The sequence below is a fragment of the Cetorhinus maximus genome, chromosome 5, assembly GCF_964194155.1.
Source record: "Cetorhinus maximus chromosome 5, sCetMax3.hap1.1, whole genome shotgun sequence".
In the NCBI taxonomy this organism is placed as follows: Eukaryota; Metazoa; Chordata; class Chondrichthyes; order Lamniformes; family Cetorhinidae; genus Cetorhinus; species Cetorhinus maximus.
Genome location: NC_135883.1, coordinates 50,350,997 through 50,479,890, shown reverse-complemented (window position 1 = coordinate 50,479,890; position 128,894 = coordinate 50,350,997). Strand labels below are relative to the sequence as shown.

Below are 128,894 nucleotides of genomic sequence, written 5' to 3'. Positions count from 1 at the left end.
CACTGAAGACAGAAAACCACAACAGGTAATGTGGGGGAGGGGAATCCAACAAAGATAGAACCAGTGAGCTCCGTTTAAATGGGGTCACTTTACTGTGAGCTCTGTTTAAATGGGGTCACTTCACTGTGAGCCCTGTTTAAATGGGGTCAGTTCACTGTGAGCTCTGTTTAAATGGGGTCAGTTCACTGTGAGCCCTGTTTAAATGGGTTCTGTTCACTGTGAGCTCTGTTTAAATGGGGTCACTTCACTGTGAGCTCTGTTTAAATGGGGTCACTTTACTGTGAGCTCCGTTTAAATGGGGTCACTTCACTGTGAGCTCTGTTTAAATGGGGTCACTTCACTGTGAGCCCTGTTTAAATGGGGTCAGTTCACTGTGAGCCCTGTTTAAATGGGGTCAGTTCACTGTGAGCCCTGTTTAAATGGGGTCAGTTCATTGTGAGCTCTGTTTAAATGGGGTCAGTTCACTGTGAGCTCTGTTTAAATGGGGTCAGTTCACTGTGAGCTCTGTTTAAATGGGGTCACTTCACTGTGAGCTCTGTTTAAATGGGGTCCGTTCACTGTGAGCCCTGTTTAAATGGTGTCTGTACACAATGAGCTATGTTTAAATGGGGTTCGTTCACTGTGAGCTCTGTTTAAATGGGGTCCGTTCAGTGAGCTCTGTTTAAATGGGGTCCGTTCAGTGAGCCCTGTTTAAATGGGGTCTGTTCACAATGAGCTATGTTTAAATGGGTTAAAACAAAAAACGACTGCGGATGCTGGAAATCCAAAACAAAAACAGAATTACCTGGAAAAACTCAGCAGGTCTGGCAGCATCGGCGGAGAAGAAAAGAGTTGACGTTTCGAGTCCTCATGACACTTCAACAGAACTACATAAAAATAGGAGAGGGATGAAATATAAACTGGTTTAAGGTGGGGGTGTGGGGGTGAGAAGTTGGGGGGGGAGTGGTTGTACGGACAAGCAAGCAGTGATAGGAGCAGATAATCAAAAGATGTCACAGATAAAGGAACAAAGAGGTGTTGAAGGTGGTGATATTATCTAAGAGAATGTGCTAATTAAGAATGGATGGCAGGACACTCAAGGTACAGCTCTAGTGGTGTTGGGGTGGAAAGACTGACAGGGCATTACAGGTATAGATTTAAAAATAATGGAAATAGGTGGGAAAAGAAAAATCTATATAAATTATTGGAAAAAACAAAAGGGAGGGGGAAGAAACGGAAAGGGGGTGGGGATGGAGGAGGGAGTTCAAGATCTAAGGTTGTTGAATTCAATATTCAGTCCGGAAGGCTGTAAAGTGCCTAGTCGGAAGATGAGGTGCTGTTCCTCCAGTTTGCGTTGGGCTTCACTGGAACAATGCAGCAAGCCAAGGACAGACATGTGGGCAAGAGAGCAGGGTGGAGTGTTAAAATGGCAAGCGACAGGGAGGTTCGGGTCTTTCTTGTGGACAGACCGCAGGTGTTCTGCAAAGCGGTAGCCCAGTTTACGTTTGGTCTCTCCAATGTAGAGGAGACCGCATTGGTAGCAATGAATGCAGTAGACTAAGTTAGGGGAAATGCAAGTGAAATGCTGCTTCACTTGAAAGGAGTGTTTGGGCTCTTGGACGGTGAGGAGAGAGGAAGTGAAGGGGCAGGTGTTGCATCTTCTGTGTGGGCATGGGGAGGTGCCATAGGTGGGGGTTGAGGAGTAGGGGGTGATGGAGGAGTGGACCAGGGTGTCCCGGAGGGAATGATCCCTACGGAATGCCGCCAGGGGGAGTGAAGGGAAGATGCGTTTGGTGGTGGCATCATGCTGGAGTTGGCGGAAATGGCGGAGGATGGTCCTTTGAATGCGGAGGCTGGTGGGGTGATAAGCGAGGACAAGGGGGACCCTATCATGTTTCTGGGAGGGAGAAGAAGGTGTGAGGGTGGATTCGCGGGAGATGGGCCGGACACGGTTGAGGGCCCTGTCAACGACCGTGGGTGGAAAACCTCGGTTAAGGAAGAAGGAGGACATGTCAGAGGAACTGTTTTTGAAGGTAGCATTATCAGAACAGATGCGACGGAGGCGAAGGAACTGAGAGAATGGGATGAAGTCCTTACAGGAAGCGGGGTGTGAGGAGCTATAGTCGAGGTAGCAGTGGGAGTCGGTAGGCTTGTAATGGATATTGGTGGACAGTCTATCACCAGAAATTGAGAGAGAGAGGTCAAGGAAGGGAAGTGTCAGAGATGGACCATGTGAAAATGATGGTGGGGGGGCGAGATTGGAAGGAAAATTAATAAATTTTTCCAGGTCTCGACGAGAGCATGAAGCAGCACCGAAGTAATCATCGATGAACCGGAGAAAGAGTTGTGGGAGGGGGCCGGAGTAGGACTGGAACAAGGAATGTTCCACATACCCCATAAAGAGACAGGCATAGCTGGGGCCCATGCGGGTACCCAAAGCCACACCTTTTATTTGGAGGAAGTGAGAGGAGTTAAAGGAGAAATTGTTCAGTGTGAGAACAAGTTCAGCCAGACGGAGGAGAATAGTGGTGGATGGGGATTGTTCGGGCCTCTGTTCAAGGAAGAAGCTAAGGGCCCTCAGACCATCCTGGTGGGGGATGGAGGTGTAGAGGGATTGGACGTCCATGGTGAAGAGGAAGCTGTTGGGGCCAGGGAACTGGAAATTGTTGATGTGACGTAAGGTGTCAGAGGAATCACGGACGTAGGTGGGAAGAGACTGGACAAGGGGAGAGAGAAGGGAGTCAAGATAATGAGAAATGAGTTCCGTGGGGCAGGAACAGGCTGACACGATTGGTCTGCCGGGACAGTTCTGTTTGTGGATTTTGGGTAGGAGGTAGAAGCGGGCCGTCCGAGGTTGGGCGACTATCAGGTTGGAAGCTGTGGGAGGAAGATCTCCAGAGGAGATGAGGTCAGTGACAGTCCTGGAAACAATGGCTTGATGTTCAGTGGTGGGGTCATGGTCCAGGGAGAGGTAGGAGGAAGTGTCTGCGAGTTGACGCTCAGCCTCCGCGAGGTAGAGGTCAGTGCGCCAGACAACAACAGCACCACCTTTGTCAGCGGGTTTGATGACAATGTTGGGGTGAGCAGCATTTCACTTGCATTTCCCCTAACTTAGTCTACTGCATTCGTTGCTCCCAATGCGGTCTCCTCTACATTGGAGAGACCAAACGTAAACTGGGCTACCGCTTTGCAGAACACCTGCAGTCTGTCCGCAAGAAAGACCCAAACCTCCCTGTCGCTTGCCATTTTAACACTCCACCCTGCTCTCTTGCCCACATGTCTGTCCTTGGCTTGCTGCATTGTTCCAGTGAAGCCCAACGCAAACTGGAGGGACAGCACCTCATCTTCCGACTAGGCACTTTACAGCCTTCCGGACTGAATATTGAATTCAACAACCTTAGATCTTGAACTCCCTCCTCCATCCCCACCCCCTTTCCGTTTCTTCCCCCTCCCTTTTGTTTTTTCCAATAATTTATATAGATTTTTCTTTTCCCACCTATTTCCATTATTTTTAAATCTATACCTGTAATGCCCTGTCAGTCTTTCCACCCCACCCCCACTAGAGCTGTACCTTGAGTGTCCTGCCATCCATTCTTAATTAGCACATTCTCTTAGATAATATCACCACCTTCAACACCTCTTTGTTCCTTTATCTGTGACATCTTTTGATTATCTGCTCCTATCACTGCTTGCTTGTCCCTACAACCACCCCCCCCAACTTCTCTCTCCCCCCCCCACCCCCACCTTAAACCAGTTTATATTTCACCCCTCTCCTATTTTTACTTAGTTATGTTGAAGGGTCTTGAGGACTCGAAACGTCAACCCTTTTCTTCTCCGCCGATGCTGCCAGACCTACTGAGTTTTTCAGGTAATTCTGTTTTTGTTATGTTTAAATGGGGTCCGTTCACTGTGAGCTCTGTTTAAATGGGGTCCGTTCACTGTGAGCCCTGTTTAACTGGGGTCCGTTCAGTGAGCTCTGTTTAAATGGGGTCCGTTCACTGTGAGCTCTGTTTAAGTGGGGTCCGTTCACTGTGAGCTCTGTTTAAGTGGGGCCCGTTCACTGTGAGTCCTGTTTAAACGGGGCCCGTTCACTGTGAGCTCTGTTTAAACGGGGCCCGTTCACTGTGAGCTCTGTTTAAACGGGGCCAGTTCACTGAGTCCCCTTTAAACGGGGTCCATTCACCGTGAGTCCCCTTTAAACGGGGTCCGTTCACCGTGAGTCCCCTATAAACGGGGTCCTTTCACCGTGACTCCCCTTTAAGCGGGGTCCATTCAATGTGAGTCCCCTTTAAGCGGGGTCCGTTCACTGTGAGTCCCCTTTAAGCGGGGTCCGTTCACTGTGAGTCCCCTTTAAGCGGGGTCCGTTCACTGTGAGCCCCTTTAAGCGGCGTCCGTTCACTGTGAGTCCCCTTTAAGCGGGGTCCGTTCACTGTGAGTCCCCTTTAAGCGGGATCCGTTCACTGTGAGTCCCCTTTAAGCGGGGTCCGTTCACTGTGAGTCCCCTTTAAGCGGGGTCCGTTCACTGTGAGTCCCCTTTAAGCGGGGTCCGTTCACTGTGAGTCCCCTTTAAGCGGGGTCCGTTCACTGTGAGTCCCCTTTAAACGGGGTCCGTTCACTGTGAGTCCCCTTTAAGCGGGGTCCGTTCACTGTGAGTCCCCTTCAAACGGGGTCCGTTCACTGTGAGTCCCCTTTAAACGGGGTCCGTTCACTGTGAGTCCCCTTCAAGCGGGGTCCGTTCACTGTGAGTCCCCTTTAAACGGGGTCCGTTCACTGTGAGTCCCCTTCAAACGGGGTCCGTTCACTGTGAGTCCCCTTCAAACGGGGTCCGTTCACTGTGAGTCCCCTTCAAACGGGGTCCGTTCACTGTGAGTCCCCTTCAAACGGGGTCCGTTCACTGTGAGTCCCCTTCAAACGGGGTCCGTTCACTGTGAGTCCCCTTCAAACGGGGTCCGTTCACTGTGAGTCCCCTTCAAACGGGGTCCGTTCACTGTGAGTCCCCTTCAAACGGGGTCCGTTCACTGTGAGTCCCCTTCAAACGGGGTCCGTTCACTCTGAGTCCCCTTCAAACGGGGTCCGTTCACTGTGAGTCCCCTTCAAACGGGGTCCGTTCACTGTGAGTCCCCTTCAAACGGGGTCCGTTCACTGTGAGTCCCCTTCAAACGGGGTCCGTTCACTGTGAGTCCCCTTTAAACGGGGTCCGTTCACTGTGAGTCCCCTTTAAGCGGTGTCCGTTCACTGTGAGTCCCCTTTAAGCGGGGTCCGTTCACTGTGAGTCCCCTTCAAGCGGGGTCCGTTCACTGTGAGTCCCCTTCAAACGGGGTCCGTTCACTGTGAGTCCCCTTCAAACGGGGTCCGCTCACTGTGAGTCCCCTTCAAACGGGATCCGCTCACTGTGAGTCCCCTTCAAACGGGGTCCGTTCACTGTGAGTCCCCTTCAAACGGGGTCCGTTCACTGTGAGTCCCCTTCAAACGGGGTCCGTTCACTGTGAGTCCCCTTCAAACGGGGTCCGTTCACTGTGAGTCCCCTTCAAACGGGGTCCGTTCACTGTGAGTCCCCTTCAAACGGGGTCCGTTCACTGTGAGTCCCCTTTAAACGGGGTCCATTCACTGTGAGTCCCCTTTAAACGGGGTCCGTTCACTGTGAGACCCCTTTAAACGGGGTCCGTTCACTGTGAGTCCCCTTTAAACGGGGTCCGTTCACTGTGAGCTCTGTTTTAAACGGGGTCTGTTCCCCTTGGTAGTTGCATTTATTAGCCAAGGTGTTGAATACAAGAGCAGGGAGGTTTGCTGGAATTGCCTCTTGTTAGGGCACAGCTGGAGTACTGTGTGCAGTTCTGTTCACCACATTATAAGAAGGATGTGATTGCATTGGAGAGGGTGCAGAGGAGATTTACCAGGATGCCCCCTGGGCTGGAGGGCCTGAGCTATGAGGAAAGACTGCGTCGGCTGAGGTTGTTTTCCTTGGAGCAGCGAAGGTTGAGAGGGGACCTGATAGAGGTGTATAAGATTATGAGGGGCATAGATAGGGTGGATAGGAAGACACTTTTCCATATTTAGAGGGGTCATTAACCAGGGAGCACAGAGTTAAGGTAAGAGGTAGAAGGCTAAGAGGGGAGTTGAGAGTTTTTTTCACCCAGAGGGTGGTGGAATTCTGGAACTCGCTACCTGAACATGTGGTTGAGTCAGAAACTCTAGCAACATTAAAGAAGTATTTAAATATTCACTTGCATTGCTGTAGCCTCCAGGGTTATGGGTCAAGTGCTGGAAAATGGGATTAGTGTAGTCAGATATTTGTTGACCAGCGAGGACACGAAGGACTGAATCGCCTTCAACTGTGCACTAAATGCCTATGAGTCTATGCATGTATGAGATCGCTATAAGCTCTGTTTAAATAGGGTCCGTTCACTGTGAGCTCTGTTTAAATGGGGTCCGTTCACTGTGAGCCCTGTTTAAATGGGGCCTGTTCGTTGTGAGCTCTGTTTAAATGGGGTCTGTTCACTGTGAGCTCTGCTTAAATGGGGTCTGTTCACTGTGAGCCCTATTTAAATGGTCTGTTCACTGTGAGCCCTATTTAAATGGTCTGTTCACTGTGAGTCCCATTGAAATGGAGTCGTTTCGCTCTGTGAGTCCTGTTGAAATGGGGTTTTCTTTGGCGATTCAACTGTATTAATGCTCCACTGCCTCTTGTTACTTAACGTTATTTTATCTGTGAGTAATTATGCCTGAATTTAATGTGCATACTGTATCACTGTTGGGGGTTATTGTTTCTGGGTGTAATTGTGAGCAGATTTAATCCAGAGAACATTGAGGAACCTGATTGGGATTCCAAATGTTGGAGCGCTGTGAAACTGACGCATTGGTGGGAAAGGATCATGGTCATTAGCGAGACATTCTTGTGGTAACGTGGAGCACCATGTACCTTTAAGAGAATGCACTGGACTAATCATGTGACAGTACTGACCAATCACTATACAGAGCGGGCTTCTGGCTAAGTCTAAGTGTAGAGCTGGAGGTGGTTGTGGGAGCATGCAAGGGTTTAGAGCTTTGCCTTCTGTTGCAGTAAACAATCACTATTTGTTCTTATGTCAGTCTCTCTCCATTAAGGATAGCGAGCATCAACTAACAAGTGTATATGAAGGTGTGTAATTTGAGTTTACTCGATTAGTGAACTCATGGACTCAAGACATAAAACTGGCGACGAGGATGAAAATAGTAAAATTGTAAGACCCCTGAGTGAGAATCCACAAGACGGGTGAGCAAAATATTACAAAGAGAATCTGTACTTATGAAGCAAAATAGATGGCAATCAGAGCAGAAAGCAGTGCTGCAGTTTTAAATTTGAAAAAAAGAGAAAAGAAAGAAACCCCTGCAGAATGGCAATTGCGTGGATCCCACCAAAACTCAGAGCGCAAAACCCAGCACAGGAAGGTCGATAGCTGCAGACATGGAGTTAAAAGAACATGGTGACTGCTCTTAAAGCGGCAATACCTTTAAAGAGGCACAGCAGGTAATAAGGAAGGCAAATGGAATTTTGGCATTTATTGCTAAAGGAATAGAGTATAAAAATAGGGAAGTGTTGTTGCAACTGTACAAGGCATTGGTGAGACTGCACCTGGAGTGCACAGTTTTGGTCCCCTTACTTGAGGAAAGATGTAGTTGCATTGGAGGCAGTTCAGAGGAGGTTCATTAGATTGATTCCAGAGATGCGGGGCTTGTCTTATGAGGAGAGATTGAGCAGTTTAGGCCTATACTCACTAGAGTTTAGAAGGATGAGAGGAGATCTAATTGAGGTATATAAAATGTTAAAGGGGATAGACAAAGTAGACGTGGAGCGGATATTTCTCCTTGTGGGGCATTCTAGAACGAGAGGCCATAGTTCTAGGCTAAGGGATGGTAGATTTAAATCAGAGATGAGGAGAAATTACTTTTCTCAAAGGGCTGTGAATCTGTGGAATTCACTGAGTGCAGTGGATGCCGGGACACTGAATAAATTTAAGGAGGAGATAGACAGATTTTTAGTTAGTAATGAGTTGAAAGGTTATGGGGAGAGGGCGGAAAATTGGAGCTGAGGTCAAAATGAGATCAGCCATGATCATATTGAATGGCGGGGCAGGCTCAAGGGGCTGAATTGCCTACTCCTGCTCCTAGTTCTTATGTTCGTATGCCAGAAAAATGGCTATGGGCAGAAAATTATAAGAGACCCCAGAGAAAGGGCAACTCTGTGGAAGGCAAACCACGAATCGGTCGACGGCAGTCAAGAAAGCTGCGGTAAGCAAAACATCTGAATTCGTCATTAACTGGCAAGCCCATCGGATACACAGTCCCTTTGCAGTCGTTCACAATGTCCCATTTCAGGTGTGTCGATCCATTTGACTCCATTTCAGATGATTGGTCTCAGTATGTCGAACGCCTTGCGTTCTTTTTACTGTTAACGACATTGCGGGGGAGGAAAAGAAGAGGGCGATTCTTTTGTCCACATGCTGGAGCAAAATTTACGGGCTGATCCACAGCCTCACATCACCTAACACCCCTGACTTGAAGACTTTTGATGAGTTAATAACAATTGTACAAAACCCCCTGAGACCAAAGGCCTCAGTCACTATACAGCGCTTCAACTTCAATTCAAGGAATAGGCTTCCAGGGGAGACAATAGCTGACTGCATTGCCATTCTAAAGGTATTAACTAAACATTGCGAATTCGGAACGTCCATTAGTGATATGTTGAGAGACCGACTGGTATGAGGGATTGGAGATGATACTATTCAAAGGCTAGCCGGAGCTAATCTAGACTACAGTTGAGGCATTAGAATTAGCCACAGCCATGGAGAGTGATGTTAGAAATTCAGAAGCTATAAGAGATGCACAAAATGGCGCCATCCATCTGGTAGGGCAGGACAGGTCGGCAACAAAAGGCGCAAAAACATCGGACCCCACAGAGAGGCGAGAAACGCCCCTATGTACAAATCAGTAAAAAACAGCAATACCACAGTGAAAATCCACAAAATGAATGAGAGAAATGCATCCAGTGGGCGAGTGACAATTCAAACAAATCAAATGCTTTTTCTGCCACCGCTATGGTCACATAATGTGGCACTGCAGAGATAGGCTGAGACAGCATTTTAAAGACAAAGGGAGAAATCATGAAATATGTCTCATGGAAGAACCAGAAGAAATAGAATCAGACATCCATTCATTATATAATCTGAAAGTGGGTAGAACCGAGCCAATCCAAGTAGTCATTATAGTCAATGGACAACCCGTTAAGATGGAAGTTGATACTGAAGCATCGATGTCCGTCATTGGAGAACAGACATTCAGATACTTGAATACAGGAACCCATCCTTTAAGATTGGAAGTTTCGGACACTAAATTGAGAACATACACGGGTGAAGAAAGAAGACTGAAAGGGATATGTCAAGTCAAGGTGCAGTATGAGGAACAGTCTGAAAAATTACCCCTATTTGGTGATGTCAGGCAGGGGACCGAATCTCCTCGGAAGGAACTGGCTGATAGCGGACCCTCAAGGTTTATCTCTAAGTTCCCAATTGGAAACCAGAAGATTTACTGCAGAAAAAAATGAGTGCACGAAGACCCAACGGGAGAAGTCCGTAGAAGTGTTACACTTGAACTAGAGTTCAAACTGAAGTCAGCATCCTTCAAAAGAAAAGGAAAACCTTTTAAAAGGACTTTTGTGTGTAAAAAAATTCAACCAGCTCCCAATTTATGCCACCGAGAAGATATGAAGAAGAAAAGGAAGAGTTAAACCTGTCTCTGGCCAAGTTAAGGAATGAATTAGCTGAGAAGGGGCAAAGATATGAGATTCTCCAGGAAACTATTGATGAGAATAGGAAAGTATTGAAAGAGCTTAAGCAGCAGCTGCATAAAAGCCCTGAAGTTTTAAAATTGGAAGGCCTCGAGTTACAGAGGTCTACAGCACAGAAAAAGGCCCTTCAGCCCATCGAGTCTGCGCCAGTCAAACAAGTACCTAACTATTCCAATCCCATTTTCCAGCACTAGGCCCATAGCCTTGTATGCCATGGTATCACAAGTGCACATCCAAATACTTCTTGAATGTTATGAGGGTTTCTGTCTCTACCACCCTTTCAGGCAGTGAGTTCCAGTTTCCCACTGCCCTCTGGGTGAAAAATGTTTCCTCACATCCCCTCTAAACCACCTGCCCCTTACCTTAAATCTATGCCCCCTGGTTATTGATCACTCCACCAAGGGGAAAAGTTCCTTCCTATCTACCCTATCTATGCCCCTCATCATTTTATACACCTCGATCATGTCCCCCCTCAATCTCCTCTGCTCCAGGGAAAATAACCCCAGTCTGTCCAATCTCTCATAACTAAAACTTTCCAGCCCAGGCAACATCCTGGTAAATCTCCTCTGCACTCTCTCTAGTGCAATCATGTCCTTCCTATAATGCAGATTCCAGAACTGCACGCAATACTCTAGCTGTGGTCTAACCAGCGTTTTATACAGTTCCAGCATAACCTCCCTGCTCTTATGTTCTATGCCTCGGCTAATAAAGGCAAGTATCCCATATGCCTTCTTAACCACCTTATCTACCTGTCCCGCTACCTTAAGGGACTGGTGGACATGTACACCAAGGTCCTGAGTTCTCAGAAGATTTGTCGGAAAGCCCAACTATTGAGCTCACTCACGTTCAGCTCGCGCCTGAGTCTAGTCCAGCCAATAGTGAAATTAAAGAGAAGACCGAGATATGAACAAAGAACAAAGAAAAGTACAGCACAGGAACAGGCCCTTCGGCCCTCCAAGCCTGCGCCAATCATATTGCCCATCAACTAAAACATTTTGCACTTCCGGGGCCCGTATCCCTCTATTCCCATCCTATTCATGTATTTGTCAAGCTGCCTCTTAAACACCACTATCGTACCTGCTTCCACAGTGCTACCAGGAAAAGGACACGTAAGAAGATAGAGAAATTATTGATAATCTTCAAAGAAAAACCATTTTTTTTCCTGTGTTGCTTTGTGTTTGTTGCCCTTTATCTGTTTTAGCTTGGAGGGGAGGGGTAACAGGAGTGAAGATGACCGCACGCAGAAGATGGTGAAATCATCCACTGAGGAACCAAGTGGACAACTGTCCCCTGAAAAGGAGGTCTCGGAAAAACCAGCTAAGGTTGTTGAATTGTGGTGCTCAAAATGTCCGAGAGAGCCTCTTGAGAGACTTGATTTGTAAATAGCTATTACTGTAAATAGTTCACGTTATTAAGTTTGTCAACTATTTTTTAAGTAAAGGGGGAGTGTTGTGGTAAAGTGGAGTACCATGTACCTTTAAGAGAATGCAAGTGGACTAACCAAGTGACGGGACTGACCAATCAATGTACAGTGTGGGCTACTGGTTAACTGTAAGTCTAGAGCTGCAGATGGTTGTGGGAGCATGCAAGGATTTAGTGCCCTGCCTTCTGTTGCAATAAACAATCAGAGTTTGTCCTTATGTCGGTCTCTTTCAGTTATTGATAGGAAGCATCAATACATTAACAAGTGTGTATGAAGGCGTGCTATTCGAGTTTGCTCGACTAGTGAACTCATAGACTCAAGACATAAAAATTCTTCATCCTCAAAGGTGTTCAGAAGGTGAGAGAGACACAGAGGGAAATGTCCCAACTTCAGAAAAGCATGCAGAATCTGCTCCTGCTCGAGTCGATGGATGTCATTGTCAGGGAGGATTTCCAAGAGGTAAATGCCATTTGAGATGTGGAGGCCTGCAAGATCATCTCCCAGTCCAGACTATGCTCCATCGAGCAGGATGACATGTGCTTGTGTTTCTTTCTCCAAAAGGAACAGAGCAAGAGCTCTGTATCCGCAGCCTGAAGGGAGAAACGGTTCAGGAATATCATCACAGCCTGGCATACTAAGAATCATCAAATTCTTTTATGCCAGATTGTATGACGTGAACCCACCTAAGGCAAGATCTCCCAGACCTTCCTGTTCTCTATCACAGATGTCTTAGATGACAGTGGATTGCAAAGCCCACCCCCTTGTCCTCACCGCAGAATCTGGGCAATGAGTAAGAAAGGGTCGATTGAAACAGGGTGTAGTATGATGGGACTCCTTATGTCCTGGGCCAGTTCGGTTCCTGTGAAGGCCTATTAGGAACCCTAGAAATACGCAGCAGACGGGCTCTGGCAAACAAGTCCTTGATGGCAGAACAGGCAGAGGATGATGTGATATCTGGGATATCGGTAGCTTTAACTGTGACTGAGCAGCTCTCTTTAGGATCCACTCTGCTCAACTCTTATTGGGGAGGGGTCTAGGAAAGGTGCCCTTAACATAGTCTGCTTCACCTCGCTTGATTGGGTAGCCACATCCAGTGGGATCACCTTGTGCAGTAGAAACGCAGAGGACACATGTAGCAACATTTGGGACCTTGAACATCAAGGACTTTCAAGGACTCCCCCCCACAAATGAACGCCCAAAGCATCGCACCGAGTTTGTCACCCAAGAAATCTGGCGATATGACATCAACATTGCCTCTCTGAGTGAGGTCCAGTGAGCTGGAACTCGGAGGCAGTTATACTTTGTTCAGGAAAGGGAAATCAGAAGATGAACCCAAGGTTCATGGAGCTGGATTTGCTATCAAGAATGAACTTGTGAACCAGTTTCATGTGTTCCCCCTTGGAAGAAATGAGTGCCTCATGCCTCTCCATTACAAACTGGCAAGGAGTCAATTTGCCACCATGGTCAGTGCATATCCCCCCAACTCTGGACACTGACAGTGAAACCAAGGAAGATTTCTATGCCAAACTTAACCAAGCTCTCTGTGGGGTTCTGTAGGAGGGCAGGCTTACTCTTTTCAGAGACTTCAACGCCAGAGTAGAAAGAGATTCCAATTTCCAGAATGGAACAATTAGCAGTGAAGGAATTGTAAATGTCAACTCCAAAGGCATTCTTCTCATTACCAAATGTCCAGAACAATGGGCTTGTCATCATCAGTACACTACCACCAGAAGAACAAGTATAAAACGTCATGGCAAGACCCATGGTCCAAGCATTGGCACCTGATCGATTTACGTCATTGTCCGTGCCTGGAATCGCAAAGTTGCCCGCGCCACCAAAGCAATGACAGGACTTAGTTGTTCAATTATGTCCATCAAACTAGCTCCCAAACGGTGGGTGAAGAACATGTTGGCAGGCAAGGCAAAAGAAATTCAACATCTCACTGACATGAATGATATCCATGGGTTCTTCACTGCCACAAAGACCATTATGGCCCAAGTACTCAGACCAGCAGCTCTTGGGCTTAAGGATGGGGAGATCTGATCAAGGAAAGGCCTGTTGGAAGGGGTCATTTTGAAGACCTTTTCAATCAAGAATCAATTGTTAACAAGTGTTTTCTATTCCATCCCACAACACCGAGTTAGAGAAGAGCTCGGAACTCCTCCAATGCCTATGGTGATGAAAGCCATCACACAAATGAAGAACAAAGCAGCAGGAGGTGATGGAACCCCCGGTGGGAATCCAACGGCATTCTTTGGCTGTTTGCAACAGGCAAAGTACTGATGATACCCAACCAGCCCATGCTTGCATAACTCAAAATATATGTCCAGCATTAGATGCGATTCTGCAATTGGGCGACACTTGTTAAACAATCCTGATTGTGCTAAGAATTACATTGAAAACCAATTTAAGATAATCAGTGGGGCTAGAAGCTACATATATTGACACACAGTCTCCTGTCCTTTGTAAACAGAAGGAGCATGTCCACACATTGCACCTTTTCAACTAAACAAAAGCTTGGGGGACAGCCATTCCCTGGTTCGTTCCCTATGGCAATGCCTTGACCAATTAGAGTTGACCTGCCTGGGTTTGAATTTGAACAAAGCTGGGCAGTTAACTGTTCCCTGGTGCATTCTCCATGGCAATGCCTCAACCAGAATCCACTTGCCAATTAATGAGCCTTCTCTCCTCATGCAGTATAAATTGTTGTTCCCTTTACAATTGGTATTCTTGCGAACAGTCCTGATGAGCGCAAGGTGAAAAGCTCAGACAGCATGTCTTTTTTCTCAGCAGTACTCGAACCTGTGGCCATGGTGAAACAGAAACTTGGCATGCGGGAGTAATGCTCCCTCTCCAATGCAGATAAGAACCATCAGGTGCGGGGCACTCTTGGTTTTGCTGTACATAGTGCAGGTCTGACCCCACTGCTGATTTGTGACAATCACCCCAGTCATCTTCCACTTTATCTGGAAATTTTGCCTCTGCGTATGTGAACTATTTTCGATGCACAAATCTCAAGGTAAAATCTCTAGTCATTCTGATGGCTACCTTTGTGTGTGGCTGCATTAAAGTGTGTAGACTCTCTTTACTAAGTGCTAAGTGGCACTACGCCCTGAAGTTCTACCTGTCCTTGGTGTTGTGAAAGATGGGCCTGGCCACATTGCCATGGAATGCTCCATTCAGTTGGACAGTGCTGTACCACCTGTCCCTCGTGGAAACATTTATGCAGAAAAATATCTTTGTCCATACAGTGGTCCTCACGTAATGTCCTCGAGGTCCTGCGAGAAAAGGAGAGGGCGGATAGTGTCGTATGGTTCCCTGAGTAGACAGTCAGTCATTTAGCAGAATGCCTCAGTACCAGAACCTGTGTCAAACCTCTTGGGCTGTATGCCACCAGAGAATGTTTGACATGAAATGTGTGCATCATAAATATAAGCTGTGTTGGCGAGTATATTCAGACAGTGGATTGCACTTTATGTAACGTAAAATTTGAACTGTTACGCTATGTACCTTTACAAATATTGTGAATAAATATATTTTTGGGACAAAACATAATAGTGAATGGATTTAATTTGCAGACAGTTGCTGTGAGGGGTTATTGTAACATGGCGTAATTGTGAGTAGTTTGAATTCGCAGACTGTTAATTTTGCTATTGGGTGATGAGAGGAGACACTAGCATTGAGAGCTATACCCAATTAGGAGCAAAGTAGATATTGTGCTGATGCTGAATAAATACAAAGCTGAGCTTTGTAAGTAACCAGTTAAAACGATTCTTGCAGTGAAGGCAAGTGGGTAAAAAACCCAAAATGGGAGAGGTGAAATGTGAGAACTGAGGGAATTCTTCAAGTGGGTTTTGTTACACTTGCAGACTGAAGCTTGTTGTGACAGTCAGATCAGGTCTCATTGGAATTGCTTTGCCAAGTGAAATATCACTAAAATAGATTGAGAAATGTGGAAGTTACAGATGATGAGAAACAACTCTCATTTGCTGCTCCTGGTGGGGGAGCGAGAGCTGTGGGAAACTCTGACCCCAATTTCCAATGTGTGACCAGGTAAGGCTCCTGGTCTGACACATGTAGACAGAAAACGATCTCCTTCCCCGGGCTCTCGTCCTTAGTGAACTGCTTCAGAACAACTCCCTCCATCTGTTTCTGTATTAGATTGAGTTATAAGTATGAAATGTTCCATTGCTGTTACATGCTGCATTAAATCTTTTGAAAATATTTATCACAGTATATTCAAGATGTGCACCAGGAATCCTGTAATTGTCGTACATGGAGGTTCTGGAAGATACAAGGAGGAATTTAAGGAAGTCTGTCTGCTGAGAGTGAAGGAGGCTGCTCTCCAGGGTTATTGCCGGGTTCAGCAAGGAGGCAGTGCTCTGGACATGGTGGAAGAAGCTTCAACAATTTTAGAGAATGACCCCCATTTTAATGCTGGTAAATTCATTCCATTCATCTTCTTTAAATTCTAATACAGCCAATCTTTAATTCAGTGGTTAGGTAATGAGGGGGTCGGTTGTAAATTTTCTAATGTAAGCTTAACAGCAAAAACTGATTATTTCAGTCTTTAGCATTTTGTAAGATCCAGCAGCATCAAGTATTCAAGTTTTGAACAGTTGTTTGCGAGAAAGCAAAAATTGGATGTCCATTTGCAAATATATCCCATATCCCAAATCTTGTCTGATCTTTGAACTATCCCTGTGCCTTTGCCTGGTTCTGACAGTCAGACCATCTCCTACCTCACTTCTACCTGGTTCTGACAGTGAGACCATCTAGTTATGGTTATTGTCACAGAGCAGTAGAGCCAATTAGTATTTTAAGACCTGAAATAAAAATTGCATTAAATTTATTGAAACTGATTTTTTTTCTCTTTTGAAAAATTGAGAAACTTTTTTGAATGCTTAGCTTGGCATTGGCCCAAGCATTACCTAACAGCAAGAGTCAATTTGAAGGTAGTTTTCTCAAACAGCCCTATCCTAGGCAATTGTGAAGCTGCTGCAATTCCCAGAAGGCATTCTTACAGGTCTGTGAATCTACATTCTTTGGTTAGTTTTAGAATGGATGTGTATTTCTGCTGGAAGGCTCCTATTGGGCAGCCAGTTATGACATGCCCAGGACTGTGAGAAATCTACCAGCTTCTGTATTCTAGCTTCCTGTTTTTTGACTGGAATTACCTTTTGTTTTGTTGCAACATTGGGTACAAGGTAGAAGAGTGAAAATCTGCTTGGAACCCATTTCTGCTGTGTTTCACCCAATCTTTAGGCTGCCAAAATTTCTCCCTTTCAGAAGAACTTGATTAGATGGGAATGACACACATTATTTCTTAAATCCCACCATTCACTGTACTGCATTCAGTGCCACTTAGAAGCAGATAATTGAGATCTTGAGACTTGCCAGAAGCTGCTGATCATGCAGAAGCCTTTCTTCCCACACCTGGCAATGTACACCTTGGGACCCCCTTCTCTTGCTCATTCACACATGGCCCTTGGTGATAAAATGTGCAGACATAGGACGCACTTCTGTATAGACATGGGCATCACCCAGTGATCCATCTCTGTCACCTCACTTAACCTCTGCGCTACCTCTGTTCTCACTGCTTGTCTGACAAAATGCAAACTATATTTGAAAAGTGTGATAAACTTGATCAGAATGATTTGAACATGGCAGATGCAGCTTTCTGGTTTATGCAGATAGTGGGTGTGACTTCCAGCTAGTGCACCATGTGATCTGCCATTTTTTTCCCACACTACAGGCATTGCTGAGTCAAACTGAGGCCCACACTAGGTGGTGGGGGGAATCCTTCCTGTTCCAAACCTAAATTCTCAACTTGGGGATCCCATAAAGCAAATTTCATTTAATCCAAGGTTAGAAGCAAGCTTTGACACTGACTGAAAAATCTGAGGCATTATGGAGAGTGTTAGAATTGTTGAGTTCATTTGGAAAACAAATACAACAATGTACTAACATACGAATTAGTACCAGGAGTAGGCCACTCGGCCCCTCGAGCCTGCACCGCCATTCAATAAGATCACGGCTGATCTGAATGTAACCTCAACCCCCCATTCGTGCCTACCCCCGATAACCTTTCACCCCCTTGTTTATCAGGAATCTATCTAGCTCTACCTTAAAAATATTCAAAGACTGCTTCCACCATCTTCTGAGGAAGGGAGTTCCAAAGTGTCACAACCCTCAGAAAAAATTCCTCCTCATCTCTGTCTTAAATGGGCAACCCCTTATTTTTAAACAGTGACCCCTAGTTCTAGATTCTCCCACAAGAGGAAACATCTTCTCCACATCCACCCTGTCAAGACCCCTCAGGATCTTCAAGATTTCAATTAAGTCGCCTCTCACTCTTCTAAATTCCAGTGGATATAAGCCTAACCTGTCCATCCTTTTCTCATAAGATAATCCGCCCATTTCTGGTATTAGTCTGGTGAACCTTCCCTGAACTGCATCAAACGCATTTACATCTTTATTAAATAAGGAGACCAATACTGTACACAATACTCCAGATGTGGTCTCGCCAGTGCCCTGTGTAACTGAAGCATAACCTCCCTACTTCTGTAATCAATTACCCTCACAATAAATGATAACATTCTATCAGCTTTCTTAATTACTTGCTGTACATGCATACTAACCTTTTGTGATTCATGCACTAGGACACCCACATCCCTTTAAATCTCAGAGCTCTGCAATCTCTCACCATCTAGATAATAAGCTTCCTTTTTATTTTTCCTGCCAAAATGAACAATTTCACATTTGTCCACATTATATTCCATTTGCCAGACCTTTGCCCACTCACTTAACCTATCTATGTCACTTTGTAGCCTCCTTATGTCCTCTTCACAATTTACTTTCCTACCTATCTTTGTGTTGTCATCAAATTTAGCCACCATTCCTTTGGTCCCTTCATCCAAAGTCATTTATATAAATTGTAAAAAACAGAGGCCCCAGCACTGATCCCTGTGGCACACCACTCGTCACATCCTTCTAACCAGAAAAAGACCCATTTATGCCAACTCTCTACTTCCTGTTAACTAACCAATTTTCTATCCATGTCAATATGTTACCTCCTACGCCATGAGCTTTTATTTTTTGCAGTAACCTATGATGTGGCACTTTATCAAATGCCTTCTGGAAATCTAAGTACGCTACATTCACCAGTTCCCCTTTATCCCCAGCACATGTGACTCCTTCAAAGAACTCCAATAAATTGGTTAAACATGATTTCCCTTTTACAAAACCATGTTGACTCTGCCTGATTGCCTTAACTTTTTCTAAGTGCCCTGCTATAACATCTTTAATAATAGCTTCTAACATTTTCCCTATGTCAGATGTTAGGCTAACTGGTCTATCGTTTCCTGTTTTCTGCCTCCGTCCCTTATTGAAGCCAAGAGTTATATTTGCTATTTTCCAATCTAATGGAACCTTCCCCAAATCTAGGGAATTCTGGAAAATGAAAACCATTGCATCAACTATCTCACTAGCCACTTCTTTCAAGACCTTAGGGTGAAGTCCACCTGGACCTGGGGATTTCTCAGCCTGCACCCCCAACAATTTGCTCAATACCACATCCCTGGTGATTGTAATTTTCCCCAGTTCCTCCCTCCCTTCTATTTCCTGATTGACAGCTATTTCTGGGATGTTGCTTGTGTCCTCTATAGTGAAGACTGAAACAAAATGCCTGTTTATTTCAGCCGCCATCTCCCTACTTTCCATTATCAATTCTCCAGACGCACTCTATAGATCAAACCCTCACTTTGTTAACTTTTATTTAAATATCTTTAGAAACTCTTTGTTACTAGCTAGCTTGCATACTCTAATTTTTCCCTCCTTATTAATCTTTTTGTCATTCTTTGCTGTTCTTTATATTCTTTCCAATCTTCTGACCTGCCACCTGTCTTTGTGTAATTATATGCTTTTTCTTTAAGTTTGATACTGTCTTTAACTTTTTTAGTTAACCACAGATAGTGGGTCCTGTAATGCTCCAATAGCTATTTGGCAATAAAGACCGAGATCTTCAGATAGAGTTTTATTTCTGGTGCATAAAACTCTCTGTAGAGAGAGTTTGTCTTACCTGTTTTCTCTTTTATACATCCAAATGGGCACTTAGGTTGTTAATTTATAATTAGCAATTGAAGTCCTTGTGAGTCAATTGTTTCCTTCCCCAACAGATTCTCCTCTTCTTCAGAAGAAAGTAACCTTTAAGTTTATATAATCACAAAAAATTAAGATGGATCTTCTTTTCCATAATACAAACATCAATATGTATTTTTCATTCAATAAATCCACCTAATTCCCCTTTCAATTACTCCTTCTATCCTGCCCTCTATCAAGCTCCGAACTGTTGCTGTTTGATCTCTCTCTTCCATTTATAAATGTTATTACAACAGTTCGCGATCTCTTCTTAGAGGCATGTTCACTCCCAGACTCATTGTCTAAACTGACACTACATTTTCATACCTTCCATTTTTGTACTTCATGTTCCCAATCCATAGGCCTAGCCTCCTGTCCTTTATCTCGTACATTTAACCAGTTTTTATATTTTCCCCTGGCCTTCCCTGCTCTACCTACAATCGTCGCATCCTGCCATTGATTGGTGCCTTCTGGCAAGTATGTAACTTTAGAGCCAGCTTTTGGCAGTTGTCCTCTGAGACAAATTGCTTCACCTTCTCTGTCCAAATTACCGTCTCCATCTTCAGATACCCTGTCAACTTCAGCTACCTGGTCCTCACAATCATGCAACATATGGGTATGATAAGTACATGGTTCCTCATCAATTCCTACTACCCTTTCCGGAACCGCAAATTCGTAATCCATGCCAACTAACCTCAATGAGTGTACCCGAATAGTCTGGTTCCCATGTTGTAAAATGACTGTTTTACCATCTTTACCTATAACCTTTCCTGGGCCTTTCTACTCGTTAAGTCCTTCTGTTTTATAAGTATACCATGTCTCCCTAATTAAAAATAGTTTCAGATGGTCGTACATTGTGTATTAAAGCTCGCTGTATTCTTTCTGAAACTTCAGCTTTAAGGAACACTCTTCTACCCACATGTAGTGCATCTAAATGCTCAGAAAATGTAGAGCTAATTGTGGTTCCCTCCCAAGCTGGGGGATGATCACTCAGGACTGAAGGAATTTTTGGGTTTCTACCAAAACCCCACTGATATGGACTATAGCCCCCAACCATCTACAGTGAATTGTTGGCACTGACAGCCCATGCTAGAGCTGATAATTTACAGCTTGGTCTGTCCGCCAATATTTTACGAAGCATCTCATCTGTCACCGCGTGATTCCTTTCATACACTCCACTACTAAAAGGGCTTTCTGCTGCTGTATTCTTAACTATTATATTCATGTTTCACACATATCCTGGAACTGGTCATTAACAAATTCCCTCCCCATTATAAGTGAGGAATTTTGCCTATGGTCCCAATCCGGTCCCTATCCTTTTCCATTACCTGATCCACAATTATTTTCTTTACCGTATATGATTGCCGACTGGCTAAACCTTGTGCCAAATCTACAAAATGTAAAATGAAAATGTTCTTTACTTGATCCCAAACCTTTAAACCCATCATCACAACTTCATTGGAATGTTTCAGTAAAGGTAGACTCACTATCAGCCGTGACAGTGTCCTTCTGTATTTCTTATAGAGATAAGCGACAGATGTGATATATATAAGTTTAGTGAACCCTCCATCCCTTATTCCTGCATCCCTTAGCAAAAGTTTTAGTCTTTGGGAAGAAGGGTGGGCAAACTGCTGATGTAATTTTAACACAATTAGCTTTTTGTCCTGTAAATTCCTATCCTCTGACACTAATGACACTTCTTTAGTTTCCTTATTAGAAAAGTTAGGTTTCATTAAAGGAATTCAATAGTGTCCAGATTGCATAAACTGCAAATCCACAGGTTTTGCAAATACAATGGCCTTGTCATTTTCCATGTCCAGCTTAGTTTGTGCTTTCTTCATCAATGGCCTGTTCAACAGTAACGGTATTTCACTAGACACTACATCCATGCTGATGAAATGATTGACTCCAGCTATCTTTCCCTTTTTAAAGATTTTATGGTATTATCATCTCCAAATCTAAAACTGGTGGAACTCTCAAATTCTTTAACCTTATTCCATTCCTTGTCATTTAAGGAGTCCAGGTAGCATTTTAACCAGCCCACACCACAGACTGTAGACATACATCTGCTATCTAGCACCATACAGTTGAAGGACTCTGAATCAAGACGTTAATCGCCGGGCTGAAACTTGTATCTAATACCACGCCCTCTCTTTGGTCAATATCTCCATCTTCTGAGTCTTCTGTCTCATGTTTAATTTCGAACACCTCTTATAGTTTAGGATAGTTTATTGCATAAAGGTATTTTGAATCATATCTAAAACATTGATTGACCACACCCTGGGCATTTCTGGGGTTCATTCTTTTGTTGTAATTCCCCAATTCTCTTCTCCTGCCATAAATGTCAAAGGTGTTTCTGTCCTCATTGTTTCTAGTTACAAACCTCCTTTCGTACTGACGCCTGAGTCCTGTTTCTAAACAATCTTGCCTTCCAGTTAACATTGTATCCTCGATTTTCTGTCTTACCGCCGAATAACCCATTTGTGCCATGAACGCCGCCAAAAAGGAATGTTTTCAGAGAGTTTTTTTTTTAGAACTTCTGGCATCTGTTCCAGCAGTGTGTGTCTTTCCACAAATTTAACTCCTGTCAGAACCAGAAGTCTGTCCATATTCGGTACCTTGGCACAGTCTAGTAACTTAAATGCCAACAGTGATTGGGGAATTTCTAGATGGAATTTTTGCAATCTTGCATATAGTCTACTGAATTTCATTATGTAATCTTCCATCGAACTATCCTCCAACTTTCTAAATTTGTCAAAATCAGGCCACACTTCGTGAGCACTTAATAAGTCATCCTTCTGATAGATCTTATCCATAAAATCTAATAACAGTTCCAAACCTTCATCCGTGTTCAAATGCTCAGGCTCCAACTCCAAAAATACTTTGCATCTTATTTTGCTTTTGTATGATAACGAAAGTGCCAAGGCCATTCCCTGTTTTTTCTTCGGCAAGGACGTAACCAGTGTCCACATAGTTACTCCATTCTTCCATTGCTCATAGGGTTCACTCTCAGAAAATATCAGTGGGTAATCATACCCTGAAACTCTACATTTTGATTCAGCCATTCTCCAAAGTTAATCCAAACCACTCTGCTCTTAAAGTTAACTCCAAATACAGTCTTTTGTCCAAAGAAAGCTTAGTTTTCAGTCTTTTACTTACAAGCAGCAACCATTCTCTGCTACCGTTATTAAGCTCCAATAGCTGTTTGGTAATAAAGACCAAGACAGACTCCTTCAGATAGTGTTTTATTTTTGGTGTATAAAACTCTACCAGAGAACTTTTCTCACCTGTTTTCCCTCTTAGACATCCAAATGGGTACTCAGGTTGTTAACTGAGTTAACTGTTTCCTTCCCCAACAGGCCCTCCCCTTGGAATTTTTCTTTCTCGTTGAAATGTATCTATTCTGTATATTCTGAAATGTCCCTTTAAATGCCTGCCACTGAACTTCCATTGACATATCCCTTAACCTCATTTGCCAGTTCACTTTAGCTAGCTCTGCTTTCATGTCCTCATAATTGCCCTTATTTAAGTTTAAAGTACGAGTCTTGGATGCATTGGTTTCTCCCTCAAAATGTATGTAAAATTCAATCATATTATGATCGCTGCTACCTCAAGTTGCCTTCACTAGGAGGTTATCAATCAATCTTGTTGCTCAATACCAGGTATAGTATTGCCTGCTCTCTGGTTGGCTCCAGAATGTGCTGTTCTAAGAAAATATCCCGAAAATATTCTATGAACTCCTCATCCAGTCTCCCTTTGCCCATCTGATTTTTCCAGTCTATAAGTAGATTAAAATGCTCCATGATTATTGTTGTAACTTTCTGGCAAGCTCCCATTATCTCTTCTTTTTCACTCTGTCCTACTGTGTAGTTACAATTAGGGGGCCTGTACACCGCTCCCACAAGTGACTTTTTTCTTATTCATTCATGGAATGTAGGCTTCGCTAGCTGGGCCAGCATTTATTGCCCATCCCTAGTTGCCCTTGAGAAGGTGGTGGTGAGCTGCCTTCTTGAACTGCTGCAGTCCATGTGGTGTAGGTACACCCGCAGTGCTGTTAGGGAGGGAGTTCCAGGATTTTGACCCAGTGACAGTGTAGGAACAGCGATATATTTCCAAGCCAGGATGGTGAGTGACTTGGAGGGGAACTTCTAGGTGGTGGTGTTCCCGCCTATCTTGTCTTTCTAGATGGTAGTGGTCGTGGGTTTGGAAGGTGCTGTCGAAGGAGCCTTGGTAAGTTCCTGCAATGCATCTTGTGGATGGTACACACTGCTGCCACTGTGCATCGGTGGTGGAGGCAGTGAATGTTTGTGGATGTGGTGCCAATCAAGCGGGCTGTTTTGTCCTGGACGGTGTCAATCTTCTTGAGTGTTGTGGGAGCTGCATTCATCCAGGCAAGTGGGGAGTATTCCATCACACTTCTGACTTCTGCCTTGTAGATGGTGGGCAGGCTTTGGGGAGTCAGGAGGTGAGCCACTCGATTCCTAACCTCTGACCTGCTCTTGTAGCCACAGTATTTATATGGCTAGTCCAGTTCAGTTTCTGGTCAATGGTAACCCCGAGGTTGTTGGTAGTTGGGGGATTCAGTGATGGTAATGCCATTGAACATCAAGGGGCGATGGTTGGATTCTCTCTTGTTGGAGATGGTCATTGCCTGACACTTGTGTGGCATGAACATTACTTGCCGCTTGTCAGCCCAAGCCTGGACATTGTCCGGGTCTTACTGCATTTGGACATGGACTGCTTCAGTATCTGAGGAGTCGCGAATGGTGCTGAACATTGTGCAATTATCAGCGAACATCCCCACTTCTGACCTTATGATGAAAGGAAGATCATTAATGAAGCAGCTGAAGGTGGTTGGGCCGAGGACACTACCTTGAGGAACTCCTGCAGTGATGTCCTGGAGCTGAGATGACTGACCTCCAACAACCACTGCCATCTTCCTTTGTGCTAGGTATGACTCCAACCAGCAGAGAGTTTTCCCTCTGATTCCCATTGCCTCCAGTTTTGCTGGGACTCCTTGATGTCACACTCGGTCAAATGCAGCCTTGATGTCAAGGGCAGTCACTCTCACCTCACCTCAGGAGTTCAGTTCTTTTGTCCATGTTTGAACCAAGGCTGTAATGAGGTCAGGAGCTGAGTGGCCCTGGCGGAACCCAAACTGGGCGTCAGTGAACAGGTTATTGTTAAGCAAGTGCTGCTTGATAGCATTGTTGATGACGACTCTTCCATCACTTTACTGATGATCGAGAGTAGACTGATGGGGTAGTAATTGGCTGGGTTAGATTTGTCCTGCTTTTTGTGTACAGAACATAACTAGGCAATTTTCCACATAGCCATGGGTAGATGCCAGTGTTGTAGCTATACTGGAACAGCTTGGCTAGGGGATTGGCAAGTTCTGGAGCACAAGTCTTCAGTACTATTGCTGGGATATTGTGAGGGCCCATAGCCTTTGCAGTATCCAGTGCCTTCAGCCTTTTCTTGATATCACGTGGAGTGAATCGAATTGGCTGAAGACTGGCATCTGTGATGCTGGGGACCTCCGGAGGAGGCCGAGATGGATCATCCACTCGGCACTTCTGGCTGAAGATTGTAGCAAATTCTTCAACATTATCTTTTGCACTGATGTGCTGGGCTCCTCCATCATTGAGGATGGGGATATTTGTGGAGCCTCCTCCTCCAGTGAGTTGTTTAATTGTCCACCACCATTCACAACTGGATGTGTCAGGACTGCAGAGCTTAGATCTGATCCGTTGGTTGTGGGATCTTTTAACTCTGTGTATCACTTGCTACCCTTATGCTGTTTGGCACACAAGTTATAGCTTCACCAGGTTGACATCTCATTTTCAGGTATGCCTGGTGCTGCTGCTGGTATGCCCTCCTGCACTCTTTATTGAACCAGGGTTGATCCCCTGGCTTGATGGTAATGGTAGAGTGGGGGATATGCCAGGCCATGAGGTTCCAGATTGTGTTTGAGTATGATTCTGCAGCTGCTGATGGCTCACAGCGCCTCATGGATGCCCAGTCTTGAGTCATTAGATCTGTTTGAAATCCATCTCATTCAGCACAGTGGTGGTGCCACCGTTCATCCTAAGTTCATCATAACCTCCCTGCTCTTCGAAACATAGAAACTAGGAGCAGGAGTAGGCTCTTCGCGCCTGCTCCGCCATTCAATATGATCATGGCTGATCCTCTACCTCAATGCCACATTCCCGCTTTCTCGGCATATCCCTTGATGCCCCTAATATCCAAAAATTTATCAGTTTCTTTGTTGAATATACTCAGTGACTCGGCCTCCACAGCTTTCTGTGATAGAGAATTCCACAGGTTGACCACCCTCTGAGTGAAGAAATTTTTCCTCATCTCAGTCCTAAGTAGCCTGCCCCGTATCCTGAGACTATGGCCCCTGGTTCTAGACTCCCCAACCAGGAGAAACATCCTCCCTGCATTCAGTCTGTCTAGCCCTGTTAGAATTTTATATGTTTCAATCAGATCGCCTCTCATTCTTCTAAACTCTAGTGAATACAGGCCCAGTCGAACCAATTTCTCCTCATAAGACAGTCCTGCCATCCCCAGTATCAGCCTAGTGAACCTTCACTGCACGGTCTCTGTGGCAAATATATCCTTTCTTAGGTAGGGAGACCAAAACTGCACACACTACTCCAGGTGTGGTCTCACCAAAGCCCTTTATAACTGCAGTAAGACATCCCTACTTCTGAACTCAAATCCTCTTGCAATGAAGGCCAACGTACCATTTGCCTTCCTAATTGCTTGCTGCACCTGCCTATTTACTTTCATTGACTGGTGTATAAGGACACCTAGATCCTTTTGTATCCTTTTATTTCTACTCTCGCGAGCATGTGGCACTACCTCTGATTACTACCTCTGAGGTCCAACTTTTTAATTTACGTCCTAACTCCCTATATTCAGCTTGTAGGACTTAATCCCTTTTTTTAACCTATGTCGTTGGTACCAATATACCATGACCACTGGCTGTTTGCCCTCCCCCTTCAGAATTCCCTGCAGCCTCTCCAAGGCCTCCTTGACCCTGGCACCAGGGAGGCAACATACCATCCTTGAATCTCTTTTGCGGCTGCAGAAACGCCAGTCTGTTCCCCTTACTATTGAATCTCTTTATTATTGAATCCCCTTACTATTGAATCTCCTACCACTATAGCCCTGCCGCTCTGCACGCACTCTAGTCGCTTTCTTCATTGCCGTGAGCCTTTCCTTCACCTCATCTATCCTGATGGGGGTGGGGGTTTGTGGAGGGATCAAAGCCATTGTCCAGTGTAGTTGCCAATGAACCCCTCTCTCAGTGTTCTTGTCGAGAAGTCCTTTTGTACTTTCCACTAATTTGGAGGCTGTAACAATTGGGCCGGACTTTTGGGGCCTTGTATTCTGCAAGATTAGCTGCTCCAAGGCATGAAGGAGGGGCCAGGCATAGTGACTAGAGTGCGTGAAGTCCAGGCCTTCATCGCTGGTGCCTGGCTGAATCTAGAGGCTCAAGCAGGGCCTTTGCAACCAGTGGGCTGCCATACTGATTGCATTGCCAGAGCAGGTCCTGGGTCTCCTTTGTCCAGCAGGGAGCGTATTCTTTCCTGAAGCCTTGGGTTATGCTCTTTTTGGCGGCGGCGATGAGACGACCAACAAACCAATGATAACATTCCATGGAGGTAGCTACCAACCTGGAGGTAGGCTCATGGAGATAGCTACTACCCTGAGGTAGGCTCATGGAGGTAGCTACTACCCTGAGGTAGGCTCATGGAGGTAGCTACTGTCCTGGAGGTGGGCTCATGGAGGTAGCTACCAACCTGGAGATGGGCTCATAGATCATTCATTCTATAAGTGTAGACATTACATATCGATCTAACTTTCATGTGCATGCTACATTGATGACCTGGTCAGCAAGATTCTCACTTGATATATTAACATACCTTAGTGTTCTCACTTGATTTCACTCTGTACCTCCAAGTTTCTCACCTAACCTGTTGCTGTCCTGTAAAAATATTCAAATTTGTCAACCAAATTGATGGTTTACACCTCGATCCTTTTATTGCTCACGACCAAGTTGGGAACATATCAAACCTGTAGGTAGGCAGAGAAAATAACCATATTATCCTGTGGATAGAGATGTGATCCTTGTCCCTTGTCGATTGTTATGATCCTGCAATTGTTAAGAAAAACTCAGATCTTTATCTGTCTTGCCATGCACTCTATCCATGATGATTCTTTATTTCATGATGAGTGCTAGGAGTATGACCCCCCAGAACTGAGAGTACCGACAAACTTCCAAATGATTAATCTATATATCATTTAAGCATGTAACGAATCACCCTGAGCGCACTATCTGTTTCCTTATCTCAAGATTGTTTTGGCTATCTCCTTTCACAATCTGGTGAGGAAACTAAGTCAACAGGCAAGAATTACACACCTTGCCCTTTCAGCAGAAACTAAATAGATCAACTAATAAACCAACTCAATTGTTCCCTGACATGTTGAACTTTAAAGCATCCTGGCAATGATTAACTTCAACCATTTCATTATTGCATGGTACAGTACAAATCTCCAAGGTGAATAAGGCGCAAATTGGTTGCTGTGTTTCCTACATTACAACTTGTATGTATAAAACTCCTTTTAATGTAATGAAACATCCCAAGCCACTTTGCAGGACCATTCTAAAACAAAGCACCACACTAAGCCACATGAGGAGTTATTAGTGCAGATGAACAAAAGCTTGATCAAAGAGGTAGATTTAAGGAGTGTCTTAAAGGAGGAAAGCAAGATAAAGAGGTGTAGGGAAGGAATTCCAGAGCTTAGGGCCTAGGCAGCTAAAGACATGGTCACCAGTGGTGGAGCAATTAAAAAAGGGATGTTCAAGAGGCCAGAATTAGATGAGCACAGGTATCTCAGAGGCCTGCGGTAGAGATTTCAGAGATAGAGGGAGGGTGAGGCCATGGAGGGATTTGAAACTAAGGATGTGAATTTTACACATCCTCAGTTGTTTGATTGGGAGTCATTGTAGGTCAGCAAACACAGATGATGGGTAAATAGGATTTGGTGCAAGCTATTTTGGATCTAGTATAATGCAATGATGCATGGTTAATTAATAATCTAATCTAGTATAATGCAATGATGCAGGGTTAATTAATAATCTAATCTAATTTAATGCAATGAGGCAGGGTTAATTAGTAATCTCATAGTAAAAGATCCATTGGGGAAAAAGTGATCATATTACAATTGAATTCTGTATCAAATTTGAAAGTGACATATTCTAGTTCCAAACTAGAATCTTAAACTTAAAGCCAATTATCTAGGTATGAGGGGAGAACTGGCTAAAGCTGATTGAGTAAATAGACTAAAGGATATGGTAGTAAATAAACAGTAGGAAGCATTTAAAGAAATAATTCAAAATGTTCAACAAAAATACGTTTCATTAAAAAAACTCAGCAAGAACAATCTATCCAGGGTTACTAAGGAAGTTAAAGATGCTATTAAGTTAAAGGAAAAGACTTACAATGTTGTAAAGAATAGTAGTAAACCTGAGGATTGGGAGTGATTTACTAACCAGCAAAGGACCACCAAAAGGTTGATAAGGGAAAGACAGAATATGAGAGTAAACTAGCCAGGAATATAAAAATAAATTGTAAGAGCTTTTACAAGTATATAAAAAGGAGGAGAGTAGTTAAAGTAAGCATTGGCCCCGTAGGGGCAGAGACTGGAGAAACTATTATAGGGAATGAGGAAATGGCAGAGATATTGAACAATACTGTGTGTATGTCTTCACAGTAGAAGAAACAAGATGCATACCAGAAATAGAGTCTAAAAAGTGTGAGGAACTTATTTTTTTTCCTGCTGATATTAATTACTTTATTGGAAAAACTTAAGGGATGAAAATCCATCAAATCTCCAGGACCTGATGGTCGATATCCTAGGGTTCTAAAAGAGTTCTGCAAGGATTGTGGATGCGTTGGTTATGATTTTCCAAACTTCCCTAGATTCTAGAATGATCCCAGCAGATTGGAAATTAGCAAATGTAACTCCACTATTCAAGAAAGGAGGGAGAGAGAAAACGGAATTTCAGGCGAGTTAGTCAGACATCAGTCTTTGGGAAAATGCTGAAATCTGTTAATAAGGAAGTCTTAACAATGTATTTAGAAAATCATAGGATGATCAGACAAGGGAAATTCTGTTTGAAAAATTTTAATTTTTTGAGAATGTATCTAATAGCATAGATCAAGGGAACCAGTAGATGTAGTATAGTTGAATTTCCAAAAAACATTTTATAATGTTCCACACAAAAGGTTAATAGGGAAAATAAGGGCCCATGGAGTTGGGGGTCATATATTAGGATGGGTAGAGGATTGGATAATGGACCAGATAATGGAGTGCTGTAACTAATGATCAGTGCTGGGGCCTCAGCTATTTACAATCTATATTAATGACTTAAACAAAGCGACAGAGAATATTAACTGGATTTTGCAGTCTCAATAGCAATGAACACTGAAGTTCGCCACTGTTAGAGGCCACAATGGCAACAGAACTTCTACGGAGCCCATTTAAACTCAGATCCAGATGTTGCAGTGCATCTGAATTGTCTCCAGTAGATCGCTCACTGATGGTCTGTCAGTGTGAAAATTTGGGTTGATTGCCCTGGACATACACTGGTATATAGGTTCATATATTACACTGGTATTTAGGTTGATATATTTAGGGTTGCACCTGCAGAGCCTGCTGAGGAGCACAGCATCCCCAGCTTTGCTCACAACCCCACCATCCCCCACCCAACCCTGGCCTGGCTCCACCACCACCCGTCTTCACTACCGCAGCTCCTCAGTCCTGGTTGATTTAACTAACATTTCTTTGGTAGTCTGGACCCTAGCTCTGAGTTGTTCTTTCAGTCAATTGGACGATAGGAACTGAAGGTAGATATTATCATTGATGTCAGAGAGGAGCTCGAGGTGGGGTGGACCTTGTTCCCCTGGTTGGGGAATCTAGAATATATGGCCACAGTCTTGTGGTAAGGAGCTGATCATTTAGGACAGATATGAGGAGAAACTTCCTCACCCAAAGGGCTGTGAATGTTTTAAATTCTCCACTTGAGAACTGTGGACGCTCCATCGTTAAGTATATTTAAGGCTGAAATAGTCAGATTTTTGGGAATCAAGGGACATGGGGAGCAGGTGGGAAAGTGAATTTGAGCCCGAAGATCAGCCATGATCTTATTGAATGGCAGAGCATGCTCGGTGGGCTGTATGGTCTACTCCTGCTCCTATTTCTTTTGTTCTCATATGAACATGGGGAGCAGAGTTTTGGATGACCTCAAGTTTATGGAGGGTAGAACGTGAACAAAAGTACTTCATTGTCTGTGAAGAGCTTTGGGACACCTTGAGGCCAAGAATAGTGTGATGTAAAGACAGGTTTGATCTTGCACTAAGAAAAATTTACATAGAATATACGGCATGGAAACAGGCCATTCGGCCAACTAGTCTGTGGTGGTGTGTTCTTTTGCATGAGTCTCCTCCCATTCCATCTACCTCATTTCCGCCTTCCAGCAAATTTTCCATTTCCTTTCCCTCATGCACTCGTTTGCCTTCCTTTTGAAGTCTCACTGACTTCCTGTGTTCGCAATTTCCACATTCTAACCACTGAGTAAATTATTGTCCTATTGGATTTATTAGTAATTATCTTGTAATTATAGCCTCTAGTTTTCAATTCTCCCACAAATGGAAACTTTCATTTCATATCTAACCTGTCCAACCTGTTCATAATTTTAAGGACCTCTATCAGGTCAGTCTTAACCTGTTCAACCTTTCCCGATAGCTGAAATTTCTCAGTTCCAGATCAGTTTTTTGCACTCTCTAGTGCTTCTATGTCCTGTTTATAGCATGGAGATCATCACCCATTCCCTTTGGCCCTGTAAGACTAACTCTTCTGTCATTCAATTTCTCCTGTTTTCCTGTCACAGACCTTACTTTTGCCCTTGTCTCAAAACCTATTGCATCTCTTAACTTTTCCCAATTGCTATGATCTGAAACATTAACTCTGTTTCTTTCTCCACAAATGCTGCCTGACCTGTTGACTATTTCCAGCATTTTCTGGGTTTTTTTATGTAGCTTCTTTTGAATTCTGTGCTGTTTTAAAAAATTGCGTTACTGCACTGTGATACTGTTTTTAATGATTTGTTATCCTGTATTCATAGATCCCTTTGCTCTTCTACTCCATTCAGTTTCTTATTTTCTAAGGTGTAGTTTCTATATTTCCTATGAGACTGCTTCACTTCATGTTTATCTGTTAAAGTCTATTTGCCACTTAACTGCACCGTCTACAAGTTTTCTAATGTCTTTTTCAATTATTTTGCATTCTTCAAACGCGTTAGCTACACCCCCCCAGTTTTGTATTATCTGCAAATTTTGATACTGAGTAACTTGTTCTTCAGTCCAAACCATTAATATAAATTGAGTAACAGTGAGCCCAGCACTGATCCTTGTGGAACACTGCTTTCGACCTTGCTCCAATCTGAATAACTACCCTTTACCCTCCTCTCTGTTGCTATTGTTTTTATTCAATTTGTTATCCATTCAGCTATTTGTCCTCTCGCCCTAAATGGTACTTTATCTCAGGCCACTTGCAAATCTCAATTTCTGACATCTACTGAATTACTCTTGTGTAAATTTCCATTACCTTTTCAAAGAGTTCTATCAGGCTACTTAAGCACGATTCAAGCTTTCAAAATCCGTGCTGACTATTTTTAACTTACAATTTCTGCCTCCAGATGCTGTCCTATCATTTGTTCCAATATCGATTTCAGTATCTTTCCCATCATGGATGTTAAGCTTATCCCTCCTTCGACATAGAAGAAACTTTGCTGAAAGAAAATATGGTCATATGATACCAAAGACACGAGAAATTGTAGTTAAAAGGAATATTGGTGTTTGTGTCCCCTTCGAGGGGCAATGCTACTTCTGGTGCAATATTTGCCCAGTTGTTCTTTGGTGCATGAGAGATGCTGGGAATTTAGGATTAAATGTGTTGGTGTATTAAGCCAGGAATGACCTGATCTATCAATGTTTCTGCAGGGAACAATGACCTTTGAAGTGAGGGAGGTTTGAATCAATCTTTACCTCAAAGGGCTGTTGACTAGCAGGGTGGACAAACTCAGCCAGGGCTCTCACTTCTTTTGGTGGTTCTTAGAATATGTGCGTGCTTGCGTGCGTGTGTGTGTGTGGGAAAACATGACGATTTGGACTCCTGGGCAGCCGACCAACAGTGTGCTGGGTGGTTGGCCATTCCAGTGGTGGAGATAGCTGCCATTTTGAGACCCCGGCCTCATTTGAATTTGGCAGGAAGCTGCAGACAGCAAAGGGGTCTTGATGAATCTTGCTGCTTTTCAGCCTCAGGCATGCTGGCCAGCTCGGACACTCGGATTGGCCATAGGTAAGTGTCTGGAAGTGGAAGAGGGCAAGATGAGGCCAGACCAGCAGCTCCCCACGGGTGGGTACTCTGAAACGGGTGGGGAGGAGATGGGTGGTCCTGATACCAAGATGGGTCAGGGCAGTCCGACAAGTGCCTGCAGTAATTTTGCAGAGCTACATGGTCTCCTGATTGGAATACACACAGGCAGAGTGTTTGTGTCATAGTCTCCACACTTGTGTCCTTTAAAATTGCAATCATGACCCTAAGCACATCATTGGCATTGATTTTCAAGGCAAGGAGGCCCACTGTTGGTTTTAGGCAAATGCTTCACCCCTCTCCTCTGAGAGTTGCAGCTGGTTGGTTATCGGTTGTAACTAGTGGTCAAACAGCCATCCTCATTTTCAGGTCCTTACTGAGTGAAAATTGTCTCTGGGGTGTTTTTGCGTAGTTTTGGCTTGGTGGCTGTCTCTTTAAATGCAGTCACAATATGTAGAAGGTCAGACTTACACTTTGGTATGAGGGATTGCTTGGACAATGTGCATGAATTTGGTGGAGAGGATGATAATAAAGCCTGTGCGATTTTCTGCAGCAGTAAAATTCTTACTGGTTGAACAACCAGTCAACATTTACCATTCGGGCTCCTATGAAGAACAAACCTGAGTGAAGTTCTTGTGGGAATGAAAGGAGAAAAGTCAGGGAGGAGCAAGTTGAATGATTAGCACAATTCCAGGACAGGAGGTGGTTGTTTGGCCCATCGAGTCCATGCTGGCTCTCTGCAGCACAATCCATTCATTTCCATTCCCCGCTCTATCCCCATAGTCAGCAAGTTTATTTCTCTCAAGTGCCCACCCAATTTCCTTTTGAAATCCATTGATCGTCTCCACTTCAACCACTCTTGTGGGCAGCGAGTTTGAGATCATTACCACTTACTGTGTAAAGAAAAAAAATCTTCTCATTCCCTGCGACATCTCTTGCCCAAAACCTTAAATCTGTGTCCCATAGTCCTTGTACCATCAGCTTTTCTTGTCTATCTTATCTAAACCCATCATAATCTTGTGTATCTCTATCAAATCTTTCCTCAATCACCTCTGCTTGAAGGAAAACAATCCCAGCTTCTCCAACCTAACCTTGTGGCTAAAATCCCTCATCCCTGGAACTATTAGAACCGTAGAGAAGTTACAGCACAGAAAAAGGCCATTCGGTCCATCTTGTCCATGCCAGCCCTAGGACACCCAGGTGCCCTTTCTAATCCCACCTTCCTGCATCTGGCCCATAGCCCTGCAGCTTACAGCACTTTAGGTGCAGATCCAGGTACTTTTTAAAAGATTTTAAAGTTTCTGCCTCTACCACCAACTTGGGCAAAACACCTTGCTAAATGCGCTATCCACGACTTGCTCAGCATCGCAGATGCTCCACAATGAGTCCACCCACAGCTCCAGCTCCAAAATCCGGTTAGCCAGAAGCTGCATTTGGACACACCTTCGCAGACATGGTCAGCAGGAACGCTGGAAGCATCCCTCATTTCCCACATCCTGCAGGAGGAGCATATCATGGGTCTGGCAAAGGTATAGAATATAAAAGTAAGGTTATAATGTTGGAATTGTATAAAACACTGGTGAGGCTGCAACTGGAGTATTGTGTACAGTTCTGGTCACCACATTACAGGAAGGACGTAATAGCTGTGGAGAGAGTGCAGAGGATTTTTACAAGAATGTTGCCAGGGTTAGAAAAGTGTAGCTATGAGGAGAGATTGGATAGGTTGGGGTTATTTTCCTTAGAACAAAGAAGGCTGAGAAGTGACTTGATTGAGGTGTACAAAATTATAAGGGGAATAGCTAGAGTGGACAGGATAAAATTGTTTCCCTTGATGGAGAATTCTAGAACCAGGGGACATAGTTTCAAGATAAGTGGCAGAAGGTGTAGGGGGACATGAGGAAGAATTTTTTACGCAGAGGGCAGTGGGTGTCTGGAATTCGCTGCCCAAGTTGGTGGTAGAGGCAGAAACTTTAAACTCTTTTAAAAAGTACCTGGATCTGCACCTAAAGTGCTGTAAATTGCAGGGCTATGGGCTGGGTGCAGGAAGGTGGGATTAGAAAGGGCACCTGAGTGTCCTACGGCTGGCTTGGCAAGATGGACTGAATGGCCTCCTTCTGTGCTGTAACTTTTCTATGGTTCTATGGTCTGAGATCTCCTGCCATGATGTCCCTCTTGATTAAGCTAGTTACTCCCTTAAAAAAATACGCTAGCTCGGGGCCTTATTTATATTAGTTAGGAAACTAATATAAGTTTCCTTATATTAGAAACATGTTCCTTGACTAATTATACTTGTACAGTATTACTCTATACTTTTTTTTTTAGCTCCTATCTCAGTATTAAGCAATAAATAACTTTAATAGATTGAAAAAAAAACTCACCAGGATTTACTCACCAATCAGTTCCTTTTTTTAAAAATCCACTTTCATAAGAGTGTCCCTCGCAGGCCTGATGCACTCCTGAAGGTACGGCCTCTCCCTCTCTTCTTTTTTGGTTTGAGGAGGAAGGAGGGATGGAAACACTACAGCAATGTAATGCTTGGAGCTATTCCGTTCTTTGACAGTGGGACCTCCTCGATCCCCTTCTGAGTTGTGTCTACAGTGACTTCTCCCAGAATTTTTTTTTTTTGCAAAAATATACTTTATTCATAAAATATCTTCAATCACATTCCAAACCATTTCAAAAACACCATTACAAGGGTACAATCCAGGTTAAACTTTTACAAAATGTATCACCAGGTGCATCAGTACAAACAATATTACAATCATTAACAGCCTTTCATTTTGAGCTGTACAGCCCGAGGGGCTCTAAACAGTTCCCAGTCTCTCGGTGCGCTGTGGCAGAAAGGTCTTAGACAGCGACCCTTCCCCATTGCGCCTTTGCGGCAGCTGCCCCAAGCTTTAGTGCGTCCCTCAGCACGTAGTCCTGGACTTTGGATTGTGCCAGTCCGCAACAATCGGTCGGGGACAACTCTTTGCGCTGGAAGACCAACAAGTTTCGGGCAGACCAAAGCGCGTCTTTCACCAAGTTGATGATCCTCCAGCTGCAGTTGATGTTTGTCTCGGTGTGTGTCCCTGGGAACAGCCCGTAGAGCACAGAGTCCTGTGTCACAGAACTGCTCGGGATGAACCTCGACAGCAACCACTGCATCTCTCTCCAGACTTTCTTTGCAAAGGCACAATCCACAAGGAGGTGAACAACGGTCTCTTCCCCACCACAGCCACCTCGAGGGCAACGTGCAGAGGGGGTGAGACTCCTGGCGTGTAGGAAGGATCTGACGGGGAGGGCCTTTCTCACCACCAGCCAAGCCACGTCTTGGTGCTTGTTGGAAAGTTCTGGCGATGAGGCACTCTGCCAAATGACTTTGACAGTCTGCTCGGGGAACCATCCCACAGGGTCCACCCTCTCCTTTTCCCTCAGGGCCTCTAGGACGTTACGTGCTGACCACTGCCTGATGGACTTGTGGTCAAAGGTGTTTTTCTGCATAAATTTTTCCACGAGGGACAGGTGGTACGGCACGGTCCAACTACTTGGAGCGTTCCGCGGCAGCATGGCCAGACCCATCCTTCGCAACACCGGGGACAGGTAGAACCTCAGCACGTAGTGACACTTGGTGTTTGCGTACTGAGGGTCTACGCACCGCTTGATGCAGCCACACACAAAGGTGGCCATCAGTATGAGGGCGATGTTGGGCACGTTTTTTCCCCCTTTATCTAGAGGCTTGTACATCGCGTCCCTGCGGACACGATCCATTTTCGACCTCCAGATAAAGCGGAAGATGGCTCGAGTGATCGCCATCGCGCAGGAGTCTGGAATGGGCCAGACCTGCGCCACGTACAGCAACAGCGAGAATGCCTCACACCTGATGACCAGGTTCTTACCCGCAATGGAGAGGGAGCGTCGCTCCCACATGCCCAGTTTCCTTTTCACCATAGCCACTCGCTCCTTCCAGTTTCTAACGCATGCCCTGGTCCCTCCGAACCATATCCCCAGCACCTTCAGGCCGTCAGCCCTGACAGTGAAGGGGACAAAGGATCGGTCAGCCCAGTTCCCAAAGAACATGGCCTCGCTCTTCCCACGATTTACCTTGGCTCCCGAGGCCAGTTCGAACTGGTCGCAGATGTGGATCAGTCTGCGCACCGACAGCGGATCCGAGCAGAAGACGGCGACGTCGTCCATGTACAGGGAGGCTTTTACCTGAGTGCCTCCACTGCCTGGGATCGTCACTCCTCTTATGCCCGGATCCTTCCTGATGGACTCGGCAAAGGGTTCTATGCAACACACGAAAAGAACAGGCGAGAGAGGACAGCCCTGCCTGACTCCAGATTTAATCGGAAAGCTATCTGTTTCCCACCCATTGATTGAGACTGCGCTACTGATGTTAGTGTAGAGCAGTTGGATCCAATTTCGAATTCCCTCCCCAAACCCCATTTTGGAGAGCACATCCACCATGTAGGTGTGCGATATTCTGTCAAAGGCCTTCTCCTGATCCAAGCTGATGAGGCAGGTATCCACACCCCTGTCCTGTACATAGGCAATCGTATCCCTGAGCAGCGCGAGGCTGTCAGAGATCTTCCTGCCTGGCACAGTGCAGGTCTGGTCAGGGTGAATCACCAATTCCAGAGCGGATTTGACCCGATTGGCGATGACCTTGGACAGAATCTTATAGTCCACATTCAACAGTGAAATGGGTCGCCAATTTCTAATTTCCTCCCTTTCCCCCTTGTGCTTGTAGATGAGGGTGATGATGCCTTTCCTCATGGATTCTGACATACTACCAGCCAGGAGCATACTCTCGTACACTCCTAGCAGGTCTGGGCCGATTAAGTCCCACAGAGCCGAATACAACTCCGCCGGCAAGCCGTCGCTTCCGGGAGTTTTACTCTTCTCGAAGGACTCAAGGGCCTTAGTCAGTTCATCAGGAGTTAGCGGTTTGTCCAGGCTCTCCCGCGTACTGTCGTCTAAGACCTCCGTGATAGAGGACAGGAAGGACTGGGAGACCGTGCTGTCCGTGGGCTTCACGTCATACAATCCGGCATAAAAGGATTTGCTGATCCTCAAAATGTCGGACCATGATGACTTTACTGAGCCGTCTTCTTCCTTCAGGCTGCTGATCACAGAGCTCTCTCTGTGTACCTTTTGGAAGAAGAAACGTGAGCACGTCTCATCCTGCTCCACGGAGCGGACTCTGGAATGGAAGATGATCTTGGAGGCCTCCGAGGCAAAGTGCGAGGCTTGCTGGCTCTTCACCTCTTGGAGCTCCTCCTTGACATCGACCCCCATCGACTGCAGCCGGAGCAGATTCTGCATGTTTTTCTGGAGTCGGGACATTTCCCTCTGTTCCTTTCTAGCTTTCTGGGTGCCTTTGAGGATGAAAAACCTCTTGATGTTTCCCTTGATCGCTTCCCACCAGCGTGTCAGGGACTCAAAGAGGGGTTTCACGGTTCTCCAACCTTTGTAATCCCTCTTGAGCTCCTCAATGTTCTCTGGGGTCAGCAGTTGCACATTTAGCTTCCATGCCCCCCTGCCCACCCTCAGGTCCTTCTCCAAGTGGCAGTCCGCCAGTAGGAGGCAGTGGTCAGAGAAGAACACCGGCTTGACATCGGTGGATCTGACTGTGAATGCACGGGACACAAACAGGAAGTCTATCCTGGAACAAATGGACTCATCTGGATGCGACCAGGTGTATCTACGCTGCGCTCCGTCTGCAGGTTGCTGAAGACGTCGTGCAGCTTGGCATCCTTAACTGTTTCCATCAGGGATCTGGACGTAGCGTCCAATCTGCTGCCGGCCCTGCTGGATCGTCCAGCCGCATCGATGATGCAGTTGAAGTCACCGCCCAGAATGACCGGCCTGGAGGTCGCCAGCAGCAGTGGGAGCTGCTGAAAAACCTCCAGCCGTTCAGCCCCTTGTGCCGGGCCATACACGTTAATTAACCGGAGTGGAGCGTTCTTGTACATTACGTCTGCTACGAGGAGTCACTTCTCACTACCGCTCTCTGTTGGATGCTCTTCCACCTGTTGAGTGCAAGAGTCCTTCTCCTCGATTCCCTTCTGAGTCGTGGTGTCTGCAGTGATTTCTCCCAGAATGCTTGTCACTTCTCACTACCGCACTCTGTTGGATGCTCTTCCTAATGTTGAATGCAAGAGCCCTTCTCCTCGATACCCTTCTGAGTCGCGGTGTCTGCGGTGACTTCTCCCAGAATGCTTCAGTCACTTCTCACTACCACCCTCTGTTGGATCTGGTAAATCTCCTCTGCATCCTCTCAAGGACCCTCACATCCTTCCTAACATGTGATGACCAGAACTGGACACAATAACCTAATTGTGACCTAACCAAAGCTTTATAAAGAATCAGTATAACTCCCCTGCATTTGTACTCAATACACCTGTTTATGAAATCCAAGATCCCATATGCTTTGCTAATCACTCTCTCTCAATATATCCTGCCACCTTTAAAGATCTATGCACATGCACCTGCAGGTTCCTCTGTTCCTGCACACTCTTTGGAACTGTCATTAAGTCTATATTGCCTCTCCTATCCCTTTTGCAAAAAATCATCATTTCACACTTTTCTCTGTTAAATTTCATCTGTCACTTGTCTGCCCTTTGGTCCTAGCACTGACCCCTGGCAACGCTACTGTCCACTATTCTCCAGTTTGAAAAACAATCATTTAACTATCAACTTTTGAACTTCGAACTCAGTTGATAATTTGCGTGGAAGAAAATGGCATTCATTGAAAATGTAAGCAGACAGACTGTGTTAATTGAGAAAAAAGCTGAAACTGGATCTTGGAGACTCAACCTTGGACGGAAAAGCCATTGCAAGAGCAGGAATCTCAAATGAGGCAATGTGACTGAATTTCTTTCAAATTGTATTTAGGTTGTGGAGCTGTGCTGAATGAATGTGGTGAAGTTGAGCTTGATGCCATTATCATGGATGGGAAAAGCCTTGATACAGGAGCAGTTGCCGGTGTCAGAAACATAGCTAATCCAACGAAACTTGCTCGACTGGTTATGGAAAAGGTACAGTTTACTCTTAAAATATAGTTATTGTATAACTTTCCACTCTAGAACATCATTAGGCAGTGTTTGGAGGATGTGTTACCTCTTTGCAGGAGAAAATAATTATCCCAAACAATTTCTGAGGCTAACAACAACTCCAGCTGTAGCTTTTCAGTATCACCTTATCTTTACATGCAGAAGGAGGCCATTCGGCCCATCGAGTCTGCACTGGCTCTCTAAAAGAGTATTCCACCTAGTCCCAGACCCCTGCCTTATCCCCATACCCTTGCACATTCTCTCTTTTCAGGTAGCAATCCAATTCCCTTTTGATTTCCTCAATCGAACCTGCCTCCACCACCCTTTCAGGAAGTTTGTTCCACGCTCCAACCACCCTCTGGGTGAAAAAAAATTTCTTCATGACGTTTACTCTTTTTGTCAATTATTTTGAATCTATGCCCTCTTGTTCTTGATGTTCTCTTGAGTGGGAACAGTTTCTCACTACTTACCCTGTCCATACCCCTCAGGATCTTGAATACCTCTATCAAGTCTCCTCTTAGCCGCCTTTTCTCCAAGGAAAATACTCCCAACCTCTCCCACCTATCCTCATAGCTACAGGTCTTCATCCCAGGAATCATTCTTGTGAATCTCTTCTGTACTCTCTCCAATGCCTTCAAATCCTTCCTCAAGTATGGTGCCCAGAACTGGATGCAGTACTCCAGATGAGGCCTAACTAGTGTCTTATACAAGTTCAACATGACCTCCTTACTCTTGTACTCAGTGCCCCTATTAATAAAGCCCAAGATACTATATGCTATATTAACTACTCTCTCAACATGTCCCCCATCATCTTCAAAGACCTATGTACATATACACCGAGGTCCCTCTGTTCCTGCACCTCCTTTAGAGTTTCTCCTTTTATTTTATTACTGTCTCTCCACATTCTTCCCGCCAAAATAAATCACCTCACACTTCTCTACATTGAACTTCATCTGCCACTTGTCTGCCCAATCCACCACCATGTCTCTGCCCTTTTGAAGCTCAAGACTATCCCCACCACAGTTGACAACATTTCCAATCTTCGTATTATCTGCAAATTTTGAAATCCTGCCCTGCACACCACAGCCTAGGTCATTAATATATATCAGGAAGAGCAAGGGTCCCAACACTGACCCCTGGGGAACTCCATTACAAATCTTCCTCCAATCTGAAAAACATCCATTAACCACTACTCTCTGTTTCCTGTCACTTAGCCAATTTCTTATCCAAGTGCCTACTTTCCCTTTTATTCCATGAGCTAGAATTTTGGTCACAAGTCTGTTGTGTGGCACTGTACCACACCTATGTAAAAATCCATATACACCGCATCAATAGTGTTTCCTTTATCAACCTTCTCTGTTAATTCCTCAAAAAACTCCAGCAATTTTGTCCCTAATCGGCCCTACTCTTTATTTTACCACCCTTTTATTATTTACATGCTTATAGAAAACCTATTTGTTGTTATAAGGAGGGAAGTTGAACACAGAGGCAGATCACATAAGATTTTCATTTAGCTGCAAGAGGGGAGATAAAGTATGCCGAAAAAATGGATTAGTTTAACAGAGCTAGTGTTTATTTTAGGTGTTTAATTTTGCAGATATATGGTTGATTTGCTATCACCCTAACCCTAACCGTACTGAGGGAAGTGAGAGTGGAAATTGCAGAGGCACTAATGATAATCTTCGAAATGCTGGAGACTGTGAAGAGAGATTGGAGTGAGCTCTGCATGTTTTACCGACTATATTGGAGCTCAGTCTAAGGTGGTCAATCTGAAATCTGGTGGAGTGTCAGTGATTGCTGCTCCTGGTAGACAAGGCTTTGTGCCGGGACCCCGCAGTGGGGAACATTTCCCTTGAGCTCATTACGTTACAGTTCATTTCATTATGTTACAACAATAACTACACTTCGACAGTACTTCATATACTGTGAAACACTGGGATATCTTGAGGTTGTGAAAAGCACTTTATTTTAAGTGACTTGCTAATTCTGGACCCGCATTTGGGATATTAGATATTCTGTTGTTACTCCACTCAGTTCCTGTAGAGGACAGTGATACTCTTCTTAATGGAAGGAAAGATCAGTTTGTGTGCTGTTTCATCAATGGAATCTATCTGCTGAACCCCAAGATTACTAATTTAGCAGGCAGGCCAGCTTGAAATATGAACGGCTATCACAAATCAACCACAGATCTGCAAAATTAAACACCTAAACAAAACTCTAGCTCTGTTAAACTAATTCCTCTTGCAGCTAAATGAAAATCTTATCATGTGATCTGCCTCCGAGAGTTCTACTTCCCTTCTTACAACAACAATGTGCACAATATGAAGAATTGGTTCTGTAACAATCCAGGCTGTGAAATTGTGAATACACCCAGTTTGTATTACAGGATGAATTTCACAGTGACAACAGACAAGTTACGATGCCTACAGGCCTACCAGCGACCTGCCAATGGCCAGGAACAACGACGAGCTTTGCTAAAAGATGTTGTGTTGTTAACAGCTATCCCGGGTGCTGTCACTTTTAAGTTGTCTTTACATGCTACAAGGTTGAAATTCCCCTGCAGAATAGTGGAAAAGTTTCGGCAAGGTTTCATTTGGTCTCTGAATGAAGTTACATCTGGAGACTGGGGGGATTTCCACCCAGTGGAACCTCTATATTCATGCCTCAGCCATGCAGAGGCAGTTCACCACCAACTTTACTCTGCATTGAGATTGCTGAAGTGATGGGTACTGGTAACAGGAGCAGCACTGTAAGACAAAGGATCCTTGAGAGTCTATTTGACTTGTCCCTTAGAATTTCACAAAGAAACTGTCCTCTTGCCCTGATATCGGCAGATAATCTAGATTGAGGCATCAGTACTGAGGGGGAGAAGCATTGGTCAGGAGTTTGCCATTCATAGAAACATAGAAACTAGGAGCAGGAGTAGGCCATTTGGCCCTTCGACCCTGCTCCGCCATTCAGTATGATCCTGGCTGATCCTCTATCTCAACGCCATATTCCCGCTTTCTCTCCATACCCTTTGATGCCCCTAATATCCAAAGATTTATCAGTTTCTTTCTTGAATATACTCAGTGACTCGGCCTCCACAGCTTTCTGTGATAGAGAATTCCACAGGTTGACCACCCTCTGAGTGAAGAAATTTTTCCTCAACTCAGTCCTAAATGGCCTGCCCCCATACCCTGAGACTGTGGCCCCTGGTTCTAGACTCCCCAACCAGGGGAAACATCCTCCCTGCATTCAGTCTGTCTAGCCCTGTTAGAATTTTATACGTTTCAATCAGATCCCCTCATTCTTCTAAACTCTAGTGACTACAGGCCCAGTCGAACCAATCTCTCCTCATAAGACAGTCCTGCCATCCCCAGTATCAGCCTCGAGAACCTTCGCTGCACTCCCTCTATGGCAAGTATATCCTTTCTTAGGTACGGAGACCAAAACTGCACACATTATTCCAGGTGTGGTCTCACCGAGGCCCTGTATAACTGCAGTAAGACACCCCTACTTCTGAACTCAAATCCTCTTGTAATGAAGGCCAACACACCATTTGCCTTTCTAATTTCTTGCTGCATCTGTCTATTTATTTTCATTGACTAGCGTACAAGGACACACAGATCCCTTTGTACACCCACACTTCCCAATATATCACCGTTTAAATAATACTCTGCCTTTCTGTTCTTCATACCAAAGCGTATAACTTCAGATCAGATCTTTCTGTCTGATCAGTTGCACAAACAAAGTTCCACACCTCTATTTGAAGAATGAGGGAGTATCCTGACCACCAGTCATCTCTCAATCAACACCACCAAACCAGATTAATGGCCAGTCACTACTTCTGTTGTTTGTGGGACCTTGCTGTGAGCAATTTGACTGCTGTATTTCCCAACATAACAATCGTGACTGCATTTGGAGAGCATTTGATCTGTTTGAAACATCTTGGGACGTCTAAGGACATGATAAGGTTCTACATTAATGCAAGTTCTTCCTTCTGTTTCCTCCTTCATTTCATTCTCTTCCTGCACTCATCTCAAATAGACAGGCTGAAATCAGGAGCTTTTTTGGGAGATTGTGGTTCAGGATCCTATAGTGCAGTCCAATGACTCTGTCAGGGCCTCTCACTCAGAAACCAGTCACTGTCACTCACTTGTGTTGTAGAACTAAAATTAATGGAATATGAGGTAGAAATAATAACACAAAAAATTTGGTGCATTCCAAATGTCTATTTAGTGGAGCTCCTTTTCTACAAGAGATACATTCTCAGTGCCATGCTATCCCACAACATACACTGAGAGACTATATCTGATTTGGAACCAAACCTCTGCTTTCCAAGATGGTCAGCATGTAATTTTGATCATCAAACATTTGATGGCTGAACCCCAGTTTTTAATTGCTGCCCTGTAATTGCTATTGGTGTGTTTAGTGCCTTCTTTGTACACTTTTGTTTTTATTCCCTTTTCAAGCCACTGGTATTGAGCACGGCAAAAGCCTGCTCCAAACTGGAATGTTGTAGAAATACTACATTCTCTGCCTGAGCTTTCGACCATTAATCTTTAGTGGTCTGAACCAGCTAGTAGTAATTGCAGATAGGGAGCCCAGTGAGATGGGTGTGCGGATAGTCCACTCACTTTCACTAGGTCCACTGAAGCAACGTAGCTGAGATTAGCAACTCTGATGAAACAGTGTGGATGTAAACCTGAATCTCTTCGATCTCTTATTGGCCAGTGTTCCAATAGTTAGAGCAAAGAGTGCAAACAACTTAGATTTGCCTAATTATTGAGTGTTTTTCTTGGGTGCGGCCTTCAGGCCAGTGATATATATCCCCATTGCACTGACTGAATCAAATAGAAATCTGTTTGGTTACCTCAACAGTGTTCACATGGACTATGCTGTCTACTCCATAATGTAGTGACACCACTTTTATGTTGATCCTTGGTCTACTGTTGCTGTTTTTCCAATTATAGGGAGTAACCTCAATAGACTCTGTCCAGAAGGGCATATTTTAGCAAGTTTCACCCTGCAGGTTTGATTATTTGGTTATACATGTGTATAATACGATGTATTCTGTTGTTTTCTCCCATATCTCCTATTGGCGTCTGATTCTATAGTAACCAATTACCATTTGTTAACTTACGTAGTTCACCCCTGAGCAGAGACTGAGAGTCAACAGGGCATTGAACCGTGGTATGGAGAGGTAGGCATTAGTAACTGACCCTGTCATCACCAAAAGCTCACTTTTCACCACAAAATTTGTTGAGCGGGAGCAGCAACCTTGCTCTCTCTTTTTGAGGCCCCAACAGTAATGGGGAGGCAGGGAGGGTCAGACTGAGAGCCTGCAATCATGGAAGTTCTGACCATCTTAAAGACACTAACTTATTAACATTTTATAGGCGCATATCCCTCCAAACAGCAGGTCAAATTGTCAGGCTAGCTGCAGGTGAGAGGCAAACAGCAGTAATGGAGAACCACAGCCAAGGACCATGGCAATCAGAAGGGCTATGGGGCGGAGAGGTCAGCAATTGGGGTTAGGGGGGGTAAGAGGTGAGCAATTGGGGTGAGGGGAGAGAGGTGAGCAATTGGGGTGAGGGGGCAGAGGTCAGCAATTGGGCTGGGGGGGGAAGAGATCAACAATTGGGGTGAGTGGGGGAAGAGGTCAGCAATTGGGCTGAGGGGGGTGGAAGAGGTCAGCAATTGGGCTGAGTGGGGGGGGGAAAGAGGTCAGCAATTTGGCTGAGGGGTGGGGGAAAGAGGTCAGCAATCTGGGTGAGGGGGGAGAGGTCAGTAATCGGGGTGAGGGGGAGAGGTCAGCAATCGGGGCAAGGGGGGAGAGGTAAGCAATCGGTGTGGAGGGGTGGAGAGCAGCAATCGAGGTGAGGGGGGGTAGGTGAGCAATTGGGGTGAGGGGGGAGAGGTCAGCAATCAGTGTGGGGGGTGGAGAGGGTGAGGAGGGAAGAAGTCAGCAATCAGTATGGGGGGGTGGAGAGGTGAGCAATCGGGTGTGTGGGGGGGTGGAGAGGGTGAGGGGGGAGAGGTGAGCAATCGGGGCGAGGTGGGGAATGGTCAGCAATCGGGGTGAGGGGGGAGAGGTGAGCAATTGGGGTGAGGGGGGTAGAGGTGAGCAAACGGGGCGAGGTGGGGAATGGTCAGCAATCGGGGTGAGGGGGGAGAGGTGAGCAATTGGGGTGAGGGGGGAGAGGTGAGCAATCGGTGTGGGAGGGGTGGAGAGCAGCAATCGAGGCGAGGGGAGAGAGGTGAGCAATCGGGATGAGGGGTGTAGAGGTCAGCAATCAGTGTGGGAGGGTGGAGAGGGTGAGGGGGGAGAGGTGAGCAATCAGGGTGAGGGGGGAATGGTCAGCAATCGGGGTGAGGGGGGAGAGGTGAGCAATCGGTGTGGGAGGGGTGGAGAGCAGCAATCAAGGCGAGGGGAGAGAGGTGAGCAATCGGGATGAGGGGTGCAGAGGTCAGCAATCAGTGTGGGAGGGTGGAGAGGGAGAGGGGGGAGAGGTGAGCAATCAGGGTGAGGGGTGTAGAGGTGAGCAATCAGGGTGAGGGGTGTAGAGGTGAGCAATCAGGGTGAGGGGTGTAGAGGTGAGCAATCAGGGTGAGGGGGGTAGAGGTGAGCAATCAGTGTGGGGGGGTGGAGAGGGTGAGGGGGGAGAGGTGAGCAATCGGGGCGAGGGGGGTAATGGTCAGCAATCGGGGTGAGGGGGAAGAGGTGAGCAATTGGGGTGAGGGGGGTAGAGGTGAGCAAACAGGGCGAGGGGGGGAATGGTCGGCAATTGGGGTGAGGGGGGAGAGGTGAGCAATCGATGTGGGGGGGGTGGAGAGCAGCAATTGAGGCGAGGGGAGAGAGGTGAGCAATCGGGATGAGGGGTGTAGAGGTCAGCAATCAGTGTGGGGGGGTGGAGAGGGTGAGGGGGGAGAGGTGAGCAATCAGGGTGAGGGGTGTAGAGGTGAGCAATCAGGGTGAGGGGGGAATGGTCAGCAATCGGGGTGAGGGGGGAGAGGTGAGCAATCGGTGTGGGAGGGGTGGAGAGCAGCAATCAAGGCGAGGGGAGAGAGGTGAGCAATCGGGATGAGGGGTGCAGAGGTCAGCAATCAGTGTGGGAGGGTGGAGAGGGAGAGGGGGGAGAGGTGAGCAATCAGGGTGAGGGGTGTAGAGGTGAGCAATCAGGGTGAGGGGTGTAGAGGTGAGCAATCAGGGTGAGGGGGGTAGAGGTGAGCAATCAGTGTGGGGGGGTGGAGAGAGTGAGGGGGGAGAGGTGAGCAATCGGGGCGAGGGGGGTAATGATCAGCAATCGGGGTGAGGGGGGAGAGGTGAGCAATTGGGGTGAGGGGGGTAGAGGTGAGCAAACAGGGCGAGGGGGGGAATGGTCGGCAATTGGGGTGAGGGGGGAGAGGTGAGCAATCGATGTGGGGGGGGTGGAGAGCAGCAATCGAGGCGAGGGGAGAGAGGTGAGCAATCGGGATGAGGGGTGTAGAGGTCAGCAATCAGTGTGGGGGGGTGGAGAGGGTGAGGGGGGAGAGGTGAGCAATCAGGGTGAGGGGTGTAGAGGTGAGCAATCAGGGTGAGGGGGTGAATGGTCAGCAGTCGGGGTGAGGGGGAGAGGTGAGCAAACGGTGTGAGGGGGGTAGAGGTGAGCAATCGGGGTGAGGGGGTGAATGGTCAGCAGTCGGGGTGAGGGGGAGAGGTGAGCAAACGGTGTGAGGGGGGTAGAGGTGAGCAATCAGGGTGAGGGGGTGAATAGTCAGCAGTCGGGGTGAGGGGGAGAGGTGAGCAATTGGGGTGAGGGGGGTAGAGGTGAGCAATCGAGGTGAGGGGGGGAGAGGTGAGCAATCGAGATGACGGGGAGGAGAGATGAGCCATCGCGGTGAGGGGGGTAGAGGTGAGCAATCGGGGTGAGGCGGGGGAAAGGTGAGCAATCGGGGTGAGGCGGGGGAAAGGTCAGCAGTTGGGTTTGCGGGGGTTGGGTGGGGGGAGTCCTCTTCACACAGGTGCTGGCAGGTCCTGCCTCCCTATCACTGAAATGTCTCTTTGGGAAACCTGAGCAGCTGCAGTGAATTTTAAATTGGTCTTTCAATATCCCCCCACCTCCAGAACCTATGAGGTAATGAATATCGAAGCTGAACCATTGCCATTTGGAACAATGATTCTAACCCTATGTCAGGGTACTCTCACCAGCTGCAGCCTAGTTGTGCAGGTCCAGAGCTGGTGGTTCTCGCTTGGGTGAGCTAATGTTTATTACAGCGTTAAATATTGGCTGATTCCAACTTTCAGACTCAGCCTGATCTGTATGATGATATTGATCTCAAATCTGATATTATTATCTATGTCCAATGGCCATTGTCTCCCTGTTGCAGCTCGAGAGTCTGTAGTATTTTAGATACTCCTAAACCCATTCATTTGGCCTGTTTAGAAGTGAATCTGATACGGATTTGTTTTTTTAAATATTAATTGGAACCTGCTTCTTTTCTAGACCAAACATGTGATGCTGAGTGACCGAGGTGCATCGCGATTCGCTAAAGCATTGGGTTTCCCGGAAGTGCCAATGGAGTCTTTGATTACAGAAAGATCGAGAGAACGATGGAGACAAAACCTCCAAGCAGCTTCTACCCCACTGGATTCACAGATGTAAATACATTTAATTCAAATCCCCTGTTCCTAACTGGGCAAGGTTTAATATCCTTTACCTTGGGCAGAATCCTACACATTTACTTTTAATGCTTTCAGTATAAATGCAGTTGTGTTATTTTTTTGTGTGGCTCATTTGGTATCAATTAGCCTTTCTTACAATACAGCATCTATTTAGATTGAATGCCATATTAACCTCACTGTGTTAACCTAGTGTAATATGTGGCCTTGGACATTCCCAAGATTTCTGCCCACACGTATCAGCATAATCTGAGAAGTGAATAAATAAGTGCTAAAATGAATTGCAAACATAACTACATGAATATGTTTTATGCTGGTTCAAAAGTCCAATCACCAGAAGCAGCACCTACTCACAATACTGGCCCCAGGTTGGAAATGGTGAGTTTCTACTAATTGTATCCGTTCAGGGGCATTCATCACATTGTGCCTAGATGTTCAGACACACAGACACCCATGGTGGTGTGATGCCACCTGTACTTACAGTACCCTGCAGTCAACTGAGTTTTCTTCTGCTGCAAATACTTTCAAGTTCAGTCAGCTCCAGACAAGCAGGGTACATCTTTTTGGTCTCAGTTGAGTGCTGGTCACAGGTGAAGAGCAGATTAATGTTTTTTTTTGAAAAATATACTTTATTCATAAAATATCTGGAAGAACATTCCAAACCATTTCAAAATCACCATCACAAAAGTACAATCAGATTCATCTTTTACACATGTATCACAAGGTGCATCAATACAATCAATGAATATTACAATCATTTCAATATGGTCAACGCAGACAATCAGACAATGGTATTGGAGTTATCAACATACATCATTTTGCACTCTGAGATGCTTCAATACATTTATAATACACTTAGTATTCACTGCATACATTCATTTTGAGCTGTACAGCCCGAGGGGCTCTCAACAGTTCCCAGTCCCTCGGTGCACTGAGGCAGAAAGGTCTTAGACAGCGACCTTTCCCCATTGCGCCTTTGCGGCGACTGCCCCAAGCTTTAGTGCGTCCCTCAGCACGTAGTCCTGGACTTTGGAATGTGCCAGTCTGCAACACTCCGTCAGGGACAACTCTTTGCGCTGAAAGACCAACAAGTTTCGGACAGACCAAAGAGCGTCTTTCACCGAGTTGATGATCCTCCAGCTGCAGTTGACCAAGAGCAGATCAAGGTTGTCAGTTGAAGCCAATTTGAAATGTAAGGTCAAGAGTAGTTCATCAGTCAGCTGGAGAATGGCTGGTTTCCTGGGACCCTCTTTATAGTACTGGAGCCACAAACTGACTTCAATCAATGACACTGCTTGATTGCACTCATCCCTGGGAGATTTTGTTTGGGTTTATGTTAATAAGGCTGTGCAGAAACTTGAGTGTAACTTCAGCAAAACTCCTAGTAGTAACTCCATGCCATGAGGTATAAAACTTAAGATGCTACAAATTTGAATAAGAATTGGAACACTAGTGCTCCAGTAATTTTAAATCAGGATGCTCTGCTTCATTTGATAAAATGCCTGTGTAATACTGAAGGATGCTGCACTAACACTTAGGTTAAAAGATTTATAATCTCTTAAGTTTCGCCTTTGATTCCTTCTCTAACAGTGATCATGGGACAATTGGTGCTGTTGCATTAGACACTGATGGGAATGTGGCTTGTGCCACCTCTACTGGAGGACTCAGCAACACATTGGTGGGTCGGATTGGTGATACTCCCTGCATAGGTACAATATTTCCTCTTGTTCCCTGCATGGTATTCCTAAATTATCTGCTTTCAAGTGGTGTATATACGTATTCACAATGACCAAGGGGAGAAAACAACAATCGCATGTCTCCCTCCATTTATCAATAGAGACAGGGAAGGTGGAGGGGGTGGGGAAAGGTGGGGAGCTGAGGGCGGGATAAATGGTGGGTGGTGGAAGTGGGAAAGGGGTGAGGGGCAATGTGGGGGAAGGGCGAAACCAAGCCACTTCATTTCATCTTCACTTTTTCTGCCAATTGCCTTAAATCTATGTGCCCTGGTCACTGATCCTCCTGTTGGTAGAACTAGTTTCTTTTTCTTTGCTTTATGAAAGCCATGCATAATTTTGAACATCTGTATCAAATCTTCCCTCAACCTACTGTGTAAGGAGAACAACCCCAGCTTCTCTAGTCTCTCCACGTAACTGTAGCCTGTATCCTTAGTACCATTTCAGTAAATCTGCTCGCTAGGGCTTTTACATCTGTGCTAAAGTATGATTACCTGCAATCAAGCACAGTTCTCAAGCTGGGTCCTAACAATTTATAAAGATTTGGGGAACTTCTTGGTTTTCCTTTACTCTGTGCCTTCTATTATAAAGCCAAGGATCCCATGCTTTTTTAAATTCTTTACAGTTTTTCAAAGATTTGCTTACATAACCCACGGATATCTGTTTCTGCACACCCTTTCAAATTATGCCCCATTTATACTGCCTCTCCTCACTCATCCCATCAACATGTATCACTTCACACTTCTCTGTACTAAATTTCATCACCCACATGTCTGCTCGTTTCGTCAGTTTGTCTTTGGCCATGAGTCTGATCATTTCGTCAATCTGTCTGTGATGTTTGTTCCAATTGTACTGTTTACTGATTCCTATTTATACATTGCTTCTTGGCTGAATGCAGGTATTAATCTGGGTTTATTTTACCTGTACTGCTTAATATTTTATACACTTATAATCTTTTAATCCACAGATATACATTTTGTAAGTGCAGCACAAATCCCCCTGCAGTGAACAAGGTGAGGTCAGGTTATACAAGGTGAGATCAGGTTATACACTTGCTGTCACTTTTAACAGGCCCACCTTTCTACATATATCAAAAGCAAAATATTGCCAACACTGGAAATCTGAAATAAAAGCGCAAACTGCTGGAAGTAATCTACCTGTGTAGAGAGAGAAACAGAATTAATGCTTCAGGTCGATCACCTTCCTTCAGAAACTGTTTTTCTTGCTCTACACATGCTGCCAGACCTGCTGGATATTTCCAGCATTTTCTGTTTCATTTTCTCACCCTATATCCTTGGACTGATTTGGACTCTGTGAAGGGGACAGCTCTGAACAGGTTGATCTCACGTGAGGAATTTCAGGGGATAATTTACATCCTACTGCTTTGTGATTCAGTGTACTGGCACTTTGCAGAAACTGTTGGTGTGCGTTATGCACAGTGGACAGATAAAATCCCCCACCCAGCTCTCCGCAGGGTGATTAATTCCTGGAATCTCTTCCAATGCAGTTTTTGAGACCATGAACGGCCAGCTTTACATTTGCATGTGTTTTTTTGAGCAGGAAGTGGAGGCTATGCTGATAACCTGAGTGGTGCAGTGTCTACCACAGGAAAAGGAGAGGCAATTATGAAGATGACCCTGGCTAGATTGATTGTGTTTTACATGGAACGAGGTAGTCCAATTTTTAAACTATCAATTGAATGTTATGTGGTGACTAAGCGTGATGTACAAAGTGGAAAATCAAATCTTGACCTAATTTTAAGATTGTGATCCTGAAAATCCTCAGGGATGTGATGCCAACAGTAATGTCAGGGTGGTACTTTTCAGTCACCACCCCACATTCACCTTTTTGCAGAATGCTGGGTCAGTGAGAGGCCACCTCATCTGTATGGAGCTAGAGCAGGCATGGGGCTGTTGAACAAGCTTCTGCTGCTAAGGATGCATCTTGGGTCCCTGCCTACCTTAAGGCTACCAGATCATCCTTCTTGCACTTCTCTCTATGTTCTGCAGAGTCACAATGTCATTCCTGAAGTTGGGAATTTGAACACAATATTGCAGATGAGGTCTCGTTAGTAGTTCTAATGAAAGGTAATAAATTCTGTATCTCTCCTCAGATGCTGCCTGATTCACTGTGTATTTCCAGCATTTTTTTTATTTGAGGCCTTGTTACCTTGTTACCTGAGCCCTGGGAAACTCCACTCATCACCAGACCCATTGCAAAGCTATTGCCTTTAAAATCACCCTTTGCTTATAGCTGCTTATCGAATTTATGATCCATGTAGCCATCTCATCCTTCATGCCATGAGGCATAACTTTTGCACAGAGCAACTCATGAGCACCTCATTTATCAGAAGCTTTTTCAAAATCCAAGGTGACATTGCCTGCCTCCTTGAACCACCATCCAAGCAATGTCTTCAAAAACCTGGATTTGGTTTGTCAATCATCATCTGTTCTCTGGAACTGCAGAGTATCTGGTAGTAGCTCTCAGCATTCTAGATGATCAGTGAAGCATCTTTTATGATGCTTAATTAGCTTTCCCATCACAAGGATGAACCCAATGGTCTGTTATTTCTAGGATTTAATTTTAAACCTTTTTCCACTAGATGCACCTTTCTCCAATTAACTGGCACTATCTCTGTTCTGAGTGAGCTATTGAAAATGTACACTGGGCTGTACATACTTAAGAAATAGCCTACTCTCTAAGGGCTGAATTTATGCGTCCAAGTCGGGGACAGAATTTGGAAAATTCCTGATTCTGCAAACCCAATTCAGGAGAAAGTGCCCCGAACGGTTGGATTTTTGTTCTGGAGGGGCCGATGCTAACTGGAGCCAGAAAGAGCTCGGAGGCAGCCACAGGGGCTGCCGGGTGCTGAGGCAAGCTGTTTAAAAGGCCTACCTCAGTGCTCTGGGACTTTGTCCCAGGTGTAACAAAAGTATTAAAGCCAAAAACACCCCCCTCATCCCCTCAACCATGCCAAGTCATGCCCCCCACACACTCCCCATCGCCCCTCATACCCTCCATGCCAACCCATGTCCCCCATCCACCACCCTTTGTTCTTAACACCTTTCATGCCAACTCACCCAGAATCCGCAATGCACAGACCTCAAGTATCATGCTGAGATGAAATAAAGTAAAATTTTAAGCATCTTTACAGACTTCACTCAATTAAAAACAAACTAATTGATAAAAGCCAGTTAATACATTTAAATCCCTTCAAAGACAGCTAATCCTTTTATAACCTTTCTGAGCTGTCTATCAGACTGTGAATTTACAGACACCCACATGATGACAATGATAGGTTGTGGAAAGCAGTCACGCAGCAATAATACTATAATGATAGCCCTCACACTTATGTCAACAAACATTTATTGAAATTGCAAGCACCGTTTTTTTTTCCCAGCTGTAAGCTGACTATTTTTTTTCTTCAAAATTTAAAGGGCAGGGTGTTTAAATGACTCCAAAGAACTTATCCACTTTTTACACATGTTTATGTCTATTCCACAGTCCTAAAGGGGCGGCCTGTACCCTGTCTGGTGGAGGTGTGGGGTGGGGAGGACCTCGCCCGTGGTGGTGTGGGGGGACGGTGTGGTTGTCCTGCAAATTCCTTCGGTAGGTTTGGACCTTTTCTTCAAATGTCTGAAGCCCACAAGTCGTGTTTTGGAAATCTTGGTAACAAAAATTGCTTCTGTTTGAAGACAGCTGTGCTTTTAAATGTGCTGCTGCCTCTGTGAACTGCAGATGCATGAAATACCTCCTGCCCTTGTTCATCCAGTGAAAATGGTGGGTTCAGGGCAGGATTTTCAGATTCTGGGTTTTGGCACCACTTTGGCTAAGACGCAGAGCCGTTCAGACTCAGTGAAAATTCAGGCCCAAGTGCCTCTCTTGAGATCCCCACCATCACAGATGCCAGTCTTCAGCCAATCACTGGTTGCACTGGATATGTCAAAGGCTATAGCTCTCGACAACATCCCAGCTGTGGAACTGAAGAGTGAATGGAAGTGTACTCCAGAACTAGCCACACCCCTAAGCCAAACTGTTGCAGTACAATGCAACATTGGCATCTACCTGACAAAGTGCAAAATTGCCCAGGTATGTCTTGTCCAGAAGAATGAGGACAAGTCCAACCTGGTCAACTACTGTCCTATTAACCACACTCGATCATCAGCAAAGTGAGGGAAGGAGTCATCAACATTGCTATTAAGTGGCACGTACTCACCAATAACTGGTCACAAATGCTTAGTGCAGGCTCTTCCAGGAGTAGTGTGCTCCAGCCCTTATTACAGACTTGAACCAAACAGGAACAAAAAGCTGAACTCTATATGAGGTAAGAGTGACTGACCTTGGAATCAAAGCAGCATTTGACCAAGTGTGGCATCAAGGAACTGTAACTCTAGTAATATTGAAGCCACTGGGAATAAGGAGGAGACTCTCCATTATTTGGAGTCATACCTAGCACAAAAGAAGATGGATGTAGTTGTTGGAAGCCTGTTATCTCAGCCCCAGGGCATTGCTGCAGGAGTCTCTTGACTAGACCCAACCATATTCAGCTGCTTCATCAATGACCTTTCCTCTCTCAGGTCTAAGGCTCTTCACATATAATTATTGCAATTTCCCATCCTGACTTGGAACTGTATTTCTGCAATGTCACTGGGTCAAAATCCTGGAACTCCCTGCCTAACATCATTGTGGAAGCACCTTCACCACATGGACTGTAGCAGTTCAAGAAGGATGCTCACCAGCACCTTCTCAATGGCAATAAATGCTGGCCTTTCTTGCAAATGACACAAAGATTGGCCGGGTAGTTAACAGTGAGGCTGAGTGTCTTGGGGTACAGGAAGATATAGATGGGATGGTCAAATGGGCAGATAAGTGGCAGATGGAATTTAACCCTGAAAAGTGTGAGGTGATACACTTTGGAAGGAGTAATTTGACACAGAAGTATTCAATGAACGGCATGACACTAGGAAGTTCTGAGGAACAAAGGGACCTTAGCCTATGTGTCCATAGATCTCTGAAGGCAGAAGGGCATGTTAGTGGGGTGGTGAAAAAGGCATATGGGACACTTGCCTTTATCAATCGAGGCATAGATTACAAAAGTAGGGAGATCATGTTGGAGTTGTATAGAACCTTGGTGAGGCCACAGCTGGAATACTGTGTGCAGTTCTGGTCGCCACATTATAGGAAGGATGTGATTGCACTGGAGGGGGTGCAGAGGAGATTCACCAGGATGTTGCCTGGGATGAAACATTTAAGTTATGAAGAGAGGTTGGATAGACTTGGGTTGTTTTCGTTGGAGCAGAGAAGACTGAGGGGTGACCTGATCGAGGTGTACAAGATTATGAGGGGCATGGACAGGGTGGATAGGGAGCAGCTGTTCCCCTTATTTGAAGGGTCAGTCATGACAAGACATATGTTCAAGGTGAGGGGCAGGAGGTTTATGGGGGGATGTGAGGAAATACTTTTTTACCCAGAGGGTGGTGATGGTCTGGAGTGCACTGCCTGGGAGGTTGGTGGAAGCAGGTTGCCTCACATCCTTTAAAAAGTATCTGGATGAGCACTTGGCATGTCATAACATTCAAGGCTATGGGCCAACTGCTGGTAAATGGGATTAGGTAGGTAGGTCAGGTGTATCTCACGTGTCAGTGCAGATTCGATAGGCCGAAGGGCCTCTTCTGCACTGAGAGATTCTGTGATTTCCCATGTCCCTAAAAATGAATTTTTAAAAAATCAGTGGATGGAAAGTACATTGTGCCCACATCCCCATGATGCAGGTGAGGCTTCATATCTAGAGCATATATTTGTAAAGTTTAATCTTGAATTGATGGCCTAATATATGCTATAAAGATCAGAGAAATTCTGTAGCTGTACCATTCAGTTCCTGTAGAAGGCAGTAAATGCTCTTGTAGTGGAAGCAAAGAATGGTCTTGTGTTCTCATTCACTAACTTTCTTTGCAATGCTTTATAAGGACAGAAAATCTCAGGCTGCTCCTATGATTTTATGTAATAGGCTTTTAAAAAAAATTGTTTAATCAGTTAGTCTGGGCTAAAACCAACTACAACAGAATAGTAATCAAGTTAAATAGGCAATTTTTTGCCTGCACTCTGTAAATGAATGCAAGTTGCAGCTGAGGTGAAGAGAAAATATGTCCCATACTGAGAATTTCATGTTAGTCTGTTGTACCACGTTACTGTCTTTAGTTAGGAATTTTCCAAAAGGCGACCTGCATCGCATCATTTTGAGTGAGACTCCCACTGTCGGTCTGATTTTATAAAAGTCTGAAATTTCTCCCTTTTTTTGAGCAGCACTAATTGCAAAAGCTTTGGTCTATAGCAGTCGGTCTCCTATTTTTCTTCTGGATTCTCGTAGGTATGAATTACATTCTATTGCTTTCCCTTTAATTGGAACCACATCTAAGTTACCTCTTCCTATTCCCAAGGCCTTTCCAAATGCTTCTTGTTGTTCAGTAAACTTTGAGCAAAGGGAGTTTAATTACAGCAAGTTAAAATAACAGCTGTGTAATAACAGTATTTTATCTTTTAGAATACCTCCATTCCAAGCTTTTCAGAAAAAGAGCATCAAGGGATTCTAATATTTCACTAAATTCCTAACTAAAGATGGTAATGTGCTACAACCGGTTAATCAGCTAACATAAAATTCTCAGTATGGGGCATATTTTCTCTGCACCTCAGCTGTGACTTGAGCTCCATTTACAGAGCTCAGGGTGCAAGTAAAAAGATTCCACGTTTAATTTTATTTTTATTACTGCTCTAGTTGATTTCTTCCCCAACTAAATTTATTAAAATCTTTTTAAAAGCCCCTGTGAAAGTAATTTGAACCAACAATGAAAAAAGTGTTCTTTGACCTTTCGGCAATGTCGATTACTGTTGCTTTTGTTTGTTGGTTAAATATTAATTCTGTCATCAATTATTTGAAAGAGCTCTGTTTCCATGAACGTAAAAAAATCAGAACGAGAAGAATTACTTCCATTAATTTTTCTAGAGATTTTCAGAGAAAATATTTTTTTAAGACCCCAATGTATGTTTCTTCAAACATTCCTACTCCCAGTTTAGTTTTCCTCCTCAGTTTTATTTACGTTTATCCAATCCCTTTCTTTAAACTATTGTAGGTCTTACCTCTGCTCTGGAAAGTTATGCAAGCTTTAGCCCCTCGAGCCTGTTCCCCCTTCACAGTGATCATGGCTGATCTAGTGATTGTGATTCCTATTATCCACCTTTGTCCCATATCCCTTAATACCTTTGTTTTCAGGATGTGAGCGATACGGCAAGGCCACATTTATTGCCTAATTGTCCTGAGAAGGTATTGATATACCTTCTCATTGAACTTCCGCAGTGTTTGTGGGGTAGTCGCTAGGTTAGGAATTCCAGGATACCGATCCACCCAAGGTGAAGGAACAGAATGACATGTCCAGATCATAATGGGGTGTGACTTGGAGTTCCCAACAGTTGCTGCTGATGAAGGACATGGGGTTGGTTAGTACTGTTGAAGGAAAGTTGGTGTGTTGCTGCACTGCATTCTGTAGATCATACATACTACAGCCATAGTTCAGCAGCAGTAGAGGAATGGATAATGTGTCCACATTCAGGGATCCCAATCAAGCAGTTTGCTCTGTGTTACATGGTGTTGAACATCTTGAGTGTTGTTTCAGTTAGGAACAAAGGAGCAGGATGAGGCCATTTAGCCTCTTAACTCCTTTTTATCCAACTTTGTCCCATATCCCTTAATACCTTTGGCCAATCTATCAATCTCAGTTTTAAAATTAACAATTGATCAAGCATCAATTGCTGTTTGTGGAAGAGAACTTCAAACTCCTACTACTTGCATCCACCCTGGGGCATGGTGAGTTTTCTAATTTGACTCTTGTAGATGATGGACAGGCTTTGAGAACCATTCATCAGAGTATCCAGTCTCTGCCCTGTTCTGAAAGCCACATTGTTGATCTGGCTGGTCCAGTTAAGCTTCTCATCAGTGGTGACCACCAGGATATTGATGATGGGGTAGTCAGTGATGGTGGTGCTGTTAAAGCCCAGGAGGAGATAGTTGAGCATTTTCTTGTTGGAGTTGGTTATTGCTTTGCTAGTATATACTGCCTGCCACTTGAATGTTGTCCAGGTTCTGCTGTAGATTGGCATGGACTGCTTCGCTACTGGAGGAATTATGAATGGAGTTGGACGCTGTGGAATCCCCACTCCTGACCTTTATGATGGAAGGAAGATTATTGATGGAGCAGCTGAAAAATGTGAGGAACTCCCGATGTCCTGATAGTAAAGCAGAATACTATGGATGCTGGAAATCTGAAATAAAAACCGAGAATGCTGAAGATAGTCAGCAGGTCAGGCAGTAACTATGGAGAGGAACAAGTTAACATTTCAGGCAGGTCATGACCTTTCAAAAACAGTTAATGTTTCAGGTCGTGACCTTTCATCGATCCTGATGAAAGGTCACAAACTGAAACTTTAACTCTGTTTTTCTCTCCACAGGTGCTGCTGAGTATTACCAGCATTTTCTGTTTGCATTGTTGACATCCTGAGGTTATGCTGAGTCACTTTCAACAATCCATTGGTCTCAGTTTTGCTCGGGCTCCTTGACACCATACTGGATTCACTAAAGCCTTGATGTCAAAGGCAATTATTCTCACATTTCCTCTGGCACACAGTTTCTCTATCTGTTTCTGGTTCAAGGTTGTGACAAGACCTGGAGCTCAATGATTCTGACAGAACCTAAACTGAGCATTATTGAGCAGGTTATTAGCTTGGTACTATTGATGACCACTTCCATCACTTTGTGATGTTTCCGAGAATGTTTCCGTGATAATTGGCAGCATTAAATCTAATCTGTTTTATGTGGTTAGGACATATGTGACCTACTTTCCATATTGTCGGGTAGATCCCTGTGCCATTGTTACATTGGAATAGGTTGACTAATAAGCAACTAGTTTGTGTTTGCAAGTCTTGAACATCACAGCCAGATTGTCCAATGCACCCAGCCACATTTTGATGTCACCTGGAGTGAACTGGACTGGCTGCACACTGACATTTATCAAGTGACCCGTGTTTTGCACCTCTGTAACCTCTTGAATGTTGACAGTTCGCTTGTTGCTTTGGACAACTTTAAGGTCTTTGGCAGAGTCTGGCACCATATAGTTCACATGACAATAGAATGATGTGCAACCAACATGCTGTCTTATCCTGTGCTGTAATTAGGAACAGAGGAAATAGGAGCAGGAGTAGGGCATTCAGTCCCTTGAACCTGCTCCGCGAATCCACTAGATCATGGCTGATTTTCCTCAACACCATTTTCACACACGATCCCCATATCCTTTGATATGTTTACTATCTAGAAATCTATCGATCTCTCTCTTGAATATATTCAATGACTGAGCTTCCACAGCCCTCTGAGGTAGAATTTTGGAATTCAAAGATTTACCACCCTGAGTGAAGAAATTCCTCCTCATCTCAATCCTAAATGGCCTACCTCTTATTCTGAGACTTTGTATCCTGGTTCTAGACAGGTTCCCAGCTAGGGAAAATATCCTTCCTGCATCTACCCTGTCAAGCCCTGGAAGAATTTTGTATGTTTCAGTAAGATCACCTGTAGAGAATATAGACTGAGTCTCCTCAATCTTTCCTCATAGGAATTCACCAAGGCTCCTCAGACAGCACCTTCCAAACCCTCAACCACTACCAGAACAAGAGCAGCAGATAGATGGGAACGCCACCACCTAGAAGTTCCCCTCCAAGGCACTCACCATCCTGACTTGGAAATATATCGCTGTTCCTTCACTGTTGCTGGGTCAAAATCCTGGAACTCCCTAACAGCACTGTGGGTGTACCTACTCCACATGGGCTGCAGCAGTTCAAGAAGGAAGCTCACCACAATCTTCTCAAGGGCAACTGGGGATGGGCAATAAATGATGGCCACATCCCGTGAATGAATTTTAAAAAAGGACAATCCCAGGGATCAGTCTGGTGAACCTTTGTTGCACTCCTTCTATGGCAAGTAGTTGATGGTTCACCATCTGATTCTCCATGTTTGAACTGATGGGCTCCTCAGGTATGCCTTATTGGTGATCTTCTCAACTTGTCATAATCATATCTACTATTTTAATGGTAGTTCCATAGTCTTTCATATTGCTTGTGCTCAGTCCGTATATCTTTCATTCTTCTAACAGTGCAATGGCTGACTCACCGCATTTCATTTTCCCCAGGTCCTTTTAATAGCACAATGAAAATCTTTGTTTCAATTCCTTGAAGAGTTTCTTGATATCCTTCTCAAGTCTAATCAACTTCTTAGCCTTGGCTCTGCTCTTAGCCATTCTTCAGAAAGCATACACCATTCCTAAGCAGGCCATTCCTTGAGCTCCAAAGAAGAATCATGTTGGACTGAAGTGTTAACTCTCTCTCTTCCACACACGCTGCCAGACCTGCTGAGTTTTTCCAGCACTTTGTTTTATTCCTTTAAATATTTATCTTTACACCTATTGGTACTAAGGCTTAGAGACAATTTCCCCAAACCTTTATTAATTTAAATGATTGGTTTCCATTTGCAGATTGTCTCCTATGGTTAGAAACTTGTGTCTTTATCCTCTGCCATGTTTAAGTTAGTGCAGCCCAGTTTTATCAGGGAGCCCTGAATATGGGCGGTTGGTTCCTGGAGAATATGCAGGATGGCCATCCTGATCACCTTGCTGGCAAATAATGTCACCCTGTTCAAATACTTTATATCACTAAGCTACTTTAGGGATTGATTTACAGTAAATGGGAAGTAGAAACAAAAGTCACATCACAATCATCAAATGCAGATTACATACAGACAGCATTGAGTGTTTTAAAATAGTCTGGAGTCCTTCCAGCTCCTCTCAGAAAACTCTTAGGAAGACGTAGGGTACTTTTATCTTCAACAGCGGCAAAAAACAAGCAATAACTGATTTGCAGTCCATTATACAGTCTGCTTGATTCTTCTTTACGCTGCACTGAGTGAAAAGGAAGATTAGGCAGGGTGAGTAATGAGCAGCATTAACTATCACCCAATTCATGTCATCATTGAAAATTAAAATGACTCCTACAAACTCTGGTGGTTTGTACACAAGCTCTGCTAACAGAACTCGAGTCATCCCATACTGAGAAAATGTCTTGGTACATAAGTATGTTTTCCATTTTACAGACACACTTATTTCGAAGGTGGTTTCACTAATCTCGCTCCAAGACAATGACATTAATCCTAATTTCACACTTGAACATCATTTGCTCGGCTATTACAGAAATGAACAGCCGTATGTGTGGCACAATTAATTTATGGCTGCACAGCCGACCACTGCCGCTAACATGGTTGATACTGACAACTCTTTTGCCTGGGTTACTGATCATGATGAACATTTAAACTACCCTGGGGTGAAATTCCACTGGAACTCTTGTGGCAGATCAGCACTGAATTTAAGCCCCTCTTCTTATTTAACTCAACTGATTTTCAAAAATTCCTGTTCCCTTCATTTAGGTGAACCATCTGCTAGCAGTCATTACAGCATTTTTCAGTGAGTGCTTAATGTCCATTTTGGGGTTAATACACTTTTATATTGATACACACCCAATGTGTATGTGTGACAGAGAACAAAATTCTGCCCTGGATGTTCTATTGCTGATCCATTGAGTTCATCTCTAAAGAACAGGACTTGTACACATCACCAAGATGCACCCCTAGTTCCATTACTTCATGGTCATTTATTAAAGTGATTGAGCACTAGGATGAATATGAACTAATCAAAAAGACCCAACATGGACTTGTAAAGGGCAGGTTATGCCTAATGAACCTAGTTGAATTATTTGAGAATATTACTAATGTAGTGGATAAGAGAACATCTGCCGATGTTATTTATCTGAACTCCAGAGGCATCCGATAAGGTTCTAAGTTTGGAAAAATGAGGAGGTCTTGTGATGCAGTTGGTTGCCCCCCTACCTCTGAGCCAGAAGCTCTGAATTCAAGTCTTCACTCCAGGACTTGATGGCCAAGGAAGGTGCATTCATAACACGACTGAATAGGTTGAGAATCAATCTGCAAATACTTCCAACATATCATTTTGACTCTGCCTGACTGTATTGATTTTCTAAATGTCCTGCTACGACCACCTTAATAATGGATTCTAGCATTTTCCCAATGACGGACGTTAGGCTAACTGGCCTATAGTTTCCTGCTTTCTGTCTCCCTCATTTGTTGAATGTAGGTGTTACATTTGTGGTTTTACAAACCACTAGAACCTTTCCAGAATCTAGGGAATTTTGGAAGATTTACAACCAATGCATCGACTGTCTCTGTGGCCACTTCTTTTAAGATCCTAAGGTTTGCCTTTTCCACCATCCCCTGCCCCCCTCCCCCCAAACTTTGGCTTCCTCACTACTCCGCCCCTCACTCTCCCCCCCGCGCCCCCCCCCCACCCCCCACACACACTTTTCCTGCTTCCCTCTTTCTTTGTAGAAAGAACAGGGTACATAAGGGCACTGCAGTGAATGTATTATATCCGAACTTTGACAAGGCCTGTTCGTAGTAGACTCGTAACTAAGGTCAGCATGTAGAGTGAGCGGACAAGTAGCAGAATGAATAACAATATGGTTACAAAACTGGGACTAGAGATTGAAGGTCGTTTCTCAGACTGACTGAATGTGATGTTCCACAGGGTATTAGTCCTGAAACTACTGTCCGTCAGTTATTTCAATAATTTGTACTTGGGAATCAGAAGTACAATTTCAAAATTATATGGAAATCATCAGTATTGTTAATACTGTCAAATATTACAGCAAAAGAGAAATGCAGGAAAACTTGCAGAGTTGGCATGTAAGTGGCAAATTAACTTTAATGATTAATTTGTTAAATTGCATTTTGCTAGAAGAATACAGAGGGGTACCTCCTTGGATTTGTCTTTAAAATTTCGAAGGGATTTGATAGTGCAATCATAGAGAAGAATGGGAGTCCAAAATGAGATGAAATGAATATAAGCTGTTCACTAATAAATCCAATAATTAATAAATTAATTAGTCTTTTATCCAGAGAGAGTTTAGAATATGGAATTCACTACATGATGTAGCTGAGATGAATAGCATAGATGTCTTTACAGAGATGCTAGCTCAGTACATGAGGGAGAAAGGGATAGATGGGGGTGGAGCATAAACACTGATGTGGAGTAGTTGGGTCTAATAGCCTATGATGTAAAATTCTAAGTAAAGCATTCATATCCTGTCCATAGGAAAAAAGGAAATGTATAGGAAAGTTTGGGCAAAATATAACCATTGTGTGTTTTATCTTTAATCTTCTCCCCCCCCACCTCCACTTAATAGGCATGTCTCCAGCAGAGGCTGCTGACACTAGCCTTCAATGTCTGTGGACCAGATTACAGAGTCATGCTGGAGTAATAGTCATTGACAATGCTGGGGACTGGACAGCCAAGTTCACCACTGAAAATATGCCATGGGCTGCAGTAACGGCTGGCAAGGTCTATTATGGCATTGCTTTGGGAGAGATCCGTACTTCTGCCATTGAAGATATTTGCCAGTGAAGTTCCCAGAAGGAAGAAGTGACACCCAGGTATTCATGATTCGTCTTCTCCTATTTGCATTGGATCATTGATGAATAACCTCATCTACCAAATATCACTGGCATTATTCATGAAATATATGCTCCCTTATAGTCAACCCTTTTGGTCTTGCAGAGCAGGAAGATCCCTGGCTTGATCCTTGATCTGTGCTGAGTAATCTGATTACTAAGGACACCATAATCGGCTTCAATGACCATGAATGAATGACGAGTGGAAATCAGTCAGGCTTGCTTCTTCAGATCACAATCCACTGACGACCTCGATGCCCCTCGTTGTGTATAAATGTCAGTGAAGACAGTCCTTCCATAATTGTACAGCCTGGTGCTTAGGATCACACAGGAACAGTGTTACTGGAAGGAAGCCGTTGTCTGTGGAGCAAGTCAGCAGCTTCAGGTGCTAAATAAGATACTAGACAAAAGGAAACCACTAGTTCAACTCCATGATCAGTGGAAACATTTGCTGCTATAGAAAGGCCATGTGTCAAAATATTATTTTTCCCCAAGGACTGTTCTTGAGATTTTCTCGAGGGCTACTCTTTGGTTTTCAGAGACTCAGTGTCATAGAGGTCTACAGCACGGAAAAAGGCCCTTCGGCCCCTCAAGTCTGCGCCTGTCAAACAAGTACTTAACTATTCCAATTCCATTTTCCAGCACTAGGCCCATAGCCTTGTATGCCATGGCATCGCAAATACTTAAGAGTCATAGAGGTCTACTAGAATTTAAATTCCACTAGCTGCCATGGTGGGATTTGAACCCATGTTCCCAGAGCATGAGTCTGGGCCTCTGGATTATTAGTCCAGTGACATTAACCACTACACCACTATCTCCCCTTGCACTTCTCATTAACTCCTTTAGGTGATGCAGTCACGGAGTAACATTACCTTCTGTATTTGTGTTGACCCATGCAGTATTTGGACTCAGAAGCAGAATCGGAAGAATTCATCAATATCACCAATGCAACACTCAAGGAAAGCATTAATTTCCTAGACACACCACAGTATTTAAATTGGCACAAGACAACAGGCATAAGTTTACAACAGAGATAAAGGCAAAATACTGCGGATGCTGGAAATCTGAAACAAAAACAATAAGTGCTGGAAAAACTCAGCAGGTCTGACAGCATCTGTGGGGAGAAAGGCAGAGTTAACATTTTGAGCCCACATGACTCTTCTTGAAGAAGAGTCATACGGACTCGAAATGTTAACTCTGTCTTTCTCTCTACAGATGCTGTCAGATCTGCTGAGTTTACAACAAATGTTTTTTTCAAAATAACTGACCCATTTCTACACAAAAAACCATGACCCTAAACACGCCTTCCGCAGCATGGTGAGGTCACAGCTAATGTGTTTTCATTGCATATAAAAAAAGCTGAAAGATTTTAACCAGGCAGTTACTACCCTTTTCATTGCATCTGAGATCTCAATCTCGAGTTTAAATTTAACAACTGACCTAGCATTGACATTGATCTAGCATCAGCTGCTGCTGCTGAAGAGAGTTCCAATCTTCTACCACCCATTCTGTGTAGAAGCATTTCCTAATTTCACTCCTGAAAGAGCTGGTTGTAATTTGTAGATTATGCTCCCCAGTCCGAGACTCCCCTAAATGAATCATTTACCTCATTACATTTCCTTCATCACAACAGTGACTACACTTCCAAAGTATTTCATTGGCCTCAAGCACTTTAGGATGTCCTGAGGAAAACACTATAAAAATGGAAGCCGTCCATTACTGTTTGGGATCTTGGTACATGCAAAATGATTGCATGTTTGTCTCTAACACAGTCACTGCACCTCGGGTAATTTGGTATTTGAAATTCCTTGACATATGATATCATAAATGCAAATCATTCTTATGAAATAAAACTATTCAGTATTAAATTTTCCAATTAAGTGTTAATTACAATAGCATCCACTATGTTTATCCCCATATAGTAGCTCCTGCTGAAGCAAGAAACTCCATGTTCATTTACAGGAAATTCATTACCTCAGTGAGTTCAACGTTTCTTGGCTGTCAGTGGTCTGAGTGTTGACAGGTTTAAAACTGTACTCCCCCCCTCGGCCTTGGCAGCCTGTCTCCATGTCATCACCCCCAACACAATGCCCGTCCCCCCGCAGCGTCTCTTTCTTCCCCTCTACCACCCCAGGCAGCTCCTACTCCCTTCACCTTCGCACTGCCTCCGATCACTGACTATTTCTCTCCCCTATTTGCTGCACTAGTGAGCTTATTAGCAGCAAGCATGGGAGAGAAGTGGCCTGTGATTGGAGGAGCAGTCCTCACAGAATCTGTCACAGGCAAATTTTCTCTCATCAGTCGACTCCTGTGATTAAATTTCCCAAAGCTTCCATCATTACAGTAATGAAGGAATATTACATTATCAAAGGTGCCACCTCATAGATGAAGCATTCAACTTATGCCCTGACTACCAGCTTAAGACTTCAATGTTTTCGTTGAAAAGGAGCAGGGAGTTCTTTCAGTGAACAAGGCCGCATTCATCCTTTAATCAAGATCAGCAAAACTGATTATCTCTTGCAGTTTGTGGGATATTGCTGTGTGCAAATTGATAGGTATTTTTTGCATACATAACAACAGTAACTACACTTCAAAAGTAATTACTTAGCTGTAAAGACACTTAAAGGATATCTTGAGATGGTGATATGATGCCACACAACACTATTCGGTTACTGTGCCCCAGTGTATTTTTACTCCCCAAGTCAATGTTTATTCATTCTTCTGTAATCACTGTTACACTCCTGGTTGGATACTAGCACATTGTGCCACAAGTACTGAGTTGGTCTTCAGTGGATTTCTCAGATGTTGATGCATATTTTAGGTAAATGGTATGCAAGGGTTGGCTTTTTAGAATTTGTCTTTCTCAAATGTAGGTTTATAGTTGATGCACCAAATCAATGCAGTTGAAATAGAATTTGTGCCCAGCAAATTTGGAATGGTTTATCTTAAAAGCAATGTAGGTATTGAAAAAACTCACATGTTGTGCCCTCATTTGATCATCTTTTCTATGTTTTTAAAGACAGGTTATATCAGCACACCGGCAAGTTACAAAAAAACCAAAAAAATTGTTAAAAAGTGCATCTGCTAAATGGGATGCTAAATTGCTAAACCAGATGATATGCACATGGATTAATATTGAACATTACATTGAATTGAAGATGTTTGATATTACAGTGATCAAATATTCATATTGTAATTCCAGTTGTTCTTTGGTTACAGTACACATTGTCCCATAAGTAGCTGTGGCAGGGCAACAAATGGTGCCCAATGTTAGTTGTACTTGCCCTTGTCCATTTAATCTCCATGACATTTTGCATTGAAAATTGCTGTATTGGGAGATGGAAACACTGTGGCACCCTCTACAAGACAACTGGGAACCGTGTGAACCATAGAACCATAGAAAAGTTACAGCACAGAAGGAGGTCATTCAGCCAATCTTGTCCATTCCAGCCCGAGGACGCCCAGTTGACCTTTCTAATCCCAACTTCCTGCACACGGCCCATAGCCCTGCAGCTTACAGCACTTAAGGTGCAGGTCCAAGTACTTTTTAAAAGAGTTTAAAGTTTCTGCCTCTACCACCAACTTGGGCAGCGAATTCCAGACACCCACTACCCTCTGCGTAAAAAAGTTCTTCCTCATGTACCCCCTACACCTTCTGCCATTTATCTTGAATCTATGTCCCCTGGTTCTAGAATTCTCCATCAAGGGAAACAATTTTATCCTGTCCACTCTATCTATTCCCCTCATAATTTTGTACATCACAATCAAGTCACCTCTCAGCCTTCTTTGTTCTAAGGAAAATAACCCCAACCTATCCAATCTCACCTCGTAGCTACACTTTTCTAACCCTGGCAACATTTTTGTAAACCTCCTCTGCACTCTCTCCAGAGCTATTACGTCCTTCCAGTAATGTGGTGACCAGAACTGCACACAGTACTCCAGTTGTGGCCTCACCAGTGTTTTATACAATCCCAACATTATATCCTTACTTTTATATTCTGTACCTCTGCCAATGAAGGAGAGCATTCCATATGCCTTCTTTACAACCTTGTCTACTTGAACTGCTGCCTTCAGGGACATATGTACTTGTACGCCAAGATCTCTCACTTCATCTACCCCTCTTAGTATATTCCAATTTATTGTGTAATCCCTGTAACTGTTTGACCTCCCTAAATGTATGACCTCACACTTCTCTATGTTAAAATCCATCTGCCACTTTACCGCCCACTCCACCAACCCATCTATATCGTTTTGGAAATTATGGCTATCCTCTACACTATCCACTACTCGGCCAATCTTTGTGTCATCTGCAAATTTCCCAATCGTGCCCCCCCACGTTCACGTCCAAATTGTTAATATATAACACACAGCAAAGGTCCCAACACTGAGCCCTGTGGAACACCACTTGAGACAGCTTTCCATTCGCAAGGGCATCCATCGACCATTACCCTTTATTTCCTGTTACAAAGCCAACCTTTTATCCAGTTTGCCACATTACCCTGAATCCCATGGCAGATTGGTCAGGAAAGTAAAAGCCCATGTGGGACCTTGTCAAATGCCTTGCTAAAATCCATGTACACAACACCCAATACACTACCTTCATCAACTCTTCTTGTCACTTCCTCAAAGAATTAAATCAAATTTGTGAGGCAAGACCTTCCTTTAACAAATCCATGCTGACCATCCCTGACTAGTCCATGCCTTTCCACATGACAGTTGATCTCTCAGGATTGATTCTACTAATTTGCTCACCACCGATGTAAGACTAACTGGCCTATAATTGTTTAGCATTTCCTTTGATCCCTTTTTAAACAATGGAACTACGTTTGCATTTCTCCAGTTCTCCAGTACCTCCCCTGTATCTAGTGAAGATTGGAAAGTCATCCTCAGAGCATCTGCTATCTCCTCCCTGACTTCCTTCAGCAGCCTCGGAAACAATCCATCTGGCCCTGGTGACTTATCCACTTTCAAGGATTTCAGCCCTTCGAGTACTTTCTCTTTATGACTGTCCCGTCCAATATCTTGCAGTGTTCCTGCTGGACTACTATATCTACATCCTCCCTTTCCTTTGTAAACACGGAGACAAAATATTCATTCAAAACCCTTTCCACAGCCTCTGCATCTATACACAAGTTTCCTTCTTCATCTCTGATAGGTCCCACTTTTTCCTTAACTAACCTTTTGGCATTAATGTATTGGTAAAACATCTTTGGATTATCTTTAACTTTACTTGCTAATCTTTTTTCATGCCCTTTCTTTGATTTCCTTATTTCCTTTTTTACTTTGTCCCTGCACTTCCTATATTCGTCTAGGCTATCTGCAGTGTTTAGCTCTTTGTGTCTATCGTATGCTTTCTTTTTCTGTTTGATCTTCCCCTGTATTCCTCTAGACAACCAGGGAGGTCTAGATTTGGCAGTACCACTCTTATTTTTGACATGTCTACTTTGTACAATTAGGATCTCCCTTTTTAGTGCTTCCCACTGGTTTTCCACTGTTTTATCCTCCAGCAGTGCTGTCCAGTCCACCTAAGCCAAGTCCCTTCTCATTTCTGCAAAATTCGCCTTCCCTGAGTTCAAGACTTCTACTCCTGCCTTATCTCTGTCTTTTCCATGGTAATGCTAAATCTAACTGAATTGTGATCACTGCCCCCGATATGGTTGCCAACTGTCACTTCACCCACTTGCCCTTCTTCGTTCCCAAAGACTAGGTCTAGAATTGCATCTAATCTCGTTGGGTTTGTCACTAATTGGTTGAAAAAATTTTCCTGGACACACTGCATGAATTATTCTCCCTCAGTGCCCCTTATATTGTTTGAATCCCAGTTGATATTAGGATAGTTGAAGTCTCCTACTATTATTGCCCTCTTGTTCTTACAAGCAGAAATTTGCCTCCATATTTATTCTTCTATCTCCCTTTCACTATTTGAGGGTCTGTAGTATACTCCCAGTAGTGTGACTGCCCCTTTTTTATTTCTAAGCTCAATCCATAAAGCCTCGTTTGTTGACCCATTTAGTATATCATCCCATCTCACAACTGGAATTGATTCTTTAACCATTCGTGCTATCCCCCACCTTTTTTTATCTCCTCTATCGTGTCCGAAGACTGTATAACCAGGGATATTAAGCTGCCAGTTTTGTCCCTCCTTTAGCCAGGTCTCCGTTATAGCAATGACATCCTGCTACCATGTGTCTACCTGTGCCCTTAACTCATCTACCTTGTTTGTAATACTCCTTGCATTGCAGTATAAACAGTTTAATCCCATCAATTTCCCTTGCTGGACGCTTTTTAAACTTTAAACAGGGCAAGCAACTGTGTATCTCCTTAACCAATTGAAATATTGGGAATTGAACAATTCAAGAACTGAAAGGGAATTATAAATTGGAGTGAGTGAATTCAATGTCCTATCAAGTGCAGAAAAAGAAACAGAGAGGGAATGAAAGATTGTATTCAAAGAGAGAAAACCAGCAAAAAAAAAGTTTTTTAAAAAAGTTAGATCCCAAAGACAATTAAATCCTAAAGGTATAAGACTCCACCCTTTTAATGGTTAATTTTCAGTGCTAGAGAGTTTGACTGGCAGTAAATAACATGCCATTAAAAGGCTAGAAACTTGAAATATTGTTACCTTTATTTGGTGAATTTAGTTCATACCTGCAGTGCAAGTGCTTTTTGTTTGATTAGTGTCAGCCATGGCTCAGTTGGCAATTCGTTTACCACTGAGTCAGAATGTTGTTGGTTTAAGTCCCACTTCAGAGAATTAAGCACAAAAATTCAGGCTGACACTCAGTGCAGGTCTGCTGGTTAGAATTTCTCTTGTCCGTTTAATCTCCATATTTTCCATTCCAGATAATAGAAGGCCGTAATCACCTTAACAATTGATTAAATTAGCAGAAGATAGAGGCCCTGACCAAGTAATTGATTCAATTAGCAGCTTGAAAACTCATTTACCACAAGCTGAAACTGGAAGCTGCTAAGATTGCTGAGCATAACACAAACTGAATAAAGGGTGATGCGCAAAATAAGGTAATGCACAAATTTATAATCATTCAGAGCTACAGGAAATAAGCAGTAGATTTAAAGGTTTAAAAAGGAATGATTCGATTAAAGCTATGTAACTGAAGAGCTTATGCCTGGGACTGACTGTATTCTGCATATTGTGATGTAACATTGAAATAAAGGCAAGACAAGAAACGAGGGCAGAGTATACCTATCATTTTACATATAGGATTTAACTTCAGAGAGTACCTGATTTTCTCTGACTGGCTGAATCTCCGTTGTGTACCAATTCATATTGGATATCCTCAACTGAATGGCTGGAATGACCGGCAGCAGTTTTGGACAGTTTGTGATGTGGAGCTCAAACTGATTGGGACTGTTTGTGATGTGGAGCTCACACTGATTGGGACTGTTTGTGATGTGGAGCTCACACTGATTGGGACTGTTTGTGATGTGGAGCTCACACTGACTAGTTTTCAGTTTTCTCATGACTTTAATCCTTTAACCTCAAGAGCATCCATTATTTTAATTGCTCAAACATTAGTTTTGTCATCATCCCTCTATTAAGATCTCTGTCTCTCTTCCTTTCCTCTACAGTACTCTTTACCCCTTTGACCTTGCTTTGGATCATCTAACCTAACATCTGCTTTTTGTGTCTTGCTGACAATTTTTTGCTTTATAACATTCCTGTGCAGTGCCTTGGGACAGTTTATTACACTCATGGCTCTATAAAAATACAAGTTTTGTTGTGTTGTGAACCAAGGTGAATCCAGAACAATAAGAGGCTATTTGGCTAGAAAGTCAGTTCTGTCCACAGTGCATATGGTATAGACTTTGATATTGATCCAGATTCCTCTTCAACTTGTTAATTCACCCAGAAGAAATGTCTTTCTCTGTGAGTTCATTCCCTGCAGCAACTATCCTGGTGGGGAAAAAGCACCTTCATCAGCTTTGTGAATTTTGAACTTGTTCACCATGAAATACATTTATTCTGAATTTATCCATATTATATCTCTACCATTGTTGACATATCTATGCTAAATATGTTCTTATGCTCAGTGCCACTGCTATCCCCAATCCAAGGACCTTGTTATGACTCTCACTGTTATTTTCTGCCCAATTAAATGCTATTGAGACCCAAGGATTCTAACAGAATCCCAGCTCTGTACACCAGCTGCAATGTAACATATGCTGCGATGTGGACCTCCTTTCTTAGAATATACATTCAGTTTACTTTTCAATAAATCAAGCCGGTAGTTTTACTCCTCACATTTGAGTGGTGAAAACTAGGTGGATTACCCACCCATTATAGAAACCACTTGTTGGAGCAGTCTGTGCCCACATCCAGCAGACCTGGACAACATTCAAGCTTGTGCTGATAAATAGCAAGTAACATTCCAGCCTCACAAATGTCAGGCAATCACGATCTCCAACAAAAGGGAAAACAATGAGCATAATGGACTGGGAGAGACAGATAGCACAAGACTAAAAAATAGTAACGCATGAGGTGGCGTCAGAGCAAGAGGGAATGTAATAAGGTCTAAAATAGGTTTTCAATGCAGGTATGTGAATGCACTGAGCAGGGTAAATAGGTTGGTCTGCTGCAGAGGCAGATAGCCACTATATGATGCCATGGCAATAACAGAGACCTGGCTGAAAAAAGGCAGGACTGGGTACTGAATATCCCTGAATATAAGATATTCAGGATAGATAGAGAAGGAAAGAAAGGAAGAGGGATGGCAATGTTGATTAAAGAAAATATCATCATGCTGAAGAGAGATGTCCTAAATGGCTCAAATACACTATTTGGTAAGAGCTAAGACACAATTGAGGCACCATTACATTGCTGGGCATATTCTATAGGTCACCAAATAGTGGGAAAGATGTAGAGGAACACATTTTCCAGGAAATTACTGAGAGGCGTATTTATAATGAGGGACTTTATCCTAATATAGAGTGGGATAGTAATTGTGTAAAGGACAGAGAGGCAGAAGAGATCCTGAAACGTGTTCAGAAGAATGTCCATATCTGTGTTTCTGGTCCAACATGGAAGGAGGCATTGCTGGATCTGGCTCTGGTACAATGAAGTCGATAGATTCTCCTACCACTTCAGATGAATGTCTAGCAAAAAAAGACTGGGGTTTACAATTTGGTTGATTGTTCACATGTGATGCTCGACCAAGTCTCGATTTGCATAACGCATTACAGACACTGCATATGAAGTCAGTATTGGAGGGATGGATGGGGGCATTGGCTTTGTGCCTTGCTTGCTTGCCCTGAAGACACTTGACTCCGTTCTCCTCAAATGTTGAAATCGCTTGATGACAAAGACTTCTCCATTTGGGTCTGTCCCAGGAAGTTTTTTTTTCATGTATTGCGATCCAGCTTGAGGTTGGCTTTCAGGTTGTCTTTATATCTAAGTCTGGGATGTCCTGTGGTGCGGGTTCTCATGCTCCGCTGGCCATAGAGTACTGCCTTTGGTATGTGGGAACCCTCCATGTGACCAGCCCCGTGAAGCTGAGCTCTGCTGAGCACGCTCTTGATGCAGGGGATGCAGCACTTTGCAAGAACCTCGGTTTGGGGATTTTGTCCTGCCACCTGATGTTGCAAATAGACCTGAGACAGCGAAGATGGAATGCTTCTAGTTTTATTTGATGTCAGTAGGTTGCCCATGTCTTGCACCCATAAAGAAGTGATGTAAGAACCACTGCTTGGTAGACTTTGTTCTTTGTTCTGAGACAAACTCCATGCTCTTTCCAAAGTCTATGAGTGAGTCTGCCAAACGCAGAGCTTGCTTCTGCCAGGCGATGGTTGATTTCCTCATCCAGCGTAGTGTTATTGGGTAGGATACTCCCAAGAAAGCAAACCTTCTGTACTGAATGGAGGGGTATGTTGTTGTTACTGACTGTGGGGCCAGGGTTAGAGTTAGGAGGTGGGACAAGTGAATCAGTGTTTGTAGGGAAACATTTAGGTCACAGTGATCCTGTGTATCATAAAGTTTAGATTTGCTGTGGAAAAGAGCATGGAGCAATCTAGAGTCAAAATAATTGGGTGAGGGCCAATTTCAGTGGGATGGGAGTAGATCTGGCTCAGGTAACTTTGAATCAAAGATTGGCTGGCAAAACTGTAATGTAATAATGGGCTACCTATAAGGAGACGATGGTTCAGGTACAGCTGAGGTACTCCCATGGGGGGAAAGGTAGGACAAACAAAACCAGAATTCTGTGAATGATGAAAGAGATAAAGAGTAAGATGAAGCAGAAAAATGGTGCATGTGACAAATGTCAATGCAAGTGAAAACCAATGTGAAAAAGAAAGTCCAGAGGGGAAATGAAATAATTAATGAGTGTGTATGAGAAGAGACTGGCAGCTAGTAGCATGGAGTCCAGCTCGACAGAGTGCTACTTCAACAGAGTAATGTACTCAGAGAATTTGGTGAGCGAAGGAATTCAACACAGCGAGGAAAGATCTTTTACAAAGCAAGGAACGGTCTGAGTGAGGGAGCAGGAGACAGCAAGACCTGGCAGCAGCAGCGGTGGCTAATAAATCTGAGTTGGGGATGTGCCATTGTAACTTCCAAGAAAGCAGGAAATGATGTCAGAGAATAGCAGGTCGATGATTGGTTGTTTTTTTCCATGTATTGGGATCCAGTTTGCAAGCTGAGGTTGGCTTTCAGATTGTCTTTATAACTAAGTTTTGGAAGTCCTGTGGTGTGGGACCCTGTGCTCAGTTGGCTGTACCATTACAAGCATGACGATATTGGATATTATCAACTGTAAGATCATACTTTGTGAAAGTGACCACAGAACCTGTAAGATTAACATGTGACTATGGGCATTTAAGCTGTGGAGAGTATTTGATTCTGTGGTCAATATTTAGTTAAACATGGACCTGAATAAGGGTACTTTGCAGCCCCCTGTGAAGTCTAAATATCTCATTGTTTAAAGATGAACCAGTGTTTGAGGGATATGAGATCACTAGACAGTTGGTCTCAGTACCATATTGAGCAAAGGAGAATATTTGAGCTCAAGCTGGGACGGAGATAAGAGTGAATGATCACTGTCAACTGTCATGGTGGCCTGGACCCCAGAAATGTTAACCCTGAAGTGATCAGACTGCAGTATAATACACCCTGAAAAGTAGATGTGTGTGTAAGAGAAACATCTAAAGCACCAGGAAATATCTGAAACAGTTGAACCATCGTAGCTTTTCTAGTCTTCTACAGCAGCTAGTTTCCAAATCCACCTGAGAACCAATCACCTGGCTGTTCATCTACAAGAGCCTTGCAGCTTCATGAGAATCCTTTGTTTCTAAAAGACCTTCACTCCAACTAAAGCATCAATTCAACCAAGATATCAAGCTTCATGAGAATCCTTTGTTTCTAAAAGACCTTCACTCCAACTAAAGCATCAATTCAACCAAGACATCAGGCCTGCATTGATATAAAAACTGAGTTATAAATTCAGTTTTTATAATTACAGATTTAACTTAATTTGTATCTATTCTTTGTGTGTGTGATAGTGTGTGAGATGAGTGAACATTCAGGGCAAGTGTATAATAATAAATAACATTTATATTTTTAAAAATAATCTGCCTGCTGCTGGAATTTATTTTGAATTAAGGAAAAACACTCTGTGGTTATGGAAATGCACACAACTTACACTCAAATATCCTGATTATGGACTGGAAGGGGGCCACACAAATTCTGACCGTAACAGTGAGAATAAAAGGAGGAAGTTAAGGAAGATCTATGTGTCACTTGCAGCATGGTGCAGGAGGGAGGCTTCAGATTCTTGGGACATTTGGAGAAGCTCTGGGGCAGGAGGCACTTATTCAGAAGGACTGGGGCCAAAGTCCTTGTGGGGAGGTTCACTATGTGGTTGTGGAGGGTTTAAATGAAATTTGCAGGAGGGGTGGGGTGGGTTGAGCACCAGCGTACAGAAGTAAAAAAAAAAGGAATAAGGTGCATAAAGGAATAAGCATTGCTGAACAAAGAGACTTTTTTTGTCGAAGCATTTTGCCTTGCATTCATCAGGACAATTCGCAAGAAAATACCAATGTCAGGGGAACCAACATATTTATACTGTATGAGAAGAGAGTGCTGATTGGTTGGCAAGTGGACTCTGGTAGAGGTATTGCCATGGAGATTGCACCAGTTGATGGTGACTGACGGTTAACTGCCGAGCATTGTTTGAAATTTAAACCAGGCACTTGACTCTGGTCAAGACACTGCCCTGGGTAATGAACCAGTGAATGGCTGTTACGTATTTTGTTTAGCTGTAACTGGCACACGTGTGTACATGTTCTTTCTGCCTGCAAAGAACAGGGCCCTGTGTATTAATATATGTAGCTTCTAGTACATGCAAATGTGCCACACTGCGAGCCTGACTGGCGATCTTAAATTGGTTGTCAGTGTGATTCTTAGCACACTGAGGACTATTTAGCAAATATTGTTCAGTCGCGGAATCACATCTAATGTTGGACACTTTTGAGTTTTGCAAGCACAGGCTGGTTGGGGTGCGGTCCGTCAGATCTTGACCAGTATGTTTTCAGTCCAGCTAGGATCTGGTGCTGGAGAATGAGGTAGGCCAAGTGGACAAAATGTTTGTGGCAGACCCAATGCTTGAAGTGAATAAGTCATCTGGTCTGGATGGTTTGCATTCCAGGTCGCTAAATCAAGTGGGAATGGAGATAGCGGAAGGGCTTGTCATAATCTTCCAATTTTTCATAGATATGGAGGAGATGCCGGAGATTTCAAGAGTGGCAAAATGTGATGCCCTTGATCAAGAAAGGGTGTAAGGACAGTCTTAGCAAGTATAGGCCAGTTAGTTTAACATCAGTGATGGGTAAGGATTTAGAAACAATAATCAGGAAAAATCAACAGGCATTTGTAAAAGGTTGAGTTAATTTAGGAGACCCAGGATGAATTTGTGTAAAAGCAGATCATGCTTGACTAATCTTGTTGAATTTTTTGATGAAGTAACAGAGAAGGTTGATGCAGTAGATGCTGTCTATATGGATTTTAAGAAACCTTTCGACAAAGTTCCACATAAAAGGCTGGTTAACAAAACAGGCTCATGGAATAGGAAGGTCAGTGTCAGCTTGGGTAAAAAATTGGCTTATGGCAGAAAATGGTGAATCATCTTAAATGGTCATTTATTGGACCAGATGTTGGTAGACAGTAGTTTTCCCCAAAGGTCAATGCTAGGACCACTACTTTTTGATAAATGACTTAGATTTTGGAAAACGGAGTAAAATTTCCAAATTTGTCAATGATAGCAAACTTGGAGGTTTAGCAGACAGTGAGGATGATGCCAATCGACTGCAATGGGACATGTACAGATGAGGAGATGGGCAGACAAGGGACAGATGAAATTTATTGCAGTGAAGTATGAGGTGATGCATTTTGGCAGAAGGGATACAGATAGGTGATATAGACTTAATGGCACAGTTCAAGAGAGAGTGCAGGAACAGAGGGACCTGGGGTTCATGTGCATTGATCTTTGAAGTTGACAGAACATATTAATGTGGCGGTTAGCAAATCATATGGGATCTTGGGCTTCATAAATAGAGGCATCGAGTACAAAAGCAGGGAAGTCATGCTCAACCTTTATAAAGTTTTGGTTAGGATGTTGAGGTGGATGGAGGGAGGGTACAATGGGGGTGTGTGAGGATAAACTTTTGTACTCAGTGAGTGACAATGACCTGGAACTTGCTGCCTATGAGAATGATGGAAATGGTAACCATTAATTACTTCAAAAGGAAATTGGATAAATTTACATAGAACTATGAGCAGTCCAGCAGTTTCAGTCTGAGTGGAGTAATGACTCAGTGAATTCTGACAGTTTCACAGTCATAACAACTACAAAATTCGGACCACAAAGTCCAATATAATCCTGTAACAAGAGGCACCTCGCCAGGGAGCTGTCTAATCAGAGACTTCTCAATGGTCTTCGAAACAGATATCAATCTAACCCATGACTCCGGGTTGTGTCTGACACATTGGTTTATGGCAGCATAGTTTAATACCATGATTGAGGGCATGCTTACTGACAGAAATATGATCCAAACACCACAGAGTTTATATCAAAAAATGGATAACTGCACTTGTCACACTTACATTAAAGTAACAACAAAAGGCTGACTTTTGACAAAGGTAAGGCTATTTGTGAATAAAGACAATGACTTATGGTCAATTAAAATGTTAACCCCTTAGACATATATTTTCTACATAATGTTAAGCCAGCTTGTGTGACTTTTCTGTTGAGAAATACTTTAAGTGTATGTTGTTTGTTAACTCCTTACAAGCTAATTGTAGCCCTAAAGAATTCAAATTGAAAATTGAATACAGGGTTTGCATCTTTACGTACAGTGTTGTCACACTCAGATAAATTCCTATGAAATTTGGAATGTTTTAGCTCAGGATAATCATTCTCCTTTCTCCTCATTACCATTACCACATAGCTTTGTGCTATCAACAGATTTAATAATCCAAGCACAATGGTCCACATCATTTACCAACATTGTGAGCAGCAGGGTCCCTTCAGACCCATCCTGATCAATTTGTTTTCCCAGGCAGAACATTTTCTATTTATCACCACCCTCTGTTTTCTGTTGCTAAGCCAACTCTCAATCCACCTAGACAATTTGGCAACTATTCTGTGAGCTATAGCATTCTCTAATTGTCTCACTTGAGGAACTTTACTGAATGTTGTTAGTAAATTCAAGTAAACTACAGCTACTGGATTAACTTCATCCACCAGTTTAGTAACCGTTGAAAAATTCCAGAAGGTTTACAAGGTGTGACCTTTTGCTTCTAAAACTGTGCTGACCCTTCCATACCATAGTTCTGCTCTTTAAATGTTTGTTTATAAGCATCCTGCAAAATGCCTTCAGGCATTTATCACACCATTGATAAGCTAACCAGCCTATAATTATCAGGGTCATACCTTATTCCCTGTTGACTATTGAAGCCCCATTTCTCATTATGTAGGTCTTGGGTGTTTATCCAGTATTTATGGAATCCTGCCCATCCTGGTTCTGTTTCAAATGGGCAGCAGATAAATTTAAGACTTGCACCATGTTCCCATGATTGCAGCACAAAGCTTAACATCTGCTGTGCTGCTGGTTGCCTCTTCATGCTGCAGGGGGCTGAGTAACATTGTGTTGATGGCACATAGTGCAGCCAGCCTTCTGCTCTTAAAGACAGTCTGTCCCTTTAAAAGGCAAGGTGCACTGAATAACATTGCTGCAATTTAAAATACAAACAATGGAACAGCATGGCAGAGAGAGGGTTCCAGGGTCACAGATGTAGCACTGGAGTCATTAGTGGTGGAGCTGGGTAGGAGGAGAGACACAATGGTTCTGTAGGAAGCCAGGAGATCCTCAAGGGCCATCCTCAGAAGGGATTGGTAGCTGGTGGCCAGGGAAGTCAATTCTTCTGGACCCACGGGCCTGGGAAAAGTGCCGCAAGAAGTCCAATGACCTCACATGGGTGGTCAAAGTCAGTGAATGTATCTTCACATGGTATCTCTTACCCCCAATACTATTAACCTCTCATGCTTCTCAATGCACCACACTCCTTTCACTCACCCATCAACACTCACTGGCACTCAGGACTCACATCTAGCACCTATATATACATATTTCAATGCTGCCAGCCTCACCCCCACCTGTTGCTGCATTCACATTCTTCCAGCCATTCAAATATGCAAGGCACATCACTCAAACCTAGTGCAATATAATCACTGACATTCTGCCCTTTCTCATGGCCCAAAACAGAAGGGAGCAGAGCACTTTGGGTGTACCTACACTACATGCATTGCAGCGTTTCAAGAAGGCGGATCACCACCACCTTCTCAAGGACAATTAAGGATAGACAACAAATGCTGGAGTAGAACCATTGCACACAAGGATTCCTGTATCTGCAGAGGCCCATGGAGGCTCTCAGCATCATGGGACTAGTCACAACTATACCCATGATATGCAATGTTACTGAGGCTAAGAAATCGGCCTTATGCCCTTTCTCAATTCACAATGCACCTTCGTCTTCGTCCTCCTATCTAACATGATGAACAAGCTACTGATGATGGACCTTTTACTTCCCACCCCAGATCCTATCCCTCACTCCAAGCTCCCCTTTTTGATTTCCTGATTTCCGACACCCAAGAACTGCCAGCTGCTCAGTCACATCAGCCCCAGGAGGAGGACAGAGAGTAACAGAAAAGTAACTGAGAGACAGTGGGGAGACAATGGTATGGTGGTAATGTCACTGGACTAGTAATCCAGAGGCCCAGACTAATGCTCTGGAGACATGGGTTCAAATCCCACCATAGCAGCCGGTGGGATTTAAATTCAATTAATAAACCTGGTGAGCATGAAATTATCATTGGTTGTTGTAAAAACCCATCTGGTTCACTAATGCCCCTTTAGGGAAGGAAACCTGTCGTCCTTACCTGGTCTGGCCTATATGTGACTCCAGGCTCACAGCAATGTGGTTGACCCTTAACTTCTCTCTGAAATGGCCTAGCAAGCCACTCAGTTCAAGTGCAGTTAGCGATGAGAAACAAATGCTGGCCTTGCCACCAACGCCCACTCCCATGAAAGAGTAAAGAAAAAGAACTGATGATGAGGCCCAATCACCGAGTCTGACACTTGCAGCCTCCAGCTCAGATACTGGCACTGCACGTAGCTTAGTGACTAGCATAGAGTCAGGATCAGTACAGGGTGAGTCACCGGACATGAGTGGGCTGCAGCCTGGCCTGGGTGAGGAATGGTTTGTGTGGCAACTTCCTGGAGGACAAGCTCACAGACAGATTCTACTGCTGGGAACTCAGATGAAGACCTCAATACAGTGGTATATAGGAGAACACTGGGCATGTACACTGAGATGCTGGCATGTCCAGGAACATAGAAGACTCTGCTCAAAGTTGGCAGAGGGCATGGCACTAAACTTGCCTCCTCTGCAGCCTTTACCCTATATCCCTGCCATCCAGATGCACTGCCACTGCTGCCTCCGTACCTGTTGCAGACTTTGTGTGGCTGGGTCACCAAATCCTCAGCCTTCTCTGTGTGTTAATTGTATATTAATTGTGTTTAATTGTATTAAGCTGGTGGGTAACTGGCTTTCTGGATTAAAACACTGTGAGAATGTAGCAATAGCCGCTGCCAATGCCAGTTACAGCACCTCCAAAAACATTGTTGAGTAATTGCAATATCAGAGACTGGTCCTGGTCCTTTAAATAGCACTGATACAGGGCCTATATAGCAGCTGACCACTTGCTTTTTACAGAACGATGCATAAATTTGTTGCCTTGACCTGTGCGATCCAAATTCGAAAGACTGCCGTCAGCCGGGAGGACTGCCTAACATCAGAATAGCAATGCAACCCTTGCTTCACAGGGGATGCCCATGTGGGTGTTCTTCTCAAGGACTCTGGCAGCACCAAAAGCAGTTGGCAATGCAGCGAAAACCCCGAAGAGGGTGCATGGTTCACATAGCACCATTAGGAGGCAGCACTTAATGAGATGAAATTCATAGATAAAAACAAAAAACTGCGGATGCTGGAAATCCATAACAAAAACAGAAATACCTGGAAAAACTCAGCAGGTCTGGCAGCATCGGCGGAGTCAACTTTGCTCTTCTCCGCCGATGCTGCCAGACCTGCTAAGTTTTTCCAGGTATTTCTGTTTTTGTTTGAGATGAAATTCATGCCCAGTATTTCCAATTGCTGCATTACTACTAAATTGCTCTATGTGTTACTTGGTTCCATTGACTATGTCTGGAAGTTACCTACTTTTCTTCTTGCAAACTGATATAATGAATATAAGGGTCTGGCACATAGAGGGTTAATGTGGGACTGAGTACAGTACTGCCCACATAGCGATGAAACAGAGCACAAGAGCCACACCCAGGGTCAGTTGAGTGTTGGGCAGAGCCTTGTGTACCAGCAAGCATGGAGACAGCTCCTAGCTTGTGCCCTTTACTGTATATTTGTAAATAGTTCTAAGAGTCAACAAAGACTAACAGTTAACCTAAGTATGACTATGAAGACTTCTTCAGACCGACCGAACTGTCCCCAACACCCTGGTGGCAACTTGTGGAAAAACCTAAGACCTCGCAGAAAATGCAGAGAGAAACTGAAATGCTGGAGACTGAGAAAAAAATGCAGCAAAGCATTCTGACCTAAAAAGAAGCTCCAGAAGCAGAGGGACGAAGGAAAAATCGCCAAGAAAAATCTCCAAAGAAAGGCTTGGAAGCTGAAGGCAAAGACTTTCCTTACAACAGCAGAAGACTCCATTGCATCTCCTTTGGAAGCCCAGTTTCAAATTCCAGAGCATACATTCACCAGACCTAGCAAAGGTGAGGTAAATCTTTTAAAATTCCAGGCTACCGCAAGTCCTGACAAATCTTTAAAAATTTCAGTCAGAAGTGCAGTTTGAAAAAAACCTTTGCTAAAGGCCCAATCGCCAATTCGGCGCCTTAACACCTCGCTCAGAAAAAAAAGATAATTAATTGAATATTCTGGAAGAATCGCAACTTTTAAACCCAGCTAAAGGTAAACAAAAGCCAGAATTCGACAAATTTGTGACTTTAGACTTAAATGCTGAGCAAGAGAGCTCTGCAGGCAGCCATTTCAGGTAGCAATTGATGAAAATGTTTTTTCATGCTGAGCACGAATGCCATTACCAAACTGCAACAGCAGATGGCAGTGAGGAGCCAGCAGCTGACTGAATGAAATCCAAAGTGAATAAATGCTGCAAAAGGAAAACAAAATAAGGTTGGAAAATATTGGTATCAAAGCTGAACTAGAAGATTTGAAACACAAGATTCAAGCTGAGTATATACCTTTGAAAATGCATGATAAACTAAAGCATTGCTGAAAAATAAGATATGCTATCAAAACTTAAAAGCAAAATACTGCAGATGTTGGAAATCTGAAACAAAAACAGAAAATGCTGGAAAAACTCAGCAGGTCTAACAGCATCTGTGGAGAGAAAGACAGAGTTAATGTTTCAAGTGACTCTTCTTCAGAGCTCTGAACTCAGTACCAAGTACAGTACTGCCCACACAGTAATGAAACAGAGCACATGACCCGCACCCAGGGTCAGTTGAGTGTTGGACAGAGCCTTGTGTACCAGCAAGCATGGAGACATCTCCTAGCTTGTGCCCTTTACTGTATATTTGTAAATAGTTCTAAGAGTCAACAGAGACTAACAGTTAATCTAAGTATGACCACGAAGACTTCTTCAGATCTACTGAACTGTAACAAACACCCTACAACAGAATCCATTCGATATATCTGCAGGATTGTGGTCATCTGTAATAATTTGACCAATTTATCCTTTAATGTACTCACTTATTCTTTCAATGTGTAAAATATTCTTTGAGTCACTCAGATTTCTTTCTGTATTTTGCTTCCTCTGTGCTTTTGTATGAATTTTATTTCTCCCTAAAAGTGACTGCTGTAATATTCTCAGGAGAATACTTAACATGTTTGTCTGCTGCCATATTTATTTTTAACATCCTGGTAGTCACAAGGTGTAATGATAATGACATAATAATGATTCATCAAAGCTATCCTTCTCTCCCATGCCTAATGGCACATGAGGCAGACAAAGCATGTACTCATGTCTGTTTCCATGGCTAGTTTCTCCTGGAACACGTCACCAGCTTGTGCCAGAGGCTATAGTTTGAGGGATTTCACTCCACATCAAACATGGCTGCCCAGGTGACTCTTCTGATCTTACTGCCTGCCATCGTCATATTCTTCAGTTCTCCAGTCAAAGGCAGGTCTAGACCCACAGTACCACAACCTCCACCACAAAAAGGACAAGGAGGCAAGTCCCAAATCCACCGGAACAGCAAACCCCATGTTGTCACATGGCTGACCAGGAATCTCACTTACCACCTGCCATTGGTGCACATTAGAAGGATTTGCAAGTTGATAATCAACCTGTTCGGACATGTTATGAATGCATCTTCCTTGGTCATCACGTTGTGGTGTGGGACTTGAACTTGGAACTTCTAGCTCAGAGGCAGGGACACTACCCACTGCACCACAAGACTTCCCTGCTTGTTATTTTAATGAACATATTAGTTAATATCTTTGTAAAATAACAGACAGAGAAATGTCATCTAGATGTGCAAAGATGTGTCTGCAGGTATCACCAACAGTAATTTCTAGGCTTCTAATCCTCACCAACACTGACCTGGCATGTAAATCCAGAGCTACTGCTTGCACAATGCAGTGTAGTTAGTGTGTTAAAATCTCTCTGCATTATCTAAACATTTACATTTCAAAGGAAGCACTACACTTGTCTGTGTCTGTGCAAGTGCACAGATTCATCTTAAGCAGGACAATGAGAAAGGCAGACAGGAGCCAGACAATGTAAATACATTTCTACCTGTCTGTGCTCAGTGTAGTGTAAATGTATCTTCAAATAACATACAAGTTTCTTGTGTCCTATTTTTAAGTGTGACTTTCCATTAGTTCCAAAATATATTTTCTCAAAGACATGTACCACCACATTGCTAACTATAACAATATCAAATGTAACAATGCAAAATCTCTGACCTCACCAGCTCAAGGTAATTAACCATCTCTGGTGCTTTGATGGGAGAATTTTCCCAGGCGGTTTCTGCAGTGTGTGGGAAATAAAATTCCCGAAAGTGGTGTCAGATTGGGATCCCGACACCATCTCACGCCCATCCAAGTTTCACCTGGGTGGTTTTGCAGGCAAGTGAGGACCACCTTGGGGCTGCCTGGTAATTAATTTCAATATTTAAATTCCCAATTAGCTGAGGATTTAACCCAGCATTGCTGGTTTTGACAGCAGTGCAAGGGGTTCCGAGCTGTCAGTAACTTGCCAGGGTCACGAAGCCGAGATCACAGCAAGGAGAGCTTCTTCAATAAAACTGACAGGCTGGGAAGCCTTTGATCAGTGAATGAACTCACTGAAGAGCTCCAGCCATGATCAGGTGACAGGTTGCTGCTCACAGCATTTCTCCTCCGAGTGTATTACTACTGCTGGACAGATGATTGCCAACTTCTTGGAAGTTAATTCATCTGTTTTGCACTTTACTCACCTTCAGCTACACTTCCCTGTTATCAGTCTTCACCGCGGTTTGGGAGCAGTTTATGCAGCTCTACTTTACACCTCTGTTGAGGACAGGAGGAGCAGCAACAGGAACATCAGGAGGAGCTCCAGCTGTCTTCCCCTCAGTCACATGCTGTTGCACAGGGCAAAGGGAATGGATAGTAAGATCCAACTGGAAGGAGGCAAGACCTCCATCACAGGGTCTACAGACAGTGCAGCAAATCTCTCAACATATGTGGGCACCAGTGCTGCAGGAGGCCCAGGCCCTCATAGCAGATCATTGCTGACACTTGCAGCTTCCTGGAACAAGTCCTCCTTCCCAATGGACCAGGTGGGCTCACAGTGCCAGTGGTTGTCAAAATGTCCATCACTGGAGGACCCCAGCCTGCCCCTCCCCCACACACCCTGACTGCCACACAGGTCTCTGCGTCTCCTTGGACTTCTGTGCTCTCCTGTCCTGCAAGGAGAGAAAGCAGAGAGTTATAGGTGTTAGTAATGGTTTGTGTGGAGGGTTGCTGTGAGGTACCAGTGTGAGAGAGCAATAGGATGAGGTAAGTGTTTTGACTGTACAGATGGGGATGTGAGGATGTGCCTGGAGACAGCGGAATGAGTGGAGCTGCAAGATGTGTTGTCCTGAGGAGTGCTGAGTAGGAGAATGTTAGGGAAGTCAGAGTATGGAGCTTGGTTCCTGAAAGTGTTTAGTCACCTTTCCCATCCTCCTGACACCCTGGATCCTCTTGATGCACTGTCTCCAGGTTGGAGAGAGCATGCTCCTTCTGCTGACCTCCTCGGTTACTTCCATTCATGCCAGAGGTTGTCCCCTTCTTTGGAGAGTTTATTTCACTGCAGCCCCTTAGATCCTGCAGCTCGAGCTTGGGAACCCCCTAACCCCCTTCTGGGGTCTCACTCTTACCAAGAGGAGAGGTGGTGGGGTGGTAAGCTCTTCCCAGGTGTCCTCTTCATTCCTGTGGTTGCTGCAGCATCAGTAATCCAACTTCAGTTCAGTCATTTGATCTCTGCTGGGGCCCTTGAATTGGAAACCCTTCCTTTGACAGATTCAGCTCAAGATTCCACCCACCCCCTGAGGGTATTATCTTCAGGAGGTGACTTTGTACATCTGTGGGGGAAACAGCCCCCTAAGATAGTACCCCCCTCTTTTCTACCTACTCACCTGCTCTCTAAAACCCACCACACCACCCCACTGCCCCCCTCCCTAGCCTGCCCAAACCCTTCCCACCCAACACCCTGGAATTAGCTCACTCCAGGATCCATGGGCCTTCTTGAGACTGATGGGATCTTGGCACTGCCAGGACTGCAGGAGCTGCTGGCCAATCCGATTGGCCAATAGCTCCTAAAGGTGGGGCTTCCTGCCTAGTGAGGGGCGGAGGTCCCACTGGCAGCCTATTTAGCCTGCCCACAGCACATTATGACTGTGGGGTGGGCTAGCATGGAGTGAGCTGGCTTCCAGACTTTGCTCCCGGCGGGTGGGATTGGAAAGCCATCCAAACTCCGCCCCCCCCCCCCCCCCCCTTGTAATATGCAGCTGTGTAAGATGCTATCAAAATGTAAATTCTTTCATGTGCTGCTATCCCCTCCATTTCTATTAGTGCAATTTCAGTCCTTATAAATAAAGCAACATTCCACTACCTATTGAGGGGTCATGTCGTGAAACATTTCTGATCCTCTAAACCCCAGCTCATGGTCGTCCTCTATCACTAGCCTTATTTCTGAGATACCAACAATAATGTTCCTTAATCCTATTAACATCTTCCTTAATCCTATTAATTTATTCCTGATCTTTCATATGTTTTTATATTAAAAAACCAGCTAATTCTTTATTCTTGACTTGATCTTTTTGGTACTGTGGTCAGGACTTTGTGGTCAGTTTTATTCATCCTTTTGTCACTTTATGAGTTATGTCCCCAGCCTGCAATGTCTTCATACAATGGAATTGGTCTGGATGAGGTGAAGACTATCCCATTTGAACTGCTTCCTCTTGTCCCAACATCCTGAGGATCTGCCTCCTGTCTACACCATCTCTCTATCCGTGACTTTGTATTTCTAGTCTGGCTCCCCCAATAGGTCTAACAGGTGCAATGGAAATAATCCATTGAAGTTTCCCAGCACAGCAGTGAACTTTGGCAAAAATTAAATTATGTCTTAAGTTTTGATTTTTGTAATGACAATTTGAGAGAGGAATAGACCCAGTCACCCAGTTTACTTACCCCACCCCAGTTGGTACCACTCTACATTATAAAGCCAAACTGACCAGGAGGATCCCGGGATAATTCCCCAAATTTGCATGCACTAATCACAGTTACGTTGACAGTGGGAACATTATAATCTGTCTCAGTAACACAGACACAGGGAAGAAATAAGATAAGCATGACTTGCACTCCTGATTGTTATTTTGTTGGAAAATATGAATGTCTGTATATCAAGTGAGGAGAGGACTGAATTCCAGTGTTACCCAGCGGCCAGCCTCCCAACACTTACTGTTTGGATTCACATCTTGATTGTCAGCTAGTGTCTGTGGTACTGCATAAATTAGTGCCTTCAGGAGGAGGGTGAACTGTGACCAAGGTCAGAGATATTTTAAATCCCATTTACTTTGAAGATACAGCTTTCACCCTGAATCCTAAAGTACTTCATGAAGGGCTTATTATTCTATGACTTTTTATTTGATCGAAGAATAAGCAGCCGACAGATTTTCTTGATTGAGTGTGAAATGTTGCACTGTTTAGAGAATTTAGTCATACTATTGGAATTGAAGGTTTGACTGCCCAGTTACACAGGCACATGTGGAGCAGTGTGTGGGTGGGTAGATGGGGTTAAAGCCAATGAAGTATGCAATGCATAGGAAAGACAATTCATATCTGTTAATCACTTAATTAGCACAATATTTGAGGGTTTTTTTTTATTTTTGAGTTTTCCGTTGATTCCTTGGGTGTGACAGTCTTCCTGATTTTCGCCCATGAAAACAAAGTGAGAATACAAAGACAACTGAGAGGGATCTCAGGGAAATATAGCATCACATCTGCTCTCTTACCTGATAGAATTCACGGTACATTTGCTGAGAGTTGACTTTCCACATTTTGGAAGTTTGACCAATGTTTTTGTTTTTTTTATTCATTCACGGGGATGTGGGCTTCACTGGCTGGGCCATCATTTATTGCCCATCCCTAGTTGCCCTTGAGAAGGTGGTGCTGAGCTGCCTTCTTGAACTGCTGCAATCCAGGTGGTGTAGGTACACCCACAGTGCTGTTAGAGAGGGAGTTCCAAGATTTTGGCCCAGTGACAGTGAAGGAACGGCGATATATTCCCAAGTCAGGATGGTGAGTGTCTTGGAGTGGCTTCCAGGTGGTGGTGTTCCCACCGATCTGCTGCTCTTGTCCTTCTGGATGGTAGTGGTCGTGGGTGTGGAAGGTGCTGTCTAAGGAGCCTTGGTGAAGTTCTGCAGTGCATCTTGTAGATGGTACACACTGCTGCTACTGTGTGTCGATGGTGAAGGGAGTGAATGTTTGTGGATGGGGTGCCAATCAAGTGGGCTGCTTTGTCCTGGATGGTGTCAAGTTTCTTGAGTGTTGAGGGAGCTGCACTCATCCAGGCAAGTGGGGAGTATTCCATCACATTCCTGACTTGTGCCTTGTAGATGGTGGATAGGCTTTGGGGAGTCAGGAGGTGAGTTACTCGTTGCACGATTCCTGGCCTCTGACCTGCTCTTGTAGTCACAGCATTTGTATGGCTAGTCCAGTTCAGCTTCTGGTCAATGGAACCCCCAGGATGTTGATAGTAGGGGATTCAGTGATGGTAATGCCATTGAACATCAAGGGGTGATGGCTGGATTCTCTCTTGTTGGAGATGGTCATTGCCTGACACTTGTGTGGCACGAATGTTACTTGCCACTTGTCAGCCCAAGCCTGGGTATTGTCCAGGTCTTGCTGCATTTGGACTGCTTCAGTACCTGAGGAGTCGTGAATGGTGCTGAACATTGTGCAATCATCAGCGAAAATCCCCATTTCTGAACTTATGAGGGAAGGAAGGTCATTGATGAAGCAGCTGAAGATGGTTGGGCTGAGGACACTAACCTGAGGAACTCCTGCAGTGATGTCCTGGAGCTGAGATGATTGACCTCCAACAACCACAACCATCTTCATTTCTGCTAGATTGACTCCAGTGGAGAGTTTTTCCCCTGATTCCCATTGACTCCAGTTTTGCTAGTGTTCCTTGATGCCACCACAGTCAAATGCGGCCTTGATGTCAAGGGCAGTCACTCTCACCTCACCTTGGGAGTTTATCTCTTTTGTCCATGTTTGAACCAAGGTTATAATGAGCTCAGGGGCTGAGTGGCCTTGGCAGAACCCAAAAAGAGCATCAGTGAGCAGGTTATTACTAAGCAAGTGTCACTTGATAGCATTGTTGATGATCCTTTCCATTACTTTACTGATGATCGTGAATAGACTGATGAGGCGGTAATTGGCCGGGTTGAATTTGTCCTGCTTCTTGTGTACAGGACATCCCTGGGAAATTTTCCACATAGTTGGGTGAATGCCAGTGTTGTAGCTGTACTGGAACAGCTTGGTTAGGGGTGTGGCAATTTTTGAAGAGCAAGTCTTTAGTACAATTGCTGGAATATTGTCAGGGCCCACAGCCTTGCAGTATCCAGTACCTTCAGCCGTTTCGTGATATCACGTAGAGTGAATCGAATTGGCTGAAGACTTGCATCTGTGATGCTGGGGACCTCTGGAGGAGGCTGAGATGGATCATCCACTTGGCATTTCTGGCTGAAGATGGTTGCAAATGCTTCAGCCTTATCTTTTGCACTGATGTGCTGGGCTCCTCTGTCATTGAGGATGATGTGAATATATATGTGATATATATGGATATATGTGGAGCCTCATCCTCCAGTAAGTTGCTTAACTGTCCACCACCATTCACAACTAGATGTGGCAGAAATGCAGAGCTTAGATCTGACCCGTTGGTTGTGGGATTGCTTAGCTCTATCTATCATTTGCTGCTTATGCTGTTTGGCATGCAAGTAATCCTGTTTTGTAGCTTAACCAGGTTGACACCTCATTTTTAGGTATGCCTTGTGCTGCTCCTGGCATGCCCTCCTGCACTCTTCATTAAACCAGGGTTGATCCCCAGACTTGATTGTAATGGTAGAGTGGGGGATATGCCGGGCCATGAGGTTACAGGTTGTGTTCGAGTAAGATTCTGCTGCTGCTGGTAGCCCATAGTACCTCATGGATGCCCAGTCTTGAGTTACTAGGTCTGGTTGAAATCTATCCCATTAGCATGGTGGTAGTGCCACACAACACGATAGAGGGTATCCTCAATGTGAAGGCAGGACTTCGTCTCCACAACGACTGTGCGGTGATCACTCCTACCGATATGGTCATGGACAGATGCATCTGCGGCGGACAGGTTGGTGAGGGTGAGATCAAGTATGTTTTTCCCTCTTGTTGGTTCCCTCACCACCTGCCACAGATCCAGTCTAGCAGCTATGTCCTTTAGGACTCAGCCAACTCGGTCAGTAGTGTGCTACTGAGTCACACTTGGCAATGGACATTGAAGTCCCCCACCCAGAGTACATTCTGCGCCCTTGTCACCCTCAATGCTTCCTTCAAGTGGTGTTCAACATGAGGGAGTGCTGATTCATCAGCAGACGGAGAGCAGTACATGGTAATCAGCAGGACGTTTCCTTGCTCATGTTTAACCTGATGCCAAGAGACTTCATGAGGTCTGGAGTCCCTTCAGTTTGGGCCTCAGATGAGGAGTAAGATGATGAACAGCAGCATCTGCAGCCCAGTGGTGACAGGCCTCGAGCTGCACAGGAGAGAGGGCTGGAGCAGAGAGGTCTGGAGCAGGGACGGGAGTGGCAGAGAGGCCTGAGGAGTAAAGAGGGCTGGAGCGGTATGGGAGTGGCAGAGAGGGCTGCAGCAGGGACAGGAGTGGCAGGGAGGGCTGGGGCAGAGAGGCTGGAACAGAGAGGCTGAAGCAGAGAGGGCTGGAGCAGAGAGGGCTGGAGCAGAGAGGGCTGGAGCAGAGAGGGCTGGAGCAGAGAGGGCTGGAGCAGAGATGGCTGGAGCAGAGAGGGCCGGAACAGAGAAGCTGGAGCAGAGAGGGCTGGAGCAGAGAGGGCTGGAGCAGAGAGGGCTGGAGCAGAGAGGCTGGAGCAGAGAGGGCTGGAGCAGGAAAGGGAGTGGCAGAGAGGGCTGGAGCAGGAAAGGGAGTGGCAGAGAGGGCTGGAGCAGGAAAGGGAGTGGCAGAGAGGGCTGGAGCAGAGAGGCTGGAGCAGGGAGGGCTGGAGCAGAGAGGGCTGGGGCAGAGACGGGAGTGGCAGAGAGGGTGGAGCAGAGAGAACTGGAGCAGGAAAGGGAGTGGCAGAGAGGGCTGGGGCAGAGACAGGAGTGGCAGAGAGGGCCGGAACAGAGAGGGCTGGAGCAGAGAGGCTGGAGCATCCATGAGAGTGGCAGAGAGGGCTGGAGCAGAGAAAGCTGGAGCAGAGATGGCTGGAGCAGAGAGGCTGGAGTAGGGACGGGAGTGGCAGAGAGGCTGGAGCAGAGAGGGCTGGAGCAGAGAGGGCTGGAGCAGAGAGGGCTGGAGCAGAGAGGGCTGGAGCAGAGAGGGCTGGAGCAGAGAGGGCTGGAGCAGGAAAGGGAGTGGCAGAGAGGGCTGGGGCAGAGAAGCTGGAGCAGGGACGGGAGTGGCAGAGAGACTGGAGCAGGGACAGGAGTTGCAGAGAGGGCTGGAGCAGAGAGGGCTGGAGCAGAGAAGCTGGAGTAGGGACGGGAGTAGCAGAGAGGGCTGGAGCAGAGAAGCTGGAGCAGAGAGGGCTGGAGCAGAGAGGGCTGGAGCAGAGATGGGTGTGTCAGAGAGGGCTGGAGCAGAGAGAGCTGGAGCAGAGATGGCTGGAGCAGAGAAGCTGGGGCTGGGATGGGAGTGGCAGAGAGGGCTGGAGCAGAGAGGCTGGAGCATCTATGAGAGTGGCAGAGAGGGCTGGAGCAGAGAAGCTGGAGCAGGGACAGGAGTGGCAGAGATGGCTGGAGCAGAGAGGACTGGAGCAGAGAGGCTGGAGCAGAGAGGGCTGGAGCAGAGAGGCTGGAGCAGAGAGGGCTGGAGCAGAGAGGCTGGAGCAGAGAGGCAGGAGCAGGGACGGGAGTGGCAGTGAGGGCTGGAGCAGAGATGGGAGTGTCAGAGAACGCTGGAACAGAGAGGGCTGGAGCAGTGGGCTGGAGTTGAGAGGGCTGGAGCAGTGGGCTGGAGCTGAGAGGACTGGAGCAGAGAGGGCTGGAGCAGAGAAGCGAGTGGCAGAGAGGGCTGGAGCTGGGACGGGAGTAGCAGATAGGGCTGGAGCAGAGAGGGCTGGAGCAGAGAAGCGAGTGGCAGAGAGGGCTGGAGCTGGGACGGGAGTAGCAGAGAGGGCTGGAGCAGTGGGCTGGAGCTGAGAGGACTGGAGCAGAGAGGGCTGGAGCAGAGAAGCGAGTGGCAGAGAGGGCTGGAGTAGGGACGGGAGTAGCAGAGAGGGCTGGAGCAGAGAAGCTGGAGCAGAGATGGGTGTGTCAGAGAGGGCTGGAGCAGAGAGAGCTGGAGCAGAGATGGCTGGAGCAGAGAAGCTGGGGCTGGGATGGGAGTGGCAGAGAGGGCTGGAGCAGAGAGGCTGGAGCATCTATGAGAGTGGCAGAGGGCTGGAGCAGAGAAGCTGGAGCAGAGACGGGAGTGGCAGAGAGGGCTGGAGCAGAGATGGCTGGAGCAGAGAGGCTGGAGCAGAGAGGGCTGGAGCAGAGAGGCTGGAGCAGAGAGGGCTGGAGCAGAGAGGGCTGGAGCAGAGAGGGCTGGAGCAGAGAGGCTGGAGCAGAGAGGCAGGAGCAGGGACGGGAGTGGCAGTGAGGGCTGGAGCAGAGATGGGAGTGTCAGAGAACGCTGGAGCAGAGAGGGCTGGAGCAGTGGGCTGGAGTTGAGAGGGCTGGAGCAGTGGGCTGGAGTTGAGAGGACTGGAGCAGAGAGGGCTGGAGCAGAGAAGCGAGTGGCAGAGAGGGCTGGAGCTGGGACGGGAGTGTCAGAGAGGGCTGGAGCAGAGGGCTGGAGCCGAGAGGACTGGAGCAGAGAGGGCTGGAGCAGGGACAGGAGTGGCAGAGAGGGCTGGAGCTGGGACGGGAGTGTCAGAGAGGGCTGGAGAAGAGGGCTGGAGCTGAGAGGACTGGAGCAGAGAGGGCTGGAGCTGGGACGGGAGTGGCTGAGAGGGCAGGAGCAGAGAGTGCTGGAACAGAGAGGGCTGGAACAGAGAGGGCTGGAACAGAGAGGGCCGGAACAGAGAGGGCTGGAGCAGAGAGGGCCAGAACAGAGAGGGCTAGAGCAGAGCGGGCTGGGGCAGAGAGGGCCGGAACAGAGCAGGCTGGAGCAGGGATGGGAATAGCAGAGAAGGCTGGAGCAGAGAAGGCTGGAGCAGAGAGGGCTGGAGCAGAGAGGGCTGGAGCAGAGACAGGAGTTGCAGAGAGGGCTGGAGTCGGGACGGGAGTGGCAGAGAGGACTGGCGTACTGAGTGGAGTAGCAAAGAAGTGCAGCTTGCAAGAGAACACATCCCCACACAAAGTCAGCAAACAAAAGATCAGTTTCTTCAGAATGCACGAACAAAGTGTACACAAGGAAGGAAGTGATGTTAAACTTATACAAAATTTGGCCTAAACTGGAGAATTGTGCAAGTTCTGGGTGTTGCACTTTTGGAACGATGTGAAGGAATCAGAGAGAATGCAGAAAAGATTCACGCAAAGGCTTTCAGGGATGAGGAACTTCAGTTATGTAGATAGATTGGAGAAGCTGGGACTGTTTTCCATGGAAAAGATGAGGTCGAATGGAGATTTGATAGAGGTATTCCAAATCATGAGGGGCCTGGACAGAGTAGTTAGGGAGAAACTGTTCCCATTGGTGGAACGATTGAGAACCAGAGGGTACAAAATTAAAGTATTTGCCAAAGAAGCAACGATGACATGAGGGAAATCTTTTTCACGCAGAGTGTGGTTAGGATCTGGAATGCTCTGCCTGAGACTGTGGTGGAGACAGGGTCAATCGAGTAGTTAGGATCTGGAATGCACTGCCTCAGAATGTGGTGGAGACAGGGTCAATCAAGTGGTTAGGATCCGGAATGCACTGTCTGAGAGTGTGGTGCAGGCAGGGTTAATTGAGTGGTTAGGATCTGGAACGCACTGTCTGAGAGTGTGGTGGAGGCAGGGTCAATCAAAGCATTCAAGAGTTAGGGGGAGAAGGCAGGGGTATGGCACAAGGTGAACTGCTCCTTTGGAGGGCCAGCATAGACACAATGGGCTGAATGGCCTACTTCCTTGTTGTAACCATTCTGTGATTCTGTGTTTCAGATGCTGGCAGACAGACAGCTGCAGCCTGCTTGTACTTAGTGGACATGCTTTTACCAGTGCAGTATTCTTGTGTCATGGGAACATAGGAACAGGTGGAGTCCATTTAGCAACTTAAGCCTGTTTTGTCATTCAGTGTGGCCAATTACCATCCCATCAGTCTTCGCTTAATCATCAGCAAAGTAATAGAAGGTGTCATTGACAGTATTACCAAACAACACCTACTTGCAAATAACCTGCTCCCCTTGGGGTCTGTTGGGGTCCAGTCAGGGCTACTCAGCTCTTGACCTCATTACTTGTCCAAACAAAGAGCTGAACTCCCGAGGTGAGGTGAGAGTAACTGCCCTTGACATCAAGGCAAATTTTGACCGAGTGTGGCATCAAGGAGCCCTAGCAAAACTGGAGTAAATGGGAATCAGGGGGAGAACTCTCTGCTGGCTGGAGTCATTCCTAGCACAAAGTAAGATGGTTGTGGTTGTTGGAGGTCAGTCATCTCAGCCCCAGGACATCACTGCAGGAGTTCCTCAGGGTAGTGTCCTTGGCCCAACCATCTTCAGCTGCTTTATCAATGACCTTCCTTCCATCATAAGGTCAGAAATGAGGATGTTCGCTGATGATTGCACAATGTTCAGCATTATTCATGATTCCTCAAATGCTGAAGCGGTCCGTGCCCATATGCACCAAGACGGGAACAACATCCAGGCTTGGGCTGATAAGTGACGAATAACATTCGTGCCACACATGTATCAGGCAAAGACCATCTCCGACAAGAGAGAATCAATGGCATTATCATCACTGAATCCCTCACTATTAACATTCTGGGGGTTACTATTAACATCCTGGAGGTTACTATTGATCAGAAACTGAACTGGACCAACCATATAAATACTGTGGCTACAAGAGCAGGTCAGAGGCTGGGAATCCTGTGGCAAGTAACTCGCCTCCTGACTCCCCAAAGCCTGTCCACCATCTACGAGGCATAAGTCAGGAGTTTGATGGAACACTCCCCACTTGCCTGGATGAGTGCAGCTCCCACAGCACTCAAGAAGCATGACACCATCCAGGACAGAGCAGCTGCTTGATTGGCACCACATCTACAAACATTCCCTCCCTCCACCACCAATGCACAGTAGCAGCAGTGTGTACCATCTACAAGATGCATTGCAGCAACACACCAAGGCTCCTTCAACAGCACCTTCCAAACCTACAACCTCTACCACCTGGAAGGACAAGGGCAGCAGATAGATTGGAACACCATCACCTGGAAGTTCCCCTCCAAGCCACACACCATCCTGACTTGAAAATATATCACTGTTCCCTCACTGTCGCTGGGTCAAAATCCTGAACCACTTTTCCTAACAGCACCTGCATCACATGGACTGCAGCGGTTCAAGAAGGCAGCTCACGATCACCTTCTCAAGGGCAATTAGGGAAGAGCTATAGGCACTGGTTCTGAGTGAATAAAAGAAGTAGATCTTGGCTGCCAATATCTGAAATCTATTCATCTGCCCTTGTTTCATATTTCTTAATACTCTTAGAAAATAAAAATCTATTGATCTTAACCTTGAAAGCTTTGATTGAGCCTCCACCTATAGCCTTTTGGGGTGTCAATACTTTAATACTTTTAAAACTAGACACAAAAGGCTAGAAAACATGGCTGGCTGAGGATCATCTGACTCCACCATTGGCGGCAATGTCTTCAGCTGCCGAGGACTTAAGCTCCTGAATTCCCTCCCTAAACCTTTCTGCGTTTCTATGTCTCCCCTTCTTTAAGTCATGTTTTAAAGTCTACTTCTTTGACCAAACTTTTGGCCACCTGCCCCTCTATCGTTTTACTTGGCTCAGTGTCAAATTTTGTTTGATGATGCTCCTGAATAGCACCTTGGGGAGTTTTGGTAGCACTAAAGTAGCCATAGAAACATAGAAAATAGGAGCAGAGTAGTTCATTCTGCCCTTCAAGCCTGCTCCACCATTTAATATCATTATGACCGATCCTCTACCTAATGCCACACTCCCATGCTCTCCCCATACCCCTTGATGCGTTTAGAGTCCAGAAATCTATCCATTTCCTTCTTAAATATATTCAGTGACTTGGCCTCCACAGCCTTCTGAGGTAGAGAATTCCACAGGTTCACCACGCTCTGAGTGAAGAGGTTTCTCCTCATCTCAGCCCTAAATGGTCTACCCTGTATCCTGAGACTGTGACCCCTTGTTCTAGACCCCCCAGCCAGAGGAAATATCACCCCTGCATCCAGTCTGTCCATCCCTGTCAGAATTTTATATGTTTCAATGAGATCTCCTCTCATTCTTCTAAACTCTAATGAATACAGGCCTAGTCAGCCCAAACTCTCCTCATTCAACAATCCTGCCATCCCAGGAATCAGTCTGGTGAACCTTTGCTGCATTTCCTCTATGGCAAGTATATCCTTTCTTAGGTAAGGAGAGCAAAACTGCATGCAATACACCAGGTGTGGTCTCACCAAGGCCCTGTACAGCTGCAGTAAGACATCCTTGCTCCTGTTCTCAAGTCCTCTCACAATGAAGGCCAACAAACCATTTGCCTTCTTAACTACTTGCTGCACCTGCATGCTTACCTTCAGTGATTGGTGTACAAGGACACTCAGGTCACCATTTAAATAATCCTCTGCCCATTCCGTTTTTCCTACCAAAGTGGATAACTTCACACTTATCCATGTCATACTGCATCTGCCATGTATTTGCCCATTCACTCAACCTATCTAAATCACCTTGAAGCTTCTTAACATCCTCCTCATCGCTCACTTTCCTACCAAGTTTCGTGTCGTCAGCAAAATTGGATATATTTCATTTGGTTCCCTCATCCAAATCATTCATATATATTGTGAATACCTGGAACCCAAGTACTGATCCCTGCAGTACGCCACTAGTCACCGCCTGTCACTCCAAAAAAGACCCATTTATTCCTACTCTCTGTTTCCTGTCTGCTAACCAATTCTCAATCCATGCTAATATATTAACACCAATCCCATATGCTTACACACTCTCCTTTTATGTGGGACTTTATCAAAAGCTTTCTGAAATTCCAAATACACCACATTCACAGGTTCTCCCTTATCTATTCTGTTAGTTACATCCTCAAAAAATTCCAGTAGGTTTGTCAAACACGATTTTCCTTTCATAAATCCATGAATCTATATAAATGCAAACTGATGTCCTTTGCAAGTTTTTTCTCATATTTCCATTTTTCACCTTTTATTTTCTCTTTTTTGTCCCCTTGCTTTTCTTTAAATCTCTCCCAGTGCGTAGTAGCTTCACTATTCTTTATATTTGTACAAATCCTTTCTTTTATTTTTATTCTATCTCTCACATCTTCTGTTGACTGATGTTTAATTAGACAAGTAGAGTTCTTGCCCTTAGGGATAAGAGTGGATCGTGTATTCCACCAATGCCTCATTGAGTTTATCAAGAGGGAATGTTACTTTTTATCAACATCTCCATATGGAAGGTGGTCACCTTAGAATTCCTCATCAAATTCCTGTAATTCATATGAACAAGAAAGATTTGACAGCTTGTTTCCTTTTGGCTGTGTTCCAGCTGTCTAATTTTTTTTTACACAAAGTTGGCCAGTTTAATGAATGCAGAGGGTGTGGAAGGGATTTTAATTTTAGTGACAACAGGTTCTAATTATAAACTGGGGACAGATTTCTGTTGCTGAAGTATCCAAAAACTCCCAAATTCTGAAAAAGTCTCAATCGGATTCTGAGTCTTTGCTCTCATTTGAGAAAAATAATGTCACTGTTAGATCTTTACAAAGTCAACCACAGATACATCCAGGGAGCTGGAAAGAGACTACCATGACTAAATTGCATCAGATGGCTACTTTGCCAGTAAACCTTATATCTAGATTCACAAAGACAACAAACTAACTGCAATTTATTGTGGGAACATTTTGTCCAACTGTTTTTAAGAGCACTGGTAAGAATCCCACACTGGGCTGTAATAACATTGTTTTATCAACTAAGGAAGAGATCATTAGCCTGGAATACTCTTGGGGGAGAATTTTCGGCTCAGTGAGCGGGGGCAGGGCCTGCTCGCTGACGCGTAAAATGACACGCGATGACGTCGGGCGGGTGTCCCAACATCACCGCGCATCATTTAGATTTTCAGTTCGGTGGGTGTGCAGCCGACTCAGCTGCGCATCTGCCGAACTGTCAAAGGCCTGTTAAGGCCATTAATTAACTAATTAAGGTTATTGAGAAACCTTAAGGTTGGTGGGCAGGCGAAGAGCCCAGGCGGCCTTTGCATTTTTCATGGAACCTCATCCACAGGCGGGATGAGGTTTCATGAAGGGATTATAAATTAAATAAATTTTTTCATTAAAGTTCATTGACATGTCCCAGCTCATGTGACACTGTCACATGAGGGGACATGTCTTAATTTTTTTTTTCTTTATTAACATTTTTAAAACTTAAAACTTATCTCCCTGAGGCACCTCTGTGCCTGAGGGAGATGCGCATGAAAGAGCGCACTCCCGACTCAGGGAATCCCACCCCTCTGCCCGCACAGGGAGCGCTCAGCACTTCCAGGCGCACATCACACTGGGCGGGCCTTAATTGGCCCACCCATGTAAAATGGCGGCACGGACCCGATAGGGGGTGCCGATCGATTCCGTGCCCGCCCCCGCACAACCCCCCCAACGGGGGGATAATTCTTTCCTTAGAGCTGCTGCCACACGGTCATCGTAACTTAGAATCAGAGAATGAACAGCACAAAAGGAGGCCATTCTGCCCACCATGTCTGTGATGGTTCTTTTAAAAAGCTACCTAATTAGTCCCCATACCCTATTTATTCCCCACAGCCCTGCAAACAAAGTCTCCTTTTCAAGTATTTACCCAATTCTTTTTTGAATGTTACTGTTAAATCTGCTTCTACTGTCCTTTCAGGAAGTGAATTCCAGATTGCAACAACCTGCTGTGTAAAACAATTCTCTTAATCTGCCCCTGGATTTTTTTCCAATTCCCTAAAATCTGGTAACCACTGGTTACTGACCATCCTGCCAGTGGAAACAGTTTCTCCCTATCTATACTATCAAAATTCTCTATATTTTTAAATACCTCAATTAAATCTCCCCTTAACCTTCTCTGTTCTAAGGAGAGCAATCCCAGCTTCTCCAGTCTCTCCACATTAACTGAAATCCCCATCCCTGTATCATTCTAACACATCTCCTCCACACTGTTTCCAAGGCCTTCACATCCATCCTAAAGTGCTTTCCATGCAAGCAGATTTTGAAAATTTAATTTTGGTTTGCTGTTTCATTGTAGCCCAGAATTAGACACAATTCTTCCAGCATAATCAGTGATTTATGAATGTTTAGTATAACTCCCTTCCTTTAAACTCTATTAATAAAGGCCACTTTACTATATAATAAAATATATAAGATAATAATACCCTACTAACAAAGGCCTTCTTTTAAACAGACTGTTCATCTTGACCAGCCACCTTCAAAGATTTACGTGTATAAACTCCCAGGTCTCTCTGAATTAGCATCCCCTGGAAAATTGTACCACTGGACACAGGGAGATGAAGGGGGGGTTTCTGCAGTCTTTCTGGAAACATGACAGTGGTGTAGCAGGAGGAACTCTGAGGAAATCCTCGTGCACATTTTGTGAATGTTCACTGACCTCTACAACTGAACTCCCCACATAAATCCCCAGCATGTAGACACCCAAAAAGAAACACCCATACATTAAGTCTTGCCTTACGTTAATGACAGATTGCGGCGTCAGGATAAGTTTCATTGTGGATCAGGCAGGGTATTTGTTTCCTCTCTAATCTGCATTGCTCATGCCTTTAGGAGACAATGTAACTGAGGTTTGCAAATTTAGGTACAGCTTTAGGGGGTTAACAACCTTGCTAGATTGTCCTGGACTTTCCAAGATGTGACACAGATCTCCCAGTTGTTGCTAGCTGCAGAGAACCCTCTAGCTTAGTAACACATGCCAGCTCCCACTTAGGGATAACCAGAAACTGGACCACATGGTTATCATCTAAGGGAGAGTGAGATTGAGCAACGAGGGATTCAGTGGTAGGGTGAATAGCAGCTAGACAGCAAGGGTATCAGGGTTCAGAAGGAGGATGAGGGTGAGAGAAGAGAATAGGCCATTTGGCCCTTTGAATCTATACTACTATTTAACAAGATCATGGCTGACCTCCACCTTCCTGCACTATTCCCATACTCAAACATTTATCAGCCTTTGATGAAAGTTATATTGTTTAGACTTCAAAGGCTTCCCACACCTAGAGACACAAAGCAGATGAAGCACATTCTCAATACACGTTTCTGTTACCCATATTCCCTGGAACTGATCACTAGTCTGAAACTATGGCCAGGATATTGAGGTCGGTGAGCGGGGGGTGGGGCCCGCTCGCCAATGCGTAAAATGATGCGGGGTGACATCGGGCGGAACTCCTGACATCACTCCGCCTCATTTCCATTTTCAGGTTGGCAGGGGTGCAGCCAAGTCAGCTGTGCACCCGCTGACCTGTCAACACTCTATTGAGGCCATTAATAAAACAATTTAGGTAATTGACAGCTGCCCATTGAACCTTAAGGTTGGCAAGCAGGCCGGGAGCCCTGGCGGGCTTCAGGAAAAGCATGAAACCTCATCCACGGGCGGGATGAGGTTTCATGTAGGTTTTTAAAAATTTAATAAAAGTTTGAATGAAAGTGATGGACATGTCCCAACTCATGTGACAGTGTCACATGAGAGGACATGTCAGGGAAATTTTAATTTTGTGCATTGACCATTTTTGAATTTGGTGCCGATCTCCCTGAGCACTTAGCCTGGCTGAGGGAATCCCCCCACCCACCCCCACCCTACCCCCCCACCCCCCATCAAGACGGGCAGCAGATGCATAGGAACACCACCACCTGCAAGCTTCCCTCCAAACCACCCACCATCCTGACTTGGAAATATATCACCGTTCCTTCGCTGTCGCTGGGTCAAAATCCTGGAACTCCCTTGCTAACAGCACGGTGGGTGTACCTACACCACATGGACTGCAGCAGTTCAAGAATGCAGCTCACCACCACCTTCTCAAGGGCAATTAGGGATGGGCAATAAATGATGGCCTAGCCAGCGACACCCACATCCCATGAATGAATTTTTAAAAAACTGAAAATGGTTGGACCCATAATAGTTTTCAAATCATTCCATGGCCTGTTCCTTTCCTATCTCTGTAACCTCTTCCAGCCCCACAACCCTCTGATCTCTGCACTCCTTTAATGTGGCTACTTGAACATCCCCAATTTTAATCACTTCACCACTGGTGGCTGCATCTTCGGCTGCCTGGTCCATAAGCTTTGGAATTCCCTCCCTACACCTCTCTGCCTCTCTACCCTGTTTTTTTTTTCATTTAAGCTGATCTTTAAAACTAACTTCTTTGACCAGGCTTTTGGTCATGTGCCCTAATTTTTTCTTATGTGGCTTAGTGTCAAATTTTGTATGACAATGCTCCTGTGAAGCCCCTTGGGGTGTTTTACAATGTTAAAGGTGCTATATAAATACTGGTTGCCATTGTTGGTATTGTTGTCGAAACCTTCATTGATGTATACACCCTAACTAACTGGGAACAATGCCATGTTCCGTTCAATGGCTTCAGGAGTTTAAAAGCATGGTGACCAAGAAGGCAAATGTGAAAAAATAAATTTCACAGAATTCTTGCTATCAATTTTGCTCTATTACCATATTTTTAACTGACCTCTTCCAAGAAACTGCTGATTTCAGTATTCTACAGGAGTAAAAAGGACCTTATTTGCTGAACTAAAGTGCACTGCCACTGCCACTGAATCTGTGTTGGAATCTTCTGTCTTTCAAGGCAAGTTGCAATAATTATTTTGACATCAGTAAGGGTTCAATGAAATAAATCATTTTGTTATGGTGTGGCAGATGATGTGTGCCAGGCGGATCAAATCCACGCGGGAAACTTGATCACGCGGTCACAACTGTTTTGCAATGTGTATTTTATTTCGAGATGCGTGCCCTTGAATTCAGAAGTAATAAGACTACCATGACTTCAGAGGGTTTTAGAAAACTAAATTAAAAATTTATTAACAAAAGAAGAATTTCAAGCACATACATAAATCTACAAATTACTATTATAATTTCTTAAACCTCTAATTAATCTGAATCCCAGCTACACCTCCTTTAAGCATATTTACATGGCACACCTTCTGTTTTTTTTATCTGGAGTATTTATTAAATAATTTACTTCACTCAGTTTCTTTTCAACCCTGTAAGGCCCACTAAATTTTGCCTTTAATGAGCCACCCAGTACTGGTAACAAAACTAGCACTTTCTCCCCAGCAACAAAACCATGAGCTGTAGTTTTCCTGTCTGCTTTCACTTTCATCACTTGCTGTGATATCTTTCAATGTTCCCTAGCCAACTCACATATTCTGTCCAATCTTTCTCTGAAGTTTGATACATAATCCAGGAGAGTAGTTTCTGAATTTTTACCCACCATGAATCAATTTCAGTGGTCCCCTTACCTCTTAACCATAAACTAATTCGAAAGGACTAAATCCAGTCGATGCATTAGGCGCATCACTAATAGCAAATAACAAGAATGGAATTCCCCTATTCCAATCCTGTGGATAGTCCTGGCTATACACTGTCATAATAGTTTTTAAAGTTTGATGCCTTGTTTCCAAAGCCCCTTGTGATTCAGGTTGATGAGCTGTTGACTGAAACTGTTTTATCCCCAAACTGTTCATTACATCAAAACAGCTGTGACATGAAATTTGAACTCTAATCTGATTGTATTTCTTTTGGTAAATCATATCTTGTAAAATAATTCAACTCTTCCACAATTGTCTTTGTTGTAATATTTCTCAAAGATATCGCTTCAGGAAACCTTGTAGACACATCCATTATTGTCAGTAAGTACTGATTTCCACTTTTAGTCTTAGGGAGGGGTCCTACACAATCAATCATGACCCTGGTGAAAGGTTCTTCAAATGCTGGAATTGGAATTAAAGGTGCCGGCTTAATCACTGCTTGTGGCTTCCCTGTCACTTGACATGTGTGACATGTTCTACAGAATTTGGCTACATCTCTATGCAATCCAGGCCACAAAAAATTTTATTCTGAAAAAAGAAACTTGCTGGGAATTTCCACCTATTCCTTCTATTCCCTGACTACCCACCTTCCCACTTTCTATCCTTCTCGGATTTAAAAGGGTGACAAAAAAAAGGTGAACTATGAACTAACTCAATCATCAGCTATCGCTGCTGCTTATCTTACCATTTGAACCCTCTGTTCCTCCACATAAGTTCTCACTACCAAAGGAATTGAATCTTTAAATTCTTCCAAAATAATTACTCCTCTAAGAGCTGCATATGTTGTCTCTATCTTTAATGCCTGTATCTACCCATCAAATTACTTTGTTTTACTCTCTCAAACTCAATATAAGTTTGCCCAGGCTGTTTTCTCATATTTCTAAATTTATGCTTGTATGTCTCAGGAACCAACTATGCACTCAAAATAATAATTTTTTAACCACATCATAGTCCACCGACATTTCTTTTGACAGTGAAGCATAAACCTCATGTGCTCTACCCACCAACCTAGATTCTAACAACAATGTCCAGTTTTCCTGTGGCCATTTCATCTGCTTCGCTATCTTCTCAAATGAAATAGGGAATGCCTCCACATCTCTTTCCTCAAACTTCAGAAGAGCTTGCGCAAATTTAAACATCTCCCCACTGGGTTTTAGTTTAAAGATTTTCTCATCATCAGAATCTTCCTCAGCATCTGATTTCTCCTTTTTAAAATCCAACTTTTTAAGCTGGTACTCTTTGTCTCTTTCTTTCATTCTCTCTTCCTATATCACATTCTAACTTCACTATATCACATTCCCTTTCTTGTCTTTTTCTTTCTCCTGCCTTTCCGCCAGTTTCCTCTGGAATGCTCTTTCTCTTTCCTTTCCTTTTCCTGCTGCCTCTAGTTCCAATTTTTTCATTTTCAATTCTTTTTCCTTTTCTTTTTCTTTCTCTGCCCTTTCTTTTTCTGCTGCCTCTAGTTCAAGTTTTCTCATTTCCATTGCTTGTTCAAATTCAAGCCTCTTTATTTCTAATGGGAACATGGAATCAGCCTGGAATGTTCTATTCAGAGTGTGTGAAATAATGATGAGTAATTCACCACTGGCTGCTTTGTTGCTTGGGTATCTATAATTCCAAATGTAGGATGTTCACAAATCTGTAACATTTTGAGGAAACGCACACCTAACCCTAGTCCCACCGTCACCCACCAAGAATACCAAAGCCCCTCTCTTTCCACACCTTCCTTTGAAATGTCTCACAAATTATCAATCAAATGCTGTTTTCTTAGATGTGTAGGAATTAGTTTAACAGCTTTCCTTTGTGACAAAATACAGCATTTTTGTAGTTTGATTCGATTTAAGTCTCAGTACCTCCAGCTACTCACTAGTGGCAGGTATCTGTTCCAACTTTAAATGCTGTGCTGTCACTTCAACTGTGTCTGCTTTCTTTGCTCCTACAGGTAACCTCAACTGTGACTTATCTGCCAACTCTGTTAACTTACCCTTAGGTTCATTTTGTAACCCAATCAGAGTGATCTCTTCCACTCCCAAAAAATTTTAGCCATGGATGCAGACATTTTGCAGTCTCGCCACTTTAAAAATAACTCACACCAACTCCTGAATTCAAAGTGCTTCCCGTAATCGTAATCTAAAGATTCACCAACTCCAAACCAATCAAGGAATTTCAAATATATTCCGCAAACAGCCCCCAATTTGTTATGACATGGCAGATGACGTGTGCCAGGCAGATCAAATCTATGAGGAAAACTTGATCATGTGGTCACAACTGTTTTGAAATTTGTATTTTATTTCGAGATACGTGCCTTGAATCAGAAGTAACAAGACTACTGCAACTTCAGAGGTTTTTAGAAAACTATTTCAAGCACATACATAAATCTACAAATTACTATTATTACTCCTTAAACCTGTAATTAATCTGACTCCCAGTTACACCTCCATTAAGGCAACAGTAAAAACAAATAGATTTAGCAGACCCAGGCAAAGCAACACAATACCCTGGACAATGATATTAACAATGAGTTTTCTCAGCGTCAGTTCCTCTAGACAGCAACTTGATGCACAGACGCTGGAGGCTTTTCACACGTATGTTAGATCTTAGAATGCCTTCTCCCCTTACATATAAACCTCATCTCCTTTATACATGTTTCTCCCTTCTTAATGCAAATCCCATTGTTCCAAATGTCTTTGGAAATTTACCTTTCTCATAATAAAAATCTTTTCTCAGTGCTAATTTTATCAGTAACCTTTGGGGAAAATAAACACACTGTTTGGCTTAGCTTCTTCTGGCTAGGTGTAACATCTTACCATTTCTTTGAAATTCAAACTAACCTAATTTATCTAAAAATTCAAATATCCCTTACACCTCACATTCTAAAACTTCAGCCATGTTTATGTATTTAACATTTCAAACCTAGCTTCTTGTTGATAACTCAAAACCTCCAGACCAGCCATATCCAATTCAATTAAATCCCCCCCACACACCTACACACAGGGAAACTAATCCAAACACCAATATTAAACCACTTTTACAATAAATCACGATAATATTATGAAAATTATTATATTTTCATGACACCCCCTTCCTAAATCCATACTTAAAACTGTAGGAAGAAGGTTTTTTTTTAAAGTGGAATGCTTAAAATCAAATCTGTCTGCAAAAATCAATAGTCTCTAGATAGTTGTTGAGCAAATTGGTTGTATTTTCCTGCCCCTTGATGCTATTCTAACACTCCTGTTGAAGTGTGTATATCAGCTGAATATAGATGCAGGACCAGTTGTGATAAATCCACCATCAAACAACTGATGAAAATTCACTTTCAAGGCTCACATATGAAGAATGGCCACTTGCGCAATGATCATTACTTGGGGAGCGATATCTCCGACAGCTTCTGGAAGGTTAAAAAAAAGGTAAAAAAATTGGCGGAGCAAATGACCACGAAAATACGAAATCTCTGGAAATTTTGCTAATTATTTTCCAATGATTTTTTCTGCTCATCAATGTTATGATATAGCAGGTGGTGTTTGCCAGGCTGACCAAAACCACAAGGGACAACTGGCCACGTTATCACAATGATTTTGCAATTTGTATTTATTACAAGAAGGCTTGTGCACTGAAGTCAGAAGTAATGAGTCCACCACCACCTCTAGAGATTTTAAACATTAAATCAAAACATTTATTAACAAAAGAAGAAAAACTTAAATACACACAAGCTTACAGTTACACAGTCACAACAGTTCCCAAAATGTCTACTTAACTAGACTCCCAACTACACACCCCCTTTAAGGCTACAGTCCAAATAGGTTCCAAATTTATGAAGTCATCCAGTAATATTACCACAAGCACCCACTGGACAATGGACTTCCAAAGGCTTTTAACACAACGTTGGTTACTGGAACAGCAAACTTCTGCAGGGTGGCTAGAGGCTTTTTCCCCAAGTCTGTTTCACACAGTCACCTTTCAAGATCTCAAACGGCCACACTTCACACAGCCTTCCATCCTCCTTTAAAGATCTTTCTCCCTTTCTGATCTGCATTTCACCTTGTCTTTCGAAGTTATTTTTCCCAGAATATAACAATCTTTCATGTTATCATTATGACCAGCGCTTTTGGGGAAAAAAATCAACATACTGACCTTATCTTATTTATCTATCTAGTTGTAAACATTTTCCATGTCCCTCTGAAAATCAAACACTTCTCCACTTATCTAAAAATGCAAACTCCATTCACATTGTATCTGCTGAGACCTCACCCCGAGCTTACTCATCTCCATTTCAAATGCCTTATTTTACACCTCACTTCTTTGATAATTTAAACCTCGCAGTCTAACTGTCTCTAGTTTAATTATATTAGCCACACACACAGGACCATACATGCGCACGTGCACACACACACACACAAACACACACACACACACCTCTATCTGCTTCTGAACCCCAACTCCTTTATTCCTTATTCTACACCAGAGGGCAATACATCTGGGACTTTGCACATCCTACTGCCAGGTTTTTTATATAACACTTCTTTTTAACTGAACTCCACTGTCTCTGTTCAGGTTCAACAGTTGCAGCTACAGGTGCTACAGGTTTATCAGTTGAATGAAGCCGTGCTTCACCAACTGGAGCAGATGTTTCCCAGAAATCTTCCATCATGACTGGAGATACCTGGAAATTTGGTTCCTTGGATTTGGCTCCTCTAACCTGGTCAGTGTGCCTCTTCCATGTCCACAGGAAGATTAAACATCATAGGTCAGTGGTCCTCAAAGCTTGATGATTCTTCCCAGGAGCCACTTTAGTGTTCCACAGTAATTTCGGACCCAAGCAGACTGATCCAGATTAAACTCACGAGCTGGTTCACTTATGTCATGTGACCTTTTCTGATCAAGTTGCCTTGAACCAATCTTTCCTTTCAAATCCGGCACAGCAAATCCATTCTGGTATGCAGCCATCTTCCAAACATCAGCTCAGCAGGAGATATGCCTGTTGTTGTATGTGGAGTGTTGCGATACATCATCAAAACGTTCTTCAGCTTCAACTTCCAATCTGTTTGCATCCTCCCCTTCAATATGGCCATTTTGAACGTCTGGACAAAGCACTCCGCTTCACCATTTGAGGATGGGTGGTAAGGCGAGATGAGAATCTGCTTGATCCGATTGTTTTTCAGGAATGTTTGAAATTCACATGATGTGAACTGTGCGCCATTGTCAGACACAATCTGCTCCGGCAATCCAAAAGTAGTGAACACATTCCGGAGAGCATCAATGTTTTTTGCTGAAGTGGTCGACTTCATGGGAATAACATCAGGCCACTTTGTGTGGACATCCACCACAATCAGGAACGTATGTCCGAGAAGTGATCCAGCAAAGTCCACATGAAGTCTCTGCCACGGGTGGTCAGGCCAAGCCCATGGATGTAATGGGGCAGATGCAGGAGAAGACTTCATTTCTTGGCATGGAAGGCAATCGCTGACCATGCCTTCGATGTCTTTATCCAGATCTGGCCACCATACATGTAGACGAGCTAATGCTTTCTTTTTGACGATTTCCATGTGACTGAGGTGTGGAGTTTTGGAAAAATAATAATTCTGATTCCCCATAACAAACAATCGTCTTGCAGAGTCAGCTCAAATCCAACATGTAGTAAGGTTTAAGCTCAGTATTCACTTCTTGAGGTACACACCAACTCACGTGTGTACAGATAAACTTTGAAGAGCACAGCATCCCCCTGCTTTCCAAGTCAAATTTGATCTGCTTTAACAGGTAACATGTCTATCTGGTTCATATTGAAAGCAGTGACTTCACTTCAGATTGTGGAGCTGTTGTGTAACAGAAGCCTGGAAAGTGTGTCCGCATTTCCATGATTCTCAGTCGAGTGAAATGTAATTTTGTACTGGTAAGCAGATAAGATCAGTGACTACCTTTGTAGGCATGCAGCGGCAAGTGTCGGGGTTTGTGACTTTGGGCTAAGCAACCAGGTTAAAGGCTTGTGGTCTGTAATTAACTTGAATTTACGCCCATACAAATATTGATGGAACTTCTTGATGCCATAGATTAGTCCAAGAGCTTCCTTCTTAATTTTGGCATAATTTTATTCTGCCTTGGACAATGTGCATGAGGCGTATGCAATGGGACTTTCACTGCCATCAGGAAATGTGTGGGAGTTGACAGCTCCAACGTCATATCCAGATGCATCACAAGCCAGGCTGACAGGTAACTTTTCATTGAAATGTGCCAGGGCTTTAGCAGAAGTGAGCTCTTGCTTGGGTTCCTTGAAACTTTCCTGACAGGCTTGTGACCAATCCCATTTTGTATTCTTCTTCAGCAGATTATTAAGTGGTTCTGCCTTGATGACCAAACAGGAAATGAACTTTCTGTAGTAATTCACAAGTCCCGTAAACGAACGAAGCTCCTTAACATTTTTGGGCTGTGGTGCATTCACCACTGCCTCCACCTTTCTGGGTGAGGTTGAGAGGCCAGTTTCATCAGTCACATGTCTCAGGTACTCCACTGAGGACTTCAGGAGTGAGCATTTGGATTTCTTACAGTGGATGCCGTATTTTTCCAGTCTACACAGGACCCTGCCGAGGTTCTCTGAGTGAGTTGGGAGGTTTTTTCCCAGTGATGAGCATGTTGACTTGGGAGCAGATTACACCAGGGAGGCCCTGCAGTATTTTGTCCATGGTCTGCTGTAATAAGGCTGGTAGTGATGCGATTCTGAATGGTATTCGTTTGTATTGATATAGACCCCTGTGCATGCTGATGGTTATCTACTTCCTGGAATCTTTGCTCAGCTGCATTTGCAAAAATGCCTGTGATAGGTCAAGCTTTGCGAATAATTCACCTCCAGAGCAGTAAACAGGTCCTCAATTTTCAGTAGCGAGTATGGATACACTTCCAGGAAAGGATTAATGGTGATTTTATAGTCACCACATATTCTGATAGACCCATCATCCTTCACTACTGGGACTATTGGAGCTGCCCACTCTGCATAGTCAACTTTCTCAATTATCAGAAAGTTTTCAAATCATTCTAGATCCTGCTAGATTTTCTGTCACATTGAGTAGGGAACAGAACATAGTTTGAAGAACCTTGGAGAAGCTTCGGCCTTCACAGCAAGTTTGGCTTCAATGTCTTTAATAACTCCAAGACCTGCTTTGAAGACATTAGTGTGCTTGTCTAACAAGGACTTCAACATGGGGTTGCAGTGCACTTTATTTATTTTATTCCAGTCCAGACGAATTTCTTTTAGCTGGTTTCTGCCCATAAGCGATGGACGATCCCCTTTCACAATGATAAGTGGCAACCTTGCTATTTGATCTCCATATTTAGCTTGAACAGACATTTTCCCAAGTCATTTCATAGGCTCACCAGTGTAAGTGCGAAGCTGGAGGAGGGCTTTCTCCAATGGGCATTTCTTGTAAATTTTCTCCCATGTCTTCTCTGAAGCAATAGAAACAGATGCTCCAGTGTCAACCTCCATTTCAACCATTTTACCATTTAAGGCAATGCCAACTTTTAGTCCTTCACTTAGTTTCAGATCAGACTGAATGCAATACTATTGCTCTTCTGTAACTGTCGGCGTGACATCAGTCATCTCAATTTTTCTGATCCCCTCACCCACTCTAACCTGTCTCTCTCTGAACTTGCTGCACTCGTTCTCTCAGGTCCAACCCTGACATTGTCATCAAACCTGCTGACAAGGGTGATGCTGTTGTTGTCTGGCGCACTGACTTCTACCTCGCAGAGGCTGAGCGTTAACTCGCAGACACTTCCTCCTACCTCCCCCTGGACCATGACCCCACCACTGAACATCAAGCCATTGTTTCCAGGACTGTTATTGACCTCATCTCCTCCAGAGATCTTCCTTCCACAGCTTCCAACCTCATAGTCTCCAAACCTCGGATGGCCCGCTTCTACCTCCTACCCAAAATCCACAAACAGGACTGTCCCGGCAGACCGATCGTGTCAGCCTGTTCCTGCCCCACGGAACTCATTTCTTGCTGTCTTGACTCCATTCTCTCTCCCCTTCTCCAGTCCCTTCCCACCCTCATCCGCAATTCCTCTGACATCCTACATCATATCAACAATTTCCAGTTCCCTGGCCCCAACCGCCTCCTCTTCACCATGGACGTCGAATCCCTCTACACCTCCATCCCCCACCGGGATGGTCTGATGGCTCTCAGCTTCTTCCTCAAACAGAGGCCTGAACAATCTCCATCCACCACTACTCTCCTCCGTCTGGCTGAACTTGTTCTCACACTGAACAATTTCTCCTTTAACTCCTCTCACTTCCTCCAAATAAAAGTTGTGGCTATGGGTACCTGCATGGGCCCCAGTTATGCCTGTGTCTTTATTGGGTATGCGGAACATTCCTTGTTCCAGTCCTACTCGGCCCCATCCCACAACTCTTTCTCTGGTACATCGATGATTGCTTCAGTGCTGCTTCATGCTCTCGCCTGGACCTGGAAAAATTTATTAATTTTGCTTCCAATTTCCATCCCTCCATCATTTTCACATGATCCATCTCTGACACTTCCCTTCCCTTCCTTGACCTCTCTGTCTCAATTTCTGGTGATAGACTGTCCACCAATATCCATTACAAGTCTACCGAATCCCACAGCTACCTTGACAACAGCTCCTCACACCCCGCTTCCTGAAAGGACTCCATCCCATTCTCTCAGTTCCTTCGCCTCCGTCGCATCTGTTCTGATGACGCTACCTTCAAAAACAGTTCCTCTGACATGTCCTCCTTCTTCCTTAACCGAGATTTTCCACCCACGGTCGTTGACAGGGCCCTCAACCGTGTCCGGCCCATCTCCCGCGCATCCACCCTCACGCCTTCTCCTCCCTCCCAGAAACATGATAGGGCCCCCCTTGTCCTCACTTATCACCCCATCAGCCTCCGCATTCAAAGGATCATCCTCCGCCATTTCCGCCAACTCCAGCATGATGCCACCACCAAACACATCTTCCCTTCACCTCCCCTGGCGGCATTCCGTAGGGATCGTTCCCTCTGGGACACCCTGTTCCACTCCTCCATCACCACCTACCTCTCAACCCCCACCTATGGCACCTCTCCATGCCCACGCAGAAGATGCAACACCTGCCCCTTCACTTCCTCTCTCCTCACCGTCCAAGGGCCCAAACACTCCTTTCAAATGAAGCAGCATTTCACTTGCATTTCCCCTAACTTAGTCTACTGCATTCGTTGCTCCCAATGTGGTCTCCTCTACATTGGAGAGACCAAACGTAAACTGGGCGACTGCTTTGCAGAACACCTGTGGTCTGTCCGCAAGAAAGACCCAAACCTTCCTGTCGCTTGACATTTTAACACTCCACCCTGCTCTCTTGCCCACATGTCTGTCCTTGGTTTGCTGCATTGTTCCAGTGAAGCCCAATGCAAACTGGAGGAACAGCACCTCATCTTCCGACTAGGCACTTTACAGCCTTCCGGGCTGAATATTGAATTCAACAACTTTAGATCTTAAACTCCCTCCCCCGTTTCTTCCCCCTCCCTTTTGTTTTTTTCAATAATTTATATAGATTTTTCTTTTCCCACCTATTTCCATTATTTTTAAATCTACAACTAATACCTTGTCAGTCTTTCCACCCCACCCCCACTAGAGCTGTACCTTGAGTGTCCTGCCATCCATTCTTAATTAGCACATTTTCTTAGATAATATCATCACCTTCAACACCTCTTTGATCCTTTTGTCTGTGACATCTTTTGATTATCTGCTCCTATCACTGCTTGCTTGTCCCTACAACCAGCCCCCCCCCTCAACTTCTCTCCCCCCCCACCTTAAACCAGCTTATATTTCACCCCTCTCCTAACTATACTCAGTTCTGCTGAAGGGTCATGAGGACTCGAAACGTCGACTCTTTTCTTCTCCGCCGATGCTGCCAGACCTGCTGAGTTTTTCCAGGTAATTCTGTTTTTGTTCTGGAGGAACAGCACCTCATCTTCTGACTAGGCACTTTACAGCCTTCCGGACTTAATATTGAGTTCAACAATTTTAGATCATGAACTCTCTCCTCCATCCCCACCAACTTTCCGATCCCCCTTTTTTCCAATAATTTATATAGATTTTTCTTTTCCCACCTATTTCCATTATTTTTAAATGTATTTCCATCCATTGTTTTATCTCTGCCTTTTAGCCTATTTCGATCCCTTCCCTCCACCCCACCCCCACTAGGGCTATCTGTACCTTTATTATCGCATTCCTTAGATAATATCACCAGCTTCAACACCTCTTTGTCTTTTTGTCTATGACATCTTTTGGTTATCTCCACCTATCACTGGCCCTCTATCCAGCTCTACCTGTCCCACCTCCCCTCCCCCCCTTAAACCAGCTTATATTTCACCTCTTTTCTATTTTTCCTTAGTTCTGTTGAAGAGTCATACGGACTCGAAACGTTAACTGTGTTCCTCTCCGCAGATGCTGTCAGACCTGCTGAGTTTTTCCAGGTATTTTTGTTTTTGTTTTGTTTTTGTGTATGGTTGCTGTTAGTTTCACTTTCTGTCTCATTTGGACTCGCATTATTTTTGTGTTTTGTTTCAAAGTAATGCATCTTTTTAAACTGCCTGTTAATTTTTAAGCACGACTTGTCTGCGTGCTCCTCATGATGCCCTTTTCTTGGTGATACTGTTTTACTGTGATCAGCCTTTGATCTACATGCACGTTGTGCGTGTGCTTTTTTTCCACAGTAGCGACAACCAGCAGTGTTCCACTTACAGCCTTCTGCATTATGCCCTATTCCATTACAATGGCAACGTGTTTGAAAGTGAGTATACCCTGACTTTACTATTTTAACTTCGGCATGGTTAGAATGTGCTTTCAAATCTCCAGCTTGTTTCTCTGCCATTTCTATGCTTTGCACAGTCTCGAATGTTTTCTTCAGTGTCAACTCTTGCTTCGCTAACAATCTACGCTGAATTCTTTCATTTCTTCGTCCACAAACCAAGCAATCATGCAGTGCTTCTTCCTGCTAACCTTTAAAGTCACAATGTTCCACTAATTTTCTCAACTCAGCCAGGAACTGGGGGCAGAATATTATGCTTGGGCATGCGCCTGACACGCCCGAGCGTAAAATGACACATGATGACGTTGGGCATGTGTCCTGACATTGTCGCGCAGTCTTACGATATTTCATTTGGCGGGCGTATGCCAGAGTCGGCTGCGCGCCCGCTGATAATTGAAAGGCTATTAACAATCTAATTAAATTCAAATTTACGCTGCCTGTCCAACCTAATGGTTGGAGGGCAGGCGAAAAGTCCAAGCAGCCTTTACATTTTTTAGGAAACCTCATTCATGAATGGGATGAGGTTTCCTAAAGCTAATAAACGTTAAATAAAAACTTTATTTTTGAATTAAAAACATGTCCCAGTTCATGTGACAGAGTCACATGAGGGGACATGTTTTATTAAAATTTTATTCTCTTCATTATTTTTTTTACACAGCACTTCAATCTCCCCGAGGCAGCCCTGTGTCTCAGGGAGATTGAAGCGCTCTCTCTCATGCATGCATGAACTGGGTGCAAGGCCTGGCTCGCCCTCCCCCCACCCACACAGGCAGCGCTCAGCGCTCAGGCTCGCATTGCACACAGGGTGGGCTTTAATTGACCCATTGGCATGAAATTGCAGTGCAGAGCTGATTGCAGGTGGCAGTCGGCTTCCCGACCGCCCCCGCCCACCCCCACCAAAGGCAAAATCCTGCCCTGGGAAACTGACTCACTCTCATGCTGTTCTCTTCGGTGAAACTTGAATCTCTCAGCAATGATTGCTGCTCTGGGACCGAAGTGCTATTTCAAAACACCCACAAGCTCTTTAAAGCTTTGATCTGCTGGCTTGTCAGGAGCAATAAGATTTCTCAGTGAAGTGAAATTTTTTGTTCCGATGACTGTAAGAAACACTGAAGCCTGCTTTTCCTCTTCAATCTCATTTGCATGCAAAATTTACAAGTTATGCTATAGTTAGTTACTTTCTTAGCCGTATTAAAGTTCAATGCTGAAATGTTTAAAAAATTGAGAGTTCACTGCTTATGATCTTTGGCTGCAGCAGAAATTTTTCACGTTGATCTTGAAGTTCCAGGAGTCAAGTTGAAACCCATGTAAAACTACAATTGCTGGAGACAATTTCTTTTTAAAATGTAATCTGTCTTTTCCAAAAAGTCGATGATGTTTGCACCTGAAATTCTTTTCTTGATGGAAATTCGCTATCTCTGTGCTGGATTTTTAACCTATAAAGAGATAGCGTCTTAATTTGGGAGAAGAGGGAAGGAGGAGGATATTACTGCCCCAGTGGTAGGTTTTTCCAGACTACTGTCTTAGCAACTTGCATGCTGTATTCAAAAGAGATGTCAAAAATAGTTACTTCAGTCATAGGACCTCTCTCCCGTAATGATTTCAGAAGATGTTTGTTTTGCTGATATCTGGACAAACCGTAGCTTTTGTTTCATGGTCGGGGCGATTAGATTCTGTAATGTCCCAGCCATTAACTTCTAAATATGCATTATTCATTTTGATTAGATAGGAAGAACACCTTTACATGTAGCTATTGTCCTAGTACACTTTCTGTCTCTGTTTGAAGGTAGCCTTATGGAAATGCAAATGTGAGGCCCAGTACAGTTTTCAGTAAATTCTTTTAAAGCAGTTCTTGACATCAGTAGGTATGAAATTCCATAAGGATGTTGTGGTATGCCTGAAATCTAATTCACATTGGAGCTTTCTGGAAAAGAGTCAGGTGAAGCAGTGATTCACTTGCACCTCCTTCAATTTGGTCTACTGCATTTGGTGTTCCCAATGTGGTCTCCTTTACATCGGGGAGACAAAACGCAGACTGGGTGACCGCTTTGAGGAACACCTTCGCTCAGTTCACAAGCATGACCCCAGACCTTCCTGTTGCTTGACATTTCAATTCACCTCCTTGCTCTCACACTCACATTTCTGATGTTAGCCTGCCACAATGTTCCAGTGAAGCTCAACGAAAATTGGAGGAACAGCACCTCATCTTCTGATTAGCACGTTGCAGCCTTCTGGAAATTTCAGACCATGAACTCTGTCCTCCATCTTGAACTATTTTTGCCAAGTGTCCGTCTGTATCTTGATTTTACTTTCAGAGCTGACCTTTATTTTGCTATTAACGCCTACTCTGAACCTATGCTTTGGTCCTTTACTGCAACCATTACCACTACTTTTGCCTTTTGTTCCATGACATCTTTGTCATTTAATCTCCTTCAGCCTCTAACGTGTCCTTGACCTTTCCTTTTGTTCCTCCTGAACCGCACCCCCCTTTTCAACAGCCTAAACCCTATTGCATTTCTACTTCCCTTCAGTTCTGAAGAAGAGTCATATTGGACTCAAAACATTAACTTTGTTTCTCTCTCCATAGATATTGCCAGACCTGTTGAGTTTTTCCAGAACTTTCTGTTTTCATTTCCAACTGCAGCATCCACAGCAAAAGCTTTTATTAAATAAACTATGATGGGTAAACTATGATGGGAATCCTCCCTGTTTAAGGTCCTTCCAGGAGGTTCTTCAAGTTAAGCCGACTTTTTTTAAGTGCTAGGACACCAATGGGCAAATTTTAAAAGCTTTTAAACATGGAAAGATATTTAATTTACTAAGTTTTCCTGAGAGCAGAGGAGATTTGGTAAAAGTGTTCAAAATCATGAGTAGTTTTGATAGAGAAACTAGGGAGAAACTCTTTATGGGGTATTTTCAGTTGTCTTGATAAAAACTTCCATAAGGTTAACACACTTGAATACAAAAGGGCATACTTCTTATTGCAAGTTTCAAAAAAAGTTAACTTCTTAAATGCTGCCTGATAGTGTAGGTTCACACACAATTTTATACATGTGATTATACAACTGGGTTTGGGCAGAAATTTGAACTGGAAAATTAATTTATAAATTAACACAATTTTGAGTGGGATTTGTCCCATTGCACCCAAGACAGAAAATTGACTTCATCTCCTGTGCCCCTCATTTGTTGCATCACCAGCTGCAACAGGGCATACTCTACATATTTGATTCTGAAAATGAGATGCGGGGTCCTATATACATCAAGGCCAACTCTCTGACAGCCCCATCACCCAATTGTTAAGGTTAGGAAACAAAGTCATGCCCCATCTCCAGTAGGCGGGAGGACCTCAAAATCTCACCCAGTGGATGCACCCTAGTTCCCACAGAGGGCGCCCTACCCTCCACCAATGTGGTAATTTTTCATTTCCCACTCCAGGCAGTCAGTGAACTCTTGGAGTGATGTTTAGCAAATTAAGGTTAGCTTGCTCCTGTGGCCCCAAGCCCATGAAAAACTAGTCTGACACTGATCAACTCTGTATGCTGGGGCCCTAACAATTAGTCAGGTTGAAACTTTTACCCTATTGGTTAAATTGGGCCTGATTAGATGATGAATTGTGACCAGAAAATTCCATTGCACTTTTTGCCTGTGGGCACAAACAGTTAAACGTTCCTGCTTCATTGGTTTAAGCAAGAAAAGAGAACTAAAGGCAAATGCACCACCATTCCTTTATAGTAGAATTGGCTGAAATTGCTTGTGACTCACAGCTGGACCTATTAGTCTTATGGTTATGGGAACCGGTGCTGTGTAATGATCCCCAGTATGCAGATTTTCAGTCTGGTTGATGCTGGTTGAGTTAATGTTTCCGTGGGAGCCTCTCTACAATAAGGCAACAGGCTCATCACTTTTCAAAACCTTCTCTTTTGTCTACTCCTCTCCTGAAAATATTGGTCCTTATAAGTGAAGCAGTCCACAAATACTGGCTGCCTCCTCCTCCTCCTGTGCTTCATCCAAGTTGGCATTTGTGCAGCATGGACACCTGGACAGTGTGTTTGTGGGCTATTTCACTGTGCAAGCCATCACACCTAAGGCCACTCAGCTCCTAACCTGATATCCACACGTGTACATGTTCAACCAGGGGTCACTGAGGATTGGGGATCCTCGCCAATTTCCCCCCACCTCTGAGCCCAGGACACAGAGATAATTACATCATGGGAAGGAGAGACTAGAAGGATTGGTAAAATTGAAGCTGTTTCCAATGCTGATAGGGGGAAGCTTTCTGATTTTGGGCAGGGAGCCTCCCTCTGCCTGCATTTTTTATTATCATTCTTTCATGGGATGTGGGCATCATTGGCAAGGCCAGCTCCTGTTGCCTATCCCTATAATTGCCCTTGAGAAGGTGGCGGTGAGCTGCCTTCTTGAACCGCTGCAGTCCATGTGGTGTAGGTACACCCACAGTGCTGTTAGGGAGGGAGTTCCAGGATTTTGACCCAGCGGCAGTGAAGGAATGGCCATATAGTTCCAGTTCAGGATGGTGTGTGTCTTGGAGGGGAACTTGCAAGTGGTGATGCTCCTATCTATCTGCTGCCCTTGTCCTTCTAGATGTAGAGATCACAGGTTTGCAAGGTGCTGTCAAAGGAGCAGAGCAGGAGCACTGCTTGCAATGTCAGGAGCTGAAGCTTTCTTCCTGTAGGTATTGGAAAAATCAGCCCTATTGCATCTAAAAGATGCACAATGTTAATAGATATTAAAGCGCTATTATTTTTAAACATCTATGTCTGAAGGTTCTTAGAATGATACAGCACAAAAGGAGGCCTTTCAACCCATTGTGCTTGTGCTGGTTCTTTGGTGGAGTTATCGAATTACTACCACTCCCCTGTCCTTTCTCTGGAGTACTGCAAGTTTTTATTCTTCATGTATTAATCCAATTCCCTCTTGAAAGTTATTAATGCATCTGCTTTAGTTTCAGGCTGTGTATTCGAGATCATAATAACCCAATGCACTAAAAACGTTCTCCTCATCTCCCATCAGATTCTGTTACTGACTCTCCTGCCAGTGCAAACAGTTGCTCCCTAACTACTCTGTCAAGACCCCTCATTATTTTGAATAATTCCAATAAGTCTTCCCTTAAGCTTTGTAAGAGTTTTCCCAATCTATTGTCATTTTGGCAGAAGATTGTGGAACCCTAAGGGAGAAAGGTTGCAAATAGCATTTTATCCAGGGTTTCTGCTCTCCTATCACCAAAGTTACAGCAGAAGTTGTGACAACCTTTGACCTAGCAGTACAGTAAGGAAAATGTGTCATTTCTTTAAAATGTCTAGGGAATCTATAATTGTTTTTTTAGGAATGTTTAAAAAAGACTTCTAAAAGCTTGGATCAATTGTAAAGGGATCAATTGTAATTTTCTTAAATAATAAGAAATACTGGACCATATGACCTGGCGACACTTGACCTGGAAGCAGTACCAAAAGGAAAGAAATTGAACAGGGTGAACAACTCTCTGGGGAAAAAATTGAATAATATAAAAAATGAATAAACAATAAAAAATGATTAATATGCATTCAACAAACTCCAAAAACAGCAATGTGATAATGACCTCTGTTTTTTTGTGATGTTGCTTCTTCAAAATTAAGCCATGGGATCTTTTACATCCACCCTAGAGCAGGCAGCTGGCACCTTTTTTAAGGTCTTAGCCAAAAGACAGCTCATCTGACAGAGTAGGGCTCCCTCCATACTGTACTGAAGTGTCCACCTTGATTTCTGTGCTTAAGCTCTGGAGTGGGACTTGAGCCCAGAACTTTCTGATTTAGCAGTAAGTGTGCTACCAACCAAACCATGGCTGACACACAGAGGGAATTAGTTGAATTAGCTTCTTATTTACTGTACCTTTTCTTCCATAGGGTTTAGCCTTCGTGATGTGCTGTAATATAACCTTGGGCATTCACCAATGTTTGTACAATAACAATGAAAAACACATAAAATGCTGCCTTTCTGGAAATTATTTAGAGCAGATTATTTCAAGGTGGCTGCAGAACAGATGTGAAACAATTACTCAGTATAGAGTTATTATTACCTCCTTGCCTTTCTGAAAAAGTGTTTGGAAAACCTTCCTGTTTAGCTTCTTTGTTTGTTTGGAAAGGGAAAGCGCCAAAGATACACATATAATCTTTAGTATAATGCTTGCCTGTTACCACAACGTTTTGACGTGATTTACGCCATTCCATTATGTATTTGCAAAAACTGAAAGAACTTTTTGTCAAAACTCTCTTTACCAGAAGTATCAGAGTACTGAGGCTGAATGTTAGCCTTGGTTTAGAGCTAGCATGTTTATTTGTAGGTCAGAAGGTTGTAGGTTAAGTCTCACCTCAGAAGTGGAGTGTGTAATTTAATACCGTACTAAGAGAAAGCAATATTGTAGGTGGTAGCATCTCTAGGATGTAATATTACCCTGTGGCCCTTTCTCTCCCTGTTCAGGTCTATGTAAAATATCCCATTATGCAAAGATGAACCAGAGGACATGAAGGAGAGCAAGATTAAATTCAAAATTAACCTTTGAAAACAATGGCTGGAATCTTCTGTTCTGGATTCTAAGTTTGGTAGTGGGCAGAAGTCACTGGGGGTGGGGGGTGTGGGATGGCTGACCACGAATGATCTTGCACTGTTCAGCTCGTTACATATGCATATACAAGGAGCTCTCCAATTCTTGTGGGGCAGGCAGGAGGCCATCTCCGTCGTTACCTGATGGGGCTGAAGGTCCGGGTGCCATATTTAAAGGGCACTCAGACAGCCTGCACTATCCCTTCCACCCTTCCTCACTAACCCTTCCTCCCTTCCTTGGTCATCCTCCATGCAATCTGCACTGCCACCACCTGGTCTCAAGCAGAGGCTGGCATTTACAAACGCTCCCCAAAGAGGACAATGCAGTAGCAACTCACTGTTAATCATGGAAGAAGTCTACCTCACCATGTGCACACCCCTTATATACAGTCATAAAAGTGAACATTTTAATTGCTCGCTGACAGGGAACTTAAGGTGTCTTAATGTGGGAATTAAGAGAATGCATGAGATGTCAATGCCTGCAAAAAGACGTCCCGACATTGTTCATTGGGAAGCTTGACCTGTCTTTAACTGACCTTTTAAGCCCCTAAAGTTCATTCTGCCATTGGGAAATTGATTTTTGACCTCCCGCCAAATTAAGTTCCCCTGCCCACCATACTTCCTGCTGCTGGTGGGAAAGAAGACCCTTCCCAATATTTCAGTGAGCGAGTGGCCAATCTATGGAACAGGCTCCCTAGGGAGATGGGGGAAGCAGTATTGACGCATTCAAATGTAAATCAGAATTTTTCAGAAAATAGTATTTTCATGTGTAGAATATGAGTAATTTGAGGCCTGACATGTGGTAAGTGTAGCATGCCTGGGAGCAACAGCTGAATTTGGATCCACAGCTGCCTATGCTCTCCACACTGGGGGTTTCTGCTACCATGTCTGTAGAATAATTGTTTGAGATTAATTTCTATGATTGGACAACAACTCCAGTCTCATTGTATCATGTGACTAACTTGGATACTAAATGGACTTTGACCATTTTCATCTAGAAATTCCTAGCTTCCTATGAAGAGTAGCTGAACTATCTCGGCCACCATTGATCCCTCAATATAGTCAAAAAAAATCCACCCATTTGAAATAGTCTTTATCTCACTGCCATTAAAAGGGACAAAGACTCGCCATCATCAATTCTCTGCCCCATTTGTATTGTCCTGTGATTTCTAGGGTTTTCGCCGAGGAGCTGCAAAGACAGTCACTTAAAGCAGGAGCAAGAATTCAAATTGGTATTAAATAAATCAGGAGTAGGATAATGACACATTCCTGTTAATATGTTAGCTCATACAAGTAGAGGGCATTGATTGGATAGTTACTTGAGCACGCACAAAAAGACTGACAAAGGATTAGAATGGAGTCAGGAGATATATACGTGTAATGTTTCACTCTGTGAATAAATTTATTCCAAGTAATGACTGGGTCTGGTTTCTTCCTTCATCAACAGGTTAGCCAGAGTATAACATTCCAGCTCCCTGATTCCTCCAACGCCAGGTGAGTCCCCATCAGAATAAGTTGATATTAGGCCGTGCACTCCATCCCCCTCTGTTCTGAGGAACAGGCAGCAAGGAAGAGTTCAGAGAATGGTCATTTTTTCAAGTTAGACCATTGGTCATCTGAGCTTGAGCCTCTCTGGCTGCTCTTTAGACAGCAGTCGGTGGGTCATGCAAACTATGGGCATCACTGCTGCTCTAGGGTGGAGTGACTTGCAACAACAGCTGCGTTTCTACTCCTGTTTCCAGGAGCAGTCCTGCAGTCATCTGCACTGGGGTGACCACCTCAGGTTGGATGTATTCCTAAAGGTTTCATCACATTACCTTCCACCTCCAATTGGTGCTCGTGCCTCAGGTTTGAAGGTTCAAGTCCCACTTGAGCACAACCATCAAGGCTGAAACTCCAGTGCAATAATGGGGGAATGCTGCACCGTTAGGGGTGCTGTCTTTCAGATGAATCCTCGCCTGCCCTCTCAGATGGATGTAAAAGATGCCTTGGCACTATTATGAAGAAATACAGGGAAATTCTCCCTGATATCCTGACCAATATTTACCCCTCAATCAACAGTGCAAAAAATTGATTATTTGGTCATAGCCACACTGCTGATCATAGGAACTTCCTGTGTGCAAATTGGCAGCAATGTTTCTTACCTAACAACAGTGACTACACATTTTCAATATCTTTAACTAATACGCTAAAATAAAAGTGTTCAAGGGAAATAAAGGACACCCAATTTTTAATAACTCTTTGAGTTTTCTCTTGGACAGCTCACAGCACTATCAAAACATTAATCCTTAATTTTTGTAGATTCCAGGGCAATCCTTGAGTATCGGTAACTCCAAAATGTACCACACTTATGAACAGAACCTGAACCTGCTAATATAGGCAGCAAACATACTAGGTGCACCCTCCATGACCAGCGCACAGCCATTGCCAGGGGAGGAACATCGCTGTGAATAAATTATTCTGCTAGGACATCGTCCGATCCCACAGTTCTCTTTGCTTGCTTACGGGGCGACCTCCTTGGGGAAATTTTGTTGATTTGATTCAAGGTTTCTTCAGGAACCCAATTCATATCTACATTATTGTGGTTAGATGTACCCATCTCTACTTTCGAAGTTGGTCGCCTTCTCTTTCTAGATTCTAGGAGCTGGTGGATACCAACCACAACAAGTAAACCAAGACCAGTCAGGAACATGTACAAGAAGATTGTTTCTCCGTCCAGCCCATCTTCTTGCTCAGTTATTGTAACAGTCTGGTTGAAAACAGCATCACGGTAAATATTGCTACTGGCATCCCTATAGTTGAGATTGATTACCAATCCAAATGGTCAGCCGCCCATTGGCTCAGCAGGGATAAATGAATATTCAAATGTAGCATTGGTCTATTCTTTTTAGCTCATAAACCCTATTTACTGACTCGCTGCCTGTCATTTCATTACTGGGATCCTAACAATTATTGATGGATGTTACAAATGCAGAGAAAACACTTTTCTTGGCCAGGCAGCTTCTGTGGGGTGAACAGATCAAAGGTTGTTTCGTCAAAACTAGAAGATATTACTAATGTACGCTATTTAAAAAAGAACATAAAGGACATGTGGTAAATAACATCCACCTGCCCACATGCAGTAACCACACAGAAAAAGGATGACCTGTAAGATGCTGGAGAATGACAGTGATGATCTAGCATATGATAACAGGACACATGTCTGCTACTATTTGGTTGGTCTATCCTACCCATTCAATAAAGAATGTTCTCTAAATAATGCCAACAACACCAGCCTCCTGCCAAATGCAGCAGTTGATTTGCTGAGTATGTTTGATTTCCATTAGGGCAATTAGAAGAGGGATGGGGTTGTCAAATCTATTATCGGCTAGGTTGATTGTGGTGAAAAGTTGCTGCAGTTCTAATTGGGTAATTGAATGAGGAGGCCAGGGAAATTAGAGCCAATGGGGGAAGTAGCTAAGGCCTCAGATGCTGCTGATTGGCTGAAATAGGATACCCTCAGAATAATCACACTTCTGATTGGTGGAGCAGTGGATCACATGTAAATAGTATACAAAGGATTGGGATTGTATGTTTGCAGCCCTTTGGGGAGGGGAATTTTCATGACCAATCATCAGAGATCTTAGATCTTCACCTCTGCCTCACTTATATCGAGATATTTATTTCCACACAGAATTCCTCTCTGTCCACTGTTCAATGACTACTTGACCTCCAGCCAACTTGAATACCTTTCCTCAGTTTTCACCTCTTGTTTCTGCTTTTATAATCTCCAGGCTTCATCTGAATTCATTGGTCCATCAGTTTGATATTTATCTTTTTTTCTCATTTTCAATCTGTAATTAATATCTTATGAAGAAGTCAGCACATTACACTTCTGTAAGATCCCTCTATGCCACAGATTGCACACTCCGCCACACTTTCCTTTCGTCTATGCAGCAGTCGCTCCTTTCCTCTCCCTCCCCTTCCCCCTCACATTCCTTTGGCTCTCTCCTTCCCCCCTCTCTCACCATCTTTCCTTCCTTCTCCCGCTCCATCCCTTCCACCCCATTTCTCCTTCCCCCCACCTTCCCCGTCCATCTCTCTCCTTCCCACTCTCACTTTCTCTCCCTCTCTCCTTCCCCATCTCTCTCTCTCCTTCCCACCTTTCTCTTTCTCCTTCCCACCACTCACTCTTCATCCTTCTCATCTCTCACTCTCTCTCTTTCCCCCCTCATTCTCTCTCCTTGCCTGCTCTCTCCTCCACCCCCTCTCCCTCCTCCCCTTCTCTCTATCTCTCCTCCCCCTCTCACCTTCCCCTCTCTCTCTCATCCCTTCCTCTATCTCCTCCCCTCTCTCTCCACCCGCATCTCACCTACCCTCCTCTTCTCCACCCTTTTCTCTCCTCACCCCCTCTCTTTTCCCCTGTGTCTCCTTCCCCCGCTCTCTCTCCTTCCCCCTCACTCTCTAACCTTTCTCTCCTTCCCTCTATCTCACCTCCCCCTTCCCTCTCTTTCCCACCTCTCACTCTCCTTCTCACCTCTCACTCTCTCTCCTTCCCCTCCCTCCTCCACATCCTCTCTCCTCCCCCCTACCTCTGTCTATCTCTTCTACCCCTCTCTCTCCTCCACCTCCTTTCTCCTCCCCCTCTCTCCTTCCACTCTCTCTCTCCTTCCCCCTGTCTTATTCACCCCATCTCCTCCCCCACTCACCCTTTCTGCTCCATCTCTCCCAACCCTCACCCCTCTCCTCATCCTCTCTCTCCTCTTCATTACACGCTCTCTCCTCCCCCCTTTCTCTCCTTACTTCTCTCACTCTCTCTGTCCCACCTCTCATTCTCTCTCCTTCCCTCTCTCCTTGCTCCCTCTCTCTTCCATCGCTTCTCTCTCCTCCCCTCTATCTATCTCTCCAACCCCTCTCTCCTCCTCCCTCTCTCTCCTCCCCTTCTCTCTCTACTGCCCCTTGTCTCTCTCATCCCCCCTCACCTAGCCTCTTTGCTCCACGCTCTCTCCCGTTGCCCTTCTCTCTCCTCCACCCTCTATCTCTCCTCCCCCTGTCTCCCCTTCCCTCTCTTTCTCCTCACCTCTCTCTCATTCCACTCTTGTTCTCCTCAGACCCCTCTCTCTGTTCTTAATCTCCCTCTATCCTTCCCCTCTCTCTCCTCAATGCATCTCTCTCTCCTTCGCTTCCCTTTCTCCCTCTCTCCTTCCACCCTTTCTCTCTCCTCCCCCCTCTCTCTCCTCCCCCCTCTCTCTCCTCTCCCATCACTCTCTCCTTCCTATCTCTCTCTCTCCTCCCCCTCTTTCTCTCTCCTCCAGTAATAGCTGTGAATCAGGAAGTGGAGGGGAGAGAGCAACTTGGTGAAATTACAATCACTAGGGAAGCCTTACTGAGCAAACTGATGGAGCTGCGGACTGACAAGTCTCCGGGTCCTGATGGACTTCATCGTAGGGTCTTAAAAGAGGTGGCTAATGAGGTGGTAGATATGCTGGTGTTAACTTTCTCATATTCCTAGATTCTGGAAAGGTTCCATCAGATTGGAAAGTAGCAAATATAACCCCTCTGTTCAAGAAAGGACGGAGGCAGAAAACAGGAAACTATAGGTCAGTTAGCTTGACGTATATCATGGGGAAGGTGTTAGAATCGATCATTAAAGAGGTTATAGCTGGGCACTTAGAAAAGCTCAAGGTAATTGGGAAGAGTTAACATGGTTTTGTGAAAGGGAAATCATGTTTAAACAATTTATTGGAGTTTTCTGAAGGAGTAACTTGCTCTGAAGGTAAAGGGGAGCCTGGAGATGTACTGTATTTGGATTTCCAGAAGGCATTCGATAAGTTGTCACATCAAAGGTTATTGCGGAAAATAAAAGCTCATGCTTTGGGTGTAAAACATTAGCAAGGATAGAAGATTGGCTGGCTGGTAGAAAACGGAGACTATGCAGAATTGGGTCTTTTTCTGATAGGCAGGACCTGACTGGCGGAGTCCTGCAGGAGTCTGTGCTGGGGCCTCACCTTTTTACAATTTACATCAATGACTAGATGAGGGGAGTGAAGGCATGATAGCTAAATTTGCAGATGATACAAAGATAGGTAGGAAAGTATTTTGTGAAGAGGACATGAGGAGGTTACAGATGGATATTGATAGGTTGAGTGAGTGGGTAAAGATCTGGCAAATGGAGTTTAATATGGGAAAATGTGAAGTTGTTCACTTTGGCAGGAAGAACAAAAAAGCAGACCATTGCTTAAATGGAGAACGGCTGCATAATTCTGAGGTGCAGAGGGATCTAGGTGTTCTAGTACGTGAGTCACAAGAAGTTAGTATGCAGGCACAGCAAGTGATTAAGAAGGCTAATGGAATGCTATGCTTTATTACGAGATGGATTGAACATAAAAGTAAGGATGTTATGCTTCAGTTATACAGGGCATTGGTGAGACCACACCTCAAATACTGTGTGTAGTTTTGGTCTCCTTATTTAAGGGAGGATGTAAATGCATTGAAGGTGATTGAAAGGAGGTTTACTAGATTGATACCTGGAATGAGTGGGTTGTCTTATGAGGAAAGGTTGGAAAAACTGGGCGTGTTTCCACTGGAGTTTAGAAGAGTGAGAGGTGATTTGATTGAAGTATACAAGATGCTGAAAGGCGTTGATAAGGTGGATGTCGAGAGGATGTTTCCTCTTGTGGGTGGGTCCGGGAACTAGGGGGCACTGATTTAAAATTAGGGGTCGCCCTTTTAGGACAGAGATGAGTAGAAATTTCTTCTCTCAGAGGGCTGTGCGACTTTGGAACTCTGCTTCAGAAGGTGGTGGAGACGGGGTCATTGAATATTATTAAGGCAGAGGTGGATACATTCTTGTTAGGCAAGGGAATCAAAGGTTATTGGGGGTCGATGTGGATGTGGAACTCGAAACACAAACAGATCAGCCATGATCTTATTGAATGGCGGAGCAAGCTTGAGGAGTCGAATGACCTACTCCTGTTTCTATTTTATGTGTTCTGTTGTCCATCCCTCTCTCTCTCCTTCCCCCTCATTCTCCCTCGCTCCTTCCCTCCTCTCCTTGCTCCCTCTTTCTCCTCCACCACCTCTCTGTCCCCCTCTTACCTTTCTCTCTATCTCTCCTACCCCTTCTGTCTCTCTTCTCTCCCTCCCTCTTTCCTCCTCCCACTCTCCCTCTTCTCCCCATCTTTCAACCTCTGCCCGTGTCTTCTACCCTGTCTCTCCTCGCCCCTCTTGCTCTCACCTCCCCTCTTTCCTCAACCCCCTCTCCTCTTCACACTCTGTCTCATTCTTCCTCTCCCCCTCTCTCTTCTCCAGCTCTCTCCTTCCCCTTCTCCCTCTCTCCCTCCCCCCTCCCACCACTCTCTCTCCCCCATCATTTTCCTGCTCTTCTTTCTCTCTCTCCATCCCCCCTCTCTCTGCCCTCCCTCTCTCACTCTATCTCTTCCCTCTCTCACTCTCTCTCTACATCCTCTGTCTTCCTGCCTCTCTCTCACCTTCCCCCTCCTTCATTCTCTCTCTCTTTCTGCTCTCTCTTCCCCCCCCGCCCTTCTCTTCCCCTTCCTCTCCTCCCCTCCCCCTCCCTCCCCTCCCCTGCCTCCCTTCCCATCCTCCTCTTCTCCCCCTCCCTTCCCCATCTTCTCCCCCTCCTCTCACCCCCACTCTGCTCCGCCCTCACTACACTCTTCTCCGCCTCTTCTCCCTCCCCTTCCCCCTCCCCTCCTGCCCTCCCACAACCCTCCCCCACCCTCCCCCCTCTTCTCCCCCATTCCCCCGTCCCCTGCCCGCCCCTCTTCTCCCCCTCCCCCTCTTTTCCTCCTCCCCCTCATCTTACTCCTTTTTTCCCCCATCCCCTCTTCCCCCTTTTCTCCCCCCTCCCACTCTTCTCCCCCCACCTCTTCTCCCCTCCCACTCTTCTCCCACCACCTCTTCTCCCCTCCCCCTTCCCTCTTCTCCTGCCTCCCTTCCCCTCTTCAACCCCTCCCTCACACTCAAGTACCCCCTTCTCCCCCACTTTTCTCCACCCCACTTCTCCCCCTCTCTTCACCTCCCTCCCTCCCCCTCTCTACACCCCCCTCCCTCTCCATATTCTCCCCGCCTCCCTCTTCTCCCCCTCCCTCCCCCTTTTCTCCCCCTCCCCTCCCCCTTTTCTCCCCCTCCCTCCCCATCTTCTCCCCCTCCCTCCCCATCTTCTCCCCCTCCCTTCCCATCTTCTCCACTCCTCCCACCCCTCTTCTTCCCACCTCCCTCCCCCTCTTATCCCCCCTCCCCCTCTTCTCTCCCTCCCCCTCCCTCTCTTCTCCATCTCCCTTTTCTCATCCTCTTCTCACCCCCCCGCCGTCTGCCCCCTCTTCTCCCCCTCCCCCTCCTCTCCCCCTCCCTCCCTCTTCTCCACTCCTCTTCTCCCCACCTACCTCCCCCTCTTCTCCCCCTCCCTCTTCTCCCCCTCCCTCCCCCTCTTAACCCCCTCCCTCTCCCTCTTCTCCATCTCCCTTTTCTCACCCTCTTCTCACCCCCCGCCTTCTGCCCCCGCTTCTCACCCCCTCCCACTTCTGCCCCCTCATCCCCCTTCCCAATCTTCTACCCCTCCCCTCTTCTCCCATTCTCTTCTCCCCCTCCCTCCTCCTCG

General features: G+C 44.5%; 1 protein-coding gene and 1 long non-coding RNA gene across 2 annotated transcripts; one reads left to right on the top strand and one right to left on the bottom strand.

The window, feature by feature from the left end:
* Positions 1-15,461: 15,461 nt before the first annotated feature.
* On the top strand, positions 15,462-64,407 carry asrgl1 (asparaginase and isoaspartyl peptidase 1). The gene is made up of 7 exons (XM_078541281.1): positions 15,462-15,665; positions 39,693-39,835; positions 48,319-48,473; positions 50,085-50,203; positions 51,788-51,898; positions 63,572-63,818; positions 63,943-64,407. Exons 1-6 carry the CDS (start codon positions 15,470-15,472, stop codon positions 63,787-63,789), a joined length of 942 nt encoding a protein of 313 aa, XP_078397407.1. The 5' UTR covers positions 15,462-15,469; the 3' UTR covers positions 63,790-63,818; positions 63,943-64,407.
* A 6,217-nt stretch (positions 64,408-70,624) lies between these two features.
* Positions 70,625-80,409, bottom strand: LOC144680638 (uncharacterized). The gene is made up of 2 exons (XR_013576595.1): positions 80,285-80,409; positions 70,625-71,751 (listed from the first exon to the last, which is right to left on the bottom strand). It is a non-coding gene; the product is annotated as an uncharacterized LOC144680638 (long non-coding RNA).
* Between the last annotated feature and the right edge of the window lie 48,485 nt (positions 80,410-128,894).

Bases quoted from the DNA above. Each gene is read 5' to 3' on its own strand.
- asrgl1 (XM_078541281.1), top strand. From the start codon at position 15,470: ATGTGCACCAGGAATCCTGTAATTGTCGTACATGGAGGTTCTGGAAGA. The intron at 39,836-48,318 runs GTACAGTTTACT...CTTCTTTTCTAG, and splicing joins CTCGACTGGTTATGGAAAAG to ACCAAACATGTGATGCTGAG. The intron at 50,204-51,787 runs GTACAATATTTC...TTTTTTGAGCAG, and splicing joins TGGTGATACTCCCTGCATAG to GAAGTGGAGGCTATGCTGAT.